At 43.4% G+C, this 123,146-nt stretch overlaps 5 protein-coding genes across 7 annotated transcripts; 4 read left to right on the forward strand and 1 right to left on the reverse strand.

Moving 5' to 3' along the window:
- The first annotated feature begins 1,024 nt into the window (after positions 1–1,024).
- On the forward strand, positions 1,025–3,206 carry LOC110535491 (collagen alpha-1(VI) chain-like). 2 transcript variants are annotated; one of them, XM_036966735.1, is made up of 4 exons: positions 1,025–1,231; positions 1,425–1,597; positions 1,875–1,904; positions 2,072–3,206. In XM_036966735.1, exons 2-4 carry the CDS (start codon positions 1,477–1,479, stop codon positions 2,674–2,676), a joined length of 756 nt encoding a protein of 251 aa, XP_036822630.1. In that variant the 5' UTR covers positions 1,025–1,231; positions 1,425–1,476; the 3' UTR covers positions 2,677–3,206. The 2 variants fall into 2 exon arrangements, with proteins under 2 accessions (XP_036822630.1, XP_036822634.1); XM_036966739.1 differs by lacking the exon at positions 1,025–1,231 and having other exon boundaries at positions 1,462–1,707; positions 1,828–1,904.
- A 9,825-nt stretch (positions 3,207–13,031) lies between these two features.
- Positions 13,032–81,915, forward strand: LOC110534121 (sodium bicarbonate cotransporter 3). Of its 2 annotated transcripts, none has more exons than XM_036966755.1 (25): positions 13,032–13,221; positions 37,756–37,837; positions 45,160–45,306; positions 45,497–45,635; positions 45,721–45,881; positions 46,002–46,190; positions 51,238–51,347; positions 55,499–55,656; positions 55,820–55,907; positions 56,039–56,185; positions 56,358–56,458; positions 58,175–58,349; positions 58,479–58,612; positions 64,440–64,685; positions 70,368–70,473; positions 70,667–70,828; positions 70,988–71,101; positions 75,334–75,495; positions 76,854–77,105; positions 77,371–77,439; positions 77,793–77,966; positions 78,162–78,293; positions 78,375–78,457; positions 79,253–79,360; positions 80,222–81,915. In XM_036966755.1, exons 1-25 carry the CDS (start codon positions 13,075–13,077, stop codon positions 80,301–80,303), a joined length of 3,468 nt encoding a protein of 1,155 aa, XP_036822650.1. In that variant the 5' UTR covers positions 13,032–13,074; the 3' UTR covers positions 80,304–81,915. The 2 variants fall into 2 exon arrangements, with proteins under 2 accessions (XP_036822650.1, XP_036822651.1); XM_036966756.1 differs by lacking the exon at positions 13,032–13,221 and adding an exon at positions 35,114–35,393 and having other exon boundaries at positions 80,222–80,335.
- Positions 81,916–99,451: 17,536 nt separating this feature from the next.
- LOC110533792 (sialic acid-binding Ig-like lectin 15) lies at positions 99,452–101,320 on the reverse strand. The gene is made up of 3 exons (XM_036964023.1): positions 100,931–101,320; positions 100,121–100,516; positions 99,452–99,928 (listed from the first exon to the last, which is right to left on the reverse strand). The coding sequence occupies exons 1-3, from the start codon at positions 100,983–100,985 to the stop codon at positions 99,507–99,509; spliced, it is 873 nt and encodes a 290-aa protein (XP_036819918.1). The 5' UTR covers positions 100,986–101,320; the 3' UTR covers positions 99,452–99,506.
- A 4,366-nt stretch (positions 101,321–105,686) lies between these two features.
- LOC110535554 (sialic acid-binding Ig-like lectin 15) lies at positions 105,687–108,828 on the forward strand. The gene is made up of 8 exons (XM_036966764.1): positions 105,687–105,810; positions 106,376–106,771; positions 106,875–107,228; positions 107,322–107,390; positions 107,950–107,994; positions 108,084–108,182; positions 108,290–108,328; positions 108,492–108,828. Exons 1-8 carry the CDS (start codon positions 105,768–105,770, stop codon positions 108,521–108,523), a joined length of 1,077 nt encoding a protein of 358 aa, XP_036822659.1. The 5' UTR covers positions 105,687–105,767; the 3' UTR covers positions 108,524–108,828.
- Positions 108,829–111,575: 2,747 nt separating this feature from the next.
- On the forward strand, positions 111,576–120,587 carry cklf7 (CKLF-like MARVEL transmembrane domain-containing protein 7). Its single transcript, NM_001165218.1, is given in 5 exon segments — positions 111,576–111,793; positions 115,686–115,862; positions 116,050–116,148; positions 119,098–119,179; positions 119,507–120,587. Coding segments are annotated over 5 exon segments (486 nt in total). The 5' UTR covers positions 111,576–111,679; the 3' UTR covers positions 119,521–120,587.
- The last annotated feature ends 2,559 nt before the right edge of the window (positions 120,588–123,146 follow it).

Raw genomic sequence — 123,146 nt, forward strand, 5'->3', positions numbered from 1 at the left:
AGCAGATTTTCTGACTTTATACACTGCACTCTTTGAGAGAGATAGTTAGCATACCAGGCCAAAGACCCCTCAGAGACACCAATACTCCCAAGAATGGAATGGTCTACCATATCAAAGCTTTGGCCAAGTCAATAAAAATAGCAGTACAACATTGCTTAGAATCAAGGGCAATGGTGGCATCATTGAGGACCTTTAATGTTGCAGTGATACATCCATAACCTGAGCGGAAACCAGATTGCATACCAGAGAGAATACTGTAGACATCAAGAAAGTCAGTCAGTTGATTATTGACAAGTTTTTCCAACACTTTTGATAAACAGGGCAAAATAGAAATAGGCCTATAACAGTTAGGATCAGCTTGATCTCCCCCTTTAAATAAAGAACAAACCGTGGCTGCCTTCCAAGCAAGGGGATCCTCCACAGAAAGGTTAAAAAGGTTGGAGATAGGCTTGGTGATGATAGGGGTAGCAACCTTAAATAAGAAAGGGTCTAAACCATCTGACCTAGGTGTTTTTTTTAGGTCAAGTTTCAGGAGCTTCTTTAGCACCTCGGACTCAGTGACTGCCTGCAGGGAGAAACTTTGTTGCAGGGCAGAGGAAAAAGAGGGAGAAGCATCGGGGATAGCCACATTAGAAGGGGTGGGAGATGAGGAAATGTTGGACGCGCAAGGAGGCGTGGCTGAGTCAAATAGGAATCCCGACCTAACGAAGTGGTGATTAAAGAGCTCAGCCATGTGCTTACTGTCAGTAACAACCATATCATCAACTTTAAGGGACATGGGCAGCTGTGAGGAGGAGGGTTTATTCTCCAGGTCTTTAACCGTTCTCCAGAACTTCTTGGGGCTAGACCCACAGAGAGAGAACTGCTCCTTAAAGTAACTAACGTTGGCCTTCCGGATAGCCTGAGTGCACTTATTTCTCATTTGCTTGAATGAGTATGTGTGTTCCGAGCCGTTCACCAAATGCAATTCTTGAGGTGGAGTAACTCTGCAAGATCACGGCCACTGACTGACTAACTGTTGTGTTTGATGTCCCATACTTGCAGCTCGGTGAGAAACATGCACTGGATTGCCGGTGGTACGTACACGGGAGAGGCGCTGGATTTTGCCCGGCAGGCATTCGGCAGCTCCCAGCTGGACCGAAAGGTGGCCATAGTCTTGACAGACGGACGGTCGGACACCCGCCGGGACGCCAAACCGCTGTCCTCCCTCTGCTCTGTGCCCAATATAAGGGTGAGGGATGTCAATGGGACTCGGCAATGGGATGGGGGAGAGTGGGCTGAAGGACATGTATAGGTTGGGGGTGAAGATATGATGTCAGGACCAAGGGTTCATTTCATTAGACATAAAGAGAACCATCTCTCTCTCCTCCAAGTCTGCCATTTTGTGGCAAAGCCTCAGTATGTCCTCCATCTTGGCTCCTCAGGTGGTGGGCAATTGGCATAGGTGACATCTTCAGATGGGCGTCCTACGCCACCATGCTGGAGGAGATCACCTGTCTGGGCACAGCCTCACCTGGACTCTACCTGAAGATTACAGACGACGTGCAACTGCTGGAGGACTCCTTCTTCAACAACGTTACTGGCTATATCTGCCAAGGTAGACTGTGTACAGGCTAGCTCTAATTTACAATATCTGGAGCTAGCTACATCTGCTAAGGTAGTCTATGTACAGGCTAGCCCTAATTTACAATATCAGGAGCTAGCTACATCTGCTAAAGTAGTCTATGTACAGGCTAGCCCTAATTTACAATATCTGGAGCTAGCTACATCTGCCAAGGTAGTCTATGTACAGGCTAGCCCTAATTTACAATATCAGGAGCTAGCTACATGCTATGTTCCTATGCTCTCAACTAAGGTCTGGGTTGTGTTTACAGATAAGAAATGTCATGATTACACCTGTCCAGGTAAGACTGCTCCTCTCCCTTGTTTTTATGGTCACAGTTTCCTATGCATTACAATACGTTGTTTTTTTAGCATTCAGCCTAGTACTGCAATTTAAAGATTTAGTGGAATGTATGTAAATGTATCTGAACCCCAACTGCTGTTCTAAAATAGTCTACTCTTCCTCCAGCCAACTTCCAGGAAGCTACAGACATAGTCTTCATGTTGGACGGCTCCTCCAGTGTGGGCCAGGCCAACTTCTACAGAGCCAGAGAGTTTGTTGAGAACATGGCCGCCAGGCTGCTGTCACAGGACCGGGGAGGGCTGCTCCGCCTGTCCGTCATGCAGTACAGCGATGGGCAGCAGCAGAGAGTGGAGGTGCCCTTCACTGCTAGGGTTGAGGATGTGCTAACGGGGCTAGCAGCTACGCTCTACATGGACGGGGCCACCGACTTACCGGCTGCCCTGACCTTCCTGACCTCCACCCTCCAGAGGGAGGGCCGCTCTGCTGTCCCCAGGAAAGTAGTGGTGTTCACGGACGGCAGGTCTGTGGCCTCTGCCCGGGCTGCTATCCCCAGAGCCGCCGCCGCTCTGGCAGAGAACACACAGCTGCTGGCCGTCACTGTGGGCGAGGGCTTTGACGAGGCGGGCGTGTGCCAGCTGGTGATGGGACAGGCGAACGGATTTGATTACCACGTCGTGGATAATCGTGTCCACCGAGTGGCGCTGTACAGTGACCTGGCCAGACGGGTGGTCATGCAGAGCCTGGCTAGAAAGCTCTCTAAAGCTTTCTGAAGCTCTCCAAAGCTCTCTGAAGTTCTCTAAAGCTCTCTGAAGCTCTGTAAAGCTATCTCAAGCTCTCTGAAGTTCTCTAAAGCTCTCTAAAGCTCTCCGAAGCACTCTAAAGCTCTCTGAAGCTCTGTAAAGCTATCTCAAGCTCTCTGAAGTTCTCTAAAGTTCTCTAAAGCTATGTAAAGCTCTCTAAAGCTTTCTGAAGCTCTGTAAAGCTTTCTGAAGCTCTGTAAAGCTCTCTGAAGCCCCGTAAAGCTCTCTGAAGCTCTCCAAAGCTCTGTAAAGCTCTCTGGAGCCCTCTAACGCTCTTAAAGACCTCCCTACTACTGAACTGTCTATGAATTGTCCTGTTGTGCCATGTATTAGGCCATTAAGAAATTAGATAGATATGGTGCACATTTTATACTTTTGTGTTTTCCTTATGCCTTTGAGGGCCTCCTGCTTTTCATGTGAAATAAAATGAATATGTTTGTCATAAGAAGCACTTGGGTAGATGAATAAACGTTACGCTGTAAGTTTGGTGATAAGATGAACAGTTTTCTTTTGCTCAAATTTTCTGGAGGTCTTGACAAATAAAATATTGGACAAACTAACTAGCTCATTCTGAATACAATACAATCTATTATTTTCAAATATATGCAGGGCCATTTAGTTAAAGAATTACCCAGACATGCCAATAAAATGCACTAGAGAGCAGTGTTGGAGTGTTGAGAAAAGAGGACTGAGTAGAGGAGCTCTAACACACACTTGGAAAATACTGCTATTCTGTTCTACATAGTGATTAGTGATAGTTTGCAACGTTCGTTATAAGGATCGGACCAAGGCGCAGCGTGAATAGAGTTCCACATATTTGTAATCACCTGAAACTCACCGAAACAAAACAACAAATAACCAAACGAACCGCTACTAGTGAACACAGGCACCTAATTGTAGACAAGATCCCACAAACACCAAAGGGAAATGGCTACCTAAATATGATCCTCAATCAGAGACAATGATAAACAGCTGCCGCTGACTGGGAACCATATCAGGCCACCATAGACATACAAATCACCTAGACCTACAAAAACCCTAGACATACAAAAACTAGAGTACCCACCCTAGTCACACCCTGACCTAACCAAAATATAAACAAAACAGAGATATCTCAGGTCAGGGCACGACATAGTTGTTGTAGAAGGAACTTTTACAGATCGGTCCAAAAAGACACTAGGCTTTCCCTTGTACTCCGTACTTATCTGAGGGTGTTGGGCTACTGGCCTCTGGATGTGCCCAACTTCAGCACCATGGACAGAGTTAGAAATTCAGCTGTTTGAAATCCCAGATGCCAATCAGTGTACTCATTAATTCCCTTATGAAATAGCATGTATTTAGTATATCTGGCTCCAACTGTACTCTGAGAATAATAAGAAGCAGGGATCATGAAAACGTGTTATTTTATATAGCTATGTTTTATTACTGTGAAAATGAATCTGTAATGAAAAAAGGGATAATGATCTCAGTGACTGTAATGATCAGTGGGTTCCTCTATCTCAGCAAGCCACTTCTGAATCTCACTGCTCTTCTTCTCTGTCTCCTCACTGCTCTTGTTCCTCAGCTCCTCACTGCTCTTCTTCTCTGTCTCCTCACTGCTCTTGTTCCTTAGCTCCTCACTGCTCTTCTTCTCTGTCTCCTCACTGCTCTTGTTCCTCAGCTCCTCTGCCACCCTATTTCCTGCTGAGAAGCGATTGACTCTCTTGGCTGTGGTCTCCAGAGAGATCACCTGTATCCTCTTCATGTCGTTCCTGCAGCGCAGCTCCTTCAGCTTCCTGTAGTAGACCCTGCAGCTGAAGCCCTCCATAAAGCCCAGGGTGATGTGTGTCTGCAGAGAGGACAGGCTGGGGTAGTACCACAAGCAGCTGGCACACTTATACAGCAGTTCCCCATTGAACTTCTCCAGGGCAGAGGAGGCTCTGAGGAAGCAGAAGTCCAGGCGGTCTGTGTACGACGGCTCCTTGGGCTCCACTGACCTACTGCCTCCCTTCCTCGCCGTGTGTCTGTAGGAGGTGTCTGCTGGCTTCAGGGGAGGGCAGAGAGTGTGAGGTGTTTTGGAGCCAAGTATACTAGGGGGTTCTGCTGCTCTTAATGCCTGAGCATGAAAAGGACTCCACTGGGTACCTGGTGTTAGAGAAAGAATAGGGTCCTGCTGTCACGCTATGGCAATCCTGATTCATATTTACTGTAAATCAAATGGGATGTAAATAAATATGTCATGATAGTGCTACGTTTGCCAAAAATACTTCAGAGCGCTTACCCGTTCTCTTCCTTAGCCTTTCAGTGACAAAAGGTTCTCTTAAGAAAACTTGTGAGGACTTCATTTTTTACAATAAATGGATCATGGAGCCATGGTATAGAACCTAGCTAAGCAAATAGGTCAAGTGGTTTTACATATGTTCTAGAATGGATTGGAATTCCAAATTCCAAAAGCAATGATGTCATAATGATCTCTTTGTGTATGAAGATGAAGTTCAATTCATTCATGGTTCTGGAGATTAGTAATAATAATATAAAATGTTTTTAACTGTTATAGTGCTAATCATTACATAAATACATCTCAAAGCAATGCAAAGCAACAACAACAAAAAACAAGCAATTTAAAAACAATCAACATCATTAATCATCAAGAGACTGAATAATTATTAAAATAGTTTAGTTTAATTTATTAGGATCCTGCTACTGCACATGTAGCAGCTATTTTTCCTGGTGTCCACATAAAACGTACAAATACATTACAAAGTACACAACAGAAATAGACAAGAACAACATAATAAATTCCTTTACATTCAAAATATTTGTTTACAAATAAAATAAGAGTTTTATATAGGAAAGACACCAAGAGACAACAAAAATACTATCTACACACTATTTATATATCCATATCCATATTCATTCTTATACAGTATAGTTAAATTACAATATCTCTTTAGAAATAGGAGAGGCACTTTGATGCAAGATGTTCTCTGTATCTGTTTTTTAAAGCTGAACTTGCTTTTTGCCTGAGTAACCTCTGGTGGCAGAGCATTCCACCATGACATGGCTCTATACAAGCCTTTTGCTACACCCGCAATAACATCTGCTAAGTATGTGTATGTGACCATACAGTTTGATTTGATACATAACTGAGCGATGCATTAAATCTGTTTTTCGTTTGGATACTGTGAAGATACACCATAAAGGCATGTAGTATGGTGGGGTTTGTAAGTCTGTTTGAAGTATATGAAAAAATATTATAGTGGTATTCTATCATGATACCCATCTGCATAGTGGTATTCTATCATGATACCCATCTGCATAGTGGTATTCTATCATGACACCCATCTGCATAGTGGTATTCTATCATGATACCCATCTGCATAGTGGTATTCTATCATGACACCCATCTGCATAGTGGTATTCTATCATGATACCCATCTGCATAGTGGTATTCTATCATGATACCCATCTGCATAGTGATATTCTATCATGATACCCATCTGCATAGTGGTATTCTATCATGATACCCATCTGCATAGTGGTATTCTATCATGATACCCATCTGCATAGTGATATTCTATCATGATACCCATCTGCATAGTGATATTCTATCATGATACCCATCTGCATAGTGGTATTCTATCATGATACCCATCTGCATAGTGGTATTCTATCATGATACCCATCTGCATAGTGGTATTCTATCATGATACCCATCTGCATAGTGGTATTCTATCATGATACCCATCTGCATAGTGGTATTCTATCATGATTCCCATCTGCATAGTGGTATTCTATCATGATACCCATCTGCAGAGTGGTATTCTATCATGATACCCATCTGCATAGTGATATTCTATCATGATACCCATCTGCATAGTGGTATTATTGGATCACAAACCTATAAATAGGCAGCCAAGACACATCAGAAACACATTTGGCAAGATGACATTTTAGGAAAGAAAATCAACCCTGTAATATCCTTTTCTGACATGAAATTGTAGTGTTGTGTAATCACACAAAAGGATATATCCCGTTATCTAACCCAGAAACACAGAACAGAACATCAAATCAATTGTTGTTGATGTAACACTGACAGCTTGATTTACTTTCCAAGATTATTCAGGTGAAAATAGGACAGCCTGTTCACAACCCTATTGGTTTGGTGTGGGGGTTGTTTCAGACCCTAATCCACAGTCTAGAGTATAGATTATGGCTGTAGGCAGGAATCATGTACTGGTGACATCCTTAAGAAGCAGTGGGCTGAGATGTCATTTATTTAATCGCCCCCTGGCTCCACCCATATGTAGGATGACAGAGCGTTTTGTGTTAGAGGGACTGTCACACATTGTGACTCTTGTGAAGAAGAACAGAAACAGCCCAGCATGGCAGCCTTTGTCTCGGTGAGTTCCTCTCTTCCAGGCATTTACACAACTTTGTTGACTCTCAATGCTTTGATACAACATTGTTTGTGAGTTGATCATTTGGGAGTGTGGTAGCAGATTGTTGAATTGTGCTAGGTAAAGAATGTATACTTTGTTTTATCGTTTCCATGGTAAATTTAAGGAATGTCTGATAGAAGAGGGGAATCATTTAGGGCTAGTCTTATAATTTAGCGATGTTTTTCTCTTTCCAGAGACAACATATTACTGTAGGCTACTGTAACAGTTTCTGAATGTATCATGCTTATCCTTGCTTAATTTATGTGTGACACAAATACTATGCATAGAACCAAAACATATAGTTATTATAAAAACATAAGTTATTGTCGCTACTATTTTTATAAACTAAGCAGAGAAAGAGTGAAACACTGTTCTCCATAGAAATGTCATAAGAAAATTTGTGGACAACATAATGTGATGATAGCCTTTAATCAAGTGTGCGACATACAATAGATTCAATTTACTTACTATGTTGTCCCACCTAGCTATCTTAAGATGAATGTACTATCTGTAAGTCACTCTGGATGACAGAGTCTGCTAAATTATTAACTTGTAAAATAAATAAGCGTGTTCTGGTTTAGAAGTGGGGCTATGATGCGCCTGATGCTCTCCAGACTCTAGAGAGCTGTCCTGATATCCTATTGGTGGAGGGAAGTAATTGACAGTGGGCTAGGGCCAACATGTGTGTTATCACATCTGAATTTAGCCTTGTGTTCTTTATGGAGAGAGGCCTCTAGGGTCTTGGTTTACTTTTAACCAGGTCTACATGACTTTCATTATTACAGGGAGTAGCGTGGCCTGGTTTTAATGATTTGTTTATCATCCTTACTCACTTACTTTCCTCAACTTCCTTCTTTGAATCTCTTTGGGAATTGTCTCAGCGTGTCTGTAACGTTGAATAGCTAACCCCTATGGCAGTGTCTTTTACATTGACCTCTGCCCTTATTTTACCTCTCTCTCAGTTGGCCACGTGTCACCACTGCAGCATATCTTCCAGACATGGCCTTGTCTACAGGGAGTCCATGGCAGCGCTATCCAGGAACGTCATGGCTCCCAGTTACACCAGGAGGCATAGTTCACAGGCTAGAACCCTGCCACTGCGAGCTAGGGGAAGACTCATCACCCAAAGGCCTGTCGGAGAGGCCAAGAATCGGCCTAGAGCTCCAAGGTAAACATCTTACTCTATTACCTAGTAATATACAGATGTTTGGAGTTAATGGCGCATATTTTGAATTGTTGAATGTAATAGAACTCATTTACAGTGTATCTTTAATATCACAATTTTTTTGGCCGCCATTAAAATGGCATCAAACCTTTAAACTCTCTCTTCACAGGCCCAATCCTCCAGAGTTCATTGCCATATCTTCCTCCAAGCTGGCCGGTGTGAAACATTTTGTATTTGTCCACCTAAGGAAGCTCTTTTCATTGGGTGACACCCAGAGGCGCAGAAAGAGTGGCCTGAAACTTTTCTCCTGAAGTATTGCAAATATAATTTGATGGTAAACATCAATGGGCTTGATGATCCACAAGGTGGCGCTCCAGTAATTCAGTAGGAAGAATCAGTGATAGAGGAGTCAGCAGGAAGATGCTCACTTCTCAAGGCTAAGACATGCAGGTACTCAGACCTCCCTCACCTGAGAGAGATTGAAGAATGGTGACTGCAGGCCTATACCTTTGGCAGGAGTCTCTATGGCGACCAGTAGCCATGTGGGTGAGATGGTTCTGGGTGGAATGCAAGGCAATATTTTTGCAACACTTTTGAGCTTTCTACATATTTATTGTTCTGAGGTATGATGTGTAAAATCAGACATACTATTTCATTTAGTCACATGGTACAACACTTGTATCAGTATCAACTTTTAATGTGATTAGGTTTTTGAAATATAATTGAAAGTCTGTAGAGTCATATGATATTGTTGCCTCCAGCTCAGGCCAAGAAGGAGCCATTGCATATCCTGTTTAACAGTAAGTTGTATTGGATCAAGTGTGAGCTTAATGACTGTATTATTATTGTTGTCAAATGTTTAATGCAATGTTATAAACATGTACAGCAGTATAATATACTCGCTTGTTTAGAAATAATACACAGAAACTAATCTAATAAAGGCTTAAATGCTATTTGGGTAAAAATACGTTTTTAAATGTTTCACGTTTTGTTTCAAATTATTACTAAATCTATTCAGACAGGAGGGGGAGCCATAGGATAGACGCTAAAACATTGATTTGGCTCAACCAAAATCATAAAATCAAATCAAATCAAATTATATTTGTCACACACACTGAATACAACAGTGAAATGCTTACTTATAAGCCCTTAACCAAAAATGCAGTTCTAACAAAAATAAGTCTTAAGTAAGTATTTACTAAATAGTAAAACAAAATTAAATAGAAAGATATCAAATAATTAAAGAGCAACAATAAAAAAACAGTAACGATGCTATATACAGGGGGTACTGGTACAGAGTCAATGTGGAGGCTATATACAGGGGGTACTGGTACAGAGTCAATGTGGAGGCTATATACAGGGGGTACTGGTACAGAGTCAATGTGGATGCTATATACAGGGGGTACTGGTACAGAGTCAATGTGGAGGCTATATACAGGGGGTACTGGTACAGAGTCAATGTGGAGGCTATATACAGGGGGTACTGGTACAGAGTCAATGTGGAGGCTATATACAGGGGGTACCGGTACAGAGACAATGTGGAGGCTATTTACAGGGGGTACTGGTACAGAGTCAATGTGGAGGCTATATACAGGGGGTACTGGTACAGAGTCAATGTGGAGGCTATATACAGGGGGTACTGGTACAGAGTCAATGTGGAGGCTATATACAGGGGGTACTGGTACAGAGTCAATGTGGAGGATATATACAGGGGGTACTGGTACAGAGTCAATGTGGAGGATATATACAGGGGGTACCGGTACAGAGTCAATGTGGAGGCTATATACAGGGGGTACTGGTACAGAGTCAATGTGGAGGCTATATACAGGGGGTACTGGTACAGAGTCAATGTGGAGGCTATATAAAGGGGGTACTGGTACAGAGTCAATGTGGAGGCTATATACAGGGGGTACTGGTACAGAGTCAATGTGGAGGCTATATACAGGGGGTACTGGTACAGAGTCAATGTGCGGGGCCACAGGTTAGTCGAGGTAATTAAGGTAATATGTACATGTAGGTAGAGGTAAAGTGATAATAAATAGAGGGTAGCAGCAGTATAAAAATAGGCGGGTCAATGCAAATAGTCCAGGTAGCCATTTGATTAGCTGTTCAGGAGTCTTATGGCTTGGGGGTAGAAGCTGTTAAGAAGCATTTTGTACCTAGGCTTGGTGCTCTGGTACCGCTTGCCGTGCGGTAGCAGAGAGAACAGTCTATGACTAGGGTGGCTGGACTTTTTGGCAATTCTTAGGGCCCTTCCTCTGACACCACCTGGTATAGAGGTCCTGGAAAGAAGGAAGCTTGGCCTCAGTGATGTACTGGCCGTACGCATTACCCTCTGTAGTGCCTTGCAGTCGGAGGCCGAGCAGTTGCCATACAACCAGTGCTCTCGATGGTGCAGATGTAGAACTTTTTGAGGATCTGAAGACCCATGGAAAATCTTTTCAGTCTCTTAAGGGAATAGGAGTTGTTGTGCCCTCTTCACCACTGTCTTGGTGTGTTTAGACCATTATAGTTTGTTGGTGATGTAGACACCAAGGAACTTGAAGCTCCCAACCAGCTCCACTACAGCCCTGTTGATGAGAATGGGGCGTGCTCGGCCCTCCTTTTCTTGTAGTCCACGATCATCTTCTTTGTCTTGATCACGTTGAGGGAGAGGTTGTTATCCTGGCACCACTCTGCCCAGTCTCTGACCTCCTATAGGCTGTCTCATATAGGCTGTTAACATACATGTTAAACCAGGGATGGTCCTCTGACCCATGGATGGCAGTTTCTCTTCTTTTACTTGTCCAATATCTTTTTTTTTACATGTTCAGAAATTACATTTAAAATGATGGATTTTTCCTAAAATGTTAAATAATTGTTTTAACTAGGGTCAACAGGTGGCTGAAATATACATTTTGATCCAACTAAGGTCACCTTTGATGTTCTGAGAGCTAGCAGGTATTAAGTCACCTCCAACCCCTAGTGAGCGTTTCTAATGCCACAGCATCACTTCCAGTAACAGGCTATAGAAATAACCTGAGACCAAATAAAGGGGATTACAATGTTTAGACTCTGCACATTTGGTCCCTAGAGGGTTGCCCTCCAGCAGTCTTATTAATCACACACACACACACTTGTATTGCCCTCCTGATTGATCATTGGGAATGCATGCGGCAGCGGACATCTACGTCTGAAGTTCCGTATCAGTGGTTAATGTAATGACATTATTTTTCCTTATCTGGTGCAATGGCATGGAACCCTATATCACAATATCTAAACTACTCTGTTAACAATGTCCACGAGAGGAAGATGATGATGAGGACTACGGCGATGATGAGGATGATGACGACAATGATGATGACGATGATGATGGGGATGACGACAATGATGATGACGATGATGACGATGATGGGGATGACGACAATGATGATGACGATGATGGGGATGACGGTGATGATGGTGATGAGGACTACGACAATGATGATGATGACGACAATGATGATGGCGATGATGATGGTGATGAGGATGGTGATGATGATGATGAGGACTACGACAATGATGAGGATGATGACGACAATGATGATGGTGATGAGGATGGTGATGATGAGGACTACGACAATGAGGATGGCGATGATGATGATGATGATGGTGATGAGGATGGTGATGATGATGATCAAAAGTAAACATGCATGTCTTTTCATGGGACTAAAAATGCTCAGATGACTTTTATGTGTAGGCCTATTTTATGCACTTACCTTTTAACTTTCTTAGAACAGCTGTGTTTACTCTGAGGTGACACAGCAATTGATTGTTTATTTGTAAGCCACTATGAGCAGATATTTCATAACAGAGTTTAAAAAATAAATAAATTCAAACTTAAACCTTGGGAACAATAATGATCTTGAAATATTGAGGTAATCTGTCAGAATTATGCTGCCAACACAAACATCAGGGGGCAAACTCCACATGAATATGAATCAGTTAATCTCTAATAAGCTCCTTACAGGCACAACATACATGTAGTTACTGATGACAGATTCCCACCATACGCACCTTGTTAGAGTGGCTTTAGGATGCATACTTACAATAAATTCAACGTCAATCTTGGAAAACCAAATCAAATTAAAGTTTATTTGTCACGTGCGCCGAATACAACAGGTGAAATGCTTACTTACAGGCTCTAACCAACAGTGCAAAAAAGGTATTAGGTGAACAATAGGTAGGTAAAGATATAAAACAACAGTAAAAAAATACAGGCTATATACAGTAGCGAGGCTACATACAGACACCGGTTAGTCAGGCTGATTGAGGTAGTATGTACATGTAGATATGGTTAAAGTGACATTACTTGTAATGTATATAAGAAAACCAATATGAGTTCACTATTTTGCTTACCTTCAGATAAACTCATGGGCCAAAAGGCTTGACAATAAAACCAGAGATAGGCTATATAGCTAAATCAATAGCCTTGGCATGGCTTTGGTAAAATAATGCTTTTGACCAAACAAGAAGACCATTTGTGGTTATTTGCTGGCAGAATTCCATTAATCTGTTGAAAATTCACAGATACAGCATCATACCTTTAGCGCAAAGTAATGGCCAGACAATCAACACAGTATCCTTGCTCTTTCACCAGCCCCTCCGGAATAGGCGTGTCGTACACGCCCATTTGTATTTTCTACTCTTATCATTGGTCAAAGGAAACCGGCTGCTTGGATATGAAAGGAGAACATAAACTGTCAATCAAAATAGGGCGGGTTATGCTCTGTATGTAAAAATCGCTACGTTAGGTTAGTGAAAATGCCAGTCAGTCGAGTTAGTGTCTGTGACACGTCAAAAAAGGTTATTTCGGTATTCGATATTCAAATTCTCCCAGAGGATAGGGGACAGAAATTTGGACAAATGGAAGAAGAGGCCAGTGAACAGATGCGACCCCTCTTGACATCCGTAAGTAACAAGTCGTGGTCACGTTCTTTGTTTTGTTCACCTTTTTTAAAGTTTCTGGAAATTACTTGTTAGCTTGGTGGCTAGCGGTTCATTTGAGGGCGCATTTCTCTAGAGAAAGGAATGGGTACGAAATGGGGGTGGGGGTTCATTTATGCTTTGCTACCAAGGCATATCGAGATGGAAGTGACAATAAACATGTAGTTAGCTAACTTACAATAGGAAACAACTTCATTGCTGTTACTTAATACGTGGTATAAACGTGAGACATAGGCTCATATGTTTTCCTTTGTAATTGTTGTTGGGTACCATGTGTGTGCCAGGAAGTAGCCTGCCTATATGTCGTCGGTCTCTCTAGCGATGATTCAGAGGGTGTTGAAACTGAGAGGAAAACCTTTTATTGTTAAGAGGACATGTGCGCCCGCCCGGTGTGGTCAGAGGGTATCACCTCGTGGACTTCCAATGTCTCATGTCTCCCCCTCTCTACCGTAGCTACAGGACGTTTACTGTAGCTAAAACTTCTAATGGTACATTTCAATGATTAAATCCACAGTTTCATCACTATTGGATCCCTGACCTCAAATTATTTTATTGAAGATACTGAGTTCTCTTGAAAGGCAGTTTACCATTGTGTCACACGGGGTATTTCCCTGTTCTCCTCCTGACATTCGAGTTCAGCAGTGTCATATTCATTAATCGTTTTCTGTTGCAAAAACGTTTTGCTAGTGTGCCCTAACGAATAAGACCCTGACGATTGTGCAGTTGGGAGAGATGGTAGTCCATATCCGGGCCAGAACTTTGTTGAGCTGACTGGATCACATATGCGAGCCTCAAATGGATCATTGTCTGTGCCCTTCTTTTCTGTCCTCTCAATATTAAGGCTCAATATTTCCCAAACTCTGTCATGAGTCTGTCTGTGTGTGGTCATGAAGGTAACCTACCAAATACTATCTAGATTTACAGTTTTCTAACGGGGAACTAGCCTATTCCTTTAAGTCCTCTCCCTCTCGCTCAGCCTGTGTATGTTTATTGCTTGGCTGTATCACAAACTGATGTTGACATTCATAAAGCCTCTCATAGAACAACACATATAACATCTCCTTAACCTGTGTTTGCAACAGACCCTTTGGTGTTTATCCACAAACCCTCCAAAAAAACGCCATTAAATTCCCTTATAGGCTTTGTTGAACAAACCAATGGCAGAGTTAGTGCCCACAGAAAGATGCAATTACCATTTTTCTAAGTACAGCCACACATGGGCTATAGCCCAAAAAAAGAGCCCACCTGGTAACATAACCCCACTTGTACTAAGTAAGCCTAGGCCTAGATTATAGGGTCTGATGCAGAACAGGACCAGACTTGTTATAGACCTACAAATAGTCAACACTTGAGTAAAAAATACATAAAACAATATGTTTTATTTTCACATACAAGGTGCAATTGCAGTGAATTGTGTTATCAGGGTCAGCCATAGTAGTATGGCACCCCTGGAGCAAATGTAGGTTAAGTGCCTTGCTCAAGGGCACATCCGACAGATTTTTCATCTTGTTGGCTCTGGTATTCGAACTAGCGAGCTTTTCGGTTGTGGGACCAACGCTCCAAATGCTAGGCTAGCTGAGTGGGTGTGGTGGGAAATTATAATTCCATTTCCAACACTTTGCCATGTGAATGACACAGCACCTTTCTTAGAGCATATATTCACCTGGTTTGAATATAGGATGCTATTGGTACAGTAGGCTGTTGTATGGGTGGCAGGTAGCCTAGTGGTTAGAGTGTTGGGCTAGTAACCGAAAGGTTGCTAGATTGAATTCCCAATAAAAATCTGTCGTTCTGCCCCTGAACAAGGCAGTTAACCCACTGTTCCTAGGCCGTCATTGTAAATAAGAATTTGTTCAACCTTTTACGGCTGCTGTCCCTGTACAGGGATCAACATCAGCGGACATCAGCGGAAATTTCAGAGTGACAACTAATAGTACTCGATACAACTCAAACTTTCATTAAAACACACATGCAATTAAAGCTACACTCGTTGTGAATCTAGCCAACATGTCAGATTTTTTAAATGCTTTTCGGCGGAAGCATGAGAAGCTATTATCTGATAGCATGCAACACCCAAAAATACCCAAAGGGGACGTAAACAAAATAATTAGCATAGCCAGCGCTGACTTTCCTAGTTAAATTAAACAAATTGCAGACATAGATAGTAAAACAATGCTGTAGAGTACAGGTAGTTGGTGAATACGTATAGAAATCCACTGTGTTCTGCCTTCATGGTGATGCTTTCTGATAATGTTTGTGGGATGCTTCCTTGCTGTGTAGACTCTGGAGCGTCAAATCTTTCTTATTGCGTGTGGACCCTGACCTCTAAACAAAACACAATAACATGACAGCGTGTAGGGCATGTTATGTAGTATCACTGTGATGGTCTTTAAAGTTTGAAGTGCTCAATGCTGTCACGTGTAAGACAAGGTTCCATTACAGACACTGTCTGGACTAGACATTGAATTATCAGACTAACTCTGTGAGATTTGAAGTAATCTCCATCTCTTGACATTGTTCATATGCTGACTAGTTACTAGCTAATTACCAGGCACAAGGCTGCTTTATTGTAGTGGGCATAATCTGTGAATGCTAATCCTATACTACAAAATTGACCCTTTACACCTCTGTTTTGGGTCAAATGTGTTGACGTAAATGGTTGGGTAAGTGGGCACATGTCTAGCCCTTTCTAAAGGGAGCTTTGACACCAGGAAGCATCATTGTGTCTGTCTGGAGACTCAGCAGCTCTGGTGCTGGCAGGGCTGAGCAGACAAAGGCAGGGGTAAAGCCGGCTGACTGACACAGGCACACACTGGGAACGTCAGAACTCACTCCCACACACTGGGGACTGGTGGACACAGTCATGAGCTCAGCAGGTTGAGGCCTACTGCAGTCTGGTACCCTGGGACTGGGACCTCCCCTTGCAGCTTGTGGCTGCTAACAGGACAATAGCAAGGACCTCCCCCCTCCTGGTTCAGCTACACTCCTGACTGCACTGGAGCTGCTCTATTCGTCACCATGAGAGAGAGAGAACAGCGAGCCAGAAGCCTACCATTTGTGCATAAACTGTCATAACATAGGCTACACGCTCAGTCACAGACAAGTCATATTAGGGGTCAAGTCCTCTGTACTGAAAATGTATGCCATGAACCATTTGATAAGCATTTGTGTTCTTAGTCCACACGTCCATGTCAAGGAGCTAGCGAAATGTGAATGAGTTCTTAGTCCTGTCTGGAAATGGAATGATCATGACATCACCTGTTTACCATTTGAACACTGTTTTCCAAGCCTTCCAAGTTCCAACCCCTTCTGTGAGGACAGCCAGGGGTTCTTGAACTTTGATTTCTTGTCCAGTCTTTTTTTTCTGCCTGAGAGCTTTCAGGAAGGACACTAGAGCAGGGCTCTCCAACCTTGTTCCTGGAGAGCTACCCTCCTGTAGGTTTTTGCTCCAACCTTGTTCCTGGAGGGCTACCCTCCTGTAGGTTTTTACTCCAACCTTGTTCCTTGAGAGCTACTCTCCTGTAGGTTTTTGCTCCAACCCTGGAGGGCTACCCTCCTGTAGGTTTTTGCTCCAACCCCAGTTGTAACTAACCTGATTCCTCTTATCAACCAGCTAATTATTAGAATCTCAGGTGCGCTAGATTAGGGTTGGAGAGCCCTGCTTTAGAGAACCTAACTGGGACAAATCAAAACCAAACGTTAGTCTACTAAAAGGTAATTTGTGTAAAAAAATAAATAAATAAAAAGCTTTTTCAGAAAAGTGAATGCACAGAATGATTTCTACAATTACATCTATCTTATCAGATGTCAATTGGCTCTAATGGAATTTCTCTGACTCACAGACATGCCTCATTCAGGATGTCGCTATGATCGGAGGCCCCTTGACCTGTTATTACACTGTAGTAGAGGGCTGAAGGGGACATGTTTGTCTTTTCAAGGTCTATTGAGTTACGCCTGGCGTATTAAGGTTATGCTATGTTTCCCACGGTGGAGGCTGATCTCCATCTGTCTCATTTGGTTTTTCATCTGACTGTTTTCACTTCCCTGTTGAGTACAGTGAGTCATGCAAATGAGTCTTACTGACTTCCCTCTCTCGCAGACGGCATACAAACACTTAGAACAGAGTGGGAGATAGGTAGCAATTGTATGGTTTTCTGTACGACTCATCAGTAAGTTACCGAACCTGCTAGAAGATGATTCACAGTATTTCTATTTTAATCCCTTTTTTTGATGCGTTGGCAGTGTTTAGACAGGCAGCTAATTCTGACCTTTTTTCCCACTAATTGGTCTTTTGGCTAATCAGATCAGCTCTGAAAAGGTCTGTGATCGGTCAAAAGACCAATTCGTTAATAAAATATCAGAATTGGGCTGCCTGTGTGAACGCAGCCATATTCACCCATGGTGATATTTTTTGCTCCTTTCAAAACACCAAAAAGAGCTGTTTCTGACTTTTTTTCTGCATCGTGTTGAACATCTCCCTCACGTACTGTGTGTCTGCCAGTCGGTATGACCGTCCCTGCTATCAGGAACTGAATAATTAAGCTATTGAGACTGGACCCTGAGGAACTCCATCCCCCTCCCCTCACTCTCGCGCTTTCTCTCCCTTTGACTTCCAAAGCCCCCCTCTTTTCATCTACCTCTTTTTTTTAATGGCCAACCCCCACCTTTATCTCTGCCTCTTTCTGGTGTGCCAGACCGACAGCGATTGGTTGACGGGGGACATTAGTAAATCATAGAGCCTGACTGGATTGGTTGCTGAGCGAGCAGCCGGTTAATAGTGTGCATCGGTCTGTCCCCTTTTTTCCGTGCACCTCACTCTTTCTCCACTTCTTCTTCTTCGCACTTGTGGGATGGTCTTTGGGAGATACATGCCTATCTGGAGATGCATAGATTCTGAAACGCACTGTGGAAGCTTAACCTAGGATACCCCTCCAGTAAGAACAGAAGTTACCCTGCCTGCGGTGATTCTTCCCAGTTATGGAGAAGTGGGAAGGAGAGCATGTGCTGCAGACGGTAAGTCTGTTTACATCTGTGAGGAGAGATGAAGAGCAATCGGGGGAGACAGGAAGTAAGAGGAGAAGATAAACAAGAGGTGGGTGGCAGTAGTGTGAAATGGAAAATAGTTTCTATTCAGCGTTTTGGTAGGTTATGCTACAGTCTGTTTCACAGCTGTTAAAATGTTTCACTACCTTTTTAAAATGTCACATTTTATACTCTGTGTGTGTGCCCTCACAAGGATAGTAAAACCAGGACATTTTGTCAGTCCCTATGAGGGAAAATGCTAATTTAGGGTTAGGCATAGTGTTAAAGGTTAGTTAGGCATAGATTTAGGACAAAAATGATTTTAGATGGGAATCAATTCTTTGGTCCCCACAAGGATAGCAATACCAAACTGTGTGTGGCATCAATGTATTACTTTATAGGTCTAGATTGCAATCTACAAGTAGCCAGGAGTTTAGTGGGTTCATGTTGTGTTTGTATCCATTTCTTTTCAGCTGGTTGTCCTAAAATGGAACAGGGGATTGAGTGAGAACAAGAGAAGCAGTTTGAGGAACTTGGTTGGTTTACTGACTAGCGTGATACACCACTTGTTTCACTGTGAATGGTTCAATGTGAGAGTTTGAGGATATTACAGTAGAGATGACAGGTTGTGTGTTTGTGCTCGCCATTTGTTCATATTCTGATATCTCAGATGGCTTGGTGGTGATGGTGTTTTTCTTTGTATGCCTGTATATCATTATCCTGATCAAAACTAGGTTAAGTGGCGGGTTCACAGAACGTTCAGAAAACGTTCAGATTAGGCATCAGGAGGCTGTCAGAAAATGGAAGGGATAATGGAAGGGATAAGGACACCTAGTCAGTTGCACAACTGAATGCACAACTGAATGCACAACTGAATGCATTCAACCGAAATGTGTCTTCAGCATTTATCAGAGAGGTGAGGGGGGGCTGCCTTAATCAACGCCCATGTCATCAGCGCCCGGGGAGCAGTTGTTGGTTAATTGCCTTGCTCACGGGCAAAACGGGAGATTTTGTTCCCAGTTTGCTGGCTCAGGGATTCAAACCAGCAACCTTTCGGTTACTGGCCCAACGCTCTTAACCATCAGCGTAGCAGTAGAGTAGAACGACTTTCCTGTTTTCTTCTGCTGTTATTTTCATCAGAGGGGTTTAGACCTACAGTTTTGTGTATAGGCCTCTTCAGTGTAATTGCGAAATGGGTGTGTGTAGGCCAATGAGTCGTGTATCACCCAGGCCTACCCAGAGCGGATTAAGTGTCAGCAATAGCAGCACTGGTGGGTTGTAGCCTGGAGACAGAGCTAAAGAAAGCCCCATGGGTTGTCCTCCTGACTACTTGACTGAAACAGAATAGAGGGATGTTACAGGGGCCAGTATCTCATTCATAGGATGTTACATACACTCATAATCTCTCATTCGTAGGGCGCTACATACACTCATAATCTCTCATTCGTAGGGCGTTACATACACCTCTCAGCACGAGGGACTTTACATAACATACGGGAACCAATGGGCACTAAAGTGACATTCATAGCAGCACATCAAATTTGGTGTCAAGTGGAAGCTGAGTAATTTATTAAGGTATATATTAATTGTTTGACCATTTTCCGTCCTGAAAATGTGGAATAGGCAAAGGATCTGATTTCTGGTGAAACAGATGGAAAATGGGTCTTAGAAAACATCTACCAGGAAGTCTTAAAAATATATTAAAATACTGTGTTTGTGTTGCATTCAAAAACTATTCAGACCCCTTGACTTTTTCCACATTTTGTTACGTTACAGCCTTATTCTAAAATGGATTAAATATATATATATTTGTATCATCAATTTACACACAATACTCCATAATGACAAAGCAAAAACAGGTTTTTTGAAGTTCTTGCAAATGTATTCAGACCCTTTGCTATGAGACTCGAAATTGAGCTCATGTCCATCCTGTTTCCATTGATTATTTTGTTATTTAACCTTTATTTAACTAGGCATCATCCTTGATGTTTCTACAACTTGATTGGAGTCCACCTGTGGTAAATTCAATTGATTGGACATGATTTGGAAAGGCGCGCACACACCTGGTATGTTTGCATACACACACACACACAGACAGAAGTATGTGGACACAACCCTTCAAATAAGTTGATTTGGCTATTTCAGCCACACCTATTGCTGACGGGTGTATAAAATTGAGCACACAGCCATTAATTTCTCCATAGACAAACATTGGCAGTAGAATGGCCTTATTGAAGACCTCACTGACTTTCAACATGGAACCGTCATAAGATGCCACCTTTCCAACAAGTCAGTTTGTTAAATGTTTGCCTTGCTAGAGCTGGAGGCAAGTGGAAGTGGAAACGCCAAAGGAGCAACAATGTCTCAGCCGTGACGTGGTAGGCCACACAAGCTCACAGAACGGGACCGCCGAGTGCTTAAGCACGTAGCGCATAAAAATAATCTGTCCTCTGTTGCAACACTCACTACCGAGTTCCAAACTGCCTCTGGAAGCAACGTCAGCACAAGAATGGTTCCTCAGGAGCTTCATGAAATTGGTTTCCATGGCCAAGCACGAGCTAGCATGATCCCATTGTAGCATGTATTTGCATATTTCCGTTAGGGAGCGCCTCCTCTGAAGCGCGTGCACAGACTCAATTCGACCTTGCACTCTAATACGATGCCATTTTTTTATTACTTTGGCAAAGCGACAAGTCTATACAACTTAGTGCATTTTGTAACAGATTTGGGTTTTGGCAACAGAAGATGGTATTGTGATCGGATGTTTCATCAATGAGAATCTGCATACTGGCAGCCCAGTTTCACCTAGTTCCATCCTCTCCCACTACCTGCAACTGGACTTCCTCTCACTATCATTTGATGAGAAATGTTCTTAACGGATGCTTCAGCCTTATAGCCCCTGTGACATGTCTGTGTTTCCCCTTCTGTCTGTGCTGATGGTGTGTGTGGTTGCAGTCATGTCTTTACACGCAGGGGAGAGCGCATACATTTGCACATCCATATAATGTGAGTGAATTTGCTCGTCCCATATAATGTGGTAACGATGAGTCTCCTGGGCTAGACTTTTCAGTGTATTTTTACATTCCAGTTAAACATTTACCTGCTCTGCTGCAGTCTACCATTGAAGACTAGATGCGTAAATGTCATGTTATTTGTATTTGAACAATATGATTGGCTGTTCATTTCAAGCTCCAGCGAGTCACAACTTCTCGAGCAGTCGGCGTCTTGATTAGTACATGAGTACATTTCTCGACACTCACAATAACATCTGCAAGCCATGTGTATGAACCAATAACATTTGAGTTGATGCCTTCACACAGCACAGCTCTCCAGAGCAAAAGAAGTGCCCATCAATCTACTTGCTGAGTTTATTTATTTTAAGGAAAGTGATTTACAAAAGTAAACCTTCAATAGTGAACATACTAGCGATACACTTGCCACTGTTGAGTCTGCAAAAAGGAAGTTACAAAAAGACACCTAGCATTCGTCTTGGCTAGCCTACTGTCGACCTGTGGCGACATCTTCTGGAACATCTGTATTAAAGGGGTAGCGTCCTATTTTCAAATCTTCTCAATTACACTTCAGAAACAAATGCATGCAATTACTTCAATGCAATTATAAAGAATAGAGTAATGACTAAATTATACTACACAGCTTTTTAATACAAGTCTTAATAATCCCCAAAAGCCCAGTAATAGCTGAAATATAGAGAGAACATGCCAACCTATAGGCCCTGCATGACCTCAATGTATTGGACTACACCATGTCCAGGACAGTATATATTCTGTTCGGGACAGATTTTTTTGACCAACAGGGAAAAGGTAAACGGCTGTTTACAGTGCTTTGATTGACGAACAGCAAGCTTGACTAGTTTATAAAAGGTGACGAATTAACTGATTAAAGTTGATCTTGTGTATATCCCTGCCATTTATAAATCCTATAACATAGTTCTATATCTATGGTATTGCATCGGGACAAGTCAACTAAACATCTTGTTTTTATTATCGATATGAAGTCCATTAGGACTTGCCAGGCAGTGACGTTTAAAGTGAGTGACTCGTCAGTATCCTAACAAATTGCATTGTTAAGAGCGCTGCTCATTTGTCTCCCTAATTTGCATACTGGTATGCATTTTTGAGATGTATGTTCAGATAAATGATGAAACATTAGATGGTGTATCCTCCTCACTGCAGGAACTATAGATAGGCTAGTGGAGAAATGGCCTCACTCTAGTCCAAATTATAATAAAAGAAAATAGATTCAATTGTTTTAAAAGTGAATGATACCTTAAATGGTATTTTCTAAGATATTCATTATAGGTCTATTAATTTGTGTCAACAATGGAGTTGTCGACTGCTGCTTTCCGCTGCCCATGTTTAACACCTGTTTCATTCTCCAATCATACCTGTATTGGAGATAGCTGGGAATTTTCTAAAAACCTGTTTTCGCTGTGTGTGTATGTGTGTGTATATCAATCAATCAATCAATCAATCAATCAATCAATCAATCAATCAATCAATCAATCAATCAATCGAAAGTCGAGGGGTTTGAATACTTTCCGAATGCACAGTATATCCACCAATCCCCCCCACATGTCAATTGCTCATGCTGACTAACCTTCACACAAAATACCCACCCCCAACAGACACCCATTAGTCACCCACACCAACCCCTCCTTACTAATAACTCTGCTTTTCTCCAATTTAGACTTAACAATCAACTAATCCTCCATAATACAGAGAACTACAGTAGAAGATGTAGCCTACTTCTAACACACCAACTATGACAACAAAACACAGACCATGTTTATGCCTAGCTCCAGTATATTTATTTTCCCATCATGGAGTCATGGAAAGATTTAGCAAAGGTGACTTACACTAGTTCCTTGTGCTGAGCTTGATGTTGATTCTGTTGTTGATGGGATTGGACTATGTAAATAGAACACACAGTGCATTTGGAAAATATTCAGACCCCTTCACTTTAGCCAGATTTTGTTACATTACAGCCCATCTAAGATGGTTTAAATCTTTAAAAAGATTCCTCAATCTATACACAATGCCCAATAACCAAGTGAAAACAGGTTTTTAGAAATGTTTTCAAATGTATTAAAAATATGAAGGATACCTTATTTACATAAGTATTTAGACCCTTTGCTATGTGACTCAAAATTGAGCTCGGGTGCATCCTGTTTCCATTGATCATCCTTGAGATGTTTCTACAACTTCATTGGAGTCCACCTGTGGTAAATTCAATTGGTTGGACATGATTTGGAACGGCGCACACACACGTCTATATAAGGTCCCACAGATGACAGCGCATGTCAGAGCATAAACTAAGCAATGGGGTTGACGGAATTGTCCGTAGACCTCAGAGTCAGGATTGTATCGAGGCATAGATCTGAGGAAGGGTACCAAAACATTTCTGCAGCATTGAAGGTCCCCAAGAACACAGTGGCCTCCATCATTCTTAAATGGAAGAAGTTTGGAACCACCAAGACTCTTCCTAGAGCTGGCCGTTCAGCCAAACTGAGCAATCTGGGGAGAAGGGCCTTGGTCGGGGAGGTGACCACGAACCCGATGGTCACTCTGAAGGAGCTCTAGAGTTCCTCTGTGGGGATCAGAGAACCTTCCAGAAGGACAACCATCTCTGCAGCACTCCACCAATCAGGACTTTATGGTAGAGTGGCCAGACGGAAGCCACTCTTCAGTAAAAGGCACATAAAAGCCTGCCTAGAATTTGCCAAAAGTCACTTAAAGGACTCTGACCATGCGAAACAAGATGCTCTGGTCTGATGAAATCAAGATGTGACGCTTGGCATTCAGGCCAAAGAGTTCAATCTGGAGGAAACCAGGCACCCTTCATCACCTGCAGTGAAGCGTAGTGGCAGCATCATGCTGTGGGGCAGTTTTTCAAATCAAACAGACACCTACTAGTCAGGCTTATTGAGGTAGTATGTACATGTAGGTATTGTTAAAGTTACTATGCATATATGATGGACAGAGTAGCAGAAGCGTAAAAAGAGGGGTTGGTGGGTGGTGGGACACAATGCAGATAGCCCGGTTAGCCAATGTGCGGGAGCACTGGTTGGTTGGGCCAATTAGGTAGTATGTACATGAATGTATAGTTAGTGACTGCATATAAGATAAACAGAGAGTAGCAGCAGCGTAAAAGAGGGGCTGGGGGGGGGTGGCACACAATGCAAATAGTCCGGGTAACGGCAGGGACTTCAGCGGCAGGGACTGGGAAACTAGTTAGGATCTGGGAAACTAGTTAGGATCGAGGGAAACTTACCTTGCAAAAGATTACCTTGGAAAAGTTCCATTGTTGGATAGCCAGCTAGCTAACATAGCTCCCGTCTTTGTTTGTTTGAGCCGGCTGTTTGAGTAGGCTAAACTAGCTAGCTGCATTCACTAGCTAACAAAATGAAAATACAACAAAATACAGCTAGCTTACACTCTCTCTTGCTTCTCCTTCATTTTTGAAGACATTAATTTGTTCAAATGTCAAACTACTGTCTTAATCTCTACTTGAGTCAACTGCTCACCTCCATTTTATGCACTGCTATGCTTGCTAGCTGTAGGCTATGCTTTCAGTTCTAAATTCTTTCTCTGATCCTTAGATTGGGTGAACAACATGTCAGTTCATGCTGCTAGCGCTCTGATGGGTTGGAGGACGTCTTCCGGAAGTTGTCATAATTACTGTGCAAGAACCATGAGCCTCCTAGGTGTTGTATTGAAGTCAATGTACCTAGAGGAGGATGGAAGCTAGCTGTCCTCTGGCTACACCATGGTACTACCCCAGAGTGCTGTTGAGGCTACTGTAGCCCTTCATTCACGTCATTTTGTGACGTGAATACATTTAGTATAGTTTTATCTAAAAAGGATAACTTAATGTTTCACTTTTTATTCGATCTTGACCCAAAACGTATAGCAGGTGAATAGCACGCTATTGTCATGCTTAAGTTCAAGGTCAGAATACTCATAGAAAAAAGTGCATTAAATAGGGAATTGCATTCCATTTAATGCGCACTTCAGGTCGGAATCTGGCCCTAACGGAATGACTGCAATTGAATAGGCTACAATGGAAATTCATAGTAGTCACAAACCAACTGTCCTCCCTTCCACTGGCATACTGTTATGTTAAGCTCATAACTGTTTTTTTTCTGTCACTTGGTGGTCAAAGCACAAGTGTGAAAAATAGTCTGGACAACCTAACTTCCTCTCGTTAATGCCACCTCTCCCAGCTCTTATTGACACCTACCTATAAGCCTCCCCCCTTTCCATTCAATGTAACCAGCCGTCTCACCCACTGCGGACCGATGTCAATGGACGTTGAAAAGTCCAAAAGTACAAAAGTAAATTTGGTCAGTCTGAATCAATCATAGATATCTGTTTTACATGTTTATACAGTAGTGTACAATTTTCTGTACTGAACTACACGGTGTACAAAACATTATGAACACCTGCTCTTTCCATGAGACTGACCAGGTGAATCCAGGTGAAAGCTATGATCCCTTATTGATGTCACTTATTAAATCCACGTCAATCAGTGTAGAAGAAGGGGAGGAGACGGGTTTAAATCATTTTGTTAAGCCTTGAGACAATTGAGACGTGGCTTGTGTATGTGTGCCATTGAGAGGGTGGATGGCCAAGACAAAATATTTAAGTGCCTTTGAATGGGGTATGGTAGTAGGTGACAGGCGCACCGGTTTGTGTCAAGAACTGCAAGGTTGCTGGGTATTTCACGCTCAACAGTTTCATGTTTGTATTAACAATGGTCCACCACCCAAAGGACATCCAGCCAATTTGACACAACTGTGGGAAGCTTTGGAGTCAACATCCCTGTGGAACGCTTTGGACACCTCGTAGTGTCCATTCCCCAACGAACTGTTCTGAGGGCAAAAAGGGTGTGCAACTCAATATTATGAAGGTGTTCTTAATGTTTTGTACACTAAGGTGTGTGTATACTGTACTGAACTGTGCTATAGTGTGATGGCCAAACTTAGCCGTCTATGATTTGGGCCGGACCAACCAAATTTGGTCTTGTTTGGGGGCAGAGTTTATTAGAATAATAGCCAGTGTGTACAGTAATACCTAAACATGCTAAGGAGGATACTACATGTTTCTACCTTTTGGGTACCTATTAAGGATACATCACCATGAAGAGAATGGCAATTTATAATTATACATTTCTGTATAGTATAGATCAGGGACTTGTTGCCGGGTGTTATTCCACTTCACTTACTGTAGTTAAAACTCAATGTATCATCATGTCTGCAGAAAGAATGGGCTGTCAGCTATCTTTGAATATTAATTCTGAGGGGATATTTAACGTGAGTTTCTGGAAAACGTGGTAAAAATAAAGATTTTACTGTCATTCTGTTACCGAACATTTGCACTTTTTTTTTCTCTCAATGTGTTTTTGTCAAATTGTCAGTGGAGATTAGGGGTGTAATGGTACAGGTATTCTTATCAAACTGTTCGGTCCGCGCTGTGAACCCGAATTAATACATTATTGTTTTGTTTATTAATAAGTACATTGAGTAAATCTGAGCTCAAATCGTTTCAGGCTCTTCCATTAAAACAACTAGAGCCTATATGCATGTTGTCATCAAAATTCTCATCTTAATTGGCGCATTTCAAACTGTCCTTTTGTGAAGCGCAGCTGGGGACTAGTTCTGTATGATGAGTGGTGGGGTCAATTTAAACCTGAATCCTCCAGTTTGGGAACATTTTTGTCTGTAAATGTTAAAGGTAAAATAATAAAGTCAACAGTATCTCACCACGCTCAACAAGAATAGCCTAGCTGCCAACACTTCATATGTTGACAAATGTATGCCTACATCACCCCAGTACACTAGAGCAAGACGGAAAAGGAAATAAACCACAACACAACATTGCTTCCCTTCTGAATTCAAGCAGCCCTTGGCAGCTGACTGACCAGGCTAAATAAATTAGAAGAGCACTTTTAGGCTATGTTTATGTTGTCCTCGGTTTATAGCTGTGGATATGCACCCATTCTTGGTGTTTGAGAATGGGGGGGGTTCCAGCACCTTGTCTTCGAACGTTGTTGACCAACTTCCTTTTTTTCCCCGCCTTTCTGCAAACTGCTAGGCCTAGTACCCTCTCTGTATAAGCAAGCCAAAGTTTTCAATGAATTGGCTAATGCATCGTGTCTTGCGCTTACTTAACAGTGACAGCCCATCACATTACCCCGGAAAGGGTGCTTATCTGGCACTAATGGAGGCAGTGACATGGTGCATTTTGTCACCAAGATGGAAGTGAGAATTTGCCACAAGACTGGGGAAAAAATACTTAAATGGCACCGGACAAGAAGGCAGACGTTTTACATGCCCCCAACGTGTTTTTTTTTTAAGTACATTTTTATTTGCATTTAACTTATTTTTGAAAACGTATTTTGTACATAATGTTGCAGCTACCGTCTCCTATGACCGAAAATACCTTCTGGCCATCAGGACTGCGATTACTCACCACTGACTAGCAGAATCCTTTTTTTCCTTTAACGAGTCTGACGATGTACTGCTTTCTTGGGAACAGACCCAGATCCCCGTGATTTGTATGAAGAAGAGGCAGAGAAAAAGGGGCCAGAGGGCGGGCTGCCTTCTGAGAATTCATAGGCGATCGAATAAACCCCCACTTCCTTCCATTCTGCTAGCAAATGTGAAATCTTTGGACAATAAAATGGATGACCTAAGCAGAAGATTAAACTACCAACGGGACATTCAAAACTGTAATATCTTATGCTTCACAGAGTCGTGGCTGAACGACTACACTATCAACATACAGCTGGCTGGTTAAAAGCTGCAGGATAGAACAGCGGCGTCTGGTAAGACCAGGGGCGACAGACTATTTTTGTAAATAACAGCTGTTGCACGATATCTAAGGAAGTCTCAAGCTATTACTCTACCACAGGCGAGCATCTCATAATAAGCTATAGACCATACGATCTACCTAGAGACTTTTAATCTGTATTTTTCGTAGCTGACATACCTCCACAGTCAGAGGCTTTGAATGAGCTGTATTCCGCCATAAGCAAACGAGAACCCTCACCCAGACATGGCGCTCCTAGTAGTCGGGGACTTTAATGCAGGGAAATTTAAATACGTTTTACCAAATTTCTATTAGCATATTAAATGTGCAACCAGAGGGAAAACAACTCGGGACCACCTTTACTACAGACACAGACACAGACACAGACAAAGCTCGCACTCCATTTGGCAAATCTGACCATTATTCTATCATCCTGATTGCTGCTTACAAGCAAAAATTAAAGCCGGAAGCACCAGTGACTAGATCAATAAAAAAGTGGTCAGATGAAGCAGATGCTAAGCTACAGGACTGTTTTGCTAGCACAGACTGGAATATGTTCTTGGATTCCTCCGATGGCATTGAGCACCACATCAGTCATTGGCTTCATCAATAAGTGCATCGACGACGTTGTCCCCACAGTGACCGTACGTACATACCAGAAGCCATGGGTTACAGGGAACATCCACACTGAGCTAAAGGCTAGAGCTGCCGCTTTCAAGGAGCGGCAGTGTCAATACAGGACTAAGATCGACTCGTACTTCACCGGCTCTGACGCTCGCCGGATGTGGCAGAGCTTGCAAACCATTAGACTACAAAGGGAGGCACAGCCGAGCGCTGCCCGGTGATATGAGCCTACCAGACGATAAATGTGAGGAAGACCTTTCAACAGGTCAACGTTCACAAGGCCGCAGGGCCAGACGGATAACCAGGATGTGTACTGCACGCATGCGCTGATCAACTGGCAAGTGTCTTCACTGTCATTTTCAACCTCTCCCTGTCCGAGTCTGTAATACCAACATGTTTTAAGCAGACCACCATAGTGCCTGTGCCCAATAACGCTAAGGTAACCTGCCTAAATGACTACCGACCCATAGCACTCACATCTGTAGCCATGAAGTGCTTTGAAAGGCTGGTCATGGCTCACGTCAACACCATCTACCCAGAAACCCTAAGCCCCCTCCAATTTGCATACCGCCCCTACAGAACCACAATCTAAATCTCTATTGCACTCCACACTGCCCTTTCCCACCTGGACAAAAGGAACACCTATGTGAGAATGCTATTCATTGACTGCAGCTCAGCGTTCAACACCATAGTGCCCTCAAAGCTCATCACTAAGCTAAGGACTCTGGGACTAAACACCACCCTCTGCAACTCGATCCTGGACTTCCTGACGGGCCGCCCCCAGGTGGTAAGGGTAGGAAACAACACATCCGCCATGCTGATCCTTAACACAGGGGCCCCTCACTGGTGCGTGCTCAGTCCCCTCCTGTACTCCCTGTTCACTCATGACTGCACGACTCCAACACCATCATTAAGTTTGCCGATGACACAACAGTGGTAGGCCTGATCAACGATGAGACGGCCTATAGGGAGGAGGTCAGAGACCTGGCCGTGCCAGGACAACAACCTCTCCCTCAACATGATCAAGACAAAGGATATGATTGTGGACAACAGGAAAAGGAGGACCGAGCACGCCCCCATTCTCAACGACGGTGCTGCAGTAGAGCAGGTTGAGAGATAAAAGTTCCTTGGTGTCCACGTCACCAACAAACTAACATGGTCCAAGCACACCAAGACAGTCGTGAAGAGGGCACGACAAAACCTATTCCCCCTCAGGAGACTGAAAAGATTTTGCATGGGTCCTCAGATCCTCAAAAGGTTCTACAGCTGCACCATCAAGCGCATGGTTGCAATCACTGCCTGGTATGGCAACTGCTCGGCCTCCGACCACAACGCACTACAGAGGGTAGTGCAAACGGCCCAGTACATCACTGAGGCCAAGCTTCCTGCCATCCAGGACCTATATACCAGGCAGTGTCAGAGAAAGGTCCTAAAAATTGTCAATGACTCCAGCCACCCTAGTCATAGAACAGTCTATCTGCTAAAGCATGGAAAGTGGTCCCGGAGCAACAAGTCTAGGTCCAAGAGGCTTCTTTACAGCTTCTACCCCCAAGCCATAAGACTCCTCCACACCTAATCAAATGGCTATTTGATTTGAAAGTCTATTTGCGTTGCCCCCTCGCCCCCTCTCCCCCCTCTTTTACACCGCTGCTACACTCTGTTGTTATCATCTATGCATAGTCATTTTAATAACTCTACTTTCATGTACATATTACCTCAACTAACCGTTGTCCCCGCACATTGACTCTGTACCGGTACCCCCCTGTATATGGTCTCGCTATTGTTATTTTACTGCTGCTCTTTAATTACTTGTTACTTTTATTTCTAATTATTTTTTTAAACTGCATTGTTGGTTAGGGACTCGTAAGTACGCATTTGTTCGGTGCATGTGACTAATAAAATTAGATTTGAATGGCCCTCCAACTGGTAATTACTAGTGTGAAACTCGTCTTTAATCCGGAGCACCCACTTACATACATTTTTGTCATTTAGCAGAAGCTCTTATCCAGAGCAACTTACACTAGTTGACTCCATACATTTTTCTCCCAGATGGTGACCTCTGACGTCACCCAGTAAGGAAATGGCCTCTAACAGCATTTTTGACAGTTAAGTAGATTGCTTTTTATTTTTTTATAGTTTGGTTACAATCATAATAGCTGTACTTTTAGTTCATGGTTGGCGCCGCTTGTTGGCCATTAGCCAACCAGCTTTCTCAACCAGTTCAAATGACATGAATGCATTCAGCTGGTATTTACATCACAACTGATAAATTCCCTACCTCCCACATGGTTACAAACGCAGCATCACAGTGGAAACTTGAGAGGCCCAACATAACAATCCTGTCACAAGAGACAATGCCCAGAACATTGTGAATGGCGTTTCATTTTCCTGCTGTACTGAAACCGATCCAAACCGTGACCCCCCAAAACCACAATACGTACCGAACCATGGGTTTGGTGAACCGTTACAGGCCTTATTGGAAATTGTTAAAAGTAGTCCTTGTGCATAGAGTTGTATGGTTTGTTTAACTTTACAATCAATTTCATTTTTTTGGCATACTTTTAAAGTAACATCCGAGTCTGTGTCACTATTACCGTGGCATTACCCAGACCCAGACTTGTCAACCCTCCAGACATTATTCCCAGAAGAATGCTCTGCTTCCTGGGCCCTCGCCCTCCCATGGATTGTCTGACTGTTTGTTTTGTGCCACCATGGAGCCTAAAAATGTTTTTTTTTGTGTGAGAGAAATTTAAAACCGATGAATAGAGTCGCCTGTCTTGATTATCAAAGCCATCTGTTTCCTTCTACATTGTGTTTATATAAAATAAAAATTGGATTTTTTAATTTAACCTTCATTTAGCTAGGCAAGTCAGTTAAGAACAAATTCTTATTTACAATGACTGCCTACCTCGGCCAAACCTGGACGACGTTGGGCCAATTGTGTGCCACGCTATGGAACTCCCAATCACAGCCGGATGTGATTCAGCCTGGATTTGAACCAGGGACTACAGTGACTCCTGGACGGCTCTGTGTTTGGAGGATGACAGATGTCAGCGTCGGGTCACAGGGCACTTGAGGACACTTTGGATTCTGACGGTAGCTCACTGTAGCTTATTGCTTTCACTTTCCTCCTAGGGTTGGGTGGTATCCAGATGTCCATACCTTCATGCCATGCCTGTGCCATCCCGGGATATATGGTATTACTGGTAGTGTTTTACAAGGGGCGCAATTTAAAAAATGTACGTAGAAAAAGACCCAAAAGGTCACTTACCAGAATGCTATGAGTACTAAGGAATTCTCATAGAGGATGCTATGAGTTCTAAGGAATTCTCATAGAGGATGCTATGAGTACTAAGGAATTCTCATAGAGGATGCTAGGTAAGTGCTAACGAGCACATTCAAACATTTACTACTAGGACAGACAACCCAGCTCATAGTTATGCAAGTATCTCAACACACAGTTTTCAGCATGCACAAAACAAATGTTAGGGAGCAGGGATCTTAATCCCGGAGGATTAATGCTGCTCTTACCAAGAAGCTTGATCTTGCAAGCTAACATGTTAGCCACTTAGCTAACATTAGCAAGTTAGCAACGCCCAGCTGGAGAGAATTTATTTGGCACATATTAGTTAACTTAATAGTTATATATTGCACCAGTCAGTTTGGTCACACCTACTCATTCCAGGGTTTTTCTTTATTTATACTATTTTCTACATTGTAGAATAATAGTGAAGACAAGCTATGAAAAACATGTGGAATCATGTAGTAACCAAAAAACGTGTTAAACTAAATATATTTGAGATTCTTCAAAGTAGCAACCCGTTGCCATGATGACAGCTCTCCATATGTGTTATTTCATACTTGTAATGTCTTCTATTATTCTACAATGTAGAATAGTAAAAATAATAACATCCTTGAATGAGTAGTTGTCCAAACTTGACTGGCGGGATGTGTTTAGGCTGATTGACAGACCCACTTTTTTATTTGACTGGCTCGCTGGTGTTTCTTAGTTTACAGTGCCTTCAGAAAGTATTCAGACCCCTTTTTCAACATTATGTTACAGCCTAATTCTAAAATTGATTAAATAGTTTTTTCCCTCATCAATCTACACACAATACCCCATAATGACAAAGCAAAAACAGGTATTTAGATGTTTTAGTTTATTTTTTATCATTTATCAACCACATTTACATAAGTATTCATACCCTTTACTCTGTACTTTGGAACACCTTTGGCAGTGATTACAGCCTCGTCTTCTTGGGTATGACACTACAAGTTGGCACACCTGTATTTTGGGAGTTTCTCCCATTCTTCTGGATGGGGAGCGTTCCTGCACAGCTATTTTCAGGTCTCTCCAGAGATGTTCAAGTTCAGGCTCTGGCTGGGCCACTCAAGGACATTCAGAGACCTGTTCCGAAGCCACTCCTGCGTTGTCTTGGCTGTGTGCTTAGGGTCATTGTCCTGTCCGAGGTCCTGAGCGCTGTGGAGCAGATTTTCATCAAGGATCTCTCTGTACTTTGCTCCGTTCATCTTTCTCAAATCATCAAATTTTATTGGTCACCTACATATGGTTAGCAGATGTTAATGCGAGTGTAGCGAAATGCTTGTGCTTCTCGTTCAGACAATGCAGTAATCTCTAACAAGTAATCTAACGATTTCCCAACTACCTAATACACTCATCTGAAGGGGTGAATGAGAATATGTACATATAAGTATATGGATGAGCGATGGCCGAGCGGCATGGGCAAGGTGCAGTAGATGGTATAAAATATGGTATATACATGTGATATGAGTAATGTAAACATTTATTTAAAGTGGCATTGTTTAAAGTGACTAGTGATCCATTTATTAAAGTGTCCAGTGATTGGGTCTCAATGTAGGCAGCAGCCTCTGAGTTCGGGATTGCTGTTTAGCAGTCTGATGACTTTGATATAGAATCTCGATCCTGACTAGTTTCTGTCTCTGCTGCTGAAAAACATCCCCACAGCATGATGCTGCCACCATCTTTCACCGTAGGGATGGTACCAGGTTTCCTCCAGACGTGACACTTGGCATTCAGGCCACAGAGTTCAATCTTGGTTTCATCAGACCAGAGAATCTTGTTTCTCATGGTGAGTCCTTTAGGTGCCTTTTGGCAAACTCAAAGCGGGCCGTCGTGCCTTTTACTGAGGAGTGGCTTCCGTCTGGCCACTCTACCATAAAGTCCTGATTGGTGGAGTGCTGCAGAGATGGTTGTCCTTCTGGAATCCCATCTCGACAGAGGAATTCTAGAGCTCTGCCAGAGTGACCATCGGGTTCTTGGTCACATCCCTGACCAAGGCCCTTCTCCCCTGATTGCTCAGTTTGGCTGGGCGGCCAGCTCTAGGAAGAGTCTTGGTGGTTCCAAACGTCTTCAATTTAAGAATGGAGGCCACTGTTTTCTTGGATCTTCAATGCTGCAGAAATATTTTGTTACCCTTCCCGAGATCTGTGCCTTGACACAATCCTGTCTCGAAGCTCTTCCGACAATTCCTTCGACCTCATGGCTTGGTTTTTGCTTTGACATGCACTGCCAACTGTGGGATCTTTATATAGACAGACGTGTGCTTTCCAAATCATGTCCAATCCATTGAAGTTGTAGAAATATCTCAAGGATGATTAATGAAAACCGGATGCACCTGAGCTCAATTTCGAGTCTCATCGCAAAGGGCCTAATACTTATGTAAAATAAGATATTTCCTTTATTACTAAAAACCTGTTTTCGCTTTGTCATAATGGGGTATTGTGTGTAAATTGCTGAGAAAAAAACGGAATTTAATCCATCTTAGAGTAATGCTCTAACGTAACAAAATATGGGTTAAGTCAAGGTGTCTGAATACTTTCCGAATGCGCTGTACATAAGTGCACACATTTTTGATTCTGGCTAGTGGTCTAGCAAACTAGCATAAAACACCCTAAATATCCCTCCACGTTGGATTTGATAGGTACAAAACAGTTAACAATATCCCATGTACAAAATTCAAGTGCAACAATCTATCTTCCTGACGAATGTCTTACATTTTGGGTGCAGAAACCTACATTTAGTATAACCTAATGTTCCAAATCCCATGTAGCCTAGCTTTTTAACTGTAAAATAATTATGGATTGATTTATTAGCACCCCAAATGTGGCACGTGGACTGATTTACATCTGACCTCCAGTCCGGCTGCCCCCCGTGCCTCACATGCTGTTTAATTTGTGTGGGTGCCCCCCACCCTTTTAAAGCAGCTCTCAGGACACACCCACAGCTAAAAATAAAAATGTATTTGGACCACACTCCTGAAAGCAGATGCAAATTGTGAACACGTGTACTTACACACATTCAAGGACTATTTGGACACCCACCCAGACTGTCTGCTCAGACCTGTAGGACTATTTGGACACCCACCCAGACTGTCTGCTCAGACCTGTAGGACTATTTGGACACCCACCCAGACTGTCTGCTCAGACCTGTAGGACTATTTGGGCACCCACCCAGACTGTCTGCTCCAACCACCTATTCACCATCCAGTGATTACAGCAGGACTTGGGTGCTCTTTAGTTGGCGGAGGTTCCGCCACTCTGCGGAGTCTGCCAGCCATGGACTTCTGGGGAGATATTGTCAATTTGAAGACCACCACAGCAGCCAAAGCTCCATGTGTGGTATGTGTGTTCTGGTCTGTATTGGGAATAGGCATGTGCTTTTTTCATAGCAGTGTGGTTTTTAATACAGTTTAGTTTGAGAGTCTATTACTGTACCAGTGATGGAAGAGTTGGAACCCAAATAAACAAGCAAACTATCTCAAAGTTAAGCCCACTGAATTACTTTGAAACCATCGCCTTTTAGCTATTTCAGTAGAAGCAGCACTTGCTAAATGGGTTCTCTAGAAGTTCTTTCCATATAGAACTCTAGAAGTTCTTTCCATATTGTTTAGCTAGCAGGCCCAGCAACCGTACTAGCTAAATCAATAACTTTCCACTTCATGAACGTATTGCTTTATGTTCTAATGCAGCACATTCAAGCTTTAAAAATCATGAATGTAAAAGTGCCGTGGGGCAGAAGTTCAGAGTGGTCGTCTAGGTAGTGGTGGTATTCTAGGTAGGCTCCTACTGACTGGATTGTTAGAGCAGTAGCACTGACTGGACCACATGGCTTATTTCATCATCAGGAGGTAGCCTATCTATTTAACCCTTTGTGTCTAATTATATTTACAAGGCACACCTTGGTTCTAGAAAAAAGCTTGGCAGCCATTTTTAAACTCTGAACTCTGCTGTAGTGCCCTGAAATAGTGCACCACGCCTAGAATAGCCATGAAAATGACAGGTCAGTCAGTGGCATCTATCATATGTGACAGGAGGCTGATCTGCCTAGAAAGTTAGCAAAATGTTGCCAACTACCACTTAGTTTAATATCTGTCTGTTGAGTTGGTCTCTAATAAATAGACCTAGAGTTTACTTCAATGAGTTCAATAAGTAGTAGACTAAACCTAATAAACCCAACAGGTTGGACTTCTCTTGGGTTCATAGCTGTTACAGAACAATTGTCCCTTGTTAGGAGGAGAATGCAGAGTGATGTAGAGACCAAGAGGGAATGCAAGCTGGAGAGCTGGATAACACAACTTGTAAAGTATAAGTAACTCAAATCTAAACACTGTGTCTGTGTTGTGTGGCTAAGACAGCCTGTCTTTGGACTCGGGGCGTGCTGGCTTGTGCCCAACACAAATATTTACCTCTGCGCTTACCCCCGCAGGTGGTGTCCAGCCGCCTAGGCTTTATTCAGCTGGGACATCCCTCTGAATCGTTCCCCTTGGCTATAGTGTTCAAAGGCCTTTCTCCTGTTTTAGACCGATACCGTAGGATACACTGTCTCTTATAATTAATCTAACCTAGTAGGCGTAAGAGAAACACCTGAAACTATATCCCCCTACATACTGGTCTTGTCAGGAGGTTCTCTTCTGCACTGTTCAACCAATCCAGTAAATATGGAGGAGTTAAGATGGAGTGTCACCTTGTTAATGTCCAAAAGCTGAAATCTCGTCACAGGCTCTTTTTCCATTTCCCCTGAAAAGCAGTGGTAATGGCATCTCCCATATCAACTGAACCATGACAGTTTGGAGTTGTTCTTGTACAAGGTGTAGTTGTATGGAAAATGCAGGGTCTTTCCCATGACTGTTTAAGAGCCTATCAGAATATAGCTATGATTTCTTTGTTGGGTCCAGTCTTGAAGCAGATGAAGCTCTACTATTATACTATTGCCTGTGTGGTCTCAGTGAGATGGCTAGATTAAGTAGTCCTATTGAATTTGACTGCTGTGTTAAAAGTTGTAACCTAATAGGAAGTGGAAGACCAAGAACAGGAAGTTAACGTCACACAGCTCCAACTGTCACCCAATGTGACCTGTATTACTCTCTTCCATTGTGTATCTCTGGTGCTGTGCTGCGTCGTCAATAGGAATGACTACGTAGGCCCATTTTTTTTTAAAAGTACCTCATTTATTTCCTTCCTACCCACTAGTGTCTAGGTTGTTGTACAGTTCTTTCAATGCTTAAAGATGCACTATGAAGAAATCACTCTAAAAATCTAATAGTTTGCCTAATTTCAGTTTGTGATAAAACAAGCAAGTATAGTGTAGAGAATCATTGTACCATCTAAACTGCTGTGAAATATATATTTTCCATAACCAGAAGTATTGTTTGCAGCTGGTGTGCAAAACTGAAAACAAAAGACGCAAAAATGACTGAAGAACGGGAGGCATGGAGCACGTAGACCATATCTACTGCTTCTTAGACTATACTTTTAGTGAGAATGACAGATCTATAACTCACATTTCTATGTGAATTTTGTCAGGTCTCTCAAACAGTTACATATTGCAGCTTTAAAAAATATTGCTCTTTGGGAACTATGAAGATTTAGGCTATTGACTGAATAAATGTCCTTTCTCTCTGCATCTCCACCATATGTACATTCTGTTCTCTTTGTTTCGTTTCAATCTGCCCAATGAATTTGTATTTCTCCTTGTCTCCAGGGGAACGATGATGAGGCGGTGGTGGACCTGGGGAAGACTAGCTCCACCATTCACACCAACTTTGAGAAAGAGGAGCTAGAGAGTAAGTCTGATTTTAGTGTTTATATATACACACAAAGTATCACATGGGCCCGGATCCTATTCATGTTGACAGTATACACAGAGCAGTATCAAGGAGGCCCATGTGTAATGACATTGTATGGCCATAGGACAGAGGGGATTCTACAAATGCATGCTCTCACACACACACACACTCACACACACGTGTTTTTACTCATGCGCTGTAATATCGTGAGAAATTCAGTCACGTTTGTCTGGCTTGGTCTGGTGATTGAGGTATGCATTGCTTCCACCCACATTCCACTGAGCTCTGACTGCAGGGGAAAAGCCCTGGCACAATTTCCAGACTTTATAGGATCCACAATGGAATTCTTAACAATTTATCTTCCACACACACACACACAAGCGGTAGCTGCATCCCCTCCCAAGAAACTGTGTTTGGGGAGACCAGGCTTTGTGAGGTGAACTTGAACACTAATAACTTGTAACCCCCTGGTTAATGAGCTAGAGAACTGTGTAACTTGGAACCCTGGTTAATGAGCTAGAGAACCGTGTAACTTGGAACCCTGGTTAATGAGCTAGAGAACCGTGTAACTTGGAACCCTGGTTAATGAGCTAGAGAACCGTGTAACTTGGAACCCTGGTTAATGAGCTAGAGAACCGTTTAACTTGGAACCCTGGTTAATGAGGTAGAGCACAGTGTAACCCTGGTTAATGAGCTAGAGCACAGTGTAACCCTGGTTAATGAGCTACAGAACCGTGTAATTTGGAACCGTGGTTAATGAGCTAGAGAACCGTGTAACTTGGAACCCTGGTTAATGAGCTAGAGCACAGTGTAATTTGGAACCCTGGTTAATGAGCTAGAGCACAGTGTAATTTGGAACCCTGGTTAATGAGCTAGAGCACAGTGTAATTTGGAACCCTGGTTAATGAGCTAGAGCACAGTGTAACCCTGGTTAATGAGCTAGAGAACTGTGTAACTTGGAACCCTGGTTAATGAGCTAGAGAACCGTGTAACTTGGAACCCTGGTTAATGAGGTAGAGCACAGTGTAACCTTGGTTAATGAGCTAGAGCACAGTGTAACCCTGGTTAATGAGCTACAGAACTGTGTAACTTGGAACCCTGGTTAATGAGCTAGAGAACCGTGTAACTTGGAACCCTGGTTAATGAGCTAGAGCACAGTGTAATTTGGAACCCTGGTTAATGAGCTAGAGAACCGTGTAACTTGGAACCCTGGTTAATGAGGTAGAGCACAGTGTAACCTTGGTTAATGAGCTAGAGCACAGTGTAACCCTGGTTAATGAGCTACAGAACTGTGTAACTTGGAACCCTGGTTAATGAGCTAGAGAACCGTGTAACTTGGAACCCTGGTTAATGAGCTAGAGCACAGTGTAATTTGGAACCCTGGTTAATGAGCTAGAACACAGTGTAATTTGGAACCCTGGTTAATGAGCTAGAGCACAGTGTAATTTGGAACCCTGGTTAATGAGCTAGAGCACAGTGTAACCCTGGTTAATGAGCTAGAGCACAGTAATTTGGAACCCTGGTTAATGAGGTAGAGCACAGTGTAACCCTGGTTAATGAGGTAGAGCACAGTGTAACCCTGGTTAATGAGCTAGAGCACAGTGTAATTTGGAACCCTGGTTAATGAGGTAGAGCACAGTGTAACCCTGGTTAATGAGCTAGAGCACAGTGTAATTTGGAACCCTGGTTAATGAGGTAGAGCACAGTGTAACCCTGGTTAATGAGGTAGAGCACAGTGTAACCCTGGTTAATGAGGTAGAGCACAGTGTAACCCTGGTTAATGAGCTAGAGCACAGTGTAATTTGGAACCCTGGTTAATGAGGTAGAGCATAGTGTAACCCTGGTTAATGAGGTAGAGCACAGTGTAACCCTGGTTAATGAGCTAGAGCACAGTGTAATTTGGAACCCTGGTTAATGAGGTAGAGAAGTGTGAGAATGTAATGTGTAAGCTGTTCCCCCCCCCTCCCACCCTGGTTCTAGCTCTAACAGCATTACTGAGGATTAGCCTGCAGCTCTAGCCTCCACTAATTTAATAGAGCCTTCTCTTTCACTCCCTCCCCCTTCATTCTTTCTCACACTCATTCACTCATTCTCTCTAGAACACTACCACTCATTCACATAATCACACGGTTGGTAGAGGCAGACCCAACCTCCATGTTCCCCTTCCGCTTCTCTGTCCCTCCTCTCTCCTAACCTCCATACTTCTCTAAAGTCATATTTACTTGTGTTTTGTTATACATCATGATCAATGTTCCCCTTAAACTGTGTGTGGGTGCTCCACTCCCCAGGACTGCCTTGCAGAAGAAATACCAGCCCGCGCAGAGACTCACGAGATTGAACTTCACTCTGCTAGTTTCCCTGTTAGTTTACACCGTTTCCCTCTACTGTAGGAATTGTGACCAAATCAACATTTTTAAATGCAACATAATGAAATAAACCGAACTATGCAAGACCGTCTGAGATTGTTCAAAGATCAAAGCGAAGAGCCGCATGTAGCCACGTGTGCACATTTGTTCATGTCCTTTGCTAATTAGTGCATTATTAGCCCAGTTATAGCAATTTCTGGTCAGCAATAGGTAGTGATAAGTGATTGCTTCCTACAAGAGCACAAAACATATACACTTCTAGCCATCTTTGAAAAGCCAGTCAGGTAAAGAGCTTTTTTTATATCTTAAAGGGGCAGTGATGTATTTTGAGAAGGGCTTGAATAAGCTACGTAGTCAATAGGCAGATGGTAGCATACATTTTTTGTCTGACTCTGTGATAATGGTATGCAAATAATAATTTTTGATTTGTAAAGTGGTTTCCTCATCAAAAAGCACAATAAAACATTTTCGGTCACCTCCTTGTCTGAAGGACAAGTTGCTAAACAGATTCATTTCCAGCGATGCACAAGTCTCATGGAATGTAGGCTGACATAGAACACCACACAGTGGCTGTATCGTGGAACACCACACAGTGGCTGTATCGTAGAACACCACACAGTGGCTGTATCGTAGAACACCACACAGTGGCTGTATCGTGGAACACCACACAGTGGCTGTATCGTGGAACACCACACAGTGGCTGTATCGTGGAACACCACACAGTGGCTGTATCGTGGAACACCACACAGTGGCTGTATCGTGGAACACCACACAGTGGCTGTATCGTGGAACACCACACAGTGGCTGTATCGTGGAACACCACACAGTGGCTGTATCGTGGAACACCACACAGTGGCTGTATCGTGGAACACCACACAGTGGCTGTATCGTGGAACACCACACAGTGGCTGTATCGTGGAACACCACACAGTGGCTGTATCGTGGAACACCACACAGTGGCTGTATCGTGGAACACCACACAGTGGCTGTATCGTGGAACACCACACAGTGGCTGTATCGTGGAACACCACACAGTGGCTGTATCGTGGAACACCACACAGTGGCTGTATCGTGGAACACCACACAGTGGCTGTATCGTGGAACACCACACAGTGGCTGTATCGTGGAACACCACACAGTGGCTGTATCGTGGAACACCACACAGTGGCTGTATCGTGGAACACCACACAGTGGCTGTATCGTGGAACACCACACAGTGGCTGTATCGTGGAACACCACACAGTGGCTGTATCGTGGAACACCACACAGTGGCTGTATCGTAGAACACCACACAGTGGCTGTATCGTAGAACACCACACAGTGGCTGCTACTGTAGGCTGTATTGTAGAACACCACACAGTGGCTGTATCGTAGAACACCACACAGTGGCTGTATCGTAGAACACCACACAGTGGCTGTATCGTAGAACACCACACAGTGGCTGTATCGTAGAACACCACACAGTGGCTGCTACTGTAGGCTGTATTGTAGAACACCACACAGTGGCTGTATCGTAGAACACCACACAGTGGCTGTATCGTAGAACACCACACAGTGGCTGTATCGTAGAACACCACACAGTGGCTGTATCGTAGAACACCACACAGTGGCTGTATCGTAGAACACCACACAGTGGCTGTATCGTAGAACACCACACAGTGGCTGTATCGTAGAACACCACACAGTGGCTGTATCGTAGAACACCACACAGTGGCTGTATCGTAGAACACCACACAGTGGCTGTATCGTAGAACACCACACAGTGGCTGTATCGTAGAACACCACACAGTGGCTGTATCGTAGAACAACTATTTCAAAAGCTATTTCTATGTTAAAATGGGATGCATTTTCCCCACAATCGTAGGGCACTGTGACGATGGTCCTATGTACTCTGTCACATAAAATCTAAAACATTTGATAAAGGACCAGACATGGTTTATGAGAAGGACATTTATTTATTGATGATAATGTTGGGCAGCGATGTTCTTTTTGTTGGTCCATCATCCGTGAATGAGAAGTAACAAGAGTTTTTAGTTTGGCGCACCGGGAATTGGTTTTTGTTTTCTCCAGATTTTTTATATTTTTTAATATAGGTTCTTTCTGGTCATACATTTTGGTGATACCAAGTTCTAGATGCAATGTGATATTGTTTACTAATTAAAACGTGAAGGTAGATGGTCAGAAATGTGTATGATTACCTTGTATGTCCTAGTTTTGAAGAGGGTTCTGTTCATAGTTAATTAATGGTACGGGTGGCGCGGTAGGAGCTTAAACCCGGGGGACGTACGTTTTTATGTCCCAGATAGTATTTATGCTATGAAGCGGTGTTTCCCAGCCCAGGTCCTCCAGGACCCCCAACAGTAAATGTTGTTGTAACCCTGGACAAACGCCTCACTCAGCTCATTGAGGGCTTGATGATTAGTTGACTAGTTGAATCAGGTGTGTTTGTCCTGGGTTACAATAAAAGTGTACTGTTGGGGGTACTGGAGGACCGGGATTGGTCAACACTGCTCTAAAGCATGGGTTTATCATAGTTACTGAGGTGTGCTGGTAGAACTACATATGTTTATTATCTGAACGTGTATGTATGGTACTGTATTTAATGTGCTCTGAATGTCAATTGACCAGATACGTGTAAGGGTTTCCCGTTTTAGTTGCATCATGGGTATTGTGATACAGGCTGTATCACAACTGGCCGTGATTGGGAGTCCCATAGGGTGGTGCACAATTGTCCCAGCATCGTCCAGGTTTGGCCAGGGTAGTGTTAACTGACTTGCCTAGTTAAATAAAGGTTCCACATAAGAAGCCTGTCCTCTCATTGTTTGTGGGACAGGACAGGGGACAGGTCAGCATGTTGCTGGGTTTTGTTTGAAGAGCTCTATTTGATCCAGTTTATTATTTTCTAAATACTTGTACATTTTGTCGGCTGTTATTATCTTCACTTGCAAATAGAAAGTGTCACTCTGGGCAATAAATAATGTTCTGCCTTGTTGCCTCCTCACTGTAAAATCCTACTGCCGGTCTCACAGCCACTCTGGTAGGACTACATAATGATCGAATGACCACGGTAGCCTACTTGGCCACGGTTAAAACTAACTTAAAGTGGGTACAGCCCCCGTGTTCACAGTAAACGCAAAACGTTCACGTTTGTGCTCAGCATAACTGAAATTTGCTCAGTGGCGGAAATAATTTGAGGCAGGGAACATTGATCATGAGCCTGCCTAAGAGCCTAGTCTCACAAGTCAGATGATTGTTTCTGAAATGTGAAAGACTGGAAATAGTGAGTTTTGGTCTCTAACTACTGGTTGTCTATAGTGGGAGGTAACGTCAAACTGTATTGGTCACCTGCTACGTAGACCAGGTTTAGACTAACAGTGAAATGTTTCATTACAGGCCCTTCCTATATAATAGATAATATATATAGAATATTATATATAATAGAACTATAACTATATAATAGAAAAGTAAAATACGTAATAATAAATCCACAATGAGTAACGAAAGCTTGTTTTATATTCAAGAGTCACCAGTTGTGAGTAGATATGCACGGGTACGGGGTAGGCCTACATAGTAATTGATGTGCACTGTGTCTCAGTGGAGACATTAGCAGCCTGTAGGAGACCTGACCCCAGCCAGCGACAGTGTTATGGAGACAATTGTTTATCTACTGACTGTGTGCGTGTGTGTGGCCCAGGGACTCCTCCTACTGCGCAGAACATTACAGCTGACAACCCAGAGGTGCTAATGGAAACCACAGAGGAAAACCTCTGAATGTTATTTATTCATAGGAACGCCCAGAGATGCAATAAAGATGTTAGCTGGAAGCCTGGAACAATAACGATTTTAGTTATATTATTAGGGCTGTTGTGTGTCTCTGTCATCCATGTAAATGGAAGGAACTAAGTACTTTTAGACAGGAAACCCTGCAGGGGTATCAGCTGAGTATCACAGACCTTTTTTAGCTGATCCAGACACCAGAGAGGAACTGGGGATGGGGGGGTAGGTAATGTTTCTCTCCATGCTATGCTTCCTATGCTAGGCTCACAGCTCACCTTTAATTAAGGGTGGCACCCACAGCATGGAACACTTCATTTAGGGAGGTCACAACTGAAGTATTCAGATATGTATTACTGCTAAAAACTCCCCGTGGCTCATAATAGGGAAAGCATTGGAAGACACAGGCCCCCACTCACAAATACTATGTTTTTGGTGTGATTTTAAAAAATAAATAAAAAATAATTTGTAATATATATTTTTTTCCCCTCATTGAGCTTAGTGGGCTATGACATATTACATGTATGTGACAGGGGCGTGATGAAGACCCACCATGCTGTAGTCCTCACCTCCCTCCTGGTCCATTTATCTGCTCTGTCCAGACTGACGTCAGTAGTATGCCATCCAGAACGGTTTAACGGTCCCAGCTCTCAAAAGATAAAGTGTGTTTATAAGCACAAAGAGCAGGCTACATGTCCTTCTCCTTTTGAGCCTTCTCTCCTTTCCCCATGTCCTGACAACGAGCAGTGAGTAGAGAGTAGCGGGTCTTGGGCAGTGACGTCCTTTCTATCCGTTCTTAGCTGCTGTCAGAACGGCACGTAACTCGTCCATTCATTTAACGCTTCTGGTATTGCCACTTGACACGCCAGAAATTGAGAGGAGGATAAGAGGGAAGGGTTACCATTGTGTGTGACGTACTTAAACAACAGACAGGAAGACGTGTGTAGGGGGGTGGCACAGTCTGTGACGGTAACTCTAGGGTGGCTGCAGTGTATGAAAACAACTGCATTTGTCTCATGCCATTTTGGGCCTGTAAAGAAAGGGGATCTAAAGATTTATAAAATGCTGAAATCAGACCATATGTATTAAATGCACAGTGTATATACCCAGCCCAACTGCAGATAAGACTATTATACATGGTAGACTGTGATTGACCATGCCTCTCTACCCTGTTCCCAGGTCACAGAGCGGTCTATGTGGGTGTCCATGTTCCTCTGGGCAGAGAGACCAAACGGAGGCACCACCGCAGCCACCGCGGCCACAGACACCACCGCAAGAGGAGAGACCGCTCGGACCATGAAGATGGACGAGAGTCTCCTTCCTATGGTAGCTAAGACCAGTTCACTCTCCCACCTCAACGTCTGCTTCATTCACTGTCCTCAGATCAGCTCTATTGCCATATATCCGTTCTCCAGCCCTGTTTCCTATACCAAACCTTTTACTGTCCTTTTTCCACTAATATTCCCCTTGGTTGTACTACATTACCCATCTTCCGCCTGTACCCCCTGTGTTTCAGACACCCCGTCCCAGCGGGTCCAGTTCATCCTGGGGACAGAGGATGATGATGAAGAGCACATGCCCCACGACCTGTTCACTGAGCTGGACGAGCTGTTCTTCCGGGACGGACACGTCTACGAGTGGAGGGAGACAGCCAGGCATGACGCGCACCCTTCCTCACTACTCCTAGTGGATGTGGTTGGATGAGGAAACATCAACAGCTCCTTTCATCTGTGTGTTTAGGTGGTTAAAGTTTGAGGAAGACGTGGAGGATGGAGGGGAGCGTTGGAGTAAGCCCTACGTAGCCACGCTGTCTCTCCACAGCCTCTTCGAGCTCCGCAGCTGCATCCTCAACGGCACTGTCATGTTGGACATGAGAGCTAACACCATTGAGGAGATCGCAGGTGAGTGTGTATGTATGTCTCTGCAGACATTTTACTGTGTGTGTGAGTCTGAAAGTTGAATGTGTTAAATATGCATGTAACTGTTGAATAAAGCATGCAGTCTACCCTGTACCCCCATAGACATGGTGATAGACAGCATGGTGGCGTCGGCTCAGCTGGAGGAGGAGTTGAGGCAGAAGGTGAGGGAGGCCATGTTGAAGAGACACCACCACCAGAACGAGAAGAAGCTCAGCAACCGCATCCCTCTGGTGCGCTCCTTCGCTGACATCGGCAAGAAACAATCTGACCCACACCTGCTTGAGAGAAACTGTGAGGGCCCTCGCTGCACCTCTCCTTTTTCCTCTTCTGCTCTTCATCCCCTCATTTCAGCTCTTCTACAAAATAAGGGTTTATTTACACCCTTTTTGGTTGTGTTTTGACAGATTGAATGTATGTACTATGCGCATGTTGTTTTATGAAGTGGGTTGGGTCTTTCAAAGAGGTGTCAATTGGCTGAGGTATCTGAGTGACGATGGGCAAGATCTGATTGGTGCATGAGCCTTTTACTGGCATGTGATTTTCCCATCATGACTGTTCTTGAACACTGCAGTGATAAGTCTGAGAGTTTGTTTTGTGTGCTGGATTGTGTTTTCTCCTGGAAAGATGGTTTTGTGATTAGGATTTTGTGTTGAAATGTTGTAATAGGCTAATAGTTAATAACTTAAAACCAAAGTAAATATGTGCACATGCCATCATGTAGCAGTTAAATCACAGTTGAAGGTTATTGGTCAGCTTCCCCTTGCTTGTGATTGGTCCGTTTGAGTGACCTATAGTATATCCTTATTTAAAGTGTGATATAACCGCAGCATTTATTGTGTTTTTGTGACATTGTTGCAAAAGGTTGCTAAACAGCGTTCTTGTGTGTGTTCTGAACATGTTTGCTGCTGTTTGTGGGCAGTTGGCATTATGACAGATGTTAATTGATCTTGACTTAATCTCTCCTGGTTTACTGCGGCTCCGTGTACGTTGTGCAAATGTTCCCTGTGACGTTTTGGGATGTACTGAATATGCCCCTGCTCTTTGTCTTTGACTTCCACTAACAAGACACTTCCAAGGCCTGGGCTTCGCAGCATGAAGAGCATTGTTCCCTTACACACATTTAGTATTCTTACCCTTCTTGATGTATTTTTCCTCTCCCTCTTTCCTTTTTCCATCCTGTCTTCTCTGCTTTCCCAACTACCCTTGCCCCCTCCATAGGAAGTCTATCCACCTCCCGCCCCTCCCTCCTCAAGGTAGTCGAGGGGGTCTCAGTTCCTCAGTCGCTTCCTGCTCAACGCCAGCACCCCCCCCTCCCCCCTTAGCACCCCCCAGAACACCCCTCCCCTAACCAGGTGCAGATCCCCCACCCCTCCTTGCCTGTCCCCCCACCCCTCTGACTGACCCAGACCCACCCCTCCCTGCCTGTCCCCCACCCCTACTCTGATTGACCGGTGAGGGTAGGAGCTGGAGTATCCCCAGTGTGGAGGTCCATGCTCCAGATGGGGAGGAACTGAAGCTCCGGTCCGGTCTAGTCAAGGACCACAAGGAGGAGTCTGGGGTGCAGACCCTGCCCGTCTGGTGCAGCTCCTCCCCCCACCTCCAGCAGGTTAAATATCCTGCAAATAGCATGAAACCCTCCCTCCACACCTTCTTCACCTTACATAATCTGACCCCTCTCAGTCCTTAACATTGTATGTGTCTGTCTGTGTGCTTGATGACTTGTGAAGCACTTAAAGAGTACATTTCATCAAAACAAACCAGATGTTTTAGACTTAGTGAAACACGTCAATTCTGGTCTTCATTTCCACAGTTGGTTGCGAATGGGCTATATTTTTTTATTTTGATTTACTATTAATCTCATTCCCCCCAGCGGTTACATCACACCTTGAGAAGGTTCCTCTACATCATCTCAAGCGAGCGGTTCGGAATGAAATGCACTCCCTTCTGGATGTGCTTGGTGGTACCACCTCGTGGCTTACTATAAAAACAGGTGACCGCACGCCTTATTTGGCAATGGTCTTGGTAAGTGGAGTGTGCCAATATATATTTTGCATGATGCTTCCTTGACTAGACTACTGGCGTTACACAAAATTCTAAAGGCAGGAAGGCACATTTCCGCATATGACCAAATTCAATGTTTTTGCTTACCGTTTCATGCATCTTTTACGAAGAAAGAAAACATGGAGGCTATGAGGATTATACATTTATTTGTAGCTACATCCATCGTTACAAGAAATAGATGACAATGGCTCATAGTTCAATGGTTTTGAGTTCTAATCCCACATGGGGCAGAGATGTGTACAGTTGAAGTTGGAAGTTTACATACACTTAGGTTGGAGTCATTAAAACTAGTTTTTCAACCAGTCCACACATTTCTTAACAAACTATCGTTTTGGCAAGTCGGTTAGGACATCTCCTTTTTGCATGACACAAGTAATTTTTCCAACAATTGTTTAAACACAGATTATTTCACTTATAATTCACTGTACCACAATTCCAGTGGGTCAGAAGTTTACATGCACTAAGTTGACTGTGCCTTTAAACAGATTGGAAAATTCCAGAAAATTATGTCATGGCTTTAGAAGCATCTGATGGGCTAATTGACATAATTTGAGTCAATAGGAGGTGTACCTGTGGATGTATTTCAAGGCCTACCTTCAAACTCAGTGCCTCTTTGCTTGACATCATGGGAAAATCAAAAGAAATCAGCCAAGACCTCAGAAAAAAAAATTGAAGACCTCCACAAGTCTGGTTCATCCTTGGGGGCAATTTCTAAATGCCTGAAGGTACCACGTTCATCTGTACAAACAATAGTATACAAGTATAAACACCATGGGACCACACAGCCATCATACTGCTCGGGAAGGAAGGGAAGTTCTGTCTCCTAGAGATGAACGTACTTTGGTGCTAAAAGTGCAAATCAATCCCAGAACAACAGCAAAGGACCTTGTGAAGATGCTGGAGGAAACAGGTACAAAAGTATCTATATCCACAGTAAAACAAGTTATATATCGACATAACCTGAAAGGTCGCTCAGCAAGGAAGAAGCCACTGCTCCAAAACCGCCATAGAAAAACCAGACTACGGTTTGCAACAGCACATAAGGACAAAGATTGTACTTTTTGGAGAAATGTCTTCTGGTCTGATGAAACAAAAATAGACTGTTAGGCCATAATGACCATTTATGTTTGGAGGAAAAAGGGGGAGGCTTGCAAGCCGACGAACACCATCCCAACAGTGAAGCACAGGGGTGGCAGCATCATTGTGGGGGTGCTTTGCTGCAGGAGGGACTGGTGCACTTCACAAAATAGATGGCATCATGAGGGAGGTAAATTATGTGGATATATTGAAGCAACATCTCAAGATATCAGTCAGGAAGTTAAAGCTTGGGTCTTCAAAATGGACAATGACCCCAAGCATAGTTCCAAAGTTGTGGCAAAATGGCTTAAGGACAACAAAGTCAAGGTTTTGGAGTAGCCATCACAAAGCCCTGACCTCAATCCTATAGAAGATGTGTGGGCAGAACTGAAAAAGCATGTGCGAGCAAGGAGGCCTACAAACCTGACTCAGTTACACCAGCTCTGTCAGGAGGAATGGGCCAAAATTCACCCAACTTATTGTGGGAAGCTTGTGGAAGGCTACCTAAAACGTTTGACCCAAGTTAAACAATTTAATGGCAATGCTACCAAATACTAATTGAGTATATGTAAACTTCTGACCCACTGGGAATGTGATGAAAGAAATAAAAGCTGAAATAAATCCTTCTCTCTACTATTATTCTGACATTTCACATTCTTAAAATAAAGTGGTGATCCTAACTGACCTAAGACAGGACATTTTTACTATGATTAAATGTCAGGAATTGTGAAAAACTGAGTTTAAATGTATTTGGCTTAGGTGTATGTAAACATCCGACTTCAACTATGGATGGATGGATGGATGGATAGATAAAACCATTTTATTTACAGTATTCATCCTGTGCCCACACACTTGTAATTCTGAAAAGTGAACGCATGCCTGTGAGAGGGGTGGCCCTGGTAGTAGTTGTAGGTTTTTATACAGTACCCAAGACTATTGAGTTAATTTGACCAAGAGCTACAACATGAATACTGCAATGTGGGTTGGATTGAAATTAGCCCCTAATCTTCATTATATCAAGGTGACGACTCGCTTTTTTCTCCAACACAATACCGCAATAAATGTAGGTCCACATTTCAATGTATAATTATTATTTTTAAATTGCGCCACATTTCGGATTTTAATTTACACTTGCAGTAGATGTCAGGAACTCATCACCTTTCCACTGAGAGCTGACTGTCCAGAGCAATATTTGCTCGAGATGCACATCATTTTATTATCAGCACGTGCCAGTGGACTTCTGGTGAGAATGCTTTAGTGTTGGGATCAGGTACTACTATGTTTACCCACCCACAAAATTAATATTTATGAGCAATTTCCCCGCTACCCACAACTTCTCACCTGAAAATGTGAGCGGTTTGGGCAAAGGCTGAATTTGGAGTTTATACGAAGTTTGGTAACTGTTTACATTAAGTTGGCCCTATGTTATTGTAATCAGGCACTATAACCCCCGTTACCACTGGCTAATAAATGATATCAGGGTTTAATGTGAGGCGTGCTCAGGTTTCACCCCCATATACACACAGACGCTGCACAGTATTACACAGAGTTCCATAGCAAGTCCTAGTTTCAATTGGCAAGGTTCATAGACCGTGAGACGAGAGGTCAAAATAAGTTTTTACAGCAAGAGGCTGAGGCCATGATGTGTGTGTGTGTGTGTGTGTGTGTGTGTGTGTGTGTGTGTGTGTGTGTGTAAATACCAACACGTGAGTGTGTTCTGTTTTTCCCAGCTTTAAATGTGCTGTCTAACTGGACCATATGGTGTATCTTGGCTGACTGGTTCAGTAAGAAGCAGGGGATTGACAGGCAGGGCCCCATTGGAGCACATTCCACCACTAATCTCCCTCTGAAACCTTTCTGTCCAACTCCAGCCTCCGTAGGGTTGGTCCTGTAAACACAGGATGTCTATGAGTGTCTACCTAATTGACCCCCACTGTTTAGTTATTTCTACCATCTCTAATGACTGTTGTGATACGTGGAGTTTCTCACCCAGTATGTATAGAGCAGCTGCATGTCTGAACAAACTCTCAAACTCACTGAGTCACACATGCATAGCCCCCCCGCTCTCCTTCTCAGACACATATAATTGTGTACGTCTACAAATTGTACCAATTCCCCATTCATATCGGCCATACACACAGTTCATTTTTACTGTTCAATTGACCACTGGTTTCTTCTACCCCTTCCTCCCCTTGGACAGGCCTCCTGGCATCCCCCCAGTCAGCTCCTGGGAACCTGGAGAACAGTAAACCGAGTGAGAGCCGCATCAACGGAGGAAGCAGAGAGAACAGCACTGTGGACTTCAGCAAGGTAACGTCTCTCCTCCCACTGCTGAGCAGTGTGTAGACCCACGGTCACGAGGACAGACAATTAGAGCTCTGCTACCCGACCCGGGCCCGACATTATACATTGGGTTAGGGCCGAGTAGGGCCTTTTTTTAGTGATATAGTGGTGCTCGTATATCACTAAATTGATCAAACATTTTGAAGCTGAGCCATTTGCTCATGCTCTGCTGCGCAATAGTCATATCTGACAACGATCATAACATGGTGTCAGAAGTGCTTCAACCTCGTCAAATATAAGACAGGAGAGATTATTTCACAGAAAATAATGTTCCTTGAGTTTTGTTAGTGACAAAGTAGTTAACTGCTCTGTCATGTCTCGTCATTGAGCAGAGCAGCACTAGCAGAGCCGTTGCTATGGATACTCGCTCAGAGCCACCATGAGTAGAGTGCATGCAGAGCGAGACTGACAGAGCAGCTAATGGAGGAAATTATTTTTGGATTCGGTCAGGGACGGGGCTTTAATATGGTTGAAGCAATCGGGCCTGGGTAGGACCTGAGCGTCACAGCATAGGTAGGGCTCGGGCTTAAAATTCATGCCCATGCAGGGCTCTTCAGAGAAGTCAATATGGCAGCCGCTGGCTTCAAAGCCTCTGATTGGCCAATACATAGCATCAGAAATCCAGGGTTTATACAGTGCATTCAATACGATTTCAGATCCCTTGAATTTTTCCACATTTTGTTACGTTACAACCTTATTCTACAATAAAAAAAATGGAATCCCTCAATCTACACACAATACCCCATAATGACAAAGCAAAAACAGGTTTTTAGAAATAAAATAATAACTGAAATCACATTTTACTTAAGTATTCAGACCCTTTACTCTGTACTTTGTTAAAGCACTTTTGGCATTGATTACAGCCTCAAGTCTTCTTGGCTATGACACTGCATATCCTCTCAAGCTCAATTTTCAGGTCTCTCCAGAGATGTTCGATCGGGTTCAATCAGGGCTCTGGGTGGGCCACTCAAGGACATTCAGAGATTTGTCCCGAAGCCACTCCTGCATTGTCTTGGCTGTGTGCTTAGAGTCGTTGTCCTGTTGGAAGGTGAACCGTCACCCCAGTTCAAGGTCCAGAGCGCTTTGGAACAGGTTTTCATCAAAGATCTCTTTCCTTCGATCCCGACTAGTCATCCAGTCCCCGCTGCTGAAAAACATCCCCACAGCATGATGCTGCCACCACCATGCTTCACCGTAGGGGATGGTTCCAGGTTCTTCCAGACGTGACACTTGGCATTCAGGCCAAAGAATTCAATCTTGGTTTCATCAGACCAGAGAATCTTGTTTCTCTTTGTCCTTTTACTGAGGAGTGGCTTCTGTCTGGCCACTCTACGATAAAGGCCTGATTGGTGGAGTGCTGCAGACATGGGAGAACCTTCCAGAAGGACAACCATCTCCACAGAGGAACTCTGGAGCTCTGTCAGGGTGACCATCGGGTTCTTGGTCACCTTGACCAAGGCCCTTTTCCCCCCTGATTGCTCAGTTTTGGCCGGACAGCCAGCTCTAGGAAGAGTCTTGGTTCCAAACTCCTTCCATTTAAGAATGATGGAGGCCACTGTGTTCTTGTGGACCTTCAATGCTGCAGAAATGATTTGGTAAACTTCCCCAGATCTGTGTCAACACAATCCTGTCTCGGAGCTCTATAGACAATTTCTTCCACCTCATGGCTTGGCTTTTGCTCTGACATGCACTGCCAACTGTGAGACCTTATATAGACAGGTGTCTGCCTTTCCAAATCATGTCCAATCAATTGAATTTACCACAGGTGGACTCCAATCAAGTTGTAGAAACATTTCAAAGATGAATTTCTAAAAACCTGTTTTCGCTTGGTCATTATGGGGTATTGTGTGTAGATTGAGGTAAATAATGAATTGAATGTGACAAGTGGAAAAAGTCAATGGGTCAGATATACAATGCATTCGGAAAGTATTCAATCTCATTTGAAGTAACATGCTGGATACTGAACAAAGTGACTGGTTTCCGCTCCTTGGGAGACTGATGGGTATGAGAACAGTGTATTATGAGGATGATGTTCTAATAAGAGGTGACATCATGGATCCAGATTGGACCCTAGCTGAGTGAGCTGAGCTTATGGTGTGATCTGAATTAAGTTGTGCCCCTGTTTGTCCCGCTCTCAGCATGCTTGCCACTGTAGTTGTGGTTCCTGGGGCGGGGGTGCCAGGAGGCCTGCAGTAAGTCCTCTCTCCTGTCAATCACTGGCCCTGGCCAATCAGTGCTGTTGTGTTGATCCATGAGACTGTGTTGTTCCGTGACGTGACTGTACGTGACATGTTACCTGCCAGTGCCGTGTGTGTGACCGTAGTGTTGTGACTGTGTTGATCTGTATGTAGTGGTCCGACCGTGGTTCAGAGAATCTGATGTTTTCATTATCTTTTTTTTGTGCAGCAGTTCAGTCAGCAGCACAGCAACCGCACATATTCTATGTGATTAATTATTTATTAGGTGTCCTGTTTGAGGTCATCGCTTCTGACGGAAGCATCCATAGTACAGTGTAAGTGGGTGGTGTCCATGGTGTAGGGGTAGGGTGCATGGGGTAGTGGGTAGTGTCCATGATGTAGGGGTATTGGGTAGTGTCCATGGTGTAGGGGTAGTGGGTAGGGTGCATGGGGTAGTGGGTAGTGTCCCCCGTGTAGGGGTAGTGGGTAGTGTCCATGGTGTAGGGGTAGGGTGCATGAGGTAGTGGGTAGTGTCCATGGTGTAGGGGTAGCGGGTAGTGTCTGTGGTGTAGGGGTAGCGGGTAACGTCCGCGGTGTAGGGGTAGCGGGTAGGATCCGCGGGGTAGTGGGTATGGTCCACGGTGTAGGGGTAGCGGGTAACGTCCGCGATGTAGGGGTAGCGTCCGCGGTGTAGGGGTAGCGGGTAGGGTCCGCGGTATAGGGGTAGTGGGTAAGGGTAGCGTCCGCGGTGTAGCGGGTAGCGTCCGCGGTGTAGCGGGTAGCGTCCGCGGTGTAGAGGTAGTGGGTAGAGTCCATAATGTAGGCGATAAGGTACCCCGTCTCCTTGCCTGGTACATGTGATTAATGGTGTACACGCGCTGGTTCTTTTGGGGGGGGGGGGGTAGTTCAACCCTCAAACTACCCGTCTATACACACATCCTCAGTAACTGACCATGTTACCAAAACACACATCTTATATTTTCCACAGTTTATAACAGTTGAGAATTTTGTAGAAATTTGGCAAACACATAATGTAGGGTTGGTACGGCCTTAAATCTTGGAAAAGTCTTGGAATTTTACAATGTTTTCCAGTCCTGGAAACGTTTAGAAAATGGTCAAATCTGAAAAGAATACTTTTTTTTTGGTGTATTTTATTTGGGCACATATTCTTTACCAATCACATAAAAATCAACTTCAGTGCATCTGTGTGTCCTCACCTGCATGTGTACCAGTGGGCTCAAGGAGAGGCCTATAAAATATGATCGAGAACAGAGTAGGTAGCCAATTCAAATCTTGTAGCCTGGCTAGTTCTCTCTCTCGCTCTAGTTAACTGTTCAGTGTTTCCTCTATGCGTTCCCCCTATATGATCTTTGATATATTGAATGAGCTAATTATTGGACAAAGCCAGAGCAACATTTCCACCACGTATGTTTAACATCCAGGGAGGTCAACCATTCTCCAGGAGAGCTAAGGAGTGTAGGCTTTTATTCCATGTATTTATTTTAGTCCTCTAACAAAACATTTTAGAAATGAGTTGCTCAACCGGACCTTGATAAACTGACTGCAACGTGTTTGAACAGGGCTGTATCAAAAGCCTGCACACCCATCAGCTCTCCAGTCTGACGGTTGACCACATGTGTTTATACAGTTGCCTAACAGGGATTCTACTTTGGGGGGGGGTTAAGTGCCTTGTACAATGACAGGAGATGGTAGACTACATGGGATCAGCCTCCAGCCTCCAAGTGTTGATACCACATTTCTGCCAAAAAATATATACTTCAATTTAAACACCACCAATTGTTGTCATGGGAATTTAGTTTAAAGTCCTGAAATTCAATCTGTCTAAATGTCTATGAACCCTGCATGGCCAATACAATTCAACTTCAGGAACATCCAAGCATGTATACTTCCTGTTTAACCCTGTGACCTTCAACCTCCCAGGTGGACATGAACTTCATGAAGAAGATCCCTCCTGGGGCGGAGGCGTCCAACGTGCTGGTGGGAGAGGTGGAATTCCTGGAGCGACCAATCATAGCCTTCATCAGGCTGTCCCCCGCCGTGCTGCTCACTGGTCTCACTGAGGTGCCTGTACCCACCAGGTAAGTGTGTACACACACTTCTCTGAATCGTATGACAGGCAGTTAGTCATTTTGACTGTGAAGGAGTTATGGCAATAGACAACAATTTTTTTTAAATATATTGTGTGTTGGGGGGGGTGTGCTTGGATGGACTCTGATTCTATCCTGCTCTCCTATTGGTCAGGTTCCTGTTCCTGCTGCTGGGTCCGTTTGGGAAGGGTCCTCAGTACCACGAGATCGGCCGCTCCATTGCCACGCTGATGACAGACGAGGTGAGGAGCACTACAACACAGCTCTGGATTGGTCCAATTTCAACCTTGGCCAATCACCAATTGGTCCCATGCTGTGGCGTCAGAAGCAGCGACCTGTCGTTTGAGAGACTGCTGTTGTCGTCCTGTGCCAGGTCTTCCATGATGTAGCGTACAAGGCCAAAGACCGGAACGATCTGCTGTCGGGGATAGATGAGTTTCTGGACCAGGTGACCGTCCTACCCCCAGGAGAGTGGGACCCTACAATACGAATCGAGCCCCCCAAGAGTGTCCCATCTCAGGTGAGGGATCTGGACGAAGATGTTGGTTGGCTGCTATTGAACGTGTGAGACATGCTGATGGGTAATATTGTAAGAGAACTGCTGTGGACACGGTGTGTGTACAGTACTGATGGTTAGAATGTTGAGGGCTGTGCAGTAACCTGGCCTGTGGGGGGCTTTTCTCTCTACACAGGACAAGAGGAAGATGCCCTCATTGCCCAACGGCTCTGCCCATAATGAGTCCTTCAAGGAAGACCAGCACCAAGCAGGACCAGAGCTACAGAGGACAGGGAGGTGGGTCTCTCTCACACACAAACACACACAATGGGTTTTCTTTAAGTCCCTTTTGATGAAAAGGAGCTGCCAGACTGAGTGGTCACCTTGGCAGCTCATTATAAAAGCATTATGAACATGAAGAGAGCTGTTCACTAGAGGTCTGGAAAGTCTTTCATGAGTCTGATGTAGAAGCTGAAGAGGTCTACTGCAGCCTTTCATCTAGCAGCACTTCACCAGTACCCCACAACCCCACACACACCGTCAACACACCAGTACCCCACAACCCCACACACACCGTCAACACACCAGTACCCCACAACCCCACACACACCGTCAACACACCAGTACCCCACACACACCAGTACCCCACACACACTGTCTACACACCAGTACCCCACACACACTGTCTACACATCAGTACCCCACACACACCGTCTACACACCAGTACCCCACACACACCGTCTACACATCAGTACCCCACACACACCGTCTACAAACCAGTACCCCACACACACCGTCTACACATCAGTACCCCACACACACCGTCTACACATCAGTACCCCACACACACCGTCTACAAACCAGTACCCCACACACACGTCTACAAACCAGTACCCCACACACACCGTCTACAAACCAGTACCCCACACACACCGTCTACAAACCAGTATCCCACACACACCGTCTACAAACCAGTACCCCACACACACCGTCTACAAACCAGTACCCCACACACACCGTCTACAAACCAGTACCCCACACACACGTCTACAAACCAGTACCCCACACACACGTCTACACACCAGTACCCCACACACACCGTCTACACACCAGTACCCCACACACACCGTCTACACACCAGTACCCCACACACACACCGTATACACACCAGTACCCCACACACACACCGTATACACACCAGTACCCCACACACACACCGTCTACACACCAGTACCCCACACACACACCGTCTACACACCAGTACCCCACACACACCGTCTACACACCAGTACCCCACACACACACCGTCTACACACCAGTACCCCACACACACACCGTCTACACACCAGTACCCCACACACACACCGTCTACACACCAGTACCCCACACACACCGTCTACACACCAGTACCCCACACACACCGTCTACACACCATCCACGCTCCAATAATACTGAAACCACACCATAGTGTATTTCTAGTTCATGAAAAAGACCAAAAATATACTAGATTGATTTCTTACTTTTACTAACTTGTCTTCAATTGTAGGTTATTTCATGGTACCTACTAAGTAGAGTTGTATATTATTGAGCAGCAGTTACTGTGTAATGTTGAGTAATGACATTCTGCTCAGTGAAGAAGTTAGTTAATAACTATGGCATTAAGGGTGACATCACTTTAGAGTCTATGCAGGCTTTAGACATGCTGTTCTTGACCCCTCTCTGAAACATGACCTGAAGTGGCCTGTACAGGAGCTGTGTCTGTGTGACAATTATTTATGTCCCCTCAGCTGGCACGGTTTCCATCGCTGGCTATATTCCAACTGCCTACTACATTTAGTCTGTCCAGTTTTTTGAGTTGGCTCTGATTTAGAGTTGTCCCCAATACTAAAGGTGCAGAGATGATATCACATCTCTCTAGCAATTAAACTATTATTAAAACTCCCACACTGGCTTCCCTGCTCTCTGACGTCTTCCCTCTCTCTCCCCCTCCCTCCCTCTCTCTCCTCTGTCAGGATCTTTGGGGGCCTGGTGATGGATGTAAGGAGGAAAGCTCCGTTCCTGTGGGGAGATATTAGGGATGCTCTGAGCCTGCAGTGCCTGGCCTCTGTGCTGTTCCTCTACTGCGCCTGCATGTCCCCTGTCATCACTTTCGGAGGCCTGCTGGGCGAGGCCACCAAGGGAAACATTGTGAGTGATGTCACCAGAAGCTAATGGGAGATATTGTATTTGTCTAGAGTTATTGATGACTTTGTGATAAAAATTTTTAATTGCTCACCGTCCTTTGCATAATCTCCCCTCACTCTCACTCACACTCAGAGTGCGATCGAGTCGTTGTTCGGGGCGTCTCTGACGGGCGTGGCCTTCTCCATGTTTGCGGGCCAGCCACTCACCATCCTGGGCAGCACCGGACCAGTCCTGGTCTTTGAGAAGATCCTCTTTAAGTTCTGCAGGTGAGTGTGCAGGCTACTGCTGGAGCCGTGTCCCAACTGTCTCAAACACCTCCTCAGGGTTCGTAGGGTCATGAAAGTCTTGGAATTTTATTTAACCTTTTATTTAACTAGGTAAGTAAGTTAAGAACAAATTCTTATTTACAATGATGGCCTACCCTTGGCCAAACCCTAACCCGGACGACGCTGGGCCAATTGTGCGCCGGCCAGTGGGACTCCCAATCACGTCCGGTTGTGATACAGCATGGAATCGAACCAGGTTCTGTAGTGACGCCTCTAGCACTGAGATGCAGTGCCTTGGACCGCTACGCCACTCAGGAGCCTAATAAAAGTTGGGAAATGATAAATTCCCAAAACGTTTTTGAAAGGTCATGGAAATTCATTTAATAATTTCTGTTAATGTAATTTTTTAAGCACCGTTTTTAAATATTTTATCAATCAAATAAAAATGTACATATCAGCCAGGATCGGAATGACACTAGCGTGTCGGTAATGGCGAGCATCATCAAAATATGATAGAACAAATTAACTAGGTAGCTAATTCAAAACATGTCTTCTATCCTCTAGTTAACATTCATACATGCTAATAATAGCTAAACAGTTATCTCCCCAAAAACTTTACACCGATAAGGCCATACAAAGTTGATTTTAACTTTTTTGAACAATTCATGATTCATTTAAACGATTCCAGTTTGGCTAAATAAAGGATTCACTTTGCTATTGTATTAGTTGGTATTCGGTTCAATCGTGGTGAATTGGATTGTGTGAATCAAAGTAATTATTTGTGAATAGTGAATATTAATTTTAGGGAAAAATATTCTATGTAGCCTTTTTTTCCCCTGTTGATTTCAAAATTAACAGTCAGTATCTGGTGTGGCCACCAGTATAGCTGGTAGCATTGTCATCCTGGAGGGTCATGTCAGGATGAGCCTGCAGGAAGGGTACCACATGAGGGAGGAGGATGTCTTTCCTGTAACGCAGATTGCCTGCAATGACAACAGGCTCAGTCTGATGATGCTGTTACACACCGCCCCAGACCATGACGGCCCTTCCACCTCCAAATCACCAAGTCCTCGGTGTAACGCAGATTGCCTGCAATGACAACAGGCTCAGTCTGATGATGCTGTTACACACCGCCCCAGACCATGACGGCCCTTCCACCTCCAAATCACCAAGTCCTCTGTGTAACGCAGATTGCCTGCAATGACAACAGGCTCAGTCTGATGATGCTGTTACACACCGCCCCAGACCATGACGGCCCTTCCACCTCCAAATCACCAAGTCCTCGGTGTAACGCAGATTGCCTGAAATGACAACAGGCTCAGTCTGATGATGCTGTTACACACCGCCCCAGACCATGACGGCCCTTCCACCTCCAAATCACCAAGTCCTCGGTGTAACGCAGATTGCCTGCAATGACAACAGGCTCAGTCTGATGATGCTGTTACACACCGCCCCAGACCATGACGGCCCTTCCACCTCCAAATCACCAAGTCCTCTGTGTAACGCAGATTGCCTGCAATGACAACAGGCTCAGTCTGATGATGCTGTTACACACCGCCCCAGACCATGACGGCCCTTCCACCTCCAAATCACCAAGTCCTCGGTGTAACGCAGATTGCCTGCAATGACAACAGGCTCAGTCTGATGATGCTGTTACACACCGCCCCAGACCATGACGGCCCTTCCACCTCCAAATCACCAAGTCCTCGGTGTAACGCAGATTGCCTGCAATGACAACAGGCTCAGTCTGATGATGCTGTTACACACCGCCCCAGACCATGACGGCCCTTCCACCTCCAAATCACCAAGTCCTCGGTGTAACGCAGATTGCCTGAAATGACAACAGGCTCAGTCTGATGATGCTGTTACACACCGCCCCAGACCATGACGGCCCTTCCACCTCCAAATCACCAAGTCCTCGGTGTAACGCAGATTGCCTGCAATGACAACAGGCTCAGTCTGATGATGCTGTTACACACCGCCCCAGACCATGACGGCCCTTCCACCTCCAAATCACCAAGTCCTCTGTGTAACGCAGATTGCCTGCAATGACAACAGGCTCAGTCTGATGATGCTGTTACACACCGCCCCAGACCATGACGGCCCTTCCACCTCCAAATCACCAAGTCCTCGGTGTAACGCAGATTGCCTGCAATGACAACAGGCTCAGTCTGATGATGCTGTTACACACCGCCCCAGACCATGACGGCCCTTCCACCTCCAAATCACCAAGTCCTCTGTGTAACGTTATTCCTTCGACGATAAGCGTGAATTCAACCATCACCCCTGGTGAGACAAAACCGCGACTCGTCATATGAAGAGCACTTTTTGCCAGTCCTGTCTGGTCCAGCAACGGTGGGTTTGTGCCCATAGGCGACATTGTTGCCGGTGAGGTCTGTTGAGGACCTGCCTAACAGCAGGCCTACAAGCCCTCAGTCCAGCCTCTCTCAGCCTATTGCGGACAGTCTGAGCACTGATGGCGGGATTGTGCGTTCCTGGTGTAACTCGGGCAGTTGTTGTTGCCATCCTGCACCTGTCCCGTAGGTGTGATGTTCGGAAATACCGATCCTCTGCAGGTGTTGTTACACGTGGTCTGCCACTGCGAGGACGATCAGCTGTCTGTCCTGTCTCCCTGTAGCGCGGTCGTAGGCGTCTCACAGTACGGACATTGCAATTTATTTCCCTGGCCACATCCTCATGCCTCCTTGTAGCATGCCTAAGGCACATTCACACAGATCTTTCTTTTGGTGATTTTCATAGTCCGTAGAAAGGCCTCTTTCGTGTCCTAAGTTTTCATAACTGTGACCTTAATTGCCTATTGTCTGTAAGCTGTTAATGTCTTAACGACCGTTCCACAGGTGCATGTTCGTTAATTGTTTATGGTTCATTGATCAAGCATGCGAAACAGTGTTTAAACCCTTTACAATGAATATCTGTGATGTTATTTGGATTTTTTCAAATTCTTTGAAAGACAGGGTCCTGAAAAGGGGACGTGTCTTTTTTTGCTAAGTTAAGTGCCTTGCTTAACTACAGGAGATGGTACATGGGATCAGAGAGCAGCCTCCCAGTGTTACCACATTACGCTGACGACAGGAGATTGTATATGGGATCAGAGAGCAGCCTCCCAGTGTTACCACATTACGCTGACGACAGGAGATTGTATATGGGATCAGAGAGCAGCCTCCCAGTGTTACCACATTACGCTGACGACAGGAGATTGTATATGGGATCAGAGAGCAGCCTCCCAGTGTTACCACATTACGCTGACGACAGGAGATTGTATATGGGATCAGAGAGCAGCCTCCCAGTGTTACCACATTACGCTGACGACAGGAGATTGTATATGGGATCAGAGAGCAGCCTCCCAGTGTTACCACATTACGCTGACGACAGGAGATTGTATATGGGATCAGAGAGCAGCCTCCCAGTGTTACCACATTACGCTGACGACAGGAGATTGTATATGGGATCAGAGAGCAGCCTCCCAGTGTTACCACATTACGCTGATGACAGGAGATGGTACATGGGATCAGAGAGCAGCCTCCCAGTGTTACCACATTACGCTGACGACAGGAGATTGTATATGGGATCAGACAGCAGCCTCCCAGTGTTACCACATTACGCTGACGACAGGAGATTGTATATGGGATCAGAGAGCAGCCTCCCAGTGTTACCACATTACGCTGACGACAGGAGATTGTATATGGGATCAGAGAGCAGCCTCCCAGTGTTACCACATTACGCTGACGACAGGAGATTGTATATGGGATCAGAGACTGATTTTTTTATACATATAGACGCCGCCAGTTGTTGGTTGATGGAAATTTTAAAAGTCATGGAGACGTCATGGAATTCCATGTGTCAGAATGTGAACCCTGACTCTTTCTCGTCTCCTTTCCTTCCTCAAACACCTTCTCTTGTCACCTTTCCTTTTCTTGTCTCCTTTCCCTCCTAAGAACACCTTCTCTTGTCTCCTTTCCTTCCTTCATCTGGAAGGATTTGATGAGCAATATGATGGGAACCTATACAGCCCAGCACTAACATCAGATTTAAAGGTGGCCTACAACTTGAAAGCCTGTTCACATTGTAAAGGGACAGGGCTGGTGGCCAGACTACTGTAAACCAGATCTGGAAATGGTGTTACTATAGCGCCATCTGCTGGTAAAGAGAAGACTGACTCCTACACTCAACTGAAACAGAAGTGACCATCGTCTGTAATCAAGTTGTGGTGTATTATGGTATTAGCCCCAAGTACTCAATGAGAAAAGATCATGCCAGGGGTTAAGATAAATTATCTTTCATCTACTGGACAATCACTGATGTTCCCACTGGAGGTAAGAGGTATAAGCTAAAATCCCAGTCTAATATGCAGAATATTTTATTTTTTTTATATATTTTTTAACGTTATTTTACCAGGTAAGTTGACTGAGAACACATTCTCATTTACAGCAACGACCTGGGGAATAGTTACAGGGGAGAGGAGGGGGATGAAGGAGCCAATTGTAAGCTGGGGATGATTAGGCGGTCATGATGGTATGAGGGACAGCTTGGGAATTTAGCCAGGACACTGGGGTTAACACCCCTACTCTTACGATAAGTGCCATGGGATATTTAATGACCACAGAGAGTCAGAACACCCGTTTAACGTCCCATCCGAAAGACGGCACCCTACACAGGGCAGTGTCCAATCACTGCCCTGGGGCATTGGGATATTTTTTAGACCAGAGGAAAGAGTGCCTCCTACTGGCCCTCCAACACCACTTCCAGCAGCATCTGGTCTCCCATCCAGTGACTAACCAGGAACAACCCTGCTTAGCTTCAGAAGCTTAACCTTATTTAACTAGGCAAGTCAGTTAAGAACAAATTCTTATTTATAATGACTGAATAAGCAGACTTTCACCTCAATGTTATTTTTAATTCAGTCTGATTTGACAACAGTTGAAAACAATGCTACTGTGTATGTACACCTCTGTCTCTGGTTGGTGTGTCATGGGGAAGAGGGATGTAGACCTATTGCTTCAGCTGCTGTGGCATGGGGAAGAGGAGGAAGCCGCTGAAGGTGCTGTGGTGGTTGGCGTTGTCCCAGACCTGGGTGTTGGCCCACAGCATCATTTGCAGACTGTCTCCCTCCTCCAGCAGCAGAGTGGCTCCGTTAGACGCCGTGTCGCTGCCCTCGCCGGACGGACTCTCGTGAGCGGCCAGAATGACTTTGGCGCCGTTCTTATACAGCATGGAGCTCAAGCTGACGTCTGTAGGAGCGTTGGCCGTGAACCGGATGTAGTAGACTCCACGATCCGGAGCCGTGAATTCACCTGAGAGGACAGGGTTGTTTTTAACAGGGGAAGAATGAGGAGAGGGTTAAAGTGTGTGTGTGTGTGTGTTACCTGTCTCTACGTTGTATGCACCACCAACATTTGTCAAGACCTCTCTGTAGACCAGCTTTTTGTTACATACATACACCCCCCCACACACAGAGATGTTGCAAGCAAACAGGGATTCCCGGAGTCATTGCTTTTTCTGAACCTAGTTCTTCAATAAGGTAAATAGTGTATCTCCCGTCCCCCCCAGTCTGGAAATCCAGACCTTGTGTACCTGGTCAGGGTTCAACAGGTGACCTGATCTAGTATTGCTTTTCAGGATGAGGGTTGTTGCTTATTCAGTTTTAGGATTCCTACTTCTGTAAGTTTGAAATTATTTCTCATTTTGTGACATATCGGGGTTGTATAGGACCAATGCCAGTACTTTTTAAGTTGTCCATATACGTTTAGTATTGTGTGTGTTGTCTCCCTAACCCTCTGTCCCTCTGTCCCTATCTCCCCTTGTCCAGTGACTACGACCTGTCCTACCTGTCCTTGAGGACCAGCATCGGCCTGTGGACGGCCTTCCTGTGCCTCGTCCTGGTTGCCACGGACGCCAGCTCCCTGGTCTGTTACATCACCCGCTTCACAGAGGAAGCCTTCGCAGCGCTCATCTGCATCATCTTCATCTACGAGGCCCTGGAGAAGCTGGTTCACCTGGGGGAACTCTACCCCATCAACATGAACAACAAGCTGGACAACCTTACCTTCTACATGTAAGAACGCTGAGCTACGACCTTGTACATGTAAGAATGCTGAGCTACGACCTTCTACATGTTAGAACGCTGAGCTACGACCTTCTACATGTTAGAGCGCTGAGCTACGACCTTCTCCGTGTTAGAACGCTGAGCTACGACCTTCTACATGTAAGAATGCTGAGCTACGACCTTCTACATGTTAGAGCGCTGAGCTACGACCTTCTACATGTAAGAATGCTGAGCTACGACCTTCTACATGTTAGAGCGCTGAGCTACGACCTCACCTTCTACGTGTTAGAACGCTGAGCTACGACCTTCTACATGTTATAACGCTGAGCTACGACCTTCTACATGTTATAACGCTGAGCTACGACCTTCTACATGTTATAACGCTGAGCTACGACCTTCTACATGTTATAACGCTGAGCTACGACCTTCTACATGATAGAACGCTGAGCTACGACCTTCTACATGATAGAACGCTGAGCTACGACCTTCTACATGTTAGAACGCCGAGCTACGACCTCACCTTCTACGTGTTAGAACGCCGAGCTACGACCTCACCTTCTACGTGTTAGAACCCCGAGCTACGACCTCACCTTCTACGTGTTAGAACGCCGAGCTACGACCTCACCTTCTACGTGTTAGAATGCTGAGCTACGACCTTCTACGTGTTAGAACGCTGAGCTACGACCTTCTACATGTTAGAACGCTGAGCTACGACCTTCTACGTGTTAGAACGCTGAGCTACGACCTTCTACATGTAAGAACGCTGAGCTACGACCTTCTACGTGTAAGAACGCTGAGCTACGACCTTCTACGTGTTAGAACGCTGAGCTACGACCTTCTACATGTTAGAGCGCTGAGCTACGACCTTCTCCGTGTTAGAACGCTGAGCTACGACCTTCTACATGTAAGAATGCTGAGCTACGACCTTCTACATGTTAGAGCGCTGAGCTACGACCTTCTACATGTAAGAATGCTGAGCTACGACCTTCTACATGTTAGAGCGCTGAGCTACGACCTCACCTTCTACGTGTTAGAACGCTGAGCTACGACCTTCTACATGTTATAACGCTGAGCTACGACCTTCTACATGTAAGAACGCTGAGCTACGACCTTCTACATGTTATAACGCTGAGCTACGACCTTCTACATGTTATAACGCTGAGCTACGACCTTCTACATGATAGAACGCTGAGCTACGACCTTCTACATGATAGAACGCTGAGCTACGACCTTCTACATGTTAGAACGCCGAGCTACGACCTCACCTTCTACGTGTTAGAACGCCGAGCTACGACCTCACCTTCTACGTGTTAGAACCCCGAGCTACGACCTCACCTTCTACGTGTTAGAACGCCGAGCTACGACCTCACCTTCTACGTGTTAGAATGCTGAGCTACGACCTTCTACGTGTTAGAACGCTGAGCTACGACCTTCTACATGTTAGAACGCTGAGCTACGACCTTCTACGTGTTAGAACGCTGAGCTACGACCTTCTACATGTAAGAACGCTGAGCTACGACCTTCTACGTGTAAGAACGCTGAGCTACGACCTTCTACGTGTTAGAACGCTGAGCTACGACCTTCTACGTGTTAGAACGCTGAGCTACGACCTTCTACGTGTTAGAACGCTGAGCTACGACCTTCTACGTGTTAGAACGCTGAGCTACGACCTTCTACGTGTAAGAACGCTGAGCTACGACCTTCTACGTGTTAGAACGCTGAGCTACGACCTTCTACATGTTAGAACGCTGAGCTACGACCTTCTACATGTAAGAACGCTGAGCTACGACCTTCTACATGTTAGAACGCTGAGCTACGACCTCACCTTCTACGTGTTAGAACGCTGAGCTACGACCTCACCTTCTACGTGTTAGAACGCTGAGCTACGACCTTCTACATGTAAGAACGCTGAGCTACGACCTTCTACGTGTTATAACGCTGAGCTACGACCTTCTACGTGTTAGAACGCTGAGCTACGACCTTCTACATGTTAGAACGCTGAGCTACGACCTTCTACATGTAAGAACGCTGAGCTACGACCTTCTACATGTTAGAACGCTGAGCTACGACCTCACCTTCTACGTGTTAGAACGCTGAGCTACGACCTCACCTTCTACGTGTTAGAACGCTGAGCTACGACCTTCTACATGTAAGAACGCTGAGCTACGACCTTCTACGTGTTATAACGCTGAGCTACGACCTTCTACGTGTAAGAACGCTGAGCTACGACCTTCTACATGTTAGAACACTGAGCTACGACCTTCTACGTGTTAGAACGCCGAGCTACGACCTTCTACGTGTTAGAACGCTGAGCTACGACCTTCTACGTGTTAGAACGCTGAGCTACGACCTTCTACATGTAAGAACGCTGAGCTACGACCTTCTACGTGTTAGAACGCTGAGCTACGACCTTCTACGTGTTAGAACGCTGAGCTACGACCTTCTACGTGTTAGAACGCTGAGCTACGACCTTCTACGTGTTAGAACGCTGAGCTACGACCTTCTACGTGTAAGAACGCTGAGCTACGACCTTCTACATGTTAGAACGCTGAGCTACGACCTTCTACATGTTAGAACGCTGAGCTACGACCTTCTACGTGTAAGAACGCTGAGCTACGACCTTCTACATGTTATAACACTGAGCTACGACCTCACCTTCTACGTGTTAGAACGCTGAGCTACGACCTTCTACATGTAAGAACGCTGAGCTACGACCTTCTACATGTTAGAACGCTGAGCTACGACCTCACCTTCTACGTGTTAGAACGCTGAGCTACGACCTTCTACATGTAAGAACGCTGAGCTACGACCTTCTACGTGTTATAACGCTGAGCTACGACCTTCTACGTGTAAGAACGCTGAGCTACGACCTTCTACATGTTAGAACGCTGAGCTACGACCTTCTACGTGTTAGAACGGCGAGCTACGACCTTCTACGTGTTAGAACGCTGAGCTACGACCTTCTACGTGTTAGAACGCTGAGCTACGACCTTCTCCGTGTTAGAACGCTGAGCTACGACCTTCTACGTGTTAGAACGCTGAGCTACGACCTTCTACGTGTTAGAACGCTGAGCTACGACCTTCTACGTGTTAGAACGCTGAGCTACGACCTCACCTTCTACGTGTAAGAACGCTGAGCTACGACCTTCTACGTGTAAGAACGCTGAGCTACGACCTTCTACGTGTTAGAACGCTGAGCTACGACCTTCTACGTGTTAGAACGCTGAGCTACGACCTTCTACGTGTTAGAACGCTGAGCTACGACCTTCTACATGTTAGAACGCTGAGCTACGACCTTCTACATGTAAGAATGCTGAGCTACGACCTTCTACGTGTTAGAACGCTGAGCTACGACCTCACCTTCTACGTGTAAGAACGCTGAGCTACGACCTTCTCTGTGTTAGAACGCTGAGCTACGACCTTCTACATGTAAGAACGCTGAGCTACGACCTTCTACATGTTATAACGCTGAGCTACGACCTTCTACGTGTTAGAACGCCGAGCTACGACCTTCTACGTGTTAGAACGCTGAGCTACGACCTTCTACGTGTTAGAACGCTGAGCTACGACCTTCTACGTGTTAGAACGCTGAGCTACGACCTTCTCCGTGTTAGAACGCTGAGCTACGACCTTCTCCGTGTTAGAACGCTGAGCTACGACCTTCTACGTGTTAGAACGCTGAGCTACGACCTTCTACGTGTTAGAACGCTGAGCTACGACCTCACCTTCTACGTGTAAGAACGCTGAGCTACGACCTTCTACGTGTAAGAACGCTGAGCTACGACCTTCTACGTGTTAGAACGCTGAGCTACGACCTTCTACGTGTTAGAACGCTGAGCTACGACCTTCTACGTGTTAGAACGCTGAGCTACGACCTTCTACATGTTAGAACGCTGAGCTACGACCTTCTACATGTAAGAATGCTGAGCTACGACCTCACCTTCTACGTGTAAGAACGCTGAGCTACGACCTTCTCCGTGTTAGAACGCTGAGCTACGACCTTCTACATGTAAGAACGCTGAGCTACGACCTTCTACATGTAAGAATGCTGAGCTACGACCTCACCTTCTACGTGTAAGAACGCTGAGCTACGACCTTCTCCGTGTTAGAACGCTGAGCTACGACCTCACCTTCTACGTGTAAGAACGCTGAGCTACGACCTTCTCCGTGTTAGAACGCTGAGCTACGACCTTCTCCGTGTTAGAACGCTGAGCTACGACCTTCTACATAGTTTAAGTGTACTCTGCACATCCAAACTACCTCAGGTGTTTTGGTTAGGTCAGTTGTAGTAGGTGTTTTAGTTAGGTCAGTTGTAGTAGGTGTTTTAGTTAGTTAGGTCAGTTGTAGTAGGTGTTTTAGTTAGTTAGGTCAGTTGTAGTCGGTGTTTTAGTTAGTTAGGTCAGTTGTAGTCTGTGTTTTGGTTAGGTCAGTTGTAGTAGGTGTTTTAGTTAGGTCAGTTGTAGTCTGTGTTTTGGTTAGGTCAGTTGTAGTCGGTGTTTTGGTTAGGTCAGTTGTAGTCTGTGTTTTGGTTAGGTCAGTTGTAGTCGGTGTTTTGGTTAGGTCAGTTGTAGTCGGTGTTTTGGTTAGGTCAGTTGTAGTCGGTGTTTTGGTTAGGTCAGTTGTAGTCGGTGTTTTAGTTAGGTCAGTTGTAGTCGGTGTTTTAGTTAGGTCAGTTGTAGTCGGTGTTTTAGTTAGGTCAGTTGTAGTAGCTGATAGTTAGGTCAGTTGTAGTAGCTGTTTTGGTTAGGTCAGTTGTAGTCGGTGTTTTGGTTAGGTCAGTTGTAGTCGGTGTTTTAGTTAGGTCAGTTGTAGTAGCTGATAGTTAGGTCAGTTGTAGTAGCTGTTTTGGTTAGGTCAGTTGTAGTAGCTGTTTTGGTTAGGTCAGTTGTAGTCGGTGTTTTTAGTTAGGTCAGTTGTAGTCGGTGTTTTGGTTAGGTCAGTTGTAGTAGCTGATAGTTAGGTCAGTTGTAGTAGCTGTTTTGGTTAGGTCAGTTGTAGTCGGTGTTTTAGTTAGGTCAGTTGTAGTCGGTGTTTTAGTTAGGTCAGTTGTAGTAGCTGATAGTTAGGTCAGTTGTAGTCGGTGTTTTAGTTAGGTCAGTTGTAGTAGCTGATAGTTAGGTCAGTTGTAGTAGCTGATAGTTAGGTCAGTTGTAGTAGCTGATAGTTAGGTCAGTTGTAGTCGGTGATAGTTAGGTCAGTTGTAGTAGCTGATAGTTAGGTCAGTTGTAGTAGCTGATAGTTAGGTCAGTTGTAGTAGCTGATAGTTAGGTCAGTTGTAGTAGCTGATAGTTAGGTCAGTTGTAGTAGCTGATAGTTAGGTCAGTTGTAGTAGCTGTTTTGGTTAGGTCAGTTGTAGTCGGTGTTTTGGTTAGGTCAGTTGTAGTAGGTGTTTTGGTTAGGTCAGTTGTAGTAGGTGTTTTGGTTAGGTCAGTTGTAGTCGGTGTTTTGGTTAGGTCAGTTGTAGTCTGTGTTTTGGTTAGGTCAGTTGTAGTCGGTGTTTTGGTTAGGTCAGTTGTAGTAGCTGTTTTGGTTAGGTCAGTTGTAGTAGCTGTTTTGGTTAGGTCAGTTGTAGTAGCTGTTTTAGTTAGGTCAGTTGTAGTAGCTGTTTTGGTTAGGTCAGTTGTAGTCGGTGATAGTTAGGTCAGTTGTAGTAGGTGAACGGTGTCGGTTAATGTTTAGTCTCTGTCTCAGATGTCAATGTTCTCCGCCGGTTAACGCCACGCCTGAGATCCAGCAGGTCTGGAACCACAGCGGGGTCGCACCAGAATCAATATCTTGGACCCAACTGGATGTCGATGTAAGTTGTGTGTGTTTTTATGTGTGTCTGCTTGCGTGTGTGTGCTTATGGGGCATCCATGGTACCTTCTTATTGTTGTAATCTGTCTCGTACTGGTTTTCCATTTCAATAGTAAAATGACATTGATTTCATGCATGGACATAAAGTTGATTTTGACAACCCTCAACTGTCCTTCCCCCGGTCTGTGTTGTAGGAGTGTTCTAGGCTGCGTGGGGAGTTTATTGGGCCAGCTTGCGGCCAACATGGTCCCTACATCCCTGACGTCCTCTTCTGGTCCGTCATCCTCTTCTTCACTACCTTCTTCCTCTCCTCCTTCCTCAAGCAGTTCAAGACCAAGCTCTACTTTCCCACCAAGGTTTGGCATTAGAGTAGGAGTGATGTGTCTGTCAGGGTTGTGTACTAGTGAGTTTAGGTCCTACCACTCTGCTCTCTCCCTTGGTTTGATCCTCTATACTTGACCCTTTACCTCTTTTCAGCTGTGCACTCCTTCTCACTCTGTCCTTCTGTGTTCCAGGTACGGTCGACCATCAGTGACTTCGCGGTCTTCCTGACCATCATGATCATGGTCCTGGTGGACTACCTGGTGGGCATTCCCTCCCCCAAACTGAATGTGCCTGACCGCTTTCAGGTATGGATTGGTTTCAAACACTTAACTCTGAATTTCGTTTAGTTTGGGCCTTTAAATTGTTTAACATTAAAAAAAAAAGTCTAGATTATATCCGAATACATTATTATTATTATTGTGTTGAGTGACACGACATACAATGGACATTATGCGAGAATTGTAAAAATCTGTTTGACTTAATGTCAATAATGTGGTCATCAAAATACATATTAAATCATTTGAAAACATTAACGTGGCAATCACAATACTGAATGTGACATTGCGGGGTATAGTGCCATGCTAAGGATGTTCAAAGACCTTTTTGTGAAACCCGCGAGTTCATATTTACTCTTGGCGGAAGGTATTCCTCAACCGATCAGAGTATGATCGATGTGACATTGGAAAGTCCTGAGGTTGTTTCATGGTCATCAGACGTCTTTTCACTGAAATATCAGGTGAAATGTTTTTCCTTCACTTCTGTCATTCAGGTGTTTTCAGAGAAACAAAAAAAAACACAGCCAGTTACAAAGTAGAGCTTCATAGCTACTGGGTTGTCAGGGATTGGTCCAAATTCCCCTTTTGCCACCCCCACTTCCATGATGGGTGCTAGCTGTGTGGGAGTGGCTGACACAGTTCGCTGAGGTAATAACCCAGGTGAGAGGCAGCGCTGCTCTGCAGTGGCTGTAATGTGCCAGCGGGGAATTTTTTGTGATTCATGGTTTTCATGGTATAAACTACCAGAATTCAGTGGCAACAGCCTTACAATTGATTAGAAACAGGCTTAGTTCACTGTTATTTAGCTATGACTATGCTAATAATTTGCTGCAGTTCATCCTCTCATCACCAAAGTAACTCAACACCAAAAATAACATTTACTGTATAACCCAATTCCATTGTAGCCTTCTGTGTTACAGTTCAGTGTGTGTGATAAAGTACTATCAAAAGTTATCATTTCATAAATGGTTTCAAATTGTTACTAAGTTTTGCATAATGCATTAAAATGTGTTAATAATATGACCACCTTACCTGAAAACATTTTGGATCATTTGCTTAATACAGCATTTTAATTGAATCGATTTGACTTGTATTTGAATCATCTCAATGTTCTCCATCAGTCCTGAAAGTTCCTTAACAGTAGCTAGGTTTCCATCCAATTAGCCACATAAAACCAATCTGCGTATTTTCCCAGCAGTGGTGTTTTCACCAAACAGCGTGTGATGACGTAGTGCACACAAAATGAACTTTTTCGTGTACTGAATAAAAAATCTAAAGTTCAATGTATTTCCATCGCATTGTCAACTCTACAAAAACTGTTGCGTAAAATAGCAAATGTGCTTACTCTGGTCTTGGCACCTGCGCTCCAGCTAACAGCTCTGATACAGTTGGGGAAGGCGGTGTGGGGAGGCAGGTCTACATTTATCGATTCTGTAGAAGAACTCGTTTTATTTGCAAGCGGCAGTCAAGGATTGACCATCATGTCGCCAGAATAAGACCCTCAATATTTATTGGAAAGGGAGCATCAAGGTCATCACTGAAGTTCATCAGAATGTATTTCATCTGTAGCCTAATAAACTGCATGTTTTCCTGAGTTGTAGTGGGAGGATAACACACCATCTCATCGAGACTCCCAAGTTTACTTTGATATGATGGTTATTATATCAATATTTGTGTATAAAGGTGTTTCCACCACCATTACTTGCATAATTAATTTTAGACACAAAATGATTGCACCATGTCAAACGAACAGATGATCTGTCAGCATTTCTAACATTGTACTGAAACTTCCTGTTTCCATCGCAGCTGTCATGATAATTATTTTCAGAGGTACTCTTTACTTGCGTAAAACCCGTGGATGGAAATGTGGTTAATTTGACAAGCCTATCTTGAGACATTGAACAAAACGTGTTGAATCTAAGAATCCAGACAGGTGGTTTGTTGCCATTCTTGACTAGGGATTAACATCGACCTGTCCAACGTTTTTGACCTTTTCCGATAACTTGAAAATAAAATATCTCAGCAATGGTCAGTCCTATCCTCATGAGATAGTGTTCTGTTTAACACTAAAACCAACGTTTCATGTAGTCCCCTAACACCCTACTATGATACTGTACATCAGATTGCCAACAAAATCTGTCAGGTATGTGCCAAGTTCACTAAACTAGAACAGGCAGGAGGAGCCTGTTTGTGTCTTTGTGCTGATCTGATCTGGGTCTAACAAACCTTGACACTCTCTGAATAGATAAAGAATGTCCTATATAGATAAGATAAAGAACCATGTCCTGATTATCAATGGATTTGATTGAATGAGAGTATGAGGTTATGGAAAATATGAACTCATTTATTTAGTCAACTTCCAGTTATAAAGAGAGAAACCTGGATAGCACTGCCCTATTTTAGAGTATTATCAACCTACTATTTGAGACACTGGTTTACTGTGTGTGTTGTGACCTACTGGTTTACTGTGTGTGTTGTGACCTACTGGTTTACTGTGTGTGTTGTGACCTACTGGTTTACTGTGTGTGTTGGGACGTTCTGGTTTACTGTGTGTGTTGTGACTAGAGGTCGACCGATTATGATTTTTCAACGCCAATACCGATTATTGGAGGACCAAAAAAGCCGATACCGATTAATCGGCCGATTTAAAAAAAAAAAAATATATATATATATATATATACAGTGCCTTGCGAAAGTATTCGGCCCCCTTGAACTTTGCGACCTTTTGCCACATTTCAGGCTTCAAACATAAAGATATAAAACTGTATTTTTTTGTGAAGAATCAACAACAAGTGGGACACAATCATGAAGTGGAACGACATTTATTGGATATTTCAAACTTTTAACAAATCAAAAACTGAAAAATTGGGCGTGCAAAATTATTGTTTTTTAAATGTATTATTACTATTATTATTATTTTATATATATATATATTACTATTATTTTTTTATTTTATATATATATATATATATATAATAGTAATAATACATTTAAAAAACAATGTATTTGTAATGACAATTACAACAATACTGAATGAACACTTATTTTAACTTAATATAATACATCAATAAAATCAATTTAGCCTCAAATAAATAATGAAACATGTTCAATTTGGTTTAAATAATGCAAGAAAAAAGTGTTGGAGAAGAAAGTAAAAGTGCAATATGTGCCATGTAAGAAAGCTAATGTTTCAGTTCCTTGCTCAGAACATGAGAACATATGAAAGCTGGTGGTTCCTTTTAACATGAGTCTTCAATATTCCCAGGTAAGAAGTTTTAGGTTGTAGTTATTATAGGACTATTTCCCTCTATACCATTTGTATTTCATTAACCTTTGACTATTGGATGTTCTAATAGGCACTTTAGTATTGCCAGTGTAACAGTATAGCTTCCGTCCCTCTCCTCGCTCTTCCCTGGGCTCGAACCAGCAACACAACGACAACAGCCACCACATCGAAGCAGCGTTACCCATGCAGAGCAAGGGAAACAACCACCCCAAGGCTTAGAGTGAGTGAAGTTTGAAATGCTATTAGCGCGCGCTAACTAGCCAGCCATTTCACTTCGGTCACACCAGCCTCATCTCGGGAGTTGATAGGTTTGAAGTCATAAACAGCGCAATGCTTGACGCACAACGAAGAGCTGCTGGCAAAACGCACGACAGTGCTGTTTGAATGAATGTTTACACGCCTGCTTCTGCCTACCACCGCTGTCAGATACTTAGAAGCTTGTATGCTCAGTCAGATTATATGCAACACAGGACACGCTAGATAATATCTAGTAATATCATCAACCATGTGTAGTTGAGTAGTGATTATGATTGATTGTTTTTTCTAAGAAAAGTTTAATGCTAGCTAGCAACTTACCTTGGCTTACTGCATTTGCGTAACAGGCAGTCTCCTTGTGGAGTGCAACGAGAGAGAGGCAGGTCGTTATTGCGTTGGACTAGTTAACTGTAAGGTTGCAAGATTGGATCCCCGGGGCTGGCACGGTGAAAATCTGTCTTTCTGCCCCTGAACGGGGCAGTTAACCCACCGTTCCTAGGCCGTCATTGAAAATAAGAATGTGTTGTTAACTGACTTGCCTAGTTAAATAAAGGTATATTAAAAAAAAAAAAAGATTTCCGATTGTTATGAAAACTTGAAATCGGCCCTAATTAATCGGTCGACCTCTAGTTGTGACCGACTGGTTTACTGTGTGTGTTGTGACGTCCCGGTTTACTGTGTGTGTTGTGACGTTCTTTCCTGACCGTGCCTGCTCCTCTAGCCCACGTCTGAGAACCGTGGCTGGGTGATCTCCCCGCTGGGGACCAACCCCTGGTGGACCATGCTGGCTGCAGCCATCCCTGCCCTGCTCTGCACCATCCTCATCTTCATGGACCAGCAGATCACCGCCGTCATCATCAACAGGAAGGAGCACAAACTCAAGGTGAGAGACAGACTGGAAGACTGATATCTAGAGAGAGAGGTTGTGACAGAGGAAGACAGGCTGATATATATAGCAGTTGTGACTTACATGAAGACAGGCTGATCTATATAGAGAGAGAGGTTGTGACATAGAGGAAGACAGGCTGATATATATAGAGAGAGGTTGTGACAGAGGAAGACAGGCTGCTATAGAGAGAGGTTGTGACAGAGGAAGACAGGCTGCTATAGAGAGAGAGGTTGTGACAGAGGAAGACAGGCTGATATAGAGAGAGAGGTTGTGACAGAGGAAGACAGGCTGATCTATATATAGAGAGAGGTTGTGACAGAGGAAGACAGGCTGATATAGAGAGAGGTTGTGACAGAGGAAGACAGGCTGATGTATAGAGAGAGAGGTTTTGACAAAGAAGAAAAGTGGCACTTGCATGTTGTGTAGCAATACTAGATCAGGTCTACATGAACCCTGACCAGGTACACAAGTTCTGGATTTCCAGACTAAGGGAGACATCTACTATTTACCTTACATAACTATAGAACAACTGCAATAGGTTTATACAAATCTATGATTTGCTTGCAACGTGTGCGTGTGCCTTTCCAGAGTTGGAGCTTGGAGGTACTAGTATCAAGGACATCTTTGTTCTGTTGTATCCTGGTTGGCCTCATCTGACTCTCACCCCTCCCTGGTTGGCCTCTCATCTGACTTTCACCCCCTCCCTGGTTGGCCTCTCATCTGACTGACTCTCACTCCTTCCCTGGTTGGCCTCTCTCCTGACTGACTCCCACCCCCTCCCTGGTTGGCCTCCTCTACTGACTGACTCTCACCCCTTCCCTGGTTGGCCTCTCATCTGACTCTCACCCCTTCCCTGGTTGGCCTCTCATCTGACTCTCACCCCTTCCCTGGTTGGCCTCTCATCTGACTCACCCCTTCCCTGGTTGGCCTCTCATCTGACTCTCGCCCCTTCCCTGGTTGGCCTCTCATCTGACTCTCGCCCCTTCCCTGGTTGGCCTCTCATCTGACTCTCGCCCCTTCCCTGGTTGGCCTCTCATCTGACTCTCACCCCTTCCCTGGTTGGCCTCTCATCTGACTCTCACCCCTTCCCTGGTTGGCCTCTCATCTGACTCTCACCCCTTCCCTGGTTGGCCTCTCATCTGACTCTCACCCCTTCCCTGGTTGGCCTCTCATCTGACTCTCACCCCTTCCCTGGTTGGCTTCTCTCCTGACTGACTCTCACCCCTTCCCTGGTTGGCCTCTCTCCTGACTGACTCTCACCCCCTCCCTGGTTGGCCTCTCTCCTGACTGACTCTCACCCCCTCCCTGGTTGGCCTCTCTCCTGATGGACTGTCTCTCTCCCCCCCCATCAGAAAGGCTGTGGCTACCACCTGGATCTTCTGGTGGTGTCTGTGATGCTGGGGGTGTGCTCCATCATGGGCCTGCCCTGGTTTGTAGCGGCCACCGTGCTCTCCATCTCCCACGTCAACAGTCTGAAGCTGGAGTCAGAGTGCTCGGCCCCTGGGGAACAGCCCAAGTTCCTGGGGATCAGAGAGCAGAGGGTCACCAGCTTCATGATCTTCATCCTCATGGGCTGCTCTGTCTTCATGACCTCGGTGCTCAAGGTGAGATGAGACTCTTTTTATAGACTGGAATGATGTTCCAAATCAAGAAGAGATGCTCTTATAGGATTGCAGGCTGGTTTCTTGATCAGATCCTCAACATCCTTTCACTGTTTTGGAACATAATTTCTTTTTGATACCAGAGTGATGAGGAAAGGGAGGTATTATTTGGCACACCCCAGTGGTTTGTGGGTAAAGAAATTAGAAAAGGGTGAGGACTATGATTAAATGACTAAAAAGTACCTTCTGTCCCGTGTTGTCTTTCTAGTTCATCCCTATGCCAGTCCTCTACGGGGTGTTTCTCTACATGGGTGTGTCCTCACTCAAAGGCATCCAGGTCAGTCTGTGTGGTGTGTTATGTCATGTGGTCAGTGCGGTAGGTTTACACTGCAGTGTTGCTCCCCCCCACACTTGCACAATGGTACATCTGAACCACAGGAGGTTGGTGGCACCTAATTAAAGATATAAGAATTTGTTCTTAACTGACTTGCCTAGTTAAATAAAGGGTAAAAGAGAACAGACTAGTGGTAATGGCTGGAGTGGAATGGTATCAAACACATGGTTTCCATGGTTTCCAGGTGTTTGATGCCATTCCATTTGCTCCGTTTGGGACATTATTATGAGCCGTCCTCCCCTCAGCAGCCTCCTGTGGTCTCAACATGGTTGTGTTGTGGTTGTCCTCTCCTGTAGTTCTTTGACCGTATCAAGCTGTTCTGCATGCCAGCTAAGCACCAGCCGGACCTGATCTACCTGCGCTACGTTCCCCTGTGGAAGGTCCATGTGTTCACCCTGGTGCAGCTCACCTGCCTGGTGCTGCTGTGGGTCATCAAGGCGTCTGCCGCCGCCGTCGTCTTCCCCATGATGGTAAGAATATGGATATGCTGTTAGTATGGCGCTAGAAAGACATTTCACAGGCCATGTCTTCCAGAAACAGAAGTCTGAACTGAAGACAGAGAATACGTCAAGCAAAGAGATGGCACAGAATTGGATTGTCAGGATGATGCCATTTCAATGAAGAGTTAAAAGTACAAGTCACTGATTTTGTTTTGGTGTCTCTAGGTGTTGGCCCTGGTGTTTATACGGAAGCTGCTGGACCTATGTTTCACCAACAGGGAGCTGAGCTGGTTGGACGACCTGATGCCTGAGAGCAAGAAGAAGAAGGAGGACGACAAGAAGAAGAAAGCCAAGGAGGTGTGGTCCAACTTCTCACAGACTACTGCAGAGAGCTGTGACGGTCCCACTGACACTTTCCCTCTGTTTCCATGGTTACAGGAGGCCCAGCGCATGCTGGACGTGGAAGAGGGCATAGCACACCCCTGCGACGGGCCGGGCATCCTCAAGACCCTCAAAGTCAGGTTAGTGGTTGGGGACAATTTTGATGCAGTATATCAATGTCCATTATGCTTGGAGGAAGTCACGGCCCATTCACCATAGCCCATCAGTGATGTTCCTCACGGGTTCTGTAATGCATTGGGAAGCACTTTGGAGAACTATGGACTAGTATATTCATGTAACAGGGAAGAGTAACCCCTTTTGAAGCACTGACCCATCTCTCCCAAAGCAGGTGTGACAGCAGTGTTGAGTTGGACATGCCACACGACGCAGAGGAGAGAGCAGGGGTTGGTCTCCGTCTCAGGCCTGCTCTAGTCTCACTATGCACTCCTCATACAGCTGCTCTTCCACCTGGTTGATTAACTGCCCATGACCACCTCGGACCGGTTTCATTCCACACCGCAGTTTCCTCCCCTCTGAAGGGCCTATGGAAGTGGACAGCCTTGTGGAATGAAATACAGCCCTCGTGTTTGATTTGTTGTTGAACATGACCCCCCCGAAACCTCAGCCCCATAACAACCACCAGAAAAACGACCAATCACAGACTGTCCTTGCAAACAAGCGACTATTTCCAGCTATTATATTTTGAAGTAATACTAAATAGCTAATTTCCCTTAGTATTGCAATTTATAATGGTTATGATAGTTCTCTAAGGGTCCTCTGTAATAATGTATGTTGACTGCAGCAATGCAAAGATCATTCATGAGTTTGTTTCAGAAATGAGAACCACACTGGGGGGGGGGGGGGGGGTGTCCTTGAAAATGTGTGTTTGTGTACGCCAGCTTAGGGTGTTGTGGTGTGTGTTTGTTCCCCTGCAGTTTGGACCCCTCTATGGTAAACATTTCTGATGAAATGGCCAAAACTGCCAATTGGAAGTCTGTCTCCATGAACTCTGACAGTGCCAAAGCTCTGAAGCATAGTGGCAGGTAGCTATAACTCCTCCTCGGTATGGTTCAGGTGCTCATCCTTCCTCTTCCTGTCTGGCTGCTGGGGCCAAACCCAGAAGCATGCTCCCATCCCTCTCAGAAAATCACACCCTGATAATCATTTTGACTAAATATTTCAACCAATAAATAAATACTTTTCTATTTAAATATTTCGAAAATGAATTCTGAAACTATTTAAAAATGTACGTTAATTTCATGCATGTCAATATGTGTCTCAATCACATGCTTTTACGTGTGGGGGAATGTTGATGAAACCTTGTATAAGGCTATTATGGCTTACTCTCAAGATTGAGGGCCAGAGAAGGGAGCAAGTGTTCCCTTTTGGAATCCAGCCTGGTGTTTCTGTCTCCACCTTATTGTCCTATATAGTCCAGAAGTTGAACCTTTTTGTGCTTGACAGTATATTAACCTTTGAATAACCTTTCAATGAACTAAGAGCATAAAGGCTAATTATAACACTCCCACCCACAATCGCGATACTATGATGCACCAACTTGCAAATCAATTGTACTGGATGTGTGGCAAATGTCTTAGAACTGCCAATATTTTCAAATAAACCAAAGATAAGAGCATTTGGGTCCACCTGGGGTACATTCAGTCTTGCAATGTTGCATTTAAACATTTTGCAACATTGCACGTTGTGTGGCAAAGGGGTGGTGAGTGGGTTCATACTCACTGTATTGGGTTGTCATTTTTTGAATGAGTTTGGAGGATTTAACTTACTAAAATTCAAGTTTAATTCATTAATTTTAAACAGCTATAGTTAGATATAATTAAAACATTTGAATGAATGAACTGAATTTTGGTGGTGATGATGATGGTGTTATTCTGTGTTCCCAGCCAGGCGAAGGTGTCCTGTGTGAAGATAAACTTGGAGAATGACCAGGGGGAGAAGTATGGGGATGCTGAGACCTCCTTATGAAGGAGGGATGGGAGGAGCAGGGAGAGTGCCACTTCAGCCTCTAGCCCACCAGGTGGCGTTGTCCTCCTGTCCTCCCACACAGCAGGGGGCAGTGTCCTTCATGGCCCTGTCCGTTGCCCTAACAGCTGCTACCATACCAATGCCAAGGGGGCACACAAAGACACAACCACTTCTACTTAGCCATGTTTCTTTAGTTCTTATTGTGAAATTCGTCGGAAGGAAATTTGTTTTTTAATTTTATCATCGTTTTAAGGTGAAAAAACATTAACTTTAGATTCAGGTGTGCCTTTTTTAAGGAACCACTTGGTCTTCTTGGAATGACTTTCATCAGGCTTTTTACCAACATATCCATAGTCTCTGTGATATGGTGTACAGTCTGTCCTCGTAACACTTACTTCGAGGGCAATGCATTATGAATGCATGTAGTGGCCTTTATCGCCCTTAGTGCATTATATTAGAGGAGTTGCTGTAAGCATTTCAAACTTGTCAAGACTGTCCCCAGGTGGTTTATAGGAAGCAGTAGGCCTAACAGCAGTCCAAGCACCCCGGGTGGCTTGACCACAACGACGGCTACTACTCACAGCACTCTATCTGGCTCACTCTGAACAATAGACACTTTCTGTTTGAGAAAGCAGGTGACGCTCAACAAAAGGTCCAAATACATTTGGAGCACATATTAGATTTGTGTGTGAGAAACTTAACAGCAGCTTAAGATGTCTTTTCACAATATCAGAGTCATGTGTACGATGTGCTGTTGATTCAGATTATCAGTCACAGTAGGTTGAAAGACTGAAGATGTTCTGTCAAAGTGAACATGACAGACCACAGCATAGCCCATAGTGTGCAGAATATTTCGTGAATTAATTGGCAAACATCTCTTACTAATCTTAAACAATCCCAAATTGGAAACGGACTATAATAAGATAACGTTTCAAAAACAAAATGTTCTCACATTTCTCGATTGAGCGGTCTTGTTATTTTGGTGTAATGGTGAGGGTATTGCCTGCAGTGTCCATGTCCATACATGGAAGGAAGAAAATATGTATAGAGTAAGTCTATGGAGGGTTCTAAAACTGATGCCTTCTTTAGGGCAGGTTTAAAGCTGTTCAATAGTGTTACTATACATGGCTGTGGTAGCCTGGGTTTAATCTAGTGTAGTGCACCTGCACCAAGGAAGTCTTACCAGAGCTGTAGCCTCCCCTTGGTTATGATGACGAGGGGAAACCCACTTTTATCCATTTAAACGGTTTACATCCAATGGAATATTTTCTGTTATGGGGTATATATTTTAGATTGTCTATATATATATTTTTTATCATTACAAAATGTAATGCATTTAATTTATTTTGAGTGGGTCAACGTTGCAGAGTTTGGGGGGGGGGGGGGGGCAGGAAGAGGGAGCAGTGTCGTTGTTTGTTGCTGGCCGGTAATTAATGTTCTTTATTTCCTGTCTTTATATCTGTGCACTTTAGATACGCCTGCCGCACAACGAGAGGGGTGGGCAGGCTATATGTACCTTTTTATATACATGTATCTATTTAGATCAGTCTCAGGAACCAATGGGCTCAATGAGGCCCTTCTCTCTCTCTCTCACCGTCTCTGTCAGTCTTTCTTTCTCTCCCTTTCTCCCTGTCACTCTCTTTCTGTGTCTTTTGTCTTTCTCGGCCTCTCTCTCTCTGTGTTGTCTCTCTCTCTCCCCTTCTCTGTGTTCGCTCTCTCTCTCTCTCTGTGTTTTCTCTCTCTCTCTGTGTTCTCTCTCTCTCTCTGTGTTGTCTCTCTCTCTCTCTGTGTTGTCTCTCTCCCTTTCTCTATCTGTGTTGTCTCTCTCTCCCTCTGTGTTGTCGCTCTCTCTCCATCTGTGTTGTCTCTCTCTCTCCATCTGTGTTGTCTCTCTCTGTTGTCTCTGTGTGTTGTCTCACGTTCACTCTGTTGCTCACTGACTGACTCCCTCATTGTCAATCCACTTGTGTTGCTAGAAGATGTTGCTGTGTGTTTCTCTGCCCCTCCCTTTCAGCTGTAAACCCTTTTTACCTATTTGACACTGGACAACACTGTGATAGGTGGGTTTCTCTGTGCTCTTCTTTTATTGGCTATTCTGTTGTAGGCAGTTTTGTATAGAAAAAAAGATCTTAATTAATTTTGTCCCGTGGATTTAGTGTTAATGAATAGCAATGCTTTTGGTTGATTATCCAATATGTATACTGTTACAGGAGTCCTACTGGGAAGGGCATCAGTCTGCTGTTCATGGCTCTGTGAATGAGTTTAATTCATGAGTTTGAATTATGTGATTGAATTAGTTTTATTTAAATCTATAGTGTTATACAAATATGGAATGAAGGTTATGAAACATTGGGTGTAAGTCGTACGGGGGGCAAGAATTTGTTTTGACTTCAATAAAGAGGAGACTCCTCAAGTTCAATAACTGACTGACCGCTTCCATCTGAACACCTTGATGAAAACAAACAGTCATCTGTTTTAGCAGCTGTTTTGCCCTCTGGGTCAATTATGGGCCCCATACTATGAATGTTGGAAATTGACCTACGTTCTCGTTCCTTCTGACTTTGTGCTTACCAGTGGTGTAAAAATACTTTTAAATATTACTTAAGTCATTTTTTGGGGTATCTGTACTTTTCTTTACTAGTTATATTTTTGACAACTTTTACTTCACTACATTCCTAAAGAAAATAATGTACTTTTTACTCCATACAATTTTCCCTGACACCCAAAAGTACTTGCTACATTTTGAATGCTTAGCAGAACAGAAAAGGGTTAAATTCACACGCTTATCAAGAGAACATCCCTACTGCCTCTGATCTGGCAGACTCACTAAACACAAATTCTTAATTTGTAAATGATGTCTGAGTGTTGGCGTGTGGCCTGGCTATCCGTAAATTTAAAAAACAAGAATTGTACCGTCTGGTTTACTTAATATAAGGAATTTTAAATTAGTCTTACTTTTGCTTTGATACTTAAGGATATTTTAGCAATTACATTTACTTTTGATACTTAAGTATATTTTAAAACCAAAATGTAAACTTTTACTCAAGTAGTATTTTACTGGGTGACTTTTACTTGAGTCATTTTCTATTAAGGTAACTTTACTTTTACTCAAGTATGACATTTGGGTACTTTTTCCCATCATTGGCGTTGCCTTGGTGTGCATTAACTCTTGGTAGTTGAGTACTTAAGCAGGCTGGGACTAGGAAACGTGGCCTACTGGGGAGCTTGTTATTAAGAGCAGTCCAAGGTGCATTTTTCTCCGTATCTAACCTACGCTGTACAACAATAGAACACAGAATAAACTGTCATAGTACTGCTATGTGAAACTCCTAAACCGGTGACGATCGCTGAGGACAGGCGATCTTTCAGCACCGTGTGACTAGACATTTCAGTCCCCTATAAAGTGGCTTGGATTGGCCTCATGTTGCCATTCGGTTTGATATCAGTGAAGTTTTTAATGAATTGTTCTTAAACTGTACAATGAATGGTATCTGTACTATTCTTATGGGGTTGGGAGGGCGGGAACCGGGGATAACGCAGATGAACCATTGAATTTTTTTGTAATGGAAATTAAGTTGTTGAAGGAAAGCAATAAAGGTTACTACATTGTAGCTGTGTTGGTTGGCCTCAATCTTTGACAAGTTGTTGTAGCTACATTGCTTGGTGATGAACAGAAGTAGTATTGTATCACTGATCTGCTAGTACACTAAAATACATACAAAACATACAGCTCACACTACAGACTGAAAGTCACTATTTTGATTTTAAAGGGGCAATCTGCCGTTGCTTTATCCATTTTTTGACTTTTTAAATTAATTTCCTTTGAGTCTTGAAGAATATACAGTGCGTTCAGAAAGTATTCAGAACCCTTGACTTTTTCCACATTTTGTTACATTACAGCCTTATTCTAAAATGGATGAAATGTTTTTTCCCCTCAATCTACACACAATGCCCCATAATGACAATGCAAAAACAGGTTTAGAAATGTTTGCAAATGTATTACCAATTTTTTTTAAACTAACCACATTTTACAAAAGTTCAGTATTTAGACCCTTGACTCAGTACTTTGTTGAAGCACCTTTGGCAGCAATTACAGCCTCGAGTCTTCTTGGGTATGCCGCTACAAGCTTCGCACACCTGTATTTGGGGAGTTTCTCCCATTCTTCTCAAGCTCTGTCAAGTTGGATGAGGAGCGTTGCTGCACAGCTATTTTCAGGTCTCCAGAGATGTTCGATCGGGTTCAAATCCAGACTCTGGCTGGGCCACTCAAGGACCTTGAGACTTGTCCTGAAGCCACTTCACTACAGGAAAAGGAGGACCGAGCACGCCCCATTCTCATCGATAGTGCTGTAGTGGAGCAGGTTGAGAGCTTCAAGTTCCTTGGTGTCCACATCAACAACAAACTAGAATGGTCCTAGCACACCAAGACAGTAGTGAAGAGGGCACAACAAAGCCTATTCACCCTCAGGAAACTAAAGAGATTTGGCATGGGTCCTGAGATCCTCAAAAGGTTCTACAGCTGCAACATCAAGAGCATGGTTGCATCACTGCCTGGTATGGCAATTGCTCGGCCTCTGACCGCAAGGCACTACAGAGGGTAGTGCGTACTGCCCAGTGCATCACTGGGGAAAAGCTGCCTGCCACCTAGGACCTCTACGCCAGGCGGTGTCAGAGGAAGGCCCTAAAAACATTCTAAGACCCCAGTCATAGACTGTTCTCTCTACTACCGCATGGCAAGCGGTACCAGAGTGCCAAGTCTAGGACAAAAAGGCTTTTCAACAGTTTTTACCCCCAAGCCATAAGACTCCTGAACAGGTAACCAAATGGTTACATGGACTATGCATTGTGTGCCCCCCCCACCCCCAAACCCTCTTTTTACGATGCTGCTACTCTGTTTATCATATATGCATAGTCACTTTAATTATACATTCATGTACATACTACCTCAATTGGCTAACCGGGCTATCTGCATTGTGTCCCACCACCTGCCAACCCCTCTTTTACGCTACTGCTACTCTCTGTTCATCAAATATGCATAGTCACTTTAACCATATCTACATGTACATGCTACCTCAATCAGCCTGACTAACCGGTGTCTATGTAGCCTCGCTACTTTTATAGCCTCGCTACTGTATATAGCCTGTCTTTTGACTGTTGTTTTATTTCTTTACTTACCTAACACCTTTTTTGCACTATTGGTTAGAGCCTGTAAGTAAGCATTTCACTGTAAGGCGCACGTGACAAACTTTGATTTGCATTGTCTTGGCTGTGTGCCTAGGGTCGTTGTCTTGTTGGAAGGTGAACCTTCACCCCATTCTGAGGTCCTGAGCGCTCTAGAGCAGGTTTTCATCAAGGATCTCTCTGTACTTTGTTCTGTTCATCTTTCCCTCAATTGTGACTAGTCTCTGTCCCTCCTGCTGAAAAGCATCCCCACAGCATGATGCTGCCACCACCATGCTTCACTGTAAGGATTGGTATTGGCCAGGTGATGAGCGGTGCCTAGTTTTCTAAGACGTGACCCCTCATTAGACCAGAGAATCTTGTTTCTCGTAGTTGGACTCCTTTAGGTGCCTTTTGGCAAACTCCAAGGGGACTGTCATGCCTTTTACTGAGAAGTGTCTTCTGTCTGGCCACTCTAGCTTAAGGGCCTGATTGGTGGAGTGCTGCAGAAATGGTTGTCCTTCTGGAAGGTTCTCCCATCTCCACAGAGGAACTCTGGAGCTCTATCAGAGTCACCATTGGGTTCTTGGTCACCTCCCTGAACAAGGCCCTTCTCCCCTGATTGCTCAGTTCGGTCTGGCGGCTGGCTCTAGAAAGAGTCTTGGTGGTTCCAAACTTCTTCCATTTAAGAATGAGAGATGCCACTGTGAATTGGGGGACCTTCAATGCTGCAGAAATCTTTTAGTACCCTTCCCCAGATCTGTGCATTGACACAATCCTGTCTCGGAAGCTCTAGGGACAATTTCTTCAACCTCATGGCTTGGTGTTTGTTCTGACATGCACTGTCATCTGTGGGACATTTATATAGACAGGTGTGTGTGTGTGCCTTTCCAAATCATGTCCATTTCATTGAATTTACAGTACCACAGGTGGACTCCCAAGTTGTAGAAACATCTAAAGGATGATTAATGGAAACAGGATGCAGCTCAATTTAGAGTCTCCAAGCAAAGGGTTTGAATACTTATGTAATTAAGGTATTTGTTTTTTATTTTTTATTACATTTGCAAAAATGTCTACAAAACTGTTATCGCTTTGTCATTATGGATTAAAACATTGAACCAATTTTAGAATAAGTCTAACAAAATGTGGAAAAGGTTAAGAGATCTGAATGCACTATAACTTATAAATGCCTCAGAAAAATAAGAGGTCAAATCATGACGTCCGTGGGAAGTTGGCGCTCTAGAAAGAGGACCTACTTTCTGAGTTGGATGACCTTTCAAATCGATATTTCCCCGACGGAGCCCATTTTTTACCCCCAGAGTTCCCTGTTGTTTTGAATGTGGCATTTGTCATTTTATTATTTTAAATGTTTTACTTTTAAATATATCCATTGAGTCTTGAAGAATGTAACTTATAAATACTTTGAGCTTAGTTAACCTGACGTTCCCCATCAGAACTCAAAAGCTTGTTTTATTCCATAGTAAACTATTTAAATGTAACCATGTTATAGCCTCAAAACGTGGTAAAAGTATTATTTTGATGTCATGGATGGTCAGTACTGGTATCATTGCTCTCTCCATTTGAGTGGTAACATTTATCCAGCCCCACCCCCTCAGTGGCAGGTGTCCACTTTGTGATTGTTGGAGCTGCAGATTGCCACTTTAAAAGGAAACAGCAGTCGGTATTGAGTCCCTCTATTCTAGTGACTACATCTGGTTCCCCTTATCAATACCAAATAGGCTTCTCTGCACAAACTCAGATTTAAGTGTTCAGATATTTCAGATGACTATTCAGTTTGGTTTGTGCTTCTTCTATGGAAATCGTGTGCGCAATGATTTGAAAGCTCATTTACTATTCAAAGTGATTGTTTTTGGTACACAGTACACACACACACACACACACGTTTGGTGTTGATGACAAGAAACCCTTTAAAATAAAGCCCAATCACCCCCAACCCCTATATTATAAACTGGTTGGTTTGAGCCCTGAATGCTGATTTGTCTGAAAGCCATGGTATACCACAGGTATGACACCAATTTTATTTTTACATCTAATTACGTTGGTAGCCAGTTAATAATAGCAATAAGGCACCTCGGGGGTTTGTGGTACATATCCAATATACCACGGCTAAGGGCCGTATCCAGGCACTCTGCGTGGCCATGTAGCATTTATATTAGGGGTCGACTGATTATGATTTTTCAACGCCGATACCGATTTATTGGAGGACCAAAAAAACCCGATGCTGATTTTTATATATATATATTTGTAATAATGACAATTACAACAATACTGTATGAACACTTATTTTAACACGTAAATAAAATCTATTTAGTCTCAAATAAATAATAAAACATGCTCAATTTGGTTTAAATATTCAATATTCCCAGTAAAGACGTTTTTTAGGTTGTAGTTAATATAGGAATTATGACGCGTCGACTATTTCTCTCTTGTCCATTTGTATTTCATATATCTTTGACTATTGGATGTTCTAATAGGCACTTGAGTATTACCAGCCTAATCTCAGGAGTTGATAGGCTTGAAGTCATACACCGCGCTGTCAAGCATTGCTAAGAGCTGCTGACAAACGCAGTGAGTTTGAATGAACGTTTACGAGCCTGCTGCAGCCTACCACCGCTCAGTCAGACTGCTCTATCAAATAATATACTTAATTATAATACAATAAACACAGAAATACAAGCCTTTGGGCATTAATATGGTCAAATCCGGAAACTATCATTTAGAAAACAAAACGTTTATTATTTCAGTGAAATACGGAACTGTTCCGTATTTTATCGAACGGGTTGCAACCCTAAATCTAAATATTGCTGTTACATTACACAACCTTCAATGTTATGTCATAATTATGTCGAATTATGGCAAATTAGTTCGCAACGACCCAGGCAGCCCAAACTGTTGCATATACCCTGACTCTGCATGCAAAAAACGCAAGAGAAGTGACACAATTTCCCTAGTTAATATTGCCTGCTAACATTCATTTATGTTAACTAAATATCCAGGTTTAAAAAAATATACTTCTGTGTATTGATTTTAAGAAAGGCATTGATGTTTATGGTTAAGTACATTCCTGCAATGACTGTGCTTTTTTTGCGAATGCGCTTTTGTTAAAACATCACCTGTTTGGTAAAGTAGGCTGTGATTCCATGATCAATTAACAGGCGTCGTATTGATTATATGCAACGCAGGACAAGCTAGTTAACCTAGTAATATCATCAACCATGTGTAGTTAACTAGTGATTGTGAAGATTGCTTGTTTTTTTTTATAAGGTAAGTTTAATGCTAGCTAGCAACTTACCTTGGCTCCTTGCTGCACTCGCGTAACAGGTGCTCAGCCTGCCACGCAGTTTCCTCGTGGAATGCAATGTAATCGGCCATAATCGGCATCCAAAAATGCAGATTAATCGGTTGACCTCTATTTCATATTACAACCAATGGCCATGTACCACACCCCCCTCGGGCCTCATTGTTTTAATATACTTCAACCTGGTAGACTAGAGGCCAAAAAGACAGTTGTGCCATGCACGATGCAGACAGTGTTTTACAAACATTTTAAAGAACTGGGGTCGACTCCTTTTCATTGTCATTTTAAAATAATTTAAAACTGAATTTCAACATTACTTTAAAAAATATACAATTCAACATCAGAGTGCTGACATGTAGTAATGGCAACAAGCTATTAAATGGAATTGGATGTGTCATAGTGCAGGTGCTATTTACCATTTACTTTCCTTTGTCACCTTTCACCCTCGCATCCCAGTCTTCCAGGCCTCTGTCTGCTTCTATGCAAAGAGTTGTCAAATGTCAAGAGTTTGACTGTCAAATGTGTCAGTGTTTCCAAGGAGGAAAAAGCAAGACAGAGTCTAACTAGAGTCAGTTAACTGAGGGAAGGTGAAGAGTGTTTCTGACCCAAGGTAAGAGGATACGGACTGTCTTTAAGCTTCTACAAATGTAGCATACCAATGTTTGATAGCTTTTTTTAAATAACTCAAATCTTATTAAATAATTATTCTGTATAAATCTGTAATAATGCTTAAATAAAAAGAAACAATTAAAGGTAATTCATGGAAAGTAATGAACAAGAGTGGTGTTTATGAAAAAATGTATTTCTGAAGAGATCCCCAGGGCCGGCTCTAGGCATAAGCAACATAAGCGGGTGCTTAAGGGCCCCGAACTCAGTCGGGGTCTCAACTTACTGTTGAGAGTTAGAATAGTAGAATACACAAGGTGACATTTTGAAACTTGGTTGTGCATCAGCAGTTTTTCACTTGTTTTGTCATTCACTGACAGTCACTCAATTAGCCGTGTCAGGTAACAATTTTAGATTGGAAAGTTGGTCTAGCCAGTTATCTAAACTTGTAGTAATCATGGCCGAATACCAACCGGGCACGCAGGGCACATTCTCAGGGGTCCTGACCACCATTGATTTTGTTAGTCACTCTCACTCAGATTTCATTAAAATGGCATAAGTCATGGAAAAATGTGTAGAATTGCATGAAATTAGCTTTAAAATTGAAAACAATTTTATCTCCACCCTATGGTAAAATGGGAAGAATTGCAGGAAATGTGCTTTAAAACTACAAAATGTTTCTCATCCCCATGGTAAAATGTGCCGAATTGCAGGAAATGTGCTTTAAAACTACAAAATGTTTCTCATCCCCATGGTAAAATGGGAAGAATTGCAGGAAATGTGCTTTAAAACTACAAAATGTTTCTCATCCCCATGGTAAAATGTGCCGAATTGCAGGAAATGTGCTTTAAAACTACAAAATGTTTCTCATCCCCATGGTAAAATGGGAAGAATTGCAGGAAATGTGCTTTAAAACTACAAAATGTTTCTCATCCCCATGGTAAAATGGGAAGAATTGCAGGAAATGTACTTTAAAACTACAAAATGTTTCTCATCCCCATGGTAAAATGGGAAGAATTGCAGGAAATGTACTTTAAAGCGTACATGTTTCTCTCCGCCATCAAAAGGGGGGCCACTAAAACTATTTTGCTCAATTGGAGATACCCAAATATACACAGTGTAAAAGTATTAGGACATGCAGCCAAATTAACAACTGTGGGAAGCGTTGTAATCAACATAGTCCAGCATCCCTGTGGAATGCTTTTGACATCTTGTAGAGTCCATGCCCGTCGAAGTGAGGCTGTTCTGAGGGCAAAGGGGGTGCAACTCAATATAAGGAAGGTGTTCCTAATGTTTTGTACACTCAGTGTATTTACTGTATTAACTTTAGTAAAAAGAGTAAGGCTGGAATTCACTTGTCACAGATTTAGGCTCAATCGTTTTCACTCAAAGTATTTATGCTTTTCAAGACCAAAGAGCTGTCAAGGACACCAGAAACAAAATTGTAGACCTGCACCAGCCTGGGAAGACTGAATCTGCAATAGGTAAGCAGCTTGGTTTGAAGAAATCAACTGTGGGAGCAATTATTAGGAAATGGAAGACATACAAGACCACTGATAATCTCCCTTGATCTGGGGCTCCACGCAAGATCTCACCCCGTGGGGTCAAAATGATCACAAGAACGGTGAGCAAAAATCCCAGAACCACACGGGGGGACCTAGTGAATGACCTGCAGAGAGCTGGGACTAAAGTAACAAAGCCTACCATCGGTAACACACTACGCCGCCAGGTACTCAAATCCTGCAGTGCCAGACGTGTCCCCCTGCTTAAGCCAGTACATGTCCAGGCCCGTCTGAAGTTTGCTAGAGAGCATTTGGATGATCCAGAAGAAGATTGGGAGAATGTCATATGGTCAGATGAAACCAAAATATAACTTTTTGGTTAAAAACTCAACTCGTTGTGTTTGGAGGACAAAGATAGCTGAGTTGCATCCAAAGAACACCATACCTACTGTGAAGCATGGGGGTGGAAACATCATGCTTTGGGGCTGTTTTTCTGCAAAGGGACCAGGACGACTGATCCGTGTAAAGGAAAGAATGAATGGGGCCATGTATCCATCAGCAAGGGCATTGAAGATGAAACGTGGCTGGGTCTTTCAGCATGACAATGATCCCAAACACACCGCCGGGCAACGAAGGAGTGGCTTCGTAAGAAGCATTTCAAGGTCCTGGAGTGGCCTAGCCAGTCTCCAGATCTCAACCCCATAGAAAATCTTTGGAGGGAGTTGAAAGTCCATGTTGCCCAGCAACAGCCCCCAAAAAACACTGCTATAGAGGAGATCTGCATGGAGGAATGGGCCAAAATACCAGCAACAGTGTGTGAAAACCTTGTGAAGACTTACAGAAAACGTTTGACCTCCTGTCATTGCCAACATATAACTTTTGTTATTGACCAAATACTTATTTTCCACCATAATTTGCAAATAAATTCATAAAAAATCCTACAATGTGATTTTCTGGATTTGTTTTTCTCATTTTGTCTGTCATAGTTGAAGTGTACCTATGATGAAAATTACAGGCCTCATCTTTTTAAGTGGGAAAACTTGCACAATTGGTGGCTGACTAAATACTTTTTTGCCCCACTGTATGTTGAACCTAGCCTTATTCATCAACTTTGGCTACACACCTTTCTCAAATGACAGGACCTGTCAGAGATGCAAATGACTTCATGTCCTCAAAGACCTGCCATGGCAACAACAGGAGTTGGCCTGTAGGCCTCCTGTTTCCAATGTTTTCTTTGCCAAAGCATATGGTCAAATTTGGGCTAAGGGAAATTGGTTGATATGTAAACAACCCACAGTGTGCCTAACCAAAGCTGCTACCTAAACAACCACAACCAACGGCCACATAAATATTAGATGACAGGACTGTTTTGCTATGTTTCTGAAATTGTAACAAGTTTAACTAATATTTGCCTTCACAGCCCAGTTACCTGCAAACCTCGACGACCCATCTGACACCACCCCTGCTCCCTTCTGGCTTTAGCGGCCATGGCCCTCGTCACAACCATGGGAGTGGTGCCAGTCATTCTCCTGGTCCTGGCAGCCTTTGACTCAGGTGAACCAATCCCATACAGTATCTCTCTACATGACTGTGACCTGTTTTAGGACTTTTTACAAAGTTACTCTGTCATTAGAGATGCTGTAAATGCTGAAGAAAATACAAACTGGGTTCATCTCAATAAATACATCTCATCATCTCCTTTGAAAAACTGACTGAACAGGGTGGAAGCAAATTCATCCACCATATAGCTTTCAGCTATCCTGTCAATATACAGTACCAGTCCAAAGTTTAGACGTACAGTGCCTTGCGAAAGTATTCGGCCCCCTTGAACTTTGCGACCTTTTGCCACATTTCAGGCTTCAAACATAAAGATATAAAACTGTATTTTTTGGTGAAGAATCAACAACAAGTGGGACACAATCATGAAGTGGAACGACATTTATTGGATATTTCAAACTTTTTTAACAAATCAAAAACTGAAAAATTGGGCGTGCAAAATTATTCAGCCCCCTTAAGTTAATACTTTGTAGCGCCACCTTTTGCTGCGATTACAGCTGTAAGTCGCTTGGGTATGTGTCTATCAGTTTTGCACATCGAGAGACTGAATTTTTTTCCCATTCCTCCTTGCAAAACAGCTCGAGCTCAGTGAGGTTGGATGGAGAGCATTTGTGAACAGCAGTTTTCAGTTCTTTCCACAGATTCTCGATTGGATTCAGGTCTGGACTTTGACTTGGCCATTCTAACACCTGGATATGTTTATTTTTGAACCATTCCATTGTAGATTTTGCTTTATGTTTTGGATCATTGTCTTGTTGGAAGACAAATCTCCGTCCCAGTCTCAGGTCTTTTGCAGACTCCATCAGGTTTTCTTCCAGAATGGTCCTGTATTTGGCTCCATCCATCTTCCCATCAATTTTAACCATCTTCCCTGTCCCTGCTGAAGAAAAGCAGGCCCAAACCATGATGCTGCCACCACCATGTTTGACAGTGGGGATGGTGTGTTCAGCTGTGTTGCTTTTACGCCAAACATAACGTTTTGCATTGTTGCCAAAAAGTTCAATTTTGGTTTCATCTGACCAGAGCACCTTCTTCCACATGTTTGGTGTGTCTCCCAGGTTGCTTGTGGCAAACATTAAACAACACTTTTTATGGATATCTTTAAGAAATGGCTTTCTTCTTGCCACTCTTCCATAAAGGCCAGATTTGTGCAATATACGACTGATTGTTGTCCTATGGACAGAGTCTCCCACCTCAGCTGTAGATCTCTGCAGTTCATCCAGAGTGATCATGGGCCTCTTGGCTGCATCTCTGATCAGTCTTCTCCTTGTATGAGCTGAAAGTTTAGAGGGACGGCCAGGTCTTGGTAGATTTGCAGTGGTCTGATACTCCTTCCATTTCAATATTATCGCTTGCACAGTGCTCCTTGGGATGTTTAAAGCTTGGGAAATCTTTTTGTATCCAAATCCGGCTTTAAACTTCTTCACAACAGTATCTCGGACCTGCCTGGTGTGTTCCTTGTTCTTCATGATGCTCTCTGCGCTTTTAACGGACCTCTGAGACTATCACAGTGCAGGTGCATTTATACGGAGACTTGATTACACACAGGTGGATTGTATTTATCATCATTAGTCATTTAGGTCAACATTGGATCATTCAGAGATCCTCACTGAACTTCTGGAGAGAGTTTGCTGCACTGAAAGTAAAGGGCCATGCTCGTTAAGTGTGCCTTGAATTCTAAATTAATCACTGACCGTGTCAGCAGCAAAGCACCCCCACACCATCACACCTCCTTCTCAATGCTTCACGGTGGGAACTACACATGCAGAGATCATCTGTTCACCTACTCTGCATCTCACAAAGACACGGCGGTTGGAACCAAAAATCTCACATTTGGACTCATCAGATCAAAGGACCCTGGGACTAAACACCTCCCTATGCAACTGGATCCTGGACATCCTGATGGGCCGCCCCCAGATGGTAAGGGTAAGCAACAACACGTCTGCCACACTGATCCTCAACACTGGAGCCCCTCAGGGGTGCGCGCTTAGTCCCCTCCTGTAGTCCCTGTTCACCCACAACTGCATGGCCAAACACGACTCCAACACCATTACTTTTGCTGATGACACAACAGTGGTAGGCCTGATTACCAACAGAATGAGACAGCCTATAGGGAGGAGGTCAGAGACGTGGCAGTGTTGTGCCAGGACAACAACCTCTCCCTCAATGTGAGTAAGACAAAGGAGCTGGTCGTGGACTACAGGAATAGGCGGGCCGAACAGGCCCCAATTAACATTGATGGGGCTGAAGTGGAGCGGGTCGAGAGTTAAGTTCCTTGGTGTCCACATCACCAACAAACTAACATGGTCCAAACACACCAAGACAGTTGTGAAGAGGGCACAACAACACCTTTTCCCCCTCAGGAGACTGAAAATATTTGCCATGGGTCCCCAGATCCTCAAAACGTTCTACAGCTGCACCATCGAGAGCATCCTGACCAGTTGCATCACCGCCTGGTATGGCAACTGCTCGGCATTTGACCATAAGGCGCTACAGAGGGTATTGCGTACGGCCCAGTACATCACTGGGGCCAAGCTTCCTTCCATCCAGGACATATATACTAGGCGGTGTCAGAGGAAAGACCCCAAAAATGTCAGACTCCAGTCACCCAAGTCACAGACTGTTCGCACGGCAAGCGGTACCGGAGCGCCAAGTCTAGGACCAAAAGGCTCCTTAACAGCTTCTACCCCTCAAGCCATAAGACTGCTGAACAATTAATCAAATGGCCGCCCGGACTATTTACATTGACACTCCCCTTGGTACCGGTACCCCCTGTAAATAGCCTCATTATTGTTATTTCTTTGTTATTTTTTACTTTAGGTTATTTGGTTTTTATCTTCTTAACTATTTCTTGAACTGCATTGTTGGTTAAGGGCTTGTAAGTAAGTATTTCACAGTTCCTGTTGTATTCGGTACATATGACAAAATATAGTTTATTTTCCACCGGTCTAATGTCCATTGTTCATGTTCTTGCCCCAAGCAAGTCTCTTCTTATTTTTGGTGTCCTTTAGTAGTGGTTTCTTTGCAGCAATTCGATCGTGAAGGCCTCCAGTCTCCTCTGAACAGTTGATGTTGAGATGTGTCTGTTACTCAAACTCTGTGAAGCTTATTTGGGCTGCAATTTCTGAGGCTGGTAAACTCTAATAAACTTATCCTCTGGAGCAGAGGTAACTCTGGGTCTTACTTTCCTGTGCCGGTCCTCACGAGAGCCAGTTTCATCATAGCGGTTGATGGTTTTTGCGACTGCACTTGAAGAAACTATCAAAGTTATTGACATTTTCCATATTGACTGACCTTCATGTCTTAAAGTAATGATGGACTGTTGTTTCTCTTTGCTTATTTGAGCTGTTCTTGCCATAATATGGACTTGGTATTTTACCAAATAGGGCTATCGTCTGTATACCCACCCCTACCTTGTCACAACACAACTGATTGGCTAAAACGCATTAAGAAGGAAAGAAATTCCATGAAGCACACCTGTTAATTGAAATGCATTCCAGGTGACTGCCTCATGAAGCTGGTTGAGAGAATGCCAAGAGTGTGCAAAGCTGTCATCAAGGCAAATGGTGGCTACTTTGAAGAATCTCAAATAATATGAAATATATTTTGATTTTAAATTTTTTTTTGGTTATTACATTATTCCATATGTGTTAGTTCATAGTTTTGATGTCTTCACTATTAGAAAATAAACCCTTGAATGAGTACAGTAGGTGTGTCCAAACTTTGACTGGTGCTGTAGCTTTCACCTATCCTGTCCTTTCAGATTACTGAAGATGAAGGAAAGGAGAATAGGAAAGGAAGCCACTTTACACTCTTGAGATGAGCCTGTTGTGTTGAATGAAAGGAAAACAGGCTGTTCAGGCCTGTAGTATGTCCCCCCCTGCTGGTCTGACACTAGTAGTATTGGAGCGTTCTCCACCTCTAACATCAACAGCACATAGTCACCTAAAATACAATTTCCTTTATTAGTTAACCAATATGGAACACAGACTCTTAAGTCTGTCGACATGTTTGGGTATTTTTGTTGATTAAATAATCTTATCCTGGAGCAGAATAGTTTTGTTTGCATATGAAAATGGATGTTTTAGCAGTTTCTACCCCTCTTTAGTGTCCACAGCACACTCTTTTCCTAATAGCTTTGGCAAAGAGTTCATCACTGCATTCCCGGAGAACATCGCCTTTTACCATCCCACTCAGCCTTACAACAGAATTGTAATCACAGCACTACACAGTGACACCACGGTAATTGTGAAAATGAGGGAACTGGGTTCCACAGATACCAGGAACCTGAATGCAGCACAGGAAGTTGTGATTCAGACGAGTTGGATAAGTGCAGAACTCAAGAGGTCAAAGTTCTCTAACAACACAATCTATGTGACCAGCAACAAAGACATCAGTGTCCTTGCCATCAGCCAAAGAGGTGAAAGCATCCAGGCCACGGTAGTCCCACCGGTGGAGAGCTTGGGTACAGAGTACCATGTCCCCCCTATACCTGAGATGAAGCATGATCAACCTCAAATAGACCCAGGGAACCATTTGTTTAGGCTCATCATCATAAACAATAAAGAAACTAACAAGGTCACCATCTCAGGGCCAGCAGGTGAGAACGAGACTGTCTCACTCCAGCCGTTCCAACTGGTTCAACTCGGGCTCAATAGATCGCTGCCAGAGCCACACGTGTTGGCCGACCACCCCGTGGCGGTTCTGTACAGCCACCCATGTGCTGCCACAACTAACTGCACCTGTAGTTTTCTGTTCAGCCCTTTGTACCCCGTCACAGCTTGGGGGTCAGAATACCTCGTGCCCCCCTCTTTGGAGAATGGAGCTTTGAATGAAACTACCTTCCTGCTGACGACCAACCAAAGTGTGAGTTTACTCAGCGAACCCCCCACAGAGCCCCTCCAACTGCAGTCTTCCCACGAGCTGTCGTTCTATCCCTTCCTCCCTGGTGGCTCCTCCCTGGTCAAGACCTCCAGTCTTGTCTCCCTGACCCTCCACAGGCCAGGCCTACTCCTCAGCCTCATCCCAACGCATAGCTTTTCCACCTGCTACCTCCTCCACTCCCTCAACGCCATGAGGAACCAGGCCTTGTTAGTAGCCCCCACAGCCCAGACAGAGGGGGTGCATCAGGGGAACACAGCCCTGGATGTCACATGGACTCCCATGATGGGGACCGAGTACTCCTGGGCACTCATTGACTTTGGAACAGAATACAGGAGGCATGTCATCTGGCATAGTTCCTCCAAAATGGCTGCTTACTACTTGGGAGAGACAAACGGCATGGTTTTTGGGAATCCGGCTGCCAGCATCAGCACAGATCCAGGTATGGTGTTGTAGAGGTTTCATAGTGTTGTATTGCTGTGAATTATGCATATTATGCATATCATTCATGTCTGTTGTATGCCAGTTTTTTATAGGAATATATTGATTGCTCTCTCGTGTGTGCTTGTGTGTGTGTGCTTGTGTGTGTGTGTGTGTGCTTGTGTGTGTGTGTGTGTGCTTGTGTGTGTGTGTGTGTGTGTGTGTGTGTGTGTTTGTGCTTGTGTGTGCATGCTCGTTTGTATGCACAGATTCTAAGGGCTGTTTGCTGAGGCCAGAGGTTGTGACACTTGGGGATGAGCAGGGTGGCTGGCCCGAGTCTCTGAAGTACTGCCAAGATCAGGGCTACAGTCTGGTCAGCCTGAACACAGAAGAGTTTCTACTTCAAGTGACCAATAAACTGAGGGAGACGCAGGGTCAGGTGTGGATAGGCCTCCGTCGGAGCTCACTGACAGGGCAGTGGTACTGGCTGAGCAAGGCTGCTGTGTCCTTCAGTCACTGGGCCCAGGGTGAGCCAGGGACCCCCATACAGGGCCAGTGTGCCATGATGACACTGGACCCCCAGGGAAACTATACCTGGAGCGACCAGAGCTGCTGTGAAGCTCTCCCAGCCGTCTGCTACAGAGAGCCACTACACTTCCCCCTTCAGTAGAGCTCTATACATGACCATGTCCCTTTCTGTAGTACCCTTCATACATTATACTCACTAGATTCAAGCCCCTTTGTGAAGGGCATTTCATAAGATATATTCTCTAAACAGCTGTACTGTATGTCTCAATCCAGAATGATTGACTGTCTGGTGTTTCTTTTCCATATTTGGAGTTGAGGCATATCTGGATAAAGTCATTCTGATGACTCTGATCTAGGACTTCTTGACAAATAAGACTGTTTTTACTTGTTATTCATATTACAGGTCCAAACCTGATTGTATCAAATCAATGAAATATTATCTACTGTAGTCTTGTGTAAAGTCTTTGATAAGGTGTAACATATGAATTGAAATACTGAGGAGTTAACTAGATAAATGTTTTCCTTTTGCAAATGCTATAGACTGGTTGGTTGTTTAGCTGCAAAACCGACACTTGCGCAATTATGGGGCGAAACACCTGGTTGGCTTAGACTATTGACGACATGTAAACTATATTTAATCTCAATGTTTGTATAAAAATGAATACATTTGCACAATGAGCACTTGTCTCTCAAATACATTGTTACAGTTATTAGTTAGCTAGATAGCTAATTTTAGCCATATTAGCATAGATGTGAAATCAGTCAAAACGCCTCAACAAGACAAGGTATCAAGAACAAGATAAAAACCTGCTGAAACGAGACACCTGGAGCACTATTCCCCACATGGCTGCGTCTCGTTATATTACCTTTAAATGACATTAAATGTGACATATTTGTAAAACAAGCTATGCTTGTGCTGTATTCTTTAAACCACCACAATACATATACCATCCTCTCCTTTAAATGGACAGAGGTTTTGTGTGTAGCCCCCATTTTGAGGCTTGACAAATAGTTAGATCATCACAACATTTCAACCAATGAGTTAGATTCATAAACAATAAACGAATGATTTACACTCTATTCATTACATATAAACCCTTGGTAGGGAATGAGGTGGGATTGAATTATATGCAAATAGGTCCATAATGTAATATTTATTGAAGACAAATGGAAAAATGTATGAGAAGTTAAAACATTTGGATTAGTGTGTATGCGTATGCAAACAGTGTATCATTTGAACCAGCATCTGAGCCATGCTGGGCCTCCTCCCTGCGGCAGCCAGACTACCATCCCCAGCAGCAGGAGCACCTTGAACCCCAGGGAGAGGGAGAGCAGGAGCAGCAGCGGAGGGGCCTCCCCAGAGACCTGCACCTGCCTGGGGGGCAGCATGTACAGGGTGGCCTGGTCCTTCCCCAGGGGGTTGGAGGCACTACATGTGTACTGCTGCCCAGGGAGGACATCCCGGAGCTGACTGGTGGTGTGATGTTGCTCGAGGGACTCCTGGGAGAGGGGAGAGATGTCGGAGCCTTCCATGAGCTGGTCAGGCCCCAGCCACTGGATGTCAGGTAGGGGAGAGCCCTGGACACGACACTGAGCCCTGTAGCCAGCTTCCTCACTGCCCTCCACTGACAGGCCCAGGATTCGTGGGGCAGCTAACCATGAAAGGCAAACACAGACACCCCAAATCATTACAATCATGTCCATGAAATACGCATAAATCCATCTACAATTAGACAAAGAGACAAACCCCATACAGAGTTGACATTAGATCGCTTTCAAGGTCTAAAACAAACTGTGTAGTACTACATTCTACAGTGTACTCATCATATACAGAATCCCCCTACCCTCCACTCTAAGCCGTGTGCCCATCTTATCCTCGTAGCTGGCATGTGCGTGTCCGGGGACCTCCACACGGCAGTAGTAGCGTCCGTTGTCCTGCAGGGCGGCGCTGTTGATGCGCAAGGAGAGGTCGTGCTCTCGGGGATTCCCTTCCAGGCGATAACGCTGGTCCTGCTGAGGGCCTGGCTGGCAGGTCCTGGCCCCAGTGGGAGAGGAGCAGTGGTAGAGCACCGTAGAGCCCTGGCCGTGGCCCATCCGCCACACCACCTGCAGGGAGGAGTGCAGCGTGTGGTGGGGGTGGGTGAAGGAGCAAGGCAGCACCACTGGGTAGCCCTCCATGGCACGCACCTCCGCCTGAACCTTCATAGACCAGCCGTCATCGTTCGAAGCATCGCCCAGGGCTGGATGTGTCATAATATATGCTATTAATGCTCAGGACAGATGGAGAACTGGAGCTGATATATGATACTTTAAATTGCACAGTGATACAAACTTTATCACTGCAATTTAAAGTATGTTTAATCAAACTTCAACTATGGTATATAAACACATTTTGAAAACAGGAATCGTTCCGTAATCCTGTAAGCAAAATGTCAATCTGGTAGTGGTGTCCAAATCAGTCATGCTTTGAAAATGAGGAAGGATTAAGACTTTAGAAAAAGTTCACTTTGATCTAACTTTGCTTTCTGTTTTCCATTTGCTTCTGAAAAAAGCAGTGCAAAATGATATCTCTGAATAGTGTGACCCCACAGTTTGTCTGACAAATATTTGATCCACATATGGTGTAGTCGTGAGTCCATCTGTAGCTTACTTACCTTCCATGAAACACAATAGGAGATTCACCATTCTGCAGAGTGACCGGGTGTCCATGCTGAGACTGCTGTGTTAAGGATAGAGTATGCAGGGAGGATTCTATGTTTGTCTCCTCACCTGACTCACTGTTTCTCAGACACTGTCCCGTGTCTGCCAGTCATTCCAGTACAGATCATATGAGATTCTAAAGCGTATTTCCCTCATCTAACACACTGTCCTACACACAAAGTATTCACAACACTTGACTTTTTCACAATTTTGTTGTGTTACAAAGTGGGATTGAAATGGATTTAATTGTTGGTCAACGATCGACACAAAATATTTGTCATAACGTTGGCTTGGGGGTAGGTTTATGACAGTCATAAATACCTCTCCCCCCCTCCCCCTTTTCCTCTCTCTACCCTGCTGATGTTACATTTGCAAACACCTTGGTTAACATAGAGGGAACATCAGAAGTTGGAAGGAAATGAACTATATTCTGGTAATCCGACCAATTGAACATATGCAGTGGTATTTTAATGAATATGATGTCAGTTCTGTTGTCATCTGAGACATTCTCATCAATGATAAGATGACATAAACTCTACCGTGGAAAGTCTACACATCAGAGTTATCGGATTCACATGGAAATTTGTTCATGTTCAATTTAAATGTTTGAATATGAAATTATTCGTGATGGGATGAAATGTGATTGTAGCTTCTAAAATGTGAGATTTGGGTTTTCATAAGGTAAGGTTTTCATAAGGCTCAATCAGTGGCCCGCCCCTGTGAAGGGACATGGGCTATAAAACTTTTCAAACACGCCCTCCTCTCCCTTCCCATATAAAACCTTGATGAAAATGTAACCTCCTGTTCCGAGGATGACGATCCGATGTCAGAATTGTTCAGATAATAACTACAGAACGAAGCCAACTTGGTTGAGAATGGTATGAACTTTGAACTCTTATTCACTACAGAAGTGAAATTGCCATGTAAATGATTAGCAACAGCCGCTGCAAACAAGGAAGGAACAGACAGAGTATCCCGTCTACCACACAACGACATTATTACAGCCTTTTTTCTTTTCTTTATTTAACTAGGCATGTCAATTAAGAACAAATTCTTATTTTCAATGACGGCCTAGGAACAGTGCCTGCCTGTTCAGGGGCAGAACAACCTTGTCAGCTCGGGGGTTTGAACTTGCAACATTCCGGTTACTAGTCCAACGCTCTAACCACTAGGCTACCCTGCCGCCTTCCATCTACCACCAACCTACCGAAGCTCAGCTCAGAGTAAATATTTATTGCATTTTCCTTTTCCAAATGGGTGGTAATTTAGAATGCATAAGATACTGTATTTACGATAGCACAGCTTCTCCCTGTGTCCCTCAGTCTTCCCGCTCTTTCACTCAAACCCAGCCCCTTTTCTTTTGTGTAACCAGCTGTCATATCTGTTCCGCCCGCTAGGGACGTTTTCCTTTATGACGTAATTTGTAATCAAGTTATGATTAATTATGTGTATATGTAATTCTGTGTGATTAGTTAGGTATTTAGGAAATAAATAATTAAACCCAATTTTGTATTGCTGATTCAACTTGTTAGCCAGGGTTCGTGCAGATAACCAAGAATTTACAACTTTCAGATGAGACTGAATTAAGGTGACGCTTAATATTGAATGCTATTGATGTAAAATATTACTAGGTCTTTAACAGTTTATTCGGAAGATAACAGCTCTATAAATATTATTTTGTGGTGCTCCGACTCTCTAGTTAATTACATTTACATGATTAGCTCAATCAGGTAATATTAATTACGGAGAAATTATTTCATAGAATAGCATGTCATATCACTTAATCCGACATAGCCAAAGACACGACATACTCTGTCAAAGTGGAAGAATAATGTATGAAAAAAAATGTATTCATAAAAATAAATAAACACTAATATATCTTGATTTGATAAGTATTCAAGCCTCTGAGTTAATACATGTTAGAATCACCTTTGGAAGCTATTACAGCTGTGAGTTTTTCTGGGTTTGAGTCTTTCTAAGAGCTTTGCACCCCAGGATTGAACAATATGTGCACATTTTTGTATTTTTTAAAAAATCTTTAAGTTCTGTCAAGTTGGTTGTTGATCATTGCTAGACAGCCATTTTCAAGTCGCCATACATTTTCAAGCCGATTTCAGTCCAAACTTTAACTAGGCCACTCAGGAACATTCAATGTCGTCTTGGTAAGCAACTCCAGTGTATATTTAGTCTTGTTTGAGTTTATTGTCCTGCTGAAAGGTGAATTTGTCTCCCAGTGTCTGGTGGAAAGGAGTTTAGAAATGATTTTGCCTGTGTTTAACTCTCTTCGTTTTTTTTTTTATCATAAAAACTTCCTTGTCCTCATAACATGATGCAGCCACCACCATGATTGAAAATATGAGGAGTGGTACTCCGTAATGTGTTCTGTTGTATTTTCCCCAAACATAATACTTTGTATTCAGGACAAAGTAAATTTCTTTGGCACATTTTTTTGCTGTTTTACTTTAGTGCCTTACTGCAAACAGGATGCATGTTTTTGAAATAGTTTTACTGTGTACAGGCTTCCTTTTCACTCTGTCAATTAGGTTAGTATTGAGGAGTAACTACAATGTTGTTGATCCATCCTCAGTTTTCTCCTATCAAATAGTTTTCTCCTATTTTATTATTATCTATTTGTTTACCTTTATTTAACTAGGCAAGTTCGTTAAGAACAAATTCTTATTTACAATGACGGCCTACACCGGCCAAACCTGGACGATGCTGGGACAATTCTGTGCCGCCCTATGAGACTCCCAATTATGGGCCACTTTAATAATGGAACACTAGTCACTTTAATAATGTATACATACTGCTTTACTAATTTCACATGTATATACTGTATTCTATTCTACTCTATTTTAGTCTTTGCCACTCTGACATTGCTCGTCTTAATATATCTTATCTATATATTTCTTAATTCCATTATTTTACTTTTAGATTTGTAGTTGTAAATGAGAACTTGTTCTCAACTGGTCTACCTGGTGAAATAAAAATAAAACAGTTTGTGTGTATTGTTGTGAATTCTTAGATACTACTGCACTGTTGAAGCACAAGCATTTCGCTACACCAACAATAACATTGGCTAAATATGTGCATGTGACCAATACAATTTTATTTTATTTGATGTAAACTCTGTTTTAAAATTGGCCTCATGGTGAAATCCATGAGCGGTTTCCTTCCTCTCTGGCGACTGAGTTAGGAACGACGTCTGTATCTTTGTAGTGACTGGGTGTATTGGTACACCATCCAAAATGTAATTAATAACTTCACCATGCTTTTTATTTATACCCATCTACCAATAGGTGCCCTTCTTTGCAAGGCATTGGAAAACCTCCCTGGTCATTGTGGTTGGATCTATGTTTGAAATTCACTGCTCAACTGAGTGACCTTACAGAGTATGTGTGGGGTACAGAGATCAGGTAGTCATTCAGAAATCACATTTTTACTCCTGAATTGATTTAGGCTTGTCATAACAAAGGGATTGAACACTTATTGACTCAAGATATTTCAGCTTTTCATTTAAAAAAATACTGAACAAAAATATAAATGCAACATGCAACTATTTCAAAGATTTGACAGAATTACAGTTCATAAAAGGAATTGGTCAATTGAAATAAATTCATTAAGCCCTAATGTATGGATTTCACATGACTGGGAATACAGATACTGTATGCATCTGTTGGTCACAGATACCTTAAATAAAAAGTAGGGGCGTGGATCAGAAAACCAGTCAGTATCTGGCGTGACCACCATTTGCCTCATGCAGCACGACACATCTCCTTCACGTAGAGTTGTTCAGGTGGTTGATTGTGGCCTGTGGAATGATGTCCCACTCCTCTTCCATGGCTGTGAGAAGTTACTGGATATTGGCGGGAACTGGACCATGCTGTCGTACACGTCGATCCAGAGCATCTCAAACATGGTCAATGGATGACATGTCAGGTGAGTATGGAAGAACTGGGAAATGTTCAGCTTCCAGGAATTGTGTACAGATCCTTGCAACATGGGGCAGTGCATTATCATGCTGGAACATGAGGTGATGGCAGATTATGAATGGCACAACAATGAGCCTCAGGATCTCATCACGGTATCTCTGTGCATTCAAATTGTCATCAATAAAATACAATTGTATTCTCCGTCCATAGCTTATGCCTGCCCATACCATAACCCCTCCACCACCATGGGGCACTCTGTTCACTAACAGGGATGTAAACAAATGTGTGCGTATGGAACATTTCTGGGATCTTTGATTGCGTCTCATGAAACATGGGAACAACACATTATATATTGCGTTTTATATTGTTGTTCAGTGTAATTTGTTAAAATCTAAAAACAACACTTGGACATCATGGAGTATTGTGTATTCAATGTAATCCATTTTAAATTCAGGCTGTAACACAATGTGGAACAGGTGAAATGGTCTGAATATTGTCTGAAGGGGCTGTAGGACTGTTATATTGCTCAAATCTCACTAGACTAAACGGAGGTCCTCTATTGTTCCAGTCTTCATGCTTTCTATAATAGATACCAAGTAAAGAGGCTCAGGAAACACATCTTAAATTCACATAATAGGCCTAAAGAAATAATACACTTCCATTGTTAATGCACTTATGCTCAGCCAAGCCCTCACTTGTTTCACAGTAAGCACTAAACAGGAAATGGCTATTCTCATGTGGTACATTTCACAACTGTTTCCTGATTTGAGGCATTGTGTTGGTAGAACTTCCACTCCCTGACTTGACTTTCTTTCTCCTCAGTGCTAAAGGGATACGTATATATTTGATTACCTTTAGGATGGTGCAGGCTCAACTCTTCTCTCTCTTCTCTGTCATTACAGGTAGGCCAAACTCCATTTTTAGCTATTTCTATTCAGATTCAGTTTTGGTGAAACATTCCTATTTAAGCTTTAGCATTCTTGAATAATTTGGGAATAAAGGAATTATCCCTATTTTTAGTGTTGTAATATTCATGAGTATGTGTTTATACAGTATCATAAGAGATGATTTGTTGATCCTTTTTTACATGTTTTTTAACTAGGCAAGTCAGTTAAGAACAAATTCTTATTTTCAATGACGGCCTAGGAACAGTGGGTTAACTGCCTGTTTAGGGGCAGAACGACAGATTTGTACCTTGTCAGCTCAGGGATATGAACTTGCGGTTACTAGTCCAACGCTCTAACCACTAGGCTACCCTGCCACCCCATCCTTTGGGTAGTGACGTGTGTGTTTAAATAAAGTACAATAGAGTACAATAGATAAAGTACTATAGATTGCCAGTTGAACCAACTAGAATACAAGTTTTAAAAAATACTTGAGACCATCAGAAAAAACAAACATGAAATATCCTTAATATGATTGATTTCTCTAATTTCTCTAATTGTGAACTAATATTCCTCCCACTAGGCACCTTCTCACAACCATGGTCCATGACAGTTCCCCCTGTAGTGAACAGCACCATAGGAGGAGATGTGGTCCTACCCTGCTCCTTCACCCACCCCAAGCAACAAGACTACTCCAAAGGCATCACAGTTCAGTGGATCACCAGACAATTCCATGATACGCCCTTCTTCCAATGCAAGGTGAAAAATGTTACTACGGGTGGAATGAATGAATGCTCAGTTCCAGAGTCATACCAACGCTTCTCAGTCAAAGGAGACCCTAAGCAGAGGGATCTCTCTCTCCTCATCAGAGATCTGGTGGTCACAGACAATGGAGTATACTTCTGCAGAGTAGAGCTGGACCCTTACTGGGGTGATGGGAAGTGGCAGACTGCCAGCGGCACACAGCTCAATATCATTGGTAAAGGTCTCACTACGTTGTCAGCAATAAGGGTCTGGTGGTCTAGGAATATGAAACTCTTTACCACAATGATACTTATGCAAGGTTTGTGCTTTGTCCCTAGCTAAGGCCCAGATTCTCAGCCTGTCTTGGGTAGAGGCGTCCCTCGGACCAGGCAACGGGAGCCTCAGGTGTGTAGTTGAGGGGAACCCCCCATCCACCATCACCTGGTTCTCCTCCTCTAAGGGCAACATAGACCCAGGTGTCAGCACCATAGGAACCCACCCATTTCAGTGGATCAGTTCAATCCCCTACTTCACCCAGGAAGTGTACACCTGCAGGGCAGAGAACAGCCTGGGGAGGGCAGAGAGACTGTTCCCCCCTGGACCCACTGCGCTGACCGTAGCCCTCTCTGTGTGTGGGGTCCTGCTTCTGCTGCTGCTCCTTGGCGTGGCTTTATTTTACCTGAGAAAAAGAGGTAGGTGATCTCTAAGAAAATAAATACTAGTTAAGTTATTATATTTTTGGCGTATTTACAGATTCATATACTATCTCTGGTCTTTTCCAAAAGGATACCTGAGATTCTGCAATTCAGAAAAGATTAAGCAGCAATCTGTGTTGTGCACAGATCCTGCTATAGGTAAGGGGTCTTACTCTTTTCTAGACAATCTGAGTCTTTGAATAGTATTTCTGATCAGTAATAATTTTTCCTCAGATGAAAGGGCAGAGTGTGAGTTGAAAGCCAGTTTAAGTGGTAGGCTATTCAGTACATTTTTGTCATTTAGCAGACGCTCTATCCAGAGCGACTTACAGGAGCAATTAGGGTTAAGTGCCTCGCTCAAGGGCACATCGGCAGATGTTTCACCTAGTTTGCTCAGGGATTCGAACTGGCCCAACACTCTTAACCCGCTGGACTACCTGCTGCCCTGTTATTCACTATCTCCACACATATGCTTCCCTATGTACCAGTCCATCAACTTCTCTTGTCTACGGCCCACTCATTGTCTGTGTTCTACACCCTCTTCTCCCGTATCCTTCAATCCCTGCCTGGTGTCCCAACTACACCTCTGTAGAAGTGGGCAAAAAGATCGGCTCCAGTGTAGAGTCTGAGCACAGCTCTTCATGTCCTCTCATTCAGTCATAAACTTTGTGCGTCACAGCAGTTTACATTTGTACATTTTACTTCCCTGTTTCTAAAGCTATGGTCAGTGAATCCTCTATCTACGCCAATGTCTCAGAAATGGGTGAGTGGACAAGACCATGAAGGATTTGCTGATGGTTCAGATCTGTAATGTGTCACACAGTTTCTTACTGTTGTTCTCTACACAAACAGAAAGCCCACAGTCATTGTATAAACATAATTCACCAGAAGATGGCGACATGGAGCTAAATCTGGTATACTCAGACGTTCAACTGAACACCACCACTCAATGTAAGTATTCAATTATTGCAATTTTGGGCCATGAATTCCATAGGTATACCACCAAGTACCAGAACCAGCTCAGATAAGCTTATGAAATTGCCCTCTTTTCTTTTAAGCACCCCAAAGAAGCTCTCGTGTCCCCATACCAGATGAAGGTGAATTATTTTTAGTGTTTTTCTTGAAGTGACACAAGAAAGTCTTAAGATTGTATAATACAGCTGAGACAGCACTGTCCTTAACATGACATAACATGACATAACGCCAACCCTTTTCATTGTCATTCCATTATTCTGATTATGCTGTCCATTGTCATTTCAGGTGTCCACTATGCTATTGTGAAGCTAGGGTGAACTGCCGAGGCACAGCAGAGAGAATGTAGCTCTGGAGGTCTGTCATAATGAAACTGACCTCCCTCATTCTGACAGACATTTTTCAAAAGTAATCAACGAGAGTTTAGCAGTCAATCTTATTGAAATTGTTCACAACATTGGGGCAACTTGGTAGATTCCGTTTTTATATTGTTATTCTTATGGAGGTGCAATTACATAATTGCCCTACAAGTGTTATTGTAACTGTAGTGTTATTGTAACTGTAGTGTTATTGTAACTGTAGTGTTATTGTAACTGTAGTGTTATTGTAACTGTAGTTTTATTGTAACTGTAGTTTTATTGTAACTGTAGTGTTATTGTAACTGTAGTGTTATTGTAACTGTAGTGTTATTGTAACTGTAGTGTTATTGTAACTGTAGTTTTATTGTAACAACTGTAGTTTTATTGTAACTGTAGTGTTATTGTAACTGTAGTGTTATTGTAACTGTAGTGTTATTGTAACTGTAGTGTTATTGTAACTGTAGTGTTATTGTAACTGTAGTTTTATTGTAACTGTAGTGTTATTGTAACTGTAGTTTTATTGTAACTGTAGTTTTATTGTAACTGTAGTGTTATTGTAACTGTAGTTTTATTGTAACTGTAGTGTTATTGTAACTGTAGTGTTATTGTAACTATAGTGTTATTGTAACTGTAGTGTTATTGTAATTGTCAAAAATGTTACTCAATAACTATTGTTATTGTTCCTGAGCGCCATTACATCATTATACTTCTGGGTTTCCTTTCAAAGAAGTGAAGCGTTCCTTTTAAACACACGTCACATGAACCCAAAGAAGAACTCCAGCGCGGTCATTCGCCTCAACCACCACAGAACCAGCTGATGCTATCTGGGCAAAACTTCAGTGTATCTCTGGTTGAGTGTGGTCATCCACCAGCTCTGCAAGGAACTCTGTCAGCGAACTACTGAAGGGTTTTCTCATATTTGTAAGGGGTGTGTACTAGCGGCAGAGAAGTCAGACGCAGGAGAGCAAGAACTGTGTTTCCAAACGGCGCAGTTAAAAAAAAATTAAACGACCGGAAAACAGAACAATCAAATAATGGGTACATAACCCGACTCACACCAGGACAGCCGTGCACAAGCACTTACAATACACAATCTGACAAGGACATGAGGGGGAACAGAGGGTTAAATACACAACATGTAATTGATGGGATTGGAACCAGGTGTGATGGAAAGGAAAATGAAAAGAGGATCATCGATGGCTAGAAGGTCGGTGACTTCGACCGCAGAACGCCGCCCGAACAAGGAGAGGGACCAACTTCAGCGGAAGTCGTGACAATATTGGTGTATAATAATCATAATAATACATAGTATTTATATAGCATTTTTCAAGGACGCAAAGTCGCTTGGGTCCATGTCCATGTTCTTACCATGTGGTACATCACTAAACGAAACTAAACGTCCCTGTAGAACCACGAAGCAGAAAGAGTGTGGTGCATTTGTACATGTAAATGTATTGGTTTCCTTTGGCTGCAGTGTTTCTGGTGTTCTCAAAGTGTCACGGGGGATCTAGTTCCTAGTTCTTAAGTTTGTACAGCTGATGCATAAGACTTTTTGGCTCGCCATGGTAATGTCCTTTTAGGGTGTGGTTTGGTTCCCATATCTGGCTTCACTTGCTTATATAGAGACTAGGCCTACTGGTATGCACAGCCAGAGTGTGTGTGTGCGCGCGCCTTTATGTGGTAAGGTTTTCTAAGCACTCTTTCCCATTCTGCTCTGTAGCAGTCCCGGGAAGTGGTGACAGAGAAGAGCATCCTGCCCTCGTCTCCATGGTAACAGCTGTTTATGGATGGAGGTGACAGAAACAAAACCCTACTGCTGCAAAGCATCGAAATATGAAAAACTCCTTCCTGATGGGGTTCAGTCTTATTTCATCGCTATCCATTTTGTTATGTAGCTTGATTGACATGGGCCTAACATCTGTGCTTAGTTTGTTATTTTTTGTAAGTGTCTGTGGGTGAATATGAACAGTGGGTTAACTGCCTTGTTCAGTGGCAGAATGACATAATGATGATGTTTAAAGCATGTAGATGTAAATAATACACTACACTGAAACTATTTTAGCATGGCCTGGGGTAGTCCCATTAGTGCAGTCCCCTTGGGATAGGATGGTGGGCCTATAGTTTAACACCTGTTGACACCACATGGTTACCAATTCAATGCAAAAACCTACATTAGGTCTGACCTTAAAGTAATGTGAGCTTCTTGCTTGCTTGCAATGTGGGTGGAAAAATGCTTAAATTAACCTGGGACAAATACAATTCAGCTGTCGATATAGTACGGAGGTCGAATAGGTATGGGTCTATGGTGCCGGCTACATTGATATAGGGCCTAAAGTGTCTTTAACAATAGTAGGAATACGTTTGATGAACTTCAAACATATTCAGATTGATAGCTACATGCTTAATCATCTTCTACAGATCAACTTCAACCATCATGTGAACACTATTTAGGTGGAGACTGTAAATGCTTCATCATTTACATCCATAACACACGCGGTAATGCTGCCAGTAGCATGCGGCTAGAAATGAGTCCCAATCGTGAGTGATTTGAGGACTATACGTGTTTTGATGGCGCTTTCTCTTCCAGACAGTCATTTTATGTCCATGGGCGAGTTCGTTTTTCTTTACCCGGTGTCTTACACATTTTAGTCCATTCCATTGGTGCTTAAATAAATTCACCACTCGCCTGGGGCCATGCAAAACGAACTGGCCCGTTGAGTAAAAGCAACATTGTAACTGTTGAAGTTGAAAAATGCTACTGTTTCCTGGAAACCCCACCCCAACTGAATCTCACCCTCAATGAAGTAGGGTTTCCACGAGTTACCACAGCCGCAAAGTCTAACTTGGCTATCGTAAAAAATTTTATCGTAAAATAACCTGCAATTGTGCTTTTTGGTCTTATTTTACGGTTAGGCATAAGGTTAGGATTAGGTTTAAAATCACATTTTAAGAAGATTTGTAGAAACAGGCGGGGTTTATGACTTTGTGGCGGTGGTAACTAGTAACGACCATGAAGTAGACGAAGCACAGTAGTAGCAGCTGACTGTGTTTCTTGGGCCACGATACACTGTAGTCTAGACTATTTACACTGTATTTTATTTATTTATACATATCAAAATGTCTCATACTGTTGTTACTACCACCACCACGACGAGATCGTCTTCGGGCGAAGGATTCTTGAATTTGGGCTATACTCGCTCTGTACAAGGATTACTGAAAATCGCCCAAGTGGTAAGGGTTTTTGATCAGATATTTATACTGATGTTCTGCACAGAATTATACATATTTTTTAAACGTTTTTATTTTTAATGTTGGGTTTGGGTTGTATTTTATATTGCTTACTGTCTGCTGTCTTCGTGATCTTTAATCCAAAATGTGGAGAATGCACTCAAAAATTGAGGATAAAGGGGAGCGAGGTGTGTAACAGAAACTCTGATTCATTCGTATACTACTAGCAGTAGTGGAAAAAGTACCCAATTGTTGTAAAAGTAAAGATACCTTAATAGAAAATGACTCAAGAAAAAGTGAAATTTACCCAGTAATATATTATTTGAGTAAAAGTCTAAAAGTATTCGGTTTAAACTATACTTAAGTAACTAAAAAACTAAATGTAACTGCTAAAATATACTTAAGAATCAAAAGTAAAAGTCTAAATCATTTCAAATTCCTTATATTAAGCAATCCACACGGCATCATTTTCATGTTTTCTTTATTTACTGATAGCCAGGGGCATGCTCTAACACTCAGACATAATTTATAAACGAGGCATGTGTTGAGTCAAGTCCGCCAGATCAGAGGCAGTAGGGATGACCAGGGGTGTTCTCTTGATAAGTGTGTGAATTAGACCATTTTCCTGCCGTGCTAAGCATTCAAAATGTAACGAGTACTTTTGGGTATCAGGGAAAATGTACGGAGTAAAAAGTACATTATTTTCTTTAGGAATGTAGTGAAGTAAAAGTAAAAGCTGTCAAAAATATAAATAGCAAAGCACAGATACCCCAAAAAACTACTTAGATAGTACTTTAAAGTATTTTTACTTAAGTACTTTACACCACTGTCTGCTAGGTGGCTTTCTCTGACTGTTAGGCTACGACTAGGCTACTTTACAAAACATTAACATGCAGACTACTAAAATATTTTAAGTGACTGCGACTAAAATCTACACTGGGAGCCCCCCCCCCCCCCCCCCCCCCCCCCATACGCCACAGTCAGGTCAACATCCAGTTTTGATTGAGATGTCCAGCAATTGTTTAAAATAGTGGAAGTCTTGGCAGATTAGAATTTTGTTGTTGTTGATTTCTGTAATGGAGGAACTTGTCCCATTGTGTGTGGTGATGTCATATTGCTGTCTACCTTCAAATAAATGAATGTTTATCATCATCTCTCAGAATGTCAGAATTTCGTAATTAATGACACTTTATTACACCTTCATAACGAAGGTTGTGAAATCAGGGCTTCAGGAAAATCAGGGAAATCACACCTTCATAACAACGGTTGTGAAATCAGGGGACGTTGTCTGTTCTCCCCTCTTTATATCTGTGTTTGGCACAGTAGAATACAGTGGGTTTGCATCTTAATCTTCACTACATTTCTGTTACATTCTTGCTTATTTATAGTCATCATAGGAATGAAGGTGGTGTTTCAGAGGAAAAATGGAGGAAGCTGGTTTTGGGGGTTATTTCCTGTTTACAGAAGTGTTTAGTGGCTAATGGCTTTCAGCCTCTCCCTTGTGGTTTAATAATGTCAATGTTGTTCCATATACCTGCAACTGCCCTACAATATGAAGCAATAAAGCATGTTTAACGGCATGTGAACGGGAAAATGGTGAACCTTGAACATTAGCCATGTGAGAGCTGGGTTGTGCTGAAAACTAGATTCTGGATCTGGACCAACCTCCTGTTACCAGAATTTGTATTTATTTTATTTCACCTCTATTTAACCAGGTAGGCCAGATGATAACAAGTTCTCATTTACAACTGCAACCTGGCCAAGATAAAGCAAAGCAGTGCGACACAAACAACAACACAGAGTTACACATAGAATAAAAAGCGTACAGTCAATAACACAGTAGACAAAAGAAAGTCTATATACAGTGTGAGGAGGTAGGCAATAAATAGGCCATGGTAGCAAAGTAATTACAATTTAGCAGATTAACACTGGAGTGATAGATGAGCAGATGATGATGTGCAAGTAGAGATACTGGTGTGCAAAAGAGCAGAAAAGTAAATAAAAACAATATGGGGATGAGGTAGGTAAATTGGGTGGGCTACTTACAGATGGACTATGTACAGCTGCAGCGATCGGTTAGCTGATCAGATAGCTGATGCTTAAAGTTAGTGAGGGAAATATAAGTCTCCAGCTTCACTTATAGATGACCTGGAGCCAGTGGGTCTGGCGACGAAATGTAGCGAGGGCCAGCCAACTAAAGCATACAGGTCGTAGTGGTGGGAGGTATAAGGGGCTTTGGTAATAAAAAGGATGGCACTGTGATAGACTACATCCAGTTTGCTGAGTAGATTATTGGAAGCTATTTTGTAGATGACATCGACGAAGTTGAGGATCGGTAGGGTAGTCAGTTTTATTAGGGTACGTTTGGTGGTTAGTGAAGGAGGCTTTGTTGCGAAATAGAAAGCCGATTTTGGATTGGAGAAGTTTAATATGAGTCTGGAATGAGAGTTTACAGTCTAGCCAGACACCTAGGTATTTATAGTTGTCCACATATTCTAGGTCAGAACCGTCCAGGGTAGTGATGCTAGTCGGGCGGGCGGGTGTGGGCAGCGAACGGTTGAAAAGCATGCATTTGGTTTTACTAGCGTTTAAGAGCAGTTGGAGGCCATGGAAGGAGTGTTGTATGGCATTGAAGCTTGTTTAGAGGTTAGTTAACACAGTGTCCAAAGAAGGGCCAGAAGTATACAGAATGGCAGCGTCTGCGTACAGGCGGATCAGGGAATCACCCGCAGCAAGAGCAACGTCATTGATATATACAGAGAAAAGAGTCAGCCCGAGAATTGAACCCTGTGGTACCCCCATAGAGACTGCCAGAGGTCCGGACAACAGGCCCTCCGATTTGACACACTGAACTCTGTCTGCGAAGTAGTTGGTGAACCAGGCAAGGCAGTCATTTGAGAAACCAAGGCTATTGAGTCTGCTGATAAGAATACAGTGACTGACAGAGTCGAAAGCCTTGGCCAGGTCGATGAAGACAGCTGCACAGTACTGACTTTTATCGATGGCGGTTATGATATCGTTTAGTACCTTGAGCGTGGCTGAGATGCACCCGTGACCGGCTCGGAAACCAGATTGCACAGCGGAGAAGGTACAGTGGGATTTGAAATGGTCAGTGATCTGTTTATTAACTTGGCTTTCGAAGACTTTAGAGAGGCAGGGCAGGATGGATATAGGTCTATAACAGTTTGGGTCTAGAGTGTCACCCTCTTTGAAGAGGGGGGTGACCGCGGCAGCTTTCCAATCTTTAGGAATCACGGACGATACGGAAGAGAGGTTGAACAGACTAGTAATATGGGTTGCAACAATGGCGGCGGTCAATTTTAGAAAGAGAGGGTCCAGATTGTCTAGCCCAGCTGATTTGTATGGGTCCCGGTTTTGCAGCTCTTTCAGAACATCTGCTATCTGGATTTGGGTGAAGGAGAAGCTGGGGAGGCTTGGGCAAGTAGCTGTGGGGTTGTGGAGCTGTTGGCCGGGGTTGGGGTAGCCAGGAGGAAAGCATGGCCAGCAGTATAGAAATGCTTATTGAAATGTTAGATTATCATGGATTTATCGGTGGTGACCATGTTACCTAGCCTCAGTGCAGTGGGCAACTGGGGGGAGGTGCTCTTATTCTCCATGGACTTTACAATGTCCCAAAACCTTTTGGAGTTAGAGCTACAGGATGCAAATTTCTGTTTGAAAAAGCTGGCCTTTGCTTTCCTGACTGACTGCGTGTATTGGTTCCTGACTTCCCTGAACAGTTGCATATCACGGAGACTATTCAATGCTATTGCAGTCCGCTATTGCAGACTAAGATACATTTTTAACATAGGAGTTGATATGGTGCCAATATGCTCCACGATTGGAATCCTACTGGGACATGGAAACACATTGTTATTTGTCTGTGTGTTTGCAGGTAGCCCTCCTGATTGCGTTCCTGTGTGTACACTGTGCACGAGGTTGGACTGATTACTCAGCCTTTCGGTACTTTGAGGTGGTGACGCTATGGTTCCTCATAGCCTTCCTCATCTTCTACCTCATGTATGTGTTCAGACTGCAGAGTAAGATCCCCTGTATCAACTGGACAATGACGGTGAGTGGCCCTGCAAATGACATACGCCTATACACACACACACATTTACATTGTTTACATGTTAGTTATTTAGCAGACTTTCTTATCCAGAGAGACTTACAGTAGTGTGCATAATCTTTTAAACTTTCTCTGTACTTTTTCCACAGACACGAGTTCCAGCACTTATCTATACCATTCATTGTTTCAGGAGTTACTGCATTATGGCGTTGGGACCATCCTGGTCTTCATTGCCTCTATTGTTGCAGCTGTTAAGAGTGGAGGTGTGTCTGAACTAGAAGCTGGTTCGGTGAGTAACATAGCAGATGCTTTCCTGTTTTCTGGTGCTCCATTCCAAAGCTGATTTTTTATCTATCCTAGTATCTCAGCATTTAGCTGAAGATAATTGAGAGGCCCTGTTTGCAAAAATGAAACCTTATATCTAAGCTCTCCATAGTTTATTTCTGTTTGTTATGTGGTGAGTGTGTGGGATTTCACTTTAAAGCAGGCCAAATGGCTATTAAAGGGGAGTGGAAACACTAGGCTTTAGAACACCAGCTAACTGGAACTGTAAATCACCATATTGGCATTGTTGCATCACTGGCAGGATTTCCCTTTAAAGCAGGCCAAATGGCTATTAAAGGGGAGTGGAAACACTAGGCTTTAGAACAGCAGCTAACTGGAACTGTAAATCACCATATTGGCATTGTTGCATCACTGGCAGGATTTCCCAAAAAAGGCCGAATTTGAAAACTGTCTGAAAATGTGCTGGTTTCAAACCATATCCAAAAGTTTTATACATATTTTGAAAGCTGAGAAACAGCCCTTAAATTATATTACATACAATAGCACCACAGCAATCAAATGGTAATCAGTTAAGAACAATCTGATACGAAAATCTGTTTTTTTCCCCCCCAAACAACTGCTAATCAGAATAGTAATATGTTCTACTATGATTGAGTTCCAGATGTTTTAGTGAACGGTGGTATTTTTCTAGAATTCTATGGAATGTTCTGTTATCAGACACTTTCTTATATGGATTGTATATTAAACACAAATGTGAACCAAAACATATTACAAATGGCATTTAGTCTTACATATGATAAGGAAAGACATACACAAGTAATATAATATGAATAAATCAAGAACTTTATTGAAAAAACTGAGGGGAATACATCGTCTCACTCAAGCCTGAAAACAAAGTGCAAGTCCACATCGAATGGAATGACAAAATATGATAAGAATAAGTAATATAATAATAATAATTGGCTTGGACAACTTCAATTTCTTCTGCACATACATTCCACTGGGCTTATAGCCTTATACAGGAAGAGTCAGAATGGGAACAAATTAAAAACATGCAAGAGAGGTGGAATGACCAGCCAGTAGTTCAGATTGTCACTGAAGACTAGGAGTCCCTTTACTAGTTAGTGCCTATGTCTGCAATGAGTCACACTCACTTGAGTACCACAACCTAAAATAATGGATCCCCCTACAATGCATAACTACTTGCCCTTGCATTCTGGTGCAACACAAACAAACCACGTCATAATCTCCTTTCTATCTTACCTGTAAAAAAAATCCAACAATTTCTAAAGTTGTCCTCCAGTACAATGAAGTTCACCTAGGCTGTGAGAGTGAGGGTGTGGTTGTCCCTTGGCCCTGTCTGCAGCATGTTGTCCAGTCTCTACAGCCCCTATCTCCCTTGGCCCTGTCTGCAGCCTAAGCAGCATGTTGTCCAGTCTCTACAGCCCCTATCTCCCTTGGCCCTGTCTGCAGCCTAAGCAGCATGTTGTCCAGTCTCTACAGCCCCTATCTCCCTTGGCCCTGTCTGTAGCCTAAGCAGCATGTTGTCCAGTCTCTACAGCCCCTATCTCCCTTGGCCCTGTCTGCAGCCTAAGCAGCATGTTGTCCAGTCTCTACAGCCCCTATCTCCCTTGGCCCTGTCTGTAGCCTAAGCAGCATGTTGTCCAGTCTCTACAGCCCCTATCTCCCTTGGCCCTGTCTGCAGCATGTTGTCCAGTCTCTACAGCCCCTATCTCCCTTGGCCCTGTCTGCAGCCTAAGCAGCATGTTGTCCAGTCTCTACAGCCTCTATCTTCCTTGGCCCTGTCTGCAGCATGTTGTCCAGTCTCTACAGCCCCTATCTCCCGTGGCCCTGTCTGCAGCATGTTGTCCAGTCTCTACAGCCCCTATCTCCCTTGGCCCTGTCTGCAGCCTAAGCAGCATGTTGTCCAGTCTCTACAGCCCCTATCTCCCTTGGCCCTGTCTGTAGCCTAAGCAGCATGTTGTCCAGTCTCTACAGCCCCTATCTCCCGTGGCCCTGTCTGCAGCATGTTGTCCAGTCTCTACAGCCCCTATCTCCCTTGGCCCTGTCTGCAGCCTAAGCAGCATGTTGTCCAGTCTCTACAGCCCCTATCTCCCTTGGCCCTGTCTGCAGCCTAAGCAGCATGTTGTCCAGTCTCTACAGCCTCTATCTTCCTTGACACTGTCTAGCTAGCTAGCTGCAAATTCAGTCAGACACTAGCCAGTTGATTTGAGCTCTTAGCTAATGCCAATGACAAATGTTCTTCAAATTGCCAATATGAGCATTTTATTTTTTACAGTTAGTGAACACAACATTAACACGGAAAAGGACAAGAGAAGAGCTAGCTAAATCAACAAAATAGCTTGCTAGTTGCCTCAGCTTGGCTGACTGTCTAGTCGGCTTGTTATCAAATAAATGTCATTTCACAGCCTCATCTTATCAATCTAAAAAAATACTCTAAAATGTAAATGTTATAAATACCAACATAAAAATGCATTCTATACAGTTTCTTGCCTTAATATTTTTGTCCTCTCAATGACAAAGTTATCAAAGTTGTGAGAAACTTTTCAGGTCCAGTGGAGACAAGGCGTTTCCTGGTGTCAGCATTGGCGTCAGTCGTTACTATAGCAATTCAAGATGGTGCTACTCGAATAAACATTGTTCAATATCAAAATCCCAATTGAATGTTAAACATGTTTAGTATTAGTTGATGGAATAGATCTCTCAACTTTACTTCCTAGTGTTTCCATTCACCTTTAAGGAGTTCATCCTGTCAAGTACAGTTTTGAGATCTAAAAAGTCAGTTAATAATCATTCTCCTAAAATGGTCTTTTCCTCTTACACTTGTACCCAGTAACCAGCTTGGGGACTTACAGCTGTCCCCTCAATGCTTGACAGATGACCAACGTGTAGGGTTTTTATAATGAGGCATCTTTCTTGTTGACCTTTACAGGCATTTGGCTTCATCGCCACATTCCTACTGGCTGTCAGCATATGGACATCCTATAAGGTCACATGTGGTTCCCAGCCAACCAGTAAGTCTGAAATTCTTTGAAATCCTTATTGGGTTTTCCTTCAATTGCCTAGCGACATGTACCGAGCCTCTGAAAGACAGACGCTCAACTGAAAAGGAATGAAATTATAACCTGTAATCATATCATGAAATAGATGCATATTTGCTACAGTGGAGCTTTCTTTTGCAGCGCAGATCAGGAGTTAATTCCGTTCCATTTCCTGTGCTGCCGGCTATTACGTAGTGCTGTTACAAGGGCTAGGAAGTGCTTTTTGTTCTGAGTTGACTAAACTTTGGTTAACTAGTGTTTCCTCTTTCCCCTTCACTCTTCCTCTATCTCGAACTGTAGGTGCTTCTGTGTAAAACGGATCTATCATTTCTTCCCCTCAAGTACCAAGATGACTTCATTGTCAGTGTGCTGTGCGACAGTAACTTCTTACCCCAACAACTGGCCCGGGGCCCATTAAACAATCAGAAGTTCAGCTTAGCCCGAGACTGGTTTCACTTCAGGATAGTTACAAGTTAGCCAGTTAACTTTGTTAAACACTCTATTTTGTACAGTTTACAAAGAATGCTTAAAGTAATTTCTCCTTCTTTGAGATACACCGTCCTGATGACCGGTCAGTTGTTAGGGATAAGAAGTCACCTGTGTCTGCTTTGAAGAGCAGGCAGCTGTTGTTTCATATAAGTGCCTCCAGAGTGTTTAAACCAAGGGCTAGGCTGAGAGCCAGACCAAACCACCCCTCCATCTTGAATGGTGGCTATTTGAATGCTTTGAAATCAAGAGGACATAAGCTGTTTTTCAGTGTTGCCCTGAAGCTTTTTAGAGTTAGATATGTCAATGCCACTCTTGTTTACATTATTTATTTGAGAGCAAATGTTTATGATGATAGTTTTGTGCTTTTATGTTCACGTATGTCTGTCACAGTATTATAGGCTGCTTATGAGAAGAATCTCATCATAAAAAGGTCAACCGTCATACAGCCTCACACTATCACATGTATTTAAACAGCTCTTCTTTATCTGATGTGTTTGAGTTTGTATATGGGTTTATATTTCAAACATGCTTTTGGTTGACTGAAGTAAAAGGGAAACCCAACAGCATCCATGTCTCTGAATCCTTGTTTGTTGAAAATAAGATATTGAGACCAGTGGAGGCTCCTTAGAGGAGGAAGGGGAGGACCATCCTCAGTGAATTTCATAAAAATAGTGAAACATCAAGTTATCCTTTTTAGATAAAAACTATAAATATATTCACGTCATCCATGTTTTACTCCATGTGTAACTCTGTGTCGTTGTATCTGTCGAACTGCTTTGCTTTATCTTGGCCAGGTCGCAATTGTAAATGAGAACTTGTTCTCAACTTGCCTACCTGGTTAAATAAAGGTAAAATAAATAAATAAATAAATCCCAAAAATGGATTAAAACGCACTGTTTTGCAATGAAGGTCTACAGTAGTCTCAACAGCATTCTGTAGGGTAGCACCATGATATAGCCGGAGGACAGCTAGTTTCCATCCTCCTCTGGGTACATTGACTTTAATACAAAACATAGGAGGCTCGTGGTTCTCACCCCCTTCCATAGAATTACATATAAATTATTTCAATTTCTGGAGGAAGACCTCCAATCTATCAGAGCTCTTGCAGCATGAACTGACATGTTGACCACCCAATCAAAGGATAAGAGTATGAATCTAGTACTGCAAGCATAAACTACAGCGATCTAGCACTGCTGTGAGTAGTTGACTCAAAGAGAAAGACAATGGTTGAGCAGTTTTGAAAAATTCAATTCTTAAATAAAGGAGACGCAAGAGCGAGCTAGCTATATTTAATATTTTCTTCACTTACTTAGCTAGCGAATGCAGCTAGCTAGTTTATCCTACTCAAACACCTGGCTCAAACAGAGAGAGGTGCTATGTTACCTAGCTGGCTATCCAACACTGGAACTCTTCCAAGTCAAGGTAAGCTTTTGGTTTTATTAATTTATTGCCACTGTGGCCCGCAGGTGTAACTGCTAAACTGCTTGCTAACTGTACACTGTTCTGCATGATTGTATCAGATTTACTAATGTGTTAGTTCTAGCAGTTGTGTAAAGTACTTAAGTAAAAATACTAATAAGTGTTTTTTGGGGGTATCTGTGCTTTAATATTTATATTTTTGACAACTTTTACTTCACTACATACCTAAAGACAAGTTTGAACTTTTTACTCTATACATTTTCCCTGACACCCTAAAGTACTCGTTACATTTTGAATGCTTAGCAGGACAGGAAAACTGCCCAATTCACACACTTATCAAGAGAACATCCCTGGTCATCCCTACTGCCTCTGATCTGGCGGACAAGCCTCATTTATAAATGATGTCTGAGTGTTAGAGCATGCCCCTGGTTATCAGTAAATTAAACAAACATGAAAAATAATGCAGTCTGGTTTGCTTTAAGGTATTTGAAATTATTTATACTTTTACTTTTGATACTTAATAATCTTAGGGATCAAATCACATTAACGGGATCAATTTGACAACAGCCAGTGAAAATGCAGTGCTTTTTCTTTGCAACTCTGCCTAGAAGGCCAGCATCCCGGAGTCGCCTCTTCACTGTTGACGTTGAGACTGGTGTTTTGCAGGTACTATTTAATGAAGCTTGCCAGTTGAGGACTTGTGAGGCGTCTGTTTCTCAAACTAGACAATCTAATGTACTTGTCCTCTTGCTCAGTTATGCACCGGGGCCTCCCACTCCTCTTTCTATTCTGGTTAGAGCTTTTCTGTGAAGGGAGTAGTAAAGATGGCGCTGTTCTGTGAAGGGAGTAGTAGACAGTGTTGTACGAGATCTTCAGTTTCTTGGCAATATCTCGCATGGAATAGCCTTCATTTCTCAGAACAAGAATAGACTGACGAGTTTCAGAAGAAAGGTCTTTGTTTCTGGACATTTTGAGCCTGTAATCGAACCCACAAATGCTGATTCTCTAGATACTCAAATAATCTAAAGGCCAGTTTTATTGCTTCTTTAATCAGAACAACAGTTTTCAGCTCTGCTAACATAATCGCAAAAGGGTTTTCTAATGATCAATTAGCCTTTTAAAATGATAACCTTGGATTAGCTAACACAATGTGCCAATGGAACATAAAGTGATGGTTGCTCATAATGGGTCACTGTAAGCCTATATTCCATTAAAAATCAGCCGTTTCCAGCTACAATAGTCATTTACAACATTAACAATGTCTGCACTGTATTTCTGATCAATGTGATGAGATTTTAATGGACAATAAAAGGGGCTTTTCTTTCAAAAACAAGGGCATTTCTAAGTGACCACAAACTTTTGAACAGTAGTGTATCTATAACCAATGCCCCTTCCCCTATTCAAGTGTACAAAATCCCCATCTGAAAATGTCCATACACTTCCATTAATGACCTGGGAAAGGTCCAAGACATTCCTGTGTTGCCGGGTGGGACATGGCCTAAACACAGGGAAATACTGATTAGTACCTCCTCCTCACTATTCCTGGTGGATGCAAGGGAATTCACTTTAAAGTACACACTCTTAGAAAAGGGGTTCTGCAGCTGTCCCCATAGGAGGACCCCTTTTGGTTCCAGGTAGAACTCTTTTGGGTTACATGTAGAACCCTCTGTGGAAAGGGTTGTACACTTTTCTAAAAAGAGGCTGGATGGTATTATTACAGTTATGTTGTTGGCAAAATCATGTTGTCTTCCCGTGTTTCAGGCTTATGTATGTGTTAATGTAAATGGAGGAGATATTCTTGATGTTTAAAAAAAACTGCTGCCCAAACTTTTTTGGTCTCGTGACGATCTGATATCAACCTACTCTATTGGCGCAGAGAGGCCTGTTACAGAGAGACCTGCCAGGAATATGGCAGCAGAGACATTATGTATGAGAATCAGAGATATCAGTACCACTACCCCCATGCAATATGGTGTCCATTGTTGGCCTGTTGATCAAACCCTCCATGAAAGCTCTGTTTGGTTTCAGCTAC

This window comes from Oncorhynchus mykiss, chromosome 3, assembly GCF_013265735.2.
Source record: "Oncorhynchus mykiss isolate Arlee chromosome 3, USDA_OmykA_1.1, whole genome shotgun sequence".
NCBI lineage: Eukaryota > Metazoa > Chordata > Actinopteri > Salmoniformes > Salmonidae > Oncorhynchus > Oncorhynchus mykiss.

Coding starts and splice junctions, on each gene's coding strand:
- LOC110535554 (XM_036966764.1), top strand. CDS start 105,768: ATGGTGCAGGCTCAACTCTTCTCTCTCTTCTCTGTCATTACAG. Junction 106,772..106,874: donor CACACAGCTCAATATCATTG/GTAAAGGTCTCA, acceptor CTTTGTCCCTAG/CTAAGGCCCAGATTCTCAGC. Junction 107,995..108,083: donor CGCCAATGTCTCAGAAATGG/GTGAGTGGACAA, acceptor CTACACAAACAG/AAAGCCCACAGTCATTGTAT.
- LOC110534121 (XM_036966755.1), top strand. CDS start 13,075: ATGCCAGTCAGTCGAGTTAGTGTCTGTGACACGTCAAAAAAGGTTATT. Junction 13,222..37,755: donor TGCGACCCCTCTTGACATCC/GTAAGTAACAAG, acceptor CCTTGTCTCCAG/GGGAACGATGATGAGGCGGT. Junction 78,294..78,374: donor AGAAGAAGAAAGCCAAGGAG/GTGTGGTCCAAC, acceptor CCATGGTTACAG/GAGGCCCAGCGCATGCTGGA.
- LOC110533792 (XM_036964023.1), bottom strand. CDS start 100,985: ATGGACACCCGGTCACTCTGCAGAATGGTGAATCTCCTATTGTGTTTC. Junction 100,517..100,930: donor CCTATTGTGTTTCATGGAAG/GTAAGTAAGCTA, acceptor TGACACATCCAG/CCCTGGGCGATGCTTCGAAC. Junction 99,929..100,120: donor CACACGGCTTAGAGTGGAGG/GTAGGGGGATTC, acceptor TTTCATGGTTAG/CTGCCCCACGAATCCTGGGC.
- LOC110535491 (XM_036966735.1), top strand. CDS start 1,477: ATGCTGGAGGAGATCACCTGTCTGGGCACAGCCTCACCTGGACTCTAC. Junction 1,598..1,874: donor TACTGGCTATATCTGCCAAG/GTAGACTGTGTA, acceptor TTGTGTTTACAG/ATAAGAAATGTCATGATTAC. Junction 1,905..2,071: donor TCATGATTACACCTGTCCAG/GTAAGACTGCTC, acceptor CTCTTCCTCCAG/CCAACTTCCAGGAAGCTACA.